The sequence below is a fragment of the Gadus morhua genome, chromosome 4, assembly GCF_902167405.1.
Source record: "Gadus morhua chromosome 4, gadMor3.0, whole genome shotgun sequence".
In the NCBI taxonomy this organism is placed as follows: Eukaryota; Metazoa; Chordata; class Actinopteri; order Gadiformes; family Gadidae; genus Gadus; species Gadus morhua.
In genome coordinates this window covers 41031901-41143860 of record NC_044051.1, presented here as the reverse complement: position 1 = coordinate 41143860, position 111960 = coordinate 41031901, and the positions used below count along the sequence as shown (strand labels likewise).

At 45.1% G+C, this 111960-nt stretch overlaps 11 protein-coding genes, 1 long non-coding RNA gene and 1 pseudogene across 14 annotated transcripts; 1 reads left to right on the top strand and 12 right to left on the bottom strand.

The window, feature by feature from the left end:
• Nucleotides 1–467, bottom strand: part of LOC115543062 (E3 ubiquitin-protein ligase TRIM39-like) — a 1942-nt pseudogene extending 1475 nt beyond the window's left edge.
• Nucleotides 468–12602: 12135 nt separating this feature from the next.
• LOC115543068 (E3 ubiquitin-protein ligase TRIM39-like) lies at nucleotides 12603–14565 on the bottom strand. The gene is made up of 2 exons (XM_030355617.1): nucleotides 14416–14565; nucleotides 12603–14307 (listed from the first exon to the last, which is right to left on the bottom strand). The coding sequence occupies exon 2, from the start codon at nucleotides 14303–14305 to the stop codon at nucleotides 12680–12682; it is 1626 nt and encodes a 541-aa protein (XP_030211477.1). The 5' UTR covers nucleotides 14306–14307; nucleotides 14416–14565; the 3' UTR covers nucleotides 12603–12679.
• An 11326-nt stretch (nucleotides 14566–25891) lies between these two features.
• Nucleotides 25892–28192, top strand: LOC115543073 (E3 ubiquitin-protein ligase TRIM39-like). Its single transcript, XM_030355623.1, has 2 exons — nucleotides 25892–26152; nucleotides 26257–28192. The coding sequence occupies exon 2, from the start codon at nucleotides 26259–26261 to the stop codon at nucleotides 27879–27881; it is 1623 nt and encodes a 540-aa protein (XP_030211483.1). The 5' UTR covers nucleotides 25892–26152; nucleotides 26257–26258; the 3' UTR covers nucleotides 27882–28192.
• A 2760-nt stretch (nucleotides 28193–30952) lies between these two features.
• On the bottom strand, nucleotides 30953–51629 carry LOC115543075 (E3 ubiquitin-protein ligase TRIM39-like). The gene is made up of 3 exons (XM_030355625.1): nucleotides 51441–51629; nucleotides 36633–38005; nucleotides 30953–31609 (listed from the first exon to the last, which is right to left on the bottom strand). The coding sequence occupies exons 2-3, from the start codon at nucleotides 38001–38003 to the stop codon at nucleotides 31358–31360; spliced, it is 1623 nt and encodes a 540-aa protein (XP_030211485.1). The 5' UTR covers nucleotides 38004–38005; nucleotides 51441–51629; the 3' UTR covers nucleotides 30953–31357.
• LOC115543074 (probable E3 ubiquitin-protein ligase TRIML1) lies at nucleotides 49691–51553 on the bottom strand. Its single transcript, XM_030355624.1, has 2 exons — nucleotides 51441–51553; nucleotides 49691–51333 (listed from the first exon to the last, which is right to left on the bottom strand). The coding sequence occupies exon 2, from the start codon at nucleotides 51329–51331 to the stop codon at nucleotides 49712–49714; it is 1620 nt and encodes a 539-aa protein (XP_030211484.1). The 5' UTR covers nucleotides 51332–51333; nucleotides 51441–51553; the 3' UTR covers nucleotides 49691–49711.
• A 1436-nt stretch (nucleotides 51630–53065) lies between the features above and the next one.
• Nucleotides 53066–57066, bottom strand: LOC115541774 (ovocleidin-17-like). Its single transcript, XM_030353614.1, has 5 exons — nucleotides 56915–57066; nucleotides 56463–56599; nucleotides 55320–55539; nucleotides 54735–54904; nucleotides 53066–53085 (listed from the first exon to the last, which is right to left on the bottom strand). Exons 1-5 carry the CDS (start codon nucleotides 57064–57066, stop codon nucleotides 53066–53068), a joined length of 699 nt encoding a protein of 232 aa, XP_030209474.1.
• A 62-nt stretch (nucleotides 57067–57128) lies between these two features.
• Nucleotides 57129–57845, bottom strand: LOC115543100 (uncharacterized). Its single transcript, XR_003976666.1, has 3 exons — nucleotides 57492–57845; nucleotides 57307–57345; nucleotides 57129–57200 (listed from the first exon to the last, which is right to left on the bottom strand). It is a non-coding gene; the product is annotated as an uncharacterized LOC115543100 (long non-coding RNA).
• A 3462-nt stretch (nucleotides 57846–61307) lies between these two features.
• LOC115543078 (E3 ubiquitin-protein ligase TRIM39-like) lies at nucleotides 61308–63585 on the bottom strand. Its single transcript, XM_030355630.1, has 3 exons — nucleotides 63501–63585; nucleotides 63164–63392; nucleotides 61308–62725 (listed from the first exon to the last, which is right to left on the bottom strand). The coding sequence occupies exons 2-3, from the start codon at nucleotides 63388–63390 to the stop codon at nucleotides 61765–61767; spliced, it is 1188 nt and encodes a 395-aa protein (XP_030211490.1). The 5' UTR covers nucleotides 63391–63392; nucleotides 63501–63585; the 3' UTR covers nucleotides 61308–61764.
• A 17443-nt stretch (nucleotides 63586–81028) lies between these two features.
• On the bottom strand, nucleotides 81029–83505 carry LOC115541773 (snaclec agglucetin subunit beta-1-like). The gene is made up of 4 exons (XM_030353613.1): nucleotides 83439–83505; nucleotides 82298–82517; nucleotides 81716–81885; nucleotides 81029–81380 (listed from the first exon to the last, which is right to left on the bottom strand). Exons 1-4 carry the CDS (start codon nucleotides 83503–83505, stop codon nucleotides 81313–81315), a joined length of 525 nt encoding a protein of 174 aa, XP_030209473.1. The 3' UTR covers nucleotides 81029–81312.
• A 3809-nt stretch (nucleotides 83506–87314) lies between these two features.
• On the bottom strand, nucleotides 87315–89527 carry LOC115543070 (zinc finger protein RFP-like). Of its 2 annotated transcripts, none has more exons than XM_030355621.1 (2): nucleotides 89372–89527; nucleotides 87315–89204 (listed from the first exon to the last, which is right to left on the bottom strand). In XM_030355621.1, the coding sequence occupies exon 2, from the start codon at nucleotides 89095–89097 to the stop codon at nucleotides 87640–87642; it is 1458 nt and encodes a 485-aa protein (XP_030211481.1). In that variant the 5' UTR covers nucleotides 89098–89204; nucleotides 89372–89527; the 3' UTR covers nucleotides 87315–87639. The 2 variants fall into 2 exon arrangements, with proteins under 2 accessions (XP_030211481.1, XP_030211480.1); XM_030355620.1 differs by having other exon boundaries at nucleotides 87315–89264; nucleotides 89372–89526.
• Nucleotides 89528–90369: 842 nt separating this feature from the next.
• On the bottom strand, nucleotides 90370–92526 carry LOC115543061 (zinc finger protein RFP-like). The gene is made up of 2 exons (XM_030355612.1): nucleotides 92451–92526; nucleotides 90370–92344 (listed from the first exon to the last, which is right to left on the bottom strand). Exon 2 carries the CDS (start codon nucleotides 92340–92342, stop codon nucleotides 90696–90698), a length of 1647 nt encoding a protein of 548 aa, XP_030211472.1. The 5' UTR covers nucleotides 92343–92344; nucleotides 92451–92526; the 3' UTR covers nucleotides 90370–90695.
• A 5622-nt stretch (nucleotides 92527–98148) lies between these two features.
• On the bottom strand, nucleotides 98149–100190 carry LOC115543072 (zinc finger protein RFP-like). The gene has a single exon (XM_030355622.1). It carries the CDS (start codon nucleotides 100173–100175, stop codon nucleotides 98553–98555), a length of 1623 nt encoding a protein of 540 aa, XP_030211482.1. The 5' UTR covers nucleotides 100176–100190; the 3' UTR covers nucleotides 98149–98552.
• Nucleotides 100191–105798: 5608 nt separating this feature from the next.
• On the bottom strand, nucleotides 105799–110518 carry LOC115543083 (uncharacterized). 2 transcript variants are annotated; one of them, XM_030355635.1, is made up of 8 exons: nucleotides 109844–110518; nucleotides 109568–109611; nucleotides 109372–109410; nucleotides 108983–109265; nucleotides 108233–108369; nucleotides 107100–107313; nucleotides 106518–106687; nucleotides 105799–106175 (listed from the first exon to the last, which is right to left on the bottom strand). In XM_030355635.1, the coding sequence occupies exons 1-8, from the start codon at nucleotides 109879–109881 to the stop codon at nucleotides 106108–106110; spliced, it is 993 nt and encodes a 330-aa protein (XP_030211495.1). In that variant the 5' UTR covers nucleotides 109882–110518; the 3' UTR covers nucleotides 105799–106107. The 2 variants fall into 2 exon arrangements, with proteins under 2 accessions (XP_030211495.1, XP_030211497.1); XM_030355637.1 differs by lacking the exon at nucleotides 109844–110518 and having other exon boundaries at nucleotides 109568–109826.
• Between the last annotated feature and the right edge of the window lie 1442 nt (nucleotides 110519–111960).

Sequence of the window (111960 nt, the reverse complement as noted above, 5' to 3'; positions counted from 1 at the left end):
TGTTTCTTACACATCCTGTCTTCCAGACGGTCCATAGGCTCGACCAGCCGATGTTTCTTCAGTACTGCGACTCTCTGATGTGGCTCCAGGTGGGTTTGGCAGTAAGAGATAAGACACACTAGGCAGGACTTCACAGCCTTCTGCTGGGTCCCAGTACAGACGTCACAGGGAACTTGTCCTGTTTCCACACAATGCTGCTCTTTTACTCGTAGGAATGTTCTAAACTGAGAGGCCAGCTCTGATAAGAGGATATTCACCTGTAGTTCAGGTCTTGTGGTGAAAATCTTGTTGCAAACAGGACATTTGTACCGGACTTGTTCATCCCAGAACTTTGTAATACATGTTCTGCAGAAGTTGTGTCCACATGGTGTGGAAACTGGACTGTTGAACACATCCAGACAGATGGGACATGAAAAGTTCTCTTCAGACCAGGAAGTGTTAGCAGAGGCCATTCCTAGACACAGACGACAAGGTTTAAGTATTGAGCAATTCCCTTATTTTTGTAATGCCATAACTGGAAAAGAGGTTTGAACTTCTCTCAAAGTTGTGCTTTTTCACTCACCGTTTCTTGGTTTCTGTCAATTTTTTCCAAAATGCGATTTATTTTTTCTCCTCACAGAGAGTACTGCTTCCACGTCGGGTGGCTTTGGTTTCAATGAACCTTAAGTTGTATTTTCTTAACAAGACGTCCTCTCCCCTCCTTACTCCTGGCTCCTCCCCTAATAGCTGGCTCCGCCCCCACGGACACAGTTCACTAACGGTTCAAGTTCCACACTCTGGCTTTGGGTGCATTCATGCGCTGTAATCCAAAAACGTTGATGTGTTGCAAATATGTTTGAAACACGACAAAACGCAAAGAGCTGGTGAAAAACCAGAGACATTGTGGTGATTTAATAGTGGTTTGCCTCTGCAACTAAGATTAAGAGCTATACAAAAACAATTGACTTGACTTCATTTTTCCTGAGGCTGGTATTTTTCACAAAAGTATTTATAAAAGCAACCCTCTCTCTTTGTGCCCAGGTTATATATGATTTATGGTTTGTGATTTGATGTTGCGTCAACACTAGCAGTGTTATAAGGCTTATCTCCCAGACTTTAACCTCATAAATGTATAAATGTGTGTGAGTACGAGTCTGCAAATGACTCTTACCAGAACGGCTGATCAAAAGAAAAAAGAGAACAAGATATCGATGGATTATCTATTTATACTGTTTATATAAATATAGATAAATAGATTGAGACCACGCTGTGATAAAGTCGAGCAATGACAATCCAGATCTTCAAGCCACGTTACAGCTCAACGTTCAGAGGCGCACACACACACACACACACACACACACACACACACACACACACACACACACACACACACACACACACACACACACACACACACACACACACACACACACAGGCCCTTATTAACACAATGTTAACCCTGCCAAAAATATCTTACAAAAGCAATAAGGGGATTTCTCGTTAGTAATGTATTTTTCTAAGTTCTCCAGCTACATACATCTAGGCATATGATCAGTGAACAATATATTCCAATGTCTCAATTCAAAATGACTGTCGATTCAAAAAGCACAGCACTCTATTCAAAATGTTAAATGCTTTTTGACCCTTTTGGTCTCCTCCTCATATTGGCAAGTAACTCCTTTTAAAAAACAGCACTTTCGACCTTCTCACATTGATCCCTCTGCAATGCCACATAAGAACTGTTATACGCTACGTCCTGCTACGCGGTCCAACACCCCCATCTAGTGGTCGCTGGTTGTTTCTGGTCCTCATCCCCTCGACACACCTGACCACGCTCTGCCTGCCGCTAATCATCATTCCCTACTTCAGTCGGGGATTTCCAATCAGCCGGCGCCAGTCCGTCGTTTACTACAACAAGTTCGAATCCGTCCCTAGATTTGTGTTCCCAAAAGAGGAGACATGGGCGAGCGGCGCACGGCACTGGTTAAATGTGAACTGCTCAATGGTTTAATGATGGCTTCAGCTTGAAGACAGCGTGTAGTGGGGCCCTAGCTTTAGACGGGGCCCCACACTGAGGTACCTGGGTAGGAAGAGGCTGCCTGTTTCATTCTGTGTTGTTTTTATTCATGTATGTATGTTTGTTTTGGCAGGCGTCACCACGTTGCCCACGCACGCATGCACGCGCGCACGCACGCGCAAGCGCACACACACACACACACACACACACACACACACACACACACACACACACACACACACACACGCACACACACAAGTGGCAGCGGGTACACAAATAATGTTTTTTATTTCACATTTTGTATTGATCTTTTTTGCCTAGAAACTGTCTTGGTGTGTGTGTGTGTGTGTGTGTGTGTGTGTGTGTGTGTGTGTGTGTGTGTGTGTGTGTGTGTGTGTGTGTGTGTGTGTGTGTGTGCGTGCGTGCGTGCGTGCGTGCGTGTATGCAGACGCCAGGGAGGAGTGAAGGGAGTGGTAGGTCTGGCAACCTGCTGGCTCCACCCCCAAGCCATATATGGACTTCCTCCCTCTAACGAGGCAAGCCTGGGGATCGTTAGGCAGGGGTGCTTGGGCTAAAGAGGGCTAGCAAACAGACATGTGGGGAAGTTGGAGTTGGAAGAGGAGCTAGAGAAGCTAGGGCTAGCAGAGGACAGGCAGGATCTGTGTGATCGCCTGGAAGCACGGAACGCCCTGAGAGAGAGAGACAGGTGGAAGGTGTTGGACTACTGGAGCATATAGGAGGTGGATGAGCCTTTTAAAAATATATATTTATTTCTGCTTGGAACTGCTCTGTGTTGTGCCATTTTGTCTACTCAACTTGGTAGCGTTGAAACCCCACACCCACTGGCCCGCTACACTATATTAAGTTAATCTTTGGTGTGTGTCTATTTTGTGTGTTCATCTTTATGGTGTGTATCTATATGGTGTATACCTATGGTGTGTGTGCATATACTGTATATGGTTTGTATCTATCGTGTGTTTATGCATATGGTTTGCATCTATATGTTGTGTGTGGATCTATACGTGTATATCTGTGGTGTGCGCGTGCATATGGTGTGACTCTATATGGTGTATCTCGCATAGAGCTCAGAGCAGAAGTTCTCGTTTGGTAACACTGCCCTCTGCTGTCCACATCCGCTCACTACACCACAGGGACGCAAGATCACACGTGACTTCCTTTTCACCCACTTGAAATCTAACAGACACACACACACACACACACTCAGACTCAGACTCAGACTCACACTCGCGCACAGTAAGGTGAATTGAATGAAAGACTTTTTTCGTTTATGAATCTAAATCAGACTCATCCCTTTTAATTAAAATGAGGAAGGTAATTTAAGATCAAACACAGAGCTGAAATAGCCTCTCACTGTTACCAGAGGGCGCTGAACCTGCGTTGAGTTTTACTAATTACCTCACCTGCCGCAGCTCGCCTGCCAAATTAGATGCACATATTCCGGTCTGGCTGTTAGCCGTAATAGTCTGCAGCTGTCGCTCATAGGCTGATTGAGCCACACCCATTCTGGTGCTCCTTAAGAGGGCCAGAGCTGGAGGGAGGCTTGAGTTGTGCAAATGACTCGACGGTTGTGCTATTGTTTTCAGTAAAAATATGCTCCTTAACAACAACCATGTGGTGGTTAAACTCTAATTTGTAATTCAAATAATGATTCTACCTGAAAGTAACATTTTTGAGACTATGGATTCAAACTTGTCTAAGTAAGAGGTAAATCACTCTTGACTAACGAGAGTCAAATAATAAGTATAATTTATTTAAAAAAGATGGATTAGTTAAGTATCTTTAAAAGTTGGATCATCCCAAAAGCCCTGTATTTGTGTTGTCATTCATTTATCTGATTTAATGGAGATGGTAGATGTTGAACTGTGGGACAGTGCCCAAGTTTGGGGACCATGAGTAAACTGTTCCTTCCTTCAAAGGTCTAGCATGGATATTTAACTGCAGTTCTGTGAGTATCCCACCTTAACCATGAAGATGAACTGCAAACTGTAAGTCATTAGTTTCTCATTACTCTTGGGCACATTGTATTTTGGCTTCCTGGTGAGTTAACCTGTTACCTGAAGGTTGATCTGTGTAGTAAAGATGTTTTATTGGTTCATAGGTTATTTAGGTGTTTGGTTTATGTTGGTTTTAATGATTTGTTAAGATGGTTACAGGCTCCAAGTTATTGTTGTAAGATTGAGTAATGGGTTAGGTTCTGATATCTTCAGTCTTCTTTCCAGCTGCTCTCCTGAGCTCTGCATCTTCATCACATGAGTGTTGCTTTACTGAGGAGGGTGTGGTCTGAGTGAGCAGAGGTGCATACTGGGATACAGAGCTGTCTGAAGTCTACAGGTCTGTAGACGCGCCCCCTCAGGGGAAACCAAGTGTTTGAGAAACCGTCGTGACGTCAGTTACATGGACTGGAATGTTCTTTAAGATGGAGACAGGGATTCAGAAGGAGAAACACCAGGGGGAGATGAGGGGGCTCCTCATCTCAACGACTAAAACACAACTTCAGTCTGACACAGAGAACCATGGAACACATTCAACAGTCCCCTCCAGGCATCGTGACTCCTCAGGAACAGTTTCATTACCAAGAAGGTCTTAATTGGGGCCATTCCAAGATGGATCCTGCTCCTCAAGAGCCACCCCCCTCCACTGGGTGGTCTTCTGAACAGATGACCACCTTCCTGTCCTCAGGCTGACTAAAGCTGAACCGTTTGCATCTGTGAATGCTCCTCATTCAGGAAACCACTGGACTACAAAGACATGAATCAACCTGGGACATATTTTGGAGAGCATAATCCATCACCAATGTGGGACGCCACTGAAGAATGTTGTACATAATTTACGTCTTTGGAGACATTGGTTGTTCTGTTCTGGGTGCCCTGGCAGGAGAGCTGGGGTTGGATGATGGAATGTAATTTGGCATGAGGTTTTTACCCTGCATGATTGTTTGGCCTTTTGTGGCTCAGTGGTGTGTGTGTGTGTTTGGGTTTGACATGAGATGGATGATTTTTGAGCATCGCTATGGTTCTGTGTGTGTCTCCCACTCACACCTGGCATGGGGTTCTACGTGCCTGTCCTTGGTTCTATGTGTGTGTGTCCGGCTTGCTTTGACAGTGATAAGGTTCATACGGGGGTCTGTGTGATTGGCTTGGGATATTGGAATGGTCGACTAAATCATGCCTGATGGACGGCCACATGTTTACTTGAGGGCCTCCAGTAGACATGAAGAGCCCAGAGGGACGCTGCGGAGCGATATCCAACACACTGGGCAGGAAGGAGAGTATCCAACTCAAGTGCAAAAGGATGCAAGTGGAGTGTTCAGATCAGTGACTTCAAACTAGGACTACACCAATCAGGATCAATGGAGGATGGACACCTAAAGGCATTCCACAAGGAGAGTCTGAAGTTGGAAAGGGTCCTCAATGGATATTCAAGATGACCTTCAGACCTGTAATGAAACGGCTCTTCCTACCTGGCTGGATTGATGGAGAGCCCTGTGGATCTTGTCTTTCTCTCAGTTGCACGTCTGCTCAGGCTGAACTGTATTTGTTTCGGACAGGACCAGCTGAACGATTGGTTCACTTAAATCAGAACCAATCCGGGAACTCCAACTAGTGCGCTCTTCGAGCTGAAGTTTTCCTCTTCAGCTGAGGAGGTAAGGAAACCTTCACTGGGGCTTCAAGGTGTAAAGAGGAGAATGTTTCAAAGTGTTCCATGGTACTCTGAAGAGGAACGTTGTTGTGTTCCACTGGCTGAGAGGAAGAACCCTCGCATCTTCCTCTTGGCCTTTCTCCTCTGAGAATCCTGGCGCCATCTTGAAGGATATTCAAGCTCATGTAACTGATGTCACGAAAGATTCTCAAGCACTTGGTTTCTCCCGAGGGGCGTGTCTATAGAACTGAAGACTTCAGACAGCACTGTATCCCAGCATGCATCTCTGGTCACTCAGACCACACCCCCATGAGTAGGATGCAACACTCTAGTGATGGAGATGTAGAGTTTTATAAGTAACGAGGGAGTAGACAGAGGTGATTAGAACACAATGGCATGTCAAGTCTTTAAACCATGAAGATGGTTGGATAGTTCAGGAATTTGGCTTTTTATTATGGGAGGTCCTTTCACTCAGATGCCCACTTCTCACTGGACCTGTACATGTTTTAGCTGGCTGGCATCATTTGCTGTTAGTGATGAGGCGGTCAGGGTGACGTTGCAGGGCTATGGTCGGCTCTATGTGAGCTCAACGTTTAGATTTGCTCTGTACGGTTTGTACCCTGAATAATCTAGATAATTGTAAAATGTAGACACTGTTTTGTATTGAATGATTCCAGGATTTTAGGTTTAAAGTTGTTGTGGGACGTACATGGTAGTTTGGTTCATGGTTTTGAGTGATATAACTTGTACACACTGGGTGCATTATAATGTAAAGGTACACTGAATAGTAGTAATTACCAACAGCAACAAACAGATCTCCTCAAGGTAAGTCTGTTGGCTGTGTTTTAATGAAGACCATCGCTGGACTTCAGGATCTTCCTCCGTTCAGCTCAAGGTGAGGCGCTGGTTCTGTTTTTTCTTTGGTTGGTTCCGGCTGGAATGTTCGGATTCCAGTCGGACGGTTTGTGCTTCCCGCCGTGGAAGGTTCTGAGTGTGGTCACTTGATTTAGTCCTTATGGTTAGCATAGGATGTTGTAGTCTTGACAACCATAAGAAAACCTGGCAGTTAGGTGGTCGGGAGTCCCCTGAGGGAATCTGGCGGACGTTCTGGAAATTATTTTTCAGTCGGTTTCCATTGGGAATTGTTGTCCCTTATCTTAAACAACTTAAGTTTGATATTAAATACATACTGACGCGTACGTCGTACAATATGTTGATAATTTCCGATGGTTGCGCCGTAATTTTAACGACGTTGACGTGACGGGACTCTCGCTGAGTACAAAACGGCGTTCTACTTGCGGGCCCAATTTTGTCATCGGTGAAGGCTGAAAATCATTTCAAAGTGGAAGACAATTTGACATTTCTTCAACGGAACCCAGCAACTGAATATGGCTGAGTATATTTGATTTAATATCGATACTGCTTAGTGTTCTTTGTTACTTCAGCTTTTGTACGTTCTAAATATTTGCTGTCATTAATTGCCACAGAAGTTAAACCCTACCCAATGGAATGACGTTAAACAACGACTTTGGTGCAGAGTTACCAACTGGATAATATCAAAGCTAATATAATGGCCGTCCTTCCCACATGTTACAGTAGAAGATACTCTAGAACTGTACAAGGTTAAAAAATTAACATGTAGTTTGTCCCAAGGTGTCTGCCTCCTCACCCAGAGCCAGACCTCCACCTCCTCACCCAGGGCCAGACCTCCACCTCCTCACCCGGAGCCAGACCTCCACCTCCTCACCCAGAGCCAGACCGCCACCTCCTGTCAGAAGTCCTCCAGAACAGGTCAGTGCTCTGGTGTGTGAGTAGAGTCTTCTCAGGTCAGTTTCAATGCTTGGGCTGAACCACTTCTTTAAACGTATGGACTGCTGTCTTCATTCCCATGCTCATGTCTGGTCTCGAGTCTTTTCTAGCCTTGAGTTATAAAATAATAGTTAAATAAATTGTGTAACTCTGTTTCGGATGAGTCAATTAGGTTTATTGTTGGGCAAATGCTGATATAAACATCCTGCTGTAGCTGAAAGGTGAGGCTGAGAGGCTGGGGACCGGAGGCTTGTGGTGCCAGGGTGGACCGGAGACTGAGGCTGGAGACCAGGGGCCTGCAGCACCGGACCAGAGGGTAACCATCACCAAGCTCATCTGAAACACTAAAATCCACGGTAGTTTAGGTCTGGTTTTGATCATCTTATGACTTTAAATCTGTGCCAAGCTGTGAGTTGAGTTAATTCTTACGGGGGTTATGTATGAGTCATATGAGCCATTAATGTTACTAGTGCTGCTACGACCGTAGTGGATGAATTGCTGAACACGACAATCTGCAGACGTTGTCTAATTCAAGTGTTTAAATATGGTTAAATTTGACTTACATTTTACAAGTGAACCTCAGATGCAGGAGGTGGGGTGTGTTGCGTCCCCAGGTGATTTACTGCTGAGACCAACTGTTTGTAACCAGACCAGGAATCCATGGCTGAAGGAGCTGATGGAGGAGCCGAGCTGATGGAGGAGCCGTGCTGAAGGAGCTGATGGAGGAGTCATGCTGAAGGCCCTGCCTGGTGGAGGAGCTGGTGGAGGCCCTGCCTGGTGAAGGACGTCTGTCGTGGGGTAGATGGAGCCTGACTCTGAAGTGATCATCACACTCACTGCCACTTCTCGTAGTATACTCCTACCACACACTACCGGCGTTTGTACCATAGACAGACGACTACATGTGTTTTACCAAATGTTGAAGCAAGGCTTCCGCTGTTTTTTCCAGACCTGGACTCTGTCTGAGGAGAGCTGCTGGAGGAGCTGAGACGCTGGAGGACGACTAGGAATCGACCAACAAGGATTCCTCTTAAGTTTTTATTTACTTACATGGGTGACCTAAAGGGAAAAATACAGCTGTTACTTTGACATGTGTTAACCAACTACCGCTGTGTTTTCTTACTAGAACCTGTTTCTGGAGCGGAGGCGAGCTGGTAGGGGAGCCATGAATCTGGAGGATGACCATCACTCTACCAACAAGGATTGTAAGTTTGTATTAACCAAACAAACTGGAAATAAAGGGCTTAAAAATAAGACCAACTACATGTTTGTTACCAGTCTTTAGGGCCAGACTCGCGCTGTTTGTTCCAGACCAGGACTCTGGCTGAGGAGAGCTGATGGAGGAGCCAAGACTCTGGAGGACGACATCACTCTACCAACAAGGATCCTCGTCAGTTTGCATAAAGTAAACAGAGTGGACTTGTTGTAACGCAGGATTAGTTTGTCCAGTACAAGTTACGGCATAGTACTGTGGTTGTTTACCAGACAAACTATAGCTGCTACTTTGTTACGTGCCATTAGAGCCCAACTACTACTGTTTGTTACCTTAATTAGAGCCCAACTACTACTGAGTTTGTTACCTTACATTAAAGCCCAACTACTCCTGCGTTTGTTACCTTAATTAGAGCCCAACTACAACTGAGTTTGTTACCTTACATTAAAGCCCAACTACTCCTGCGTTTGTTACCTTACATTAGAGACAAGTTACTACTGTGTTTGTTACCTTTCAAGAGACAAATTACGTTTGTAACCAGACCAGGAATCTGGAGGACTGACGGAGAAGCCGTACACCTGGAAGGCAAATCCTGAGGACCACCAGGACTCTACCATTAAGGACTCCTCGTAAGTTTGCATTATCTGGACATAGTGGACTGGGTAGGGGGTTTGGTGTTCAACTCTCAAACCAATGGTGCCGGGTTCAAGTCCTCAGAATACAGTGATGCGTCCTTGAGCAAGGCGCCCTAAAGCCTGCCTGCTCCTTAATGACGTCTCTTTGGTTTAGATAATGTTGCATCTTTTGAATATTGAACCTAATCAATGTCCTTGTTTGATCCGGGCAGACACACCTGAGCTGAACCTCACCTGATCCTGTTTGGTCGGGGGTAGACACACCTGAGCTGAACCGGCCTTGATCCTGACACCCTGCTGGTCCCGTCTCTTCGGTTCATCTCAGCCTCGCCTTCAGAAGACCTGCTGAGCTCAGCAGTCTGAGGCTGATGGATCAATGACCTCCAGTGGGAGTGATCTTCTTGACCCCACATGTAACCTTGTGCTTCCACACGCCTTTCCCTCACGTCTCTCACTAACCTCACTACTTCACTACTCTCTACTGCTTCCTCTTCTTCTTCCTTCTCTGTGGTTCGAACCTTTACACGGAAGGCGCGTCTTCCTGCCCTCGGAGGGTTCAGCGTTAGGGTTGAGAGTCAGGGTTTAGAGTCAGGGACAGAGCTGGTCAGGGAGGACTGCTTTTACACAAACCTCTTCACTTGCTTTCGGAATGGTGGTGACATTTTGAAAAGATTCATTTGGGAGAATGTTTTACTCTGCTTTCCCTTACAAAATTGTATTCAACTTCTGTCAAGTGTTTTTGTTATTAAAATCCCATAATGACATCTACATGTTTGGTGCGGTTCATTTTATTGTCCTTTAACTTGGTTAATGTCAAGCTAAACTCCTGCAATACATTTAATATACATGATTGTTATTCAGCAATGTTCACATAATCCATTTTGTAAAAATATGAAACATCCATATGTCTACTAAATTCAAGCCTATTCATGTATTTAACAATGTACATACTGCCCCGCAGGCCATTCTCTGCTACTACAACACGTTCACTCCACCAACCCGTCTCACATCAATGTACTATAGCAACGTTGGTTATGGAGGTATGTGTCTTTATTATGCAATCAAACAAAATAGGTTTGAGAGCAAAACTTTCCACACTGCAATCAAATGTTTTATTGCAAGTAGAATAAATGTGCTGAGAAAAATTATTCATGGGAATCCAAAAGTTTTGTTTGCAAAACCAAAAGCTTTGCTTGCTGTTGAGCTGAATCTCGTGGGCGGGACCTACGCCGAAAGATGTAAGACATGTCTCTATTGGCCAGTCTCGATCGGAGTGACAGCTTGGCGTTTTGAAGTCCATGATGAGACAGAGCGGGACTCGGGAGCTGAGAGGACAGAACATCAATGCGCAGGTATGTCTTCCGTCATAGTAAGAATGTTATGTTTGAACTGGTGCATGTACATTGCTTTTGTTTAACGATGTGTGGATGTTGTAATGGGCAGCCTGTAGCTGCTAGCTTAGCTCAATTACCTAGTCATAGGTACGTTACATGCACAGGCTGCCTATTAGCCTGCATGACGTTGTGCATGTAGCTACTAGTTAACAGGATTATTTGTGTTCAACGATCTCGTTTGTTCTACGCTTTCTTCATCTGATCCCGTCTCATTCGGTGCAAATAGTTCTTCCTGCAAAGTGTTCCGCGTTTGTACGTCTTTTAAATGGAGTATGTACACCGGGGGTGATTTCTTAAACCACGCGGTCGGTGGCTTGTACAAAGCGTGTGACGTCATCACTCGGCCGAAGTTCAGCACCTTGGAGAGCGACAGCGGAAGACGTCTCCCACACGTTGTTGTATTCATTTAACACCTTCATATTATTCAACGATGCAATTCTATTAATACTGTGTGTGAGAAAGAGCCCGCAGACGACTCTTACCTGAACGGCTGATCAAAATAATGAAAGAAAGATAGTAATTTGTACCTTAATCATGCGATGGAGTGCAAAAAAGAGAATCATGTGTCACAATATTAAATAAATGGTCAAATTAGGCGTACTACAAAAGCGTAGGATCAGGGACACACAAAGAAGGTTCCGCCCCTCTGTGCTTATACCCGCTCCCGCCACTGGGTGTCGCTCACAACACTGATTATGGGACTTCTGCTTGTATGCGCCAAGTCCAACGGGTATTTACACATATGTAATGTGCATGAAAAACAATACTTAACACAATCCTGGATGAGCTAGAAAGGAGAGCAGGGATAGGAGTGGAAGAAGAGAGAGGAAGGAGAGAGGAGAAACTAAGATGAGAGGATGGAGAGGGGAGAGATGACAAGACAAAGTCACAGTACTCACACACGGGGAGAATCTTGACATGTAGTAACTGTGATCTTTGTCTTACACATGTTGGGTTGTTGTATGGTAGACATTAAAAGTCATTGACTCATCAGCTGTTTTTCCATTTTTAATAACATCAGAAAAGTATTTTTACATTTGATTATGTTGTCATTCATGATTCCGAACTATAAACTAACAGTAATGTTTAGATGATTATGAAATACACATCAATCCTGAAACCATGCTATACATGACTGCAACCATTAACAATTGCATAGCAGTAAACCTTAAAAGACTGGAGAAAACAGACAATGAAGAATACAATGTTATCTAATAATTTAGAAATGGTTATCATTTATAATAGTCAGGGTTGACTTCCTACTGAATTACTCCTTGTTATACCACGGTCTGCGGGAATACTCGATTCTGATTGGATGCAGGGTGTGCATTAACTCCTGATATACGGACACCTGGACAAGTAGTTCCGTCAAATTGTCTGTTTACCGTTCTCAATTAATGCGCTAGCTGGCGTATCGTCTCTAAAATAGTAGTAACCATAGCAACGGGAAACAAAACAAAGCTGAGCGGACTATATTACCTCCCGCTACCTCCCGTTCTAAAGTCGTAGCTATGGCCCGTCCTAATTACTGGAGGAGTGAACAACGTTTCCGTTGCATGAGAACCCAACGGGCGTGTAATGGTGGTTCCGGGTATTAGTCAGACCCTCAGGCGTAACCAGGCAAACAAATGTATGTTTTGTGGAAAACTTTATATTCGGATTGTAAAACGCATGAAAATATAAATTAATGGTCTTAATTTGGTCACCGTTGGTAAGTGACCGTGGTATAAGCGGGATAATGCCCTTCGAGGACTTCGCGGAGGCAACCGTCCTCCGCTTCGCGTCGGACGGTTCACGCCTCCACGTCGTCCATTAATTCCTGATAATGGACACCTCGTCGGGCATTATCCCTTACTTATATGACAGCAAATATGAATGCAGTTCTCTTGGATCTCACATGGTAGAGATTCTAATTCATGAAACAACAATAGTTGTTATGGTCGATTGATTATTTTACTATCAAACAAAGATCCTAGTCTGTTTGATTGACAGGTAAGATGATCAGGGGGGCAGAGTTTAAGCCTTCATTATCAATGGGCCATGGACAGAGGAATGGATAGAGAGGCTCAGTGAAGCTGCAGCCAGTAGCAGAGTAGATATGAACCCTGGCTTCCACATCGTAGAAGGAGACCAGACCCTCATCATAATCAACAAACACCCCCACCTTCTGGAGCTCAGCTCTCAGAGGGAGACGGACATTAGGTTTATCATTAAATACCAACCCATCCTCGTAGGAGGAGAGAGTCCAGTAACCCGTCTCAGGGGTCGCTGTGATCAGATCTTTTCTGTCGATGGACTCTCTGGCCACCCCTACAGACCACGCAGTCTTGTCTTTAACCTGGACCTCAAAGTAAAATCTACCTGAGGAGAAGCTCTGCCTCGTTAGAACACATGGAACATCTGTAAATCTCTTAGGGTTGTCTGGGAGGGCCTTCGCTACACCTCCATAATGTACTTGTTTCCCATCCTCAGAGAGGATGAGCTGGGCAGGTGCTGTATCAGGATCCAGAGTCACATCTACTTCATACTGCTGGACCCTCTTCAGTTCATCATCACGCAGCTTCTTCGTCTCCATGTTCAGTGTCTCCTCCAGCTGATCCAGGGATCTCCTCAAGGTCCCTACGTATGACGGAGGACGGACCTCCACCGTGGTCCAGTCCCTGGTGGGTGGAGGATCCTTCAGGGATCTGAAGGTCTGGAGGAAGTGGAGGTGGTCTTCAGTGTGTGAGAGCTGCTTCACCTCTGAGCTTCTATCGGTCAGATCTTCTATTTCCTGCTCCAGCTCTTTGATGAGGTCTTCAGCTTGCTTCTCTGTGGATTTCAGTTTCTCTTTAACCATTCGGTTGATGTCATCCTGGCACTTTTCAATGCAGCGCTTCAGAGCAGTGAGGACGTGCACATCATGGGCTATCTCTCTGTCTGCATCTGCTTTGCTGCGCTTTACTGTGTCTTCAATCTCCTGAACATTACTTAGTCTCTCCTGGATCATCTGCTGGACTTCCGCCTCTATCTTCCCCAGCTGGGCCGTCTTCACTTCATATTCCTCCTTTAGAGGTACAACAGGATGGGACTTGTGGTCTGTCACTGTGCACAACATACACACACACACCTGTTCAGTCTGGCAGAAGAGCTCCAGAAGTCGGTCGTGTTTCTTACACATCCTGTCTTCCAGACGGTCCATAGGCTCGACCAGCCGATGTTTCTTCAGGCCTGCGACTCTCTGATGTGGCTCCAGGTGGGTTTGGCAGTAAGAGATAAGACACAATAGGCAGGACTTCACGGCCTTCAGCTGGGACCCAGTACAGACGTCACAGGGAACTTCTCCGGGTTTAACACAGAGCTGATCTTTTACTCGTATGGATGTTCTAAACTGAGCGGCCAGCTCTGATAAGAGGATATTAATCCTTAAATCAGGTCTTGTGTTGAAAGCCATGTTGCAAAGAGGACATTTGAACTTGACTTGTTCGTCCCAGTACTTTGTAATACAGGTTCTGCAGAAGTTGTGTCCACATGGTGTAGAAACTGGACTATTGAACACATCTAGACAGATGGAACATGAAAAGTTCTCTTCAGACCCGGAAGTGTTAGCAGAGGCCATTCCTAGACGCAGACGACAAGGTTTAAGTATTGAGCAATTCCCTTATTTTTGTAATGCCATAACTGGAAAAGAGGTTTGAACTTCTCTCAAAGTTGTGCTTTTTCACTCACCGTTTCGTGGTTTCTGTCTCTCTGACAATTTTTTCCAAAATGCGATTTATTTTTCTCCTCACAGAGAGTACTGCTTCCACGTCGGGTGGCTTTGGTTTCAATGAACCTTAAGTTGTATTTCCTTAACAAGACGTCCTCTCCCCTCCTTACTCCTGGCTCCTCCCCTAATAGCTGGCTCCGCCCCCACGGACACTGTTCACTAACGGTTCAAGTTCCACACTCTGGCCTTGGGTGCATTCATGCGCTGTAATCCAAAAACGTTGACGTGTTGCAAATATGTTTGAAACACGACAAAACATTGACCAAGAGCTGATGAAAAACCAGAGACATTGTGGTGATTTAATAGTGATTTGCCTCTGTAACTAAGATTAAGAGCTATACAAAAACAATTGACTTGACTTCATTTTTCCTGAGGCTGGTATTTTTCACGAAAGTATTTATAAAAGCAACCCTCTCTCTTTGTGCCCAGGTTATCTATGATTTATGGTTTGTGATTTGATGTAGCGTCAACACTAGCAGTGTTATAAGGCTTATCTCCCAGACTTTAACCTCATAAATGTATAAATGTGTGTGAGTACGAGTCTGCAAACGACTCTTACCAGAACGGCTGATCAAAAGAAAAAGAGAACAAGATATCGATGGAGAGATCTATTTATACTGTTTATATAAATGTAGATAAATAGATAGAGACCACGCTGTGATAAAGTTGAGCAATGACAATCCAGATATTCAAGCCACGTTACAGCTCAACGTTCAGACGCACACACACGCACACACACACACACACGCACGCACGCACGCACGCACGCACGCACGCACACAGACACAGGCCCTTATTAACACAATGTTAACCCTGCCAAAAATATCTTACATAAGCAAGGGGATTCCTCGTTAGTGATGTATTTTACAAACTTCTCCAGCTACATACATTTAGGCTCATGATCAGTGAACTTTATATTCAAATGTCTCAATTCAAAATGACTGTCGATTCAAAAAGCAAGGCACTCTATTCAAAATGTCAAATGCTTTTTGACCCTTTTGGTCTCCTCCTCATATTGGCAAGTAACTCCTTTTAAAAAACAGCACTTTCGACCTTCTCACATTGATCCCTCTGCAATGCCACATAAGAACTGTTACGCTACGTCCTGCTACGCGGTCCAACACCCCCATCTAGTGGTCGCTGGTTGTTTCTGGTCCTCATCCCCTCGACACACCTGACCACGCTCTGCCTGCCGCTAATCATCATTCCCTACTTCAGTCGGGGATTTCCAATCAGCCGGCGCCAGTCCGTCGTTTACTACAACAAGTTTGAATCCGTCCCTAGATTTGTGTTCCCAAAAGAGGAGACTGGGCGAGCGGCGCACGCCACTGGTTAAATGTGCACTGCTCAATGGTTTAATGATGGCTTCAGGTTGAAGACAGCGTGTAGTGGGGCCCTAGCTTTAGACGGGGCACCACACTGAGGTACCTGGGCAGGAAGAGACTGCCTGTTTCATTCTGTGTTGTTTTTATTCATGTACGTATGTTTGTTTTGGCAGGCATCACCACGGTGCCCACGCACGCACGCACGCACGCACGCACACACACACACACACACACACACACACACACACACACACACACACACACACACACACACACACACACACACACACACACACACACACACACAAGTGACAGCGGGTACACAAATAATGTTTTTTATTTCACATTTTGTATTGATCTTTTTTGCCTAGACACTGTGTGTGTGTGTGTGTGTGTGTGTGTGTGTGTGTGTGTGTGTGTGTGTGTGTGTGTGTGTGTGTGTGTGTGTGTGTGTGTGTGTGTGTGTGTGTGTGTGTGTGTGTGTGCAGACGCCAGGGAGGAGTGAGGGGAGTGGTAGGTCTTGCAACCTGCTGGCTCCACCCCCAAGCCATATATGGACTTCCTCCCTCTAACGAGGCAAGCCTGGGGATCGTTAGGCAGGGGTGCTTGGGCTTAAGAGGGCTAGCAAACAGACATGTGGGGAAGTTGGAGTTGGAAGAGGAGCTAGAGAAGCTAGGGCTAGCAGAGGACAGGCAGGATCTGTGTGATCGCCTGGAAGCACGGAACGCCCTGAGAGAGAGAGAGAGAGAGAGAGAGAGAGAGAGAGAGAGAGAGAGAGAGAGAGAGAGAGAGAGAGAGAGAGAGAGAGAGAGAGAGAGAGAGAGAGAGAGAGAGAGAGAGAGAGAGAGAGAGAGAGAGAGAGAGAGAGAGAGAGAGAGAGAGAGAGAGAGAGAGAGAGAGAGAGGTGTTGGACGGACTGGAGCATATAGGAGGTGGATGAGCCTTTTAAAAATATATATTTATTTCTGCTTGGAACTGCTCTTTGTTGTGCCATTTTGTCTACTCAACTTGGTAGCGTTGAAACCCCACACCCACTGGCCCGCTACACTATATTAAGTTAATCTTTGGTGTGTGTCTATTTTGTGTGTTCATCTTTATGGTGTGTATCTATATGGTGTATACCTATGGTGTGTGTGCGTGTATCTACTGTATATGGTTTGTATCTATCGTGTGTGTATGCATATGGTTTGCATCTATATGTTGTGTGTGAATCTATGTGTGTATATCTGTGGTGTGCGCGTGCATATGGTGTGAATCTATATGGTGTATTGGTGTGTGTGGGTGTGTGCGTGCACGTGTGGTGGTAGGCGTGGCGATGACTCCAGTTTAACCGGTGAATGAGTCCCTCTGGTCTCTTTGATGCAAGCTTACTTCTCACTCCTCAAAGGGCCGTTCAGGATGCTGCCAAGTTACGGTTGCAATTGAGACGTATCTCGCATAGAGCTCAGAGCAGAAGTTCTCGTTTGGTAACACTGCCCTCTGCTGTCCACATCCGCTCACTACACCACAGGGACGCAAGATCACACGTGACTTCGTTTTCACCCACTTGAAATCTAACACACACACACACTCGCGCACAGTAAGGTGAATTGAACGAAAGACTTTTTTCGTTTATGAATCTAAATCAGACTCATCCCTTTTAATTAAAATGAGGAAGGTCATTTATGATCAAACACAGAGCTGAAATAGCCTCTCACTGTTACCAGAGGGCGCTGAACCTGCGTTGAGTTTGACTAATTAGCTCACCTGCCACAGCTCGCCTGCCAAGTTAGATGCACATATTCCTGTCTGGCTATTAGCCGTAATAGTCTGCAGCTGTGGCTCATAGGCTGATTGAGCCACACCCATTCTGGTGCTCCTTAAGAGGGCCAGAGTTTTAGACTGGAGGGAGGCTTGAGTTGTGCAAGTGACTCGACGGTTGTGCTATTTGTTTTCAGTAAAAATATGCTTTTTAACAACCATGAGGTGGTTAAACTCATTTGAAATTCAAATAATGATTCTGCCTGAAAGTAACATTTTAGAGACTATGGATTCATACTTGTCAAAGTAAGAGGTAAATCACTCTTGACTAACGAGTCAAATAATAAGTATAATTTATTTTAAAAAGCTGGATTAGTGAAGTATCTTGTTCATTGTTTAAAAGTTGGATGATCCCAAAAGCCCTGCATTTGTGTTGTCATTCTTTTTTCTGACTTAATGGAGATGGTAGATGTTGAACTGTGGGACAGTGCCCAAGTTTGGGGACCATGAGTAAACTGTTCCTTCCTTCAAAGGTCTATCATGGATATTTAACCGCAGTTCTGTGAGTATCCCACCTTAACCATGAAGATGAACTGCAAACTGTAAGTCATTAGTTTCTCATTACTCTTGGGCACATTGTATTTTGGCTTCCTGGTGAGTTAACCCGTTACCTGAAGGTTGATCTGTGTAGTAAAGATGTTTTATTGGTTCATGGGTTATTTAGGTGTTTGGTTTATGTTGGTTTTAATGATTTGTTAAAATGGTTACAGGCTCCAAGTTATTGTTGTAAGATTGAGTAATGGGTTAGGTTCTGATATCTTCAGTCTTCTTTCCAGTTACTCTCCTGAGCTCTGCATCTTCATCACAAGAGTGTTGCTTTACTGAGGAGGGTGTGGTCTGAGTGAGCAGAGGTGCATACTGGGATACAGAGCTGTCTGAAGTCTACAGGTCTGTAGACGCGCCCCCTCAGGGGAAACCGAGCGTTTGAGAAACCGTCGTGACGGCAGTGACATGGACTGGAATGTTCTTGAAGATGGAGACAGGGATTCAGAAGGAGAAACACCAGGGGGAGATGAGGGGGCTCCTCATCTCAACGAATAAAACACAACTTCAGTCTGATACATAACCATGGAACACATTCAACAGTCCCCTCCAGGCATCCTGATTCCACAGGAACAGTTTCATTTCCAAGAAGGGCTTATTTGGGGCCATCCCCAGATGGATCCTGCTCCTCAAGAGCCACCCCCCTCCACCGGGTGGTCTACTGAACAGATGACCACCTTCCTGCCCTCAGGCTGACTAAAGCTGCACCGCTTGCATACGTGAAGGCCCCTCATTCAGGAAACCACTGGACTACAAAGACTTGAATCAACCTGGGACATATTTTGGAGACCCCAAGCATAATCCATCACCAATGTGGGACGCCACTGAAGAATGTTGTACATCATTTACGTCTTTGGAGACATTGGTTGTTCTGTTCTGGGTGCCCTGGCAGGAGAGCTGGGGTTGGATGATGGAATGTTATTTGGCATGAGGTTTTTACCCTGCATGATTGTTTGGCCTTTTGTGGCTCAGTGGTGTGTGTGTTTGGGTTTGACCTGAGATGGATGTTTTTTGAGCATCGTTAGATTTCTACTGTGTCTCCCACTCACACCTGGCATGGGGTTCTACGTGTGTGTCCTGGGTTCTATGTGTGCGTGTCCGGCTTGCTTTGACAGTGATAAGGTTCATACGGGGGTCTGTGTGATTGGATTGGGATATTGGAACGGTCAACTAAATCATACCTGATGGACGTCCACATGTTTTTTTTTGAGGGTCTCCAGTAGACATGAAGAGCCCTGAGTGACGCTCCGGAGCGATATCCAACACACTGGGCAGGAAGGAGAGTATCCAACTCGAGTGTAAAAGGATGCAAGCGGCGTGTTCAGATCAGTGACTTCAAACTAGGACTACAACAATCAGGATCAATGGAGGATGGACACCTAAAGGCATTCCACAAGGAGAGTCTGACGTTGGAAAGGGTCCTCAATGGATATTCAAGATGACCTTCAGACCTGCAAGGAGACGGCTTTTCCTACCTGGCTGGATTGATGGAGGGCCCTGTGGACCTTGTCTTGCTCTCAGTTGCACGTCTTCAGGCTGAACTGCATTTGTTTCGGACGGGACCAGCTGAACGATTGGTTCCCTTAAATCAGAACCAATCCAGGAACTCCAACTAGTGTGCTCTTCGAGCTGAAGTTTTCCTCTTCACCTGAGGAGGTAAGGAAACCTTCACTGGGGCTTCAAGGTGTAAAGAGGAGAATGTTTCAAAGTGTTCCATGGTACTCTGAAGAGGAACGTTGTTGTGTTCCACTGGCTGAGAGGAAGAACCCTCGCATCTTCCTCTTGGCCTTTCTCCTCTGAGAATCCTGGCGCCATCTTGAAGGATATTCAAGCTCATGTAACTGATGTCACAACAGATTCTCAAGCACTTGGTTTCTCCTGAGGGGTGTGTCTATAGAACTGAATACTTCAGACAGCACTGTATCCCAGCATGCATCTCTGCTCACTCAGACCACACCCCCATGAGTAGGATGCAACACTATAGCGATGGAGATGTAGAGTTTTATAAGTAACGAGGGAGTAGACGGAGGTGATTAGAACACAATGGCATGTCAAGTCTTTAAACCATGAAGATGGTTGGATAGTTCAGGAATTGGGCTTTTTATTATGGGCGGTCCTTTCACTCAGATGCCCACTTCTCACTGGACCTGTACATGTGTTAGCTGGCTGGCATCATTTGCTGTTAGTGATGAGGCGGTCAGGGTGACGTTGCAGGGCTATGGTCGGCTCTCTGTGAGCTCAACGTTTAGATTTGCTCTGTACGGTTTGCACCCTGAATAATCTAGATAATTGTAAAATGTAGACTGTTTTGTATTGAATGATTCCAGGATTTTAGGTTTAAAGTTGTTGCGGGACGTACATGGTAGTTTGGTTCATGGTTTTGAGTGATATAACTTGTACACACTGGGTGCATTATAATGTAAAGGTAAACTGAATAGTAGTAATTACCAACAGCAACAAACGGATCTCCTCAAGGTAAGTCTGTTGGCTGTGTTTTAATGAAGACCATCGCTGGACTTCAGGATCTTCCTCCGTTCAGCTCAAGGTGAGGCGCTGGTTCTGTTTTTTCTTTGGTTGGTTCCGGCTGGAATGTTCGGATTCCAGTCGGACGGTTTGTGCTTCCCGCCGTGGAAGGTTCTGAGTGTGGTCACTTGATTTAGTCCTTATGGTTAGCATAGGATGTTGTAGTCTTGACAACCATAAGAAACCACCTGGCAGTTAGTTGGTCGGGAGTCCCCTGAGGGAATCTGGCGGAACGTTAGACTGTATTTGCGTAACCTCGAGCCGTTGCCAACGGAAACTATTTTTCAGTCGGTTTCCATTGGGAATTGTTGCCCCTTATCTTAAACAACTTAGTTTGATATTAAATACATACTGACGCGTACGTCGTACAATATGTTGATAATTTCTGATGGATGCGCCGTAATTTTAACGACGTTAACGTGACGGGACTCTCGCTGCGTACAAAGCGGCGTTCTACTTGCGGGCCCAATTTTGACATCAGTGAAGGCTGAAAATCATTTCAAAGTGGAAGACAATTTGACATTTCTTCAACGGAACCCAGCACCTAAATATGGCTGAGTATATTTGATTTAATATCGATAATGCTTAGTGTTCTTTGTTACTTCAGCTTTTGTACATTCTAAATATTTGCTGTCATTAATTGCCACAGAAGTTAAACCCTACCCAATGGAATGACGTTAAACAACGACTTTGGTGCAGAGTTACCAACTGGATAATATCAAAGCTAATATAATGGCCGTCCTTCCCACATGTTACAGTAGAAGATACTCTAGAACTGTACAAGGTTAAAAAGTTAACATGTAGTTTGTCCCAAGGTGTCTGCCTCCTCACCCAGAGCAAGACCTCCACCTCCTCAGCCAGAGCCAGACCTCCACCTCCTGTCAGAAGCCCTCCAGAACAGGTCAGTGCTCTGGTGTGTGAGGAGTCTTCTCAGGTCAGTTTCAATGCTTGGGCTTAACCACTTCTTTAAACTTATGGACTGCTGTCTTCATTCCCATGCTCATGTCTGGTCTCGAGTCTTTTCTAGCCTTGAGTTATCAAATAATAGTTAAATAAATTGTGTAACTCTGTTTCGGATGAGTCAATTTGGTTTATTGTTGGTTAAATGCTGATATAAACCTCCTGCTGTAGCTGAAAGGTGAGGCTGAGAGGCTGGGGACCGGAGGCTTGTGGTGCCAGGATGGACCGGAGACTGAGGCTGGAGACCAGGGGCCTGCAGCACCGGACCAGAGGGTAACCATCACAAAGCTCATCTGAAACACTAAAATCCACGGTAGTTTAGGTCTGGTTTTGATCATCTTATTACTCTAAATTATTGTAGTAATAATAGCCATTATTGTTACGAGTGCTGCTACGACCGTAGTGGATGAATTGCTGAACACGACAATCTGCAGACGTTGTCTAATTTAAGTGTTTAAATATGGTTAAATTTGACTTACATTTTACAAGTGAACCTCAGATGCAGGAGGTGGGGTGTGTTGTGCCCCCAGGTTATTTACTGCTGAGACCAACTGTTTGTAACCAGACCAGGAATCCATGGCTGGAGGAGCCGTGCTGAAGGAGCTGATGGAAGAGCCGTGCTGAAGGCCCTGCCTGGTGGAGGAGCTGACGGAGGCCCTGCCTGTTGAAGGACGTCTGTCGTGGGGTAGATGGAGCCTGACTCTGAAGTGATCATCACACTCACTGCCACTTCTAGTAGAATACTGCTACCACAAACTACCGGCGTTTGTACCACATATACCAGACGACTACATCTGTTTTACCACATGTTGAAGCAAGGCTTCCGCTATTTGTTCCAGACCAGGACTCTGGCTGAGGAGAGCTGCTGGAGGAGCTGAGACGCTGGAGGACGACTAGGAATCGACCGACAAGGATTCCTCTTAAGTTTTTATTTACTTACGTGGTTGACCTAACGGGAAAAATACAGCTGTTACTTTGACATGGGTTGACCAACTACCGCTGTGTTTTCTTACTAGAACGTGTTTCTGGAGCGGAGGCGAGCTGGTAGGGGAGCCGTGAATCTGGAGGATGACATCACTCTACCAACAAGGATTGTAAGTTTGTATTAACCAAACAAACTGGAAATAAAGGGCTTAAAAATAATACAAACTACATGTTTGTTACCGGACGTCGGGGTCGGACTCGTACTGTTTGTTCCAGACCAGGACTCTGGCTGAGGAGAGCTGATGGACGAGCCAAGACTCTGGAGGACGACATCACTCTACCAACAAGGATCCTCGTAAGTTTGCATAAAATAAACAGAGTGGACTTGTTGTAACGCAGGATTAGTTTGTCCAGTACAAGTTACGGCATAGTACTGTGGTTGTTTACCAGACAAACTATAGCTGCTACTTACGTGCCATTAGAGCCCAACTACTACTTTGTTTTTTACCTTAATTAGAGCCCTACTACTACTGTGTTTATTACCTTTCAAGAGACAAATTACGTTTATAACCAGACCAGGAATCTGGAGGACTGATGGAGAAGCCGTACACCTGGAAGGCAAATCCTGAGGACAATCAGGACTCTACCATCAAGGACTCCTCGTAAGTTTGCATTATCTGGACATAGTGGACTAGGTAGGGGGTTGGGGGTTCAACTCTCAAACCAATGGTGCCGGGTTCAAGTCCTCAGAATACAGTGATGCGTCCTTGAGCAAGGCGCCCTAAAGCCTGCCTGCTCCTTAATGACGTCTCTTTGGTTTAGATAATGTTGCATCTTTTGAATATTGAACCTAATCAATGTCCTTGTTTGGTCCGGTCAGACACACCTGAGCTGAACCCTACCTGATCCTGTTTGGTCGGGGGTAGACACACCTGAGCTGAACCCGCTCTGATCCTGACATCCTGCTGGTCCCGTCTCCTCAGTTCATCTGCGCCTCGTCCTCCAGAAGACCTGCTGAGCTCAGCAGTCTGAGGCTGATGGATCAATGACCTCCAGTCGGAGTGATCTTCTTGACCCCACATGTGACCGTGTGCTTCCACACGCCTTTCTCTCACGTCTGTCACTAACCTCACTACTTCACTACTCTCTACTGCTTCCTCTTCTTCTTCCTTCTCTATGGTTCGAACCTTTACACGGAAGGCGCGTCTTCCTGCCCTCGGAGGGTTCAGCGTTAGGGTTGAGAGTCAGGGTTTAGAGTCAGGGACAGACCTGGTCAGGGAGGACTGCTTTTACACAAACCTCTTCACTTGCTTTCGGAATGGTGGTGACATTTTGAAAAGATTCATTTGGGAAAATGTTTTCCTCTGCTTTCCTGTACAAAATTGTATTAAACTTCTGTCAATTGTTTTTGTTATTAAAATCCCATAATGACATCTACATGTTTGGTGCGGTTCATTTTATTGTCCTTTAACTTGGTTAATGTCAAGCTAAACTCCTGCAATACATTTAATAGACATGATTGTTATTCAGCAATGTTCACATAATCCATTTTGTAAAAATATGAAACATCCATATTTCTACTAAATTCAAGCCTATTCATGTATTTAACAATGTACATACTGCCCCGCAGGCCATTCTTTGCTACTACAACACGTTCAATCCACCAACCCGTCTCACATCAATGTACTATAGCTACGTTGGTTATGGAGGTATGTGTCTTTATTATGCAATCAAACAGAATAGGTTTGAGAGCAAAACTTTCCACACTGCAATCAAATGTTTTATTGCAAGTATAATAAATGTGGTGAAAAAAAATATTCATGGGAATCCAAAAGTTTTGTTTGCAAAACCAAAAGCTTTGCTTGCTGTTGAGCTGAATCTCATGGGCGGGACCTACGCCGAAAGATGTAAGACATGTCTCTTTTGGCCAGTCTCGATCGGAGTGACAGCTTGGCGTTTTGAAGTCCATGATGAGACAGAGCGGAACTCGGGAGCTGAGAGGACAGAACATCAATGCGTAGGCATGTCTTCCGTCATAGTAAGAATGTTATGTTTGAACTGGTGCATGTACATTGCTTTTGTTTAACGATGTGTGGATGTTGTAATGGGCAGCCTGTAGCTGCTAGCTTAGCTCAATTACCAAGTCATAGATACGTTACATGCACAGGCTGCCTATTAGCCTGCATGACGTTGTGCATGTAGCTACTAGTTAACAGGACTATTTGTGTTCAACGATCTCTCGTTTGTTCTACGCTTTCTTCATCTGATCCCGTCTCATTCGGTGCAAATAGTTCTAGTACAATTTTTGAGAAGTGGATCGATAGAGATTTTCCAATTTTGGTTGACGGCGTGATCATGTAACAAAAAAACATTAAATAAATGCAGCATCGTAGTGAATTCCCATACCCTTACATACGTTAAGTGGCTTGTTGAATATTTCTGCCAGTCCGTTAGAGGCTGGAATGTACAGGGCTGACTTAAAATGTTTTACAAAACTATAGATCCATTAAAGAACAGGTAATTTCCATTGCTTGGTGTTTTTTTGGCAAATTTCTGTACTTTTGGCATATTTGACAGCTATTCAAATGACTCCCTAACTGAATCTAGGCTGGTGGTGTATTGTGGTTTAAATGCTGGCATTGAACGTGGCCTATCAGTGTCCTAAAGGCGTCCGTTGGTAAGTGCCGCTATTAAGCATGCATTCCCAGACACATAATGTGTCTCTCTCTATTTACCGGATACTGTCATTTTGGAGCAACTAACAAGTAATATTGTGCCACAAGCAAGTTTCAAAAGTGTCTATGACACCTGTTGACAATGTCTTTTTAAAACGTATTAATTCTGTGCAGTGCAAATCTTCCGTGAATAAATATTAAGGAGGACCACAATGATTTCAAGCCTATATTGTGTCACTAGACAAAGTATCGACAAAAGGCATCAAGCGCACCTGGACAATCACGGACATTGGGATTACCCGGGGGAGGGAGACGGCAGAGGGCGCCGAGCACGCACCAGACGAGGAGGACAGCCGAGTTGGAGAGACGCGGAAGGGGGAGATCGCACAAACCCATACTAACGCTAATACGCTTCCCCCCAGGACTGAGTGGTAGAAGACGGGAGCGATAGAGACGCCGACCTCGCAGCCGGACCAGACCCGGAGACTGCCCTTTTTTCCCCATAAGAGGAAGAACTAATGTTGACTTTTGTTTTACCTTTGTTCCCACGTGAGGTACACGATTTAAAATCGCTGACCCGCAGCCCTTGTTTGAGCGTCTCCTTTAAAAAGTATTCAGGGAAGCCCCGGAAACCCTGATGGATCAAAACCGAGGATCCCAGTTGCAAATAACCACTGAATCACCACAATGTCTCTCTTTCTGCACCGGCTCTCTACCTCTCCAGAAAGAAGAGAACACGCATCAACGCATTTGAAGAGGCCGACACAGTGAATGAATGTAGTGCTGCACTCACGTGCCGAAGGGGCGGAGCCAGGTGTTAGGAGAGGAGGGGAGAGGACGTCATGTTGAGGAAACGAAACCTAACGCACACCGACGTGTAAGCAGTTCTCTCTTTTAAGAGATAATAACACGCATTAAATAGTCCGACAGACAGAAACAACAACAAGGTGAGTAAAGCAGCACAACTTTTAGATAAGTTAACACTTTTGCAGTTAGGAATAACACAAATAATGGGATTGCTATATACATAAACCTTGTCGTCTGTGTCTAGGAATGGCCCGTGCCAACGCTTCCTGGTCTGAAGAGAACTTTTCATGTTCCATCTGTCTAGATGTGTTCAACAGTCCAGTTTCCACACCATGTGGACACAACTTCTGCAGAAACTGTATTACAAATTTTTGGGATGAACAAGTCAAGTACAAATGTCCCGTTTGCAACAAGCTTTTCGACACAAGACCTGATCTACAGGTCAATACCCTCTTTTCAGAGATGGTTGATCGATTTGGAACGTCCGTACGAGTGAAAGAGCAGCCTTGTGTTGAACCAGCAGAAGTTCCCTGTGACGTCTGTACTGGGACCCAGCTGAAGGCTGTGAAGTCCTGCCTAGTGTGTCTTATCTCTTACTGCCAAACCCACCTGGAGCCACATCAGAGAGTCGTTGGCCTGAAGAAACATCGGCTGGTCGAGCCTATGGACCGTCTGGAAGACAGGATGTGTAAGAAACACGACCGACTTCTGGATCTCTTCTGCCAGACTGAACAGGTGTGTGTCTGTCAGTTCTGTACAGAGGGTGACCACAAGTCCCATCCTGTTGTACCTCTAAAGGAGGAATATGAAGTGAAGACGGCCCAGCTGGGGAAGATAGAGGCTGAAGTCCAGCAGATGATCCAGGAGAGACTAAATAATATTCAGGAGATTAAAGACACAGTTAACCACAGCAAAGAAGATGCAGACAGAGAGATAGCCGATGGTGTGCACATCCTCACTGCTCTGAAGCGCTGCATTGAAAAGTGCCAGGATGACCTCAACCAAATGGTTAAAAAGAGACTGAAATCCACTGAGAAAAAAGCTGAAGACCTCATCAAAGAGCTGGAGCAGGAAATAGAAGATCTGACCAGTAGAAACTCAGAGGTGAAGCAGCTCTCACACACTGAAGACCACCACCACTTCCTCCAGGCCTTCAGATCCCTGAAGGATCCTCCACCCACCAGGGACTGGACGACGGTGGAGGTCCGTCCTCCGTCATACGTAGGGACCTTGAGGAGATCCCTGGATCAGCTGGAGGAGACTCTGAACATGGAGATGAAGAAGCTGTGTGATGCTGAACTGAAGAGGGTCCAGCAGTATGAAGTAGATGTGACTCTGGATCCTGATACAGCTCATCCCAAGCTCACCCTGTCTGAGGATGGGAAACAAGTACATGATGGAGGTGTAGTGAAGCAACTCCCAGACAACCCTAAGAGATTTACAAAAAACATACGTTTTCTCACGAGGCAGAGCTTCTCCTCAGGGAGATTTTACTTTGAGGTCCAGGTTAAAGACAAGACTGCATGGGGGTTAGGAGTGGCCAGAGAGTCCATCGACAGAAAAGATCGGATTATAGCGTCCAATGAGAATGGTTACTGGACTCTTTACTACAATGATGAGTTGATATTTCATGATGACCCTTTTGTCGGTCTCCCTCAGAGAGCTGAGCTCCAGAAGGTGGGGGTGTTTGTTTATTATGATGAGGGTCTGGTCTCCTTCTATGATGTGGAAGCCAGGGTTCATATCTACTCTGCTACTGGCTGCAGCTTTACTGAGCCTCTCTATCCATTCCTCTATCCAGGGCCCTTTGATTATGAAGGTAACAACTCTGCCCCCCTGATCATCTCACCTGTCAATCAAACAGACTAGGACCTTTGTTTGTTAATAAAATAATCAAACGACCAAAACAACTAATGTTGTTTAATGAATTAGAATCTCTACCATGTGAGATCTGAGAAAACTGTATTCATATCTTACTGCTGTCATATAACAAGGAGTAATTCAGTAGGAAGTGAACCCTGACTATTATAAATGATAAACCATTCTAAATTATTAGATAACATTATATTCTTCATTGTCTGTTTTCTCCAGTCTTTTAAGATTTACTGCTATACAATTGTTAATGGTTGCAGTCATGTATAGCATGGTTTCAGGTTTGATGTGTATTTCATAATCATCTAAACATTATTGTGCATTTATTCTTCGTAATCATGAATGCCAACATAATCAAATGTAAAAATACTTTTCTGATGTTACTAAAACTGGAAACGCAGCTGATGAGTCAATGACTTTTAATGTCCGCCATACAACAACCCAACATGTGTAAGACAAAGATCACAGTTACTACAGGTCAAGGCTCTCTCCATGTGTGTGAGGACTGTGACTGTCTTTTAAGCTCTCCTCTCCTCTCCTCTCCTCTCCTCTCCATCCTCTCCTCTCCTCTCCTCTCCTCTCCATCCTCTCCTCTCCTCTCCTCTCCTCTCCTCTCCATCCTCTCCTCTCCTCTCCTCTCCTCTCCTCTCCTCTCCCCTCCCCTCCCCTCCTCTCCTCTCCTTCCTCTCTCTTCTCTTCCTCTCTCCTATCCCAGCTCTCCTTTCTAGCTCATCCAGGATTGTGTTGAGTATTGTCTTGCATGAACACACGTAGTGTGTAATGTACTACAATAAGGAGCACATTCCTAGATGAGCTAGTTTAGTTTAGTTTGATTTATTTGTCACATACACAATCGTACAGGGCAATGAGTAGTGAAATTCTTATGTACCAGTCCGGCTGTAATTAAACTAAATACAGTGCAAGATTATAATGGTGTGTGTGTGTGTGTGTGTGTGTGTGTGTGTGTGTGTGTGTGTGTGTGTGTGTGTGTGTGTGTGTGTGTGTGTGTGTGTGTGTGTGTGTGTGTGTGTGTGTGTGTGCCCAGATTCCATACGCTACATCCAATCAGAATGCACCACATCCCCCTGATTTCTCTGTCCTGCAACCCACATGCTCCGCCTCCTCTCCACCGTCTCTTCCTTATAAGGATTGACTTGATTCTTGAATTGGAATGATGTGGAGCTGCACGGCTCCTTCACAACGGACCGCCGCAGATCCGGATCATCCTCCTCCTCTCATGGTGTGATCCCCCCCAACTTCATAGCAAGTCCCGATTGTTGACATAGAAAACGAAACATCCAGTTGATGATAATCTCAAAGTATTGGTGGTCTAACGGTTAAGTGGCTCGACCGATAATCTGAGGATTGTAGGTTCTACTCCCACCTAAGACGACGTTGAGGTGCTCTTGAGCAAGGCACCTGCACCCCTGAGCGCCGTACTCTGTGGCTGCACGCTCCGAGTGTGGTACTAGTAATAGTAGTACCTGGATGGGTTAAATGCAGGGGAGGAATTTCCCCAAGGGCATTAATAAAGGTTTAATTATTACTATTATTACGAGCCTGAGCGCCATTGCACCACAGTGATCCACTAGAGCTAGACTCCCCCAGTGGGAGTTCAACTGTACAACTATTTTAGATTCAGAAATCTAAATGTGTTGACCTTTGACATGTGAACACACATAGTGTGTTTCCACGCACGACAACAATGAACACAATCCTAGATGAGCTAGAGAGGAGAGCAGCGGTAGGAGAGAGGAGGAGGAGAGAGAGGAGAGGAGAGGAGGAGGAGAAGAGAAGGAGGAGGAGAGAGAGGAGAGGAGGAGAGAGAGGAGGAGGAGAGAGAGGAGAAGAGAGAGGAGAGAGAGGAGAGGAGGAGGAGGAGAGAAGGAGGAGGAGAGAGAGGAGAGGAGGAGGAGAAGGAGAGAGAGGAGAGGAGGAGGAGAGAGAGGAGAGGATAGAGGACAGGAGAGGGAAGCTGACAAGACAAAGTCTCGGCACTCAGACACATGGGGAGAATCTTTTAGATTCTGTGCATGGACTCCATTAAACGAAATTCAAACCATTGCCATTCAATTGGGATACTTTCTTCGACTACAGAAGGGGTATACGCAGATAGTACAGTGCACCCTCTCCTTATGTGTGTGTCAAAACAACAAATGCATCCAAGGGTAATTGTAGTGTATTAAGTAATAATACATCTGCCTAAAGAAGCTATTTTGTGTGAAGATGCCAATTGTACGAGGGTAGAGCATGAGAGAGACCTCTGTTCCATGTATGACAATGTGTTGTCGGCCCTGTATGATGGTGGTAAACCTTTTCATAAACATGACACAGAACAAGAAGTCTAACAGTAGACCCGGCTGGAATGAGCATGTAGCGATGTATCATACTGAGGCTTGTGAAGCTTATAAACTCTGGATCACGGCAGGAAAACCTAAGCAAGGATCTGAGCTTGAGCATTAAATGCTTGCCAATGCCAGATCCAAGTATGCTGTGCGTTTCATATCCATAAATGAGCAATACATCTTATACCGTTGGAAAGCCTGTTTCGCTCCCTTTCAAATGGCGCCCCGTTGTAAGGGACAGGCATTTGTAGGATGAGCAGCAGCGCTCAGTGTGTGGGTTGCGCCCATGAAAAATATGCAAAATCTTTTCTGCCATTGCCAAACAGGTTATTGTGCGGTTGCTATTGACACTTGTTTTGAGCTGTTGGCACGCCCAGGTGCTGCCAAGCAGGTGCCTGACTGGGCAACTTCAAGCTGGTGATCTGCAAAACCAAGTTGCGGCATTATTAGCAGTGAGCCCTAGTACCCTCTCCAAACTGGAGGCTAAGATCCATATAACGGGGGACGCCTGGAGACGGAGAGAGGAGTGATGACAAGTGGGGCAACCCCGATCGGCGGCGGCTGAGTTATTCAAAGGAGACGCTCAAACAAGGGTTGCGGGTCAGCGACCCCCCCCACTGTACTCACACACAAGGGGAGAATCTTGACATGTAGCAACTGTACGTTTTGTCTTACACATGTTGGGTTGTTGTATGGTGGACATTAAGAGTCATTGACTCATCAGCTGTTTTTCCATTTTTATTAACATCAGAAAAGTATTTTTACATTTGATTATGTTGGCATTCATGATTACGAAGTATAAACTAACAATAATGTTGAGATGATTATGAAATACAATTCAATCCTGAAACCATGCTATACATGACTGCAACCGCTAACAACTGTATAGCAGTAAACCTTAAAAGACTGGAGCAAACAGACAATGAAGAATATAATGTTATATAATTATTTAGAATGGGTTATAATTTATAATAGTCTGGGTTCACTTCCTACTGAATTACTCCTTGTTGTATGACAGCAGTACGATATTAATACAGTTCTCTCAGATCTCACATGGTAGAGATTCTAATTCAGGAAACAGCATTAGTTGTTTTGGTCGTTGGATTATTTTACTATCAAACAAAGGTCCTAGTCTGTTTGATTGACAGGTGAGATGATCAGGGGGGCAGAGTTTATACCTTCCGCATGTAAACATGGACCGAGGATTGGATAGAGAGGCTCAATAAAGCTGCAGCCAGTAGCAGAGTAGACATGAACCCCTGCTTCCACATCATAGAAGGAGACCAGACCCTCATCATAATCAACAAACACCCCCACCTTCTGGAGCTCAGCTCTCAGAGGGAGACGGACATCAGAGTCATCATTGAATACAAACTCATCCTTGTTGAAGTAAAGAGTCCAGTAACCTGTCTCAGGGGTCGCTATGATCAGATCTTTTCTGTTGATGGACTCTCTGGCCACTCCTACATACCATCGAGTCTTGTCTTTAACCTGGACCTCAAAGTAAAATCTCCCTGAGAAGCTCTGCCTCGTGAGCACACGTATCTTTTTTGTAAATCTCTTAGGGTTGTCTGGAAGTTCCTTCCACACACCTCCATCATGTACTTGTTTCCAATCCTCAGACAGGATGAGACGGGGGTGAGCTGTATCAGGATCCAGAGTCACCTCTACTGAATACTGCTGGACCCTTTTCAGTTCAGCATCATCACGCAGCTTCTTCATCTCCATGTTCAGTGTCTCCTCCAGCTGATCCAGGGATCTCCTCAAGGTCCCTACGTATGACGGAGGACGGACCTCCACCGTGGTCCAGTCCCTGGTGGGTGGAGGATCCTTCAGGGATCTGAAGGTCTGGAGGAAGTGGAGGTGGTCTTCAGTGTGTGAGAGCTGCTTCACCTCTGAGCTTCTATTGGTCAGATCTTCTATTTCCTGCTGCAGCTCTTTGATGAGGTCTTCAGCTTGTTTCTCTGTGGATTTCAGTTTCTCTTTAACCATTTGCTTGAGGTCATCCTGGCACTTTTTAATGCTGCGCTTCAAAGCAGCGAGGACGTGCACACCATCGGCAATCTCTCTGTCTGCATCTGCTTTGCCGCGGTTAACTGTGTCTTTAATCTCCTGAATATTATTTAGTCTCTCCTGGATCATCTGCTGGACTTCAGCCTCTATCTTACCCAGCTGGGCCGTCTTCACTTCATATTCCTCCGTTAGAGGTACAACAGGATGGGACTTGTGGTCTGTCTCTGTGCAGAACTGACATACACACACCTGTTCAGTCTGGCAGAAGAGCTCCAGAGGTTGATTGTGTTTCTTACACATCCTTTCTTCCAGACGGTCCATAGGCTCGACCAGCCGATGTTTCTTCAGGACTTCGACTCTCAGATGTGGCTCCAGGTGGGCTTGGCAGAAAGACATAAGACACACTAGGCAGGACTTCATGGCCTTCAGCTGGGTCCCAGTACAGACGTCACAGGGAACTTCTCCGGGTTTAACACAGAGCTGATCTTTTACTCGTATGGATGTTTGAAACTGAGCGGCCAGCTCTGATAAGAGGGTATTAATCCGTAAATCAGGTCTTGTGTTGAAAGCCATGTTGCAAAGAGGACATTTGAACGTGACTTGTTCATCCCAGTGCTTTGTAATACAGGTTCTGCAGAAGTTGTGTCCACATGGTGTGGAAACTGGGCTGTTGAACACATCTAGACAGATGCAACATGAAAAGTTCTCTTCAGACCCGGAAGTGTTAGCAGAGGCCATTCCTAGACACAGACGACAAGGTTTATGTATTGAGCAAGTCCATTCTTTTTTTAATTCCCTAAGGAAGAGAGGTTTTAACTTCCCTGAAAGTTATGCTGCTTCACTCACCTTATTGTTGTTTCTGTCTGTCAGACTATTTGTTTCAAAATGTGTTTTCTTTTCCTCCTGAAAGAGAGAACTGCTTCCACGTCGGATTGACTTGGCTTCTGGGAATGTTACGTTTTGTTTCCTCATCAAGACGTCCTCTCCTCTCCTCCCCTAACACCTAGCTCCTCCCCTCCTCCCCTAACACCTGGCTCCTCCCCTAACACCTCCCTCCTCCCCTAACACCTGGCTCCTCCCCTAACACCTGGCTCCTCCCCTAACATCTGGCTCCTCCCCTAACACCTGGCTCCTCCCCTAACACCTGGCTCCTCCCCTAACACCTGGCTCCTCCCCTAACACCTCCCTCCTCCCCTAACACCTGGCTCCTCCCCTAACACCTGGCTCCTCCCCTAACACCTGGCTCCTCCCCTAACACCTGGCTCCTCCCCTAACACCTGGCCCCGCCAGCACGGATGCACAGTTCACTGACATTCATGCGCTGTTCTTTCAAATATATTTTAAAACAGAATATAGGACAAAGCACGGACAAAGAGATGGTGCAAACATGACCGGAGACATTGTGTTGATCTAATGTTGATTTGCTACTGTAACTGGGATTGAGAGCTATTCAAAAACAATTGACTTGAATTGACTTTTCACGAGGCTGGTATTTTCTCTACAGTCTTCATATAAACAACCCTTTCCCCGTGTGTCCAGGTTGTATGTGCTAGTATGGTTTGTGATTTAACGTTGAGTTAACGCTGGTAGTTACATAAGGCTCATCCCTCACCTCATTAAACAGCTGCATCATGAGGCTCAGGGTAGGGCAGACCAACCAGACCAACCAGTTCCCAATTCAGAGACAACACAGTCAGTGCCAGCGACAGTAAAAACAAACCTAAATTGTGCCATGGCAGTTAACAATGTCACATTATAACCGGTGTATTATGGGTAGCTTTTACGTACCAGGGACGACCAGTGTGAAAATCTGAAGTGATGGACAACTGGTTTAATAGATTAGTTCAATTCATTATTTATGCTTATCAAGGTGTGATTGAGCAACATTATTTTCCACTAATCCAATGCGGTGTTACATCATTTCATTACATGGATTTCTTTATGTTCCTTTGAGCCAACTGAATGGGTGGAGTCTGATGTCTGACGTCTGGCTGACACTCGTTTTCCATTGAGAGGTGGGGCTTGATTGTAGATCAGGTATTCACCGTCTTTGAGGTGGAGTCAGAACATTTGATTGATGTAACCTGATAACCCAGAACGGCAAGTATCAGTTAACGAGTACAGTAGTATGTGTTTAAAAGAAGGCCATTTGAGGCCACTTTAAAATACGTTTTTAAAATGTTATGCATTTAAATTGACATTTGAACCAGGATGAATCCTCATCACTACTATGTAACCCACTGCATCACCTTTCATGTAATCAAACAACGAAAAACAAAAACACTTCATGTATTTAGTTGCTGTATGATGTCGTCAAATAAGGTTCTTTATTTCCTGTTAGACACACAAACACAGCATGAAACCAGTCATTCAGTCAGTCAGTCAATCAGTCAGACTCTCTCTCTCTCTCTCTCTCTCTCTCTCTCTCTCTCTCTCTCTCTCTCTCTCTCTCTCTCTCTCTCCCTCTCTCTCTCTCTCTCTCTCTCTCTCTCTCTCTCTCTCTCTCTCTCTCTCTCTCTCTCTCTCTCTCTCTCTCTCTCTCCCTCTCTTTTTATAAACGGTTCATAAACAGTTTTAATAAACGGTGACTCAACAGGTCCAGGAATACTTAGGATGATTTGAATCTCTCGTCCCTGGTGGCTCGACCGGTAGTGCTGGCAGTTGGTGACGCGCCCTCAGAGAACCACAGAGCGGCCCACAGTTCAGGGAGGAACTGAATTCATGAATTAATTCAGGACTTTTAACCGATACTTCAAGCAGCCATCTTTCCTACACCATTTACAGATCGCTTTCCATTATTTCAAATAGTTCTTCAAAGAGTTCTTCCTGCAAAGTGTTCCACGTTTGTACTTCTTTTTGAATGGAGTATGTACACCGGGGGTGGTTCCCTAAACCAGGCGGTCGGTGGTTTGTCCAAAGCGCGTGACGTCATCACTCGGCCGAAGTTCAGCACCTTGGAGAGCGACAGCGAAAGACGTCTCCCACTCTGTCTGCTGCGGCTTTCCTCGACACACCAGCCACCAAGCCAACGCCGTAAACACGTTGTATTCATTTAACACCTTCGTGTTATTCAACGATGCAATTCTAATAATACTGTGTTTGAGAACGAGAACGCAGCCGACTCTTACCTGAATGGGTGATCAAAAGAAAGAAAGAAAGAAAGAAAGAAAGAAAGAAAGAAAGAAAGAAAGGAAGAAAGAAAGAAAGAAAGAAGGAAGTTTGTACCTTAATCATGCAGTAAAATGCAAACAAAATTAGAAGGGAGTGATTTTCTCACAATATGAAATAAATTGTCCAATTAAGTGTACTACAAAATTCTAGGATTAGGGTCCCACAAAGAAGGTTCCGCCCCTCTATGGTGATACCCGCTCCCGCCACTGGGTTTCGCTGATAACACTGATTACGGGCCTGCTACTTTTATGCGCCAGGAAACAGGTAGTAAGACTACAGCGAAGACGAGACAAACGGGTATTTTACACACATGTAACATGTATGCAAGACAATATTTAACACAATCCTATGTAAGCTAGAAAGGAGAGAATAGATTGGAGATAGGAGAAAGAGTAAGAGAAGAGACGGGAAGGAGAGAGGAGAAACTAAGATGAGAGGAGGAGAGGAGAGGAGAGATGACAAGATAAAGTCACGGTACTCACACACATGGGGAGAATCTTTACATGTAATGTGACCTTTGTGTAAATGTGCTACACATGTTGGGTGGTTGGCTGGTGGACATTCAAATAAGCGGTTTTTCCTTTTTTATTTAAATCCGAAAAAGTCATACATTCATACATTTTATTGTGTCGTTATACATGTTTCAGAAGAAAAGTAAGGATTAGATTATTATGATGCACATTAATCCCTTAAACTAGCTATACATAATTGAACCATAAACAATTGAATAGCAATAAACCTTTAAAAACATGAGCAAAAAAGACAATGAAGTATATACTGTAACTCCATCATTTACAATGTGTTATATTTTATTGTCACTTTCTTAATTTTTTGTTATTTTCTTAAAACACTTTTTCTTTTCAAATAACAGCATTACAACATTAATGCAGTGCACTCAGATCTCAGATAGTAGATTCTAATTCATGAAACAACATTATTTTGATTATTTTATTATCAAACAATGGTCCTAGTCTGTTTGATTGACAGGTGAGATGATCAGGGGGGAAGAGTTCATACCTCCAAAATAACAGTAACCTGGACAGAGGATTGGATAGAGAGGCTCAGTAAAGCTGCAGCCAGTAGCAGAGTACAGTTTAACCCTGGCTTCCACATCGTAGAAGGAGACCAGACCCTCATCATAATCAACAAACACCCCCACCTTCTGGAGCTCAGCTCTCAGAGGGAGACGGACAGCAGGGTCATCATTAAATACCAACACATCCTTGTAGGAGTAGAGAGTCCAGTAACCTGTCTCAGGCGTCTCTATAATATTACCTTTTCTTTTGATGGACTTGCTGGCCACTCCTAAACACCATGTAGTCTTGTCTTTAACCTGGACCTCAAAGTAAAATCTCCCTGAGAAGCTCTGCCTCGTGAGCACACGTATATTTTTTGTGAATCTCTTAGGGTTGTCTGGGAGTACCTTCCTCAAACCTCCATCATGTACTTGTTTCCCATCCTCAGACAGGATGAGACGGGGGTGAGCTGTATCAGGATCCAGAGTCACATCTACTTCATACTGCTGGACCCTCTTCAGTTCAGCATCACGTAGCTTCTTCATCTCCATGTTCAGTGTCTCCTCCAGCTGATCCAGGGATCTCCTCAAGGTCCCAACGTATGACGGAGGACGGACCTCCACCTTTGTCCAGTCCCTGGTGGGTGGAGGATTCTTCAGGGATCTGAAGGCCTGGAGGAAGTGGAGGTGGTCTTTAGTGTGTGAGAGCTGCTTCACCCCTGAGCTTCTATTGGTCAGATCTTCTATTTCCTGCTCCAGCTCTTTGATGAGGTCTTCAGCTTGTTTCTCTGTGGATTTCAGTTTCTCTTTAACCTTTTGGTTGAGGTCATCCTGGCACTTTTCAATGCAGCGCTTCTGAGCAGTGAGGATCTTCACACCATTGGCTATCTCTCTGTCTGCGTCTGCTTTGCTGCGCATTACTGTGTCTTCAATCTCCTGAATATTATTTAGTCTCTCCTGGATCATCTGCTGGACTTCCGCCTCTATCTTCCCCAGCTGGGCCGTCTTCACTTCATATTCCTCCTTTAGAGGTACAACAGGATGGGACTTGTGGTCTGTCACTGTGCACAACAGACACACACACACCTGTTCAGTCTGGCAGAAGAGCTCCAGAAGTCGGTCGTGTTTCTTACACATCCTGTCTTCCAGACGGTCCATAGCCTCGACCAGCCGATGTTTCTTCAGGCCTGCGACTCTCTGATGTGGCTCCAGGTGGGTTTGGCAGTAAGAGATAAGACACACTAGGCAGGACTTCACAGCCTTCAGCTGGGTCCCAGTACAGACATCACAGGGAACTTCTCCGGGTTTAACACAGAGCTGATCTTTTACTCGTTTGGATGTTTGAAACTGAGCGGCCAGCTCTGATAAGAGGGTATTAATCCTTAAATCAGGTCTTGTGTTGAAAGGCATGTTGCAAAGAGGACATTTGAACTTGACTTGTTCATCCCAGTACTTTGTAATACAGGTTCTGCAGAAGTTGTGTCCACATGGTGTGGAAACTGGACTATTGAACACATCTAGACAGATGGAACATGAAAAGTTCTCTTCAGACCCGGAAGTGTTAGCAGAGGCCATTCCTAGACACAGACGACAAGGTTTATGTATGGAGCAAGTCCATTCTTTTTGTAATACTATAACTGGAAAAGATGTTGCAAATTCTCTGAAAGTTGTGCTATTTCACTCACCGTTTCGAGGTTTGTGTCTCTCTGACAATTTTTTCCAAAATGCGATTTATTTTTCTCCTCACAGAGAGTACTGCTTCCACGTCGGGTGGCTTTGGTTTCAATGAACCTTAAGTTGTATTTCCTTAACAAGACGTCATCTCTCCTCCTTACTCCTGGTTCCTCACATAATAGCTGGCTCCGCCCCCACGGACACAGTTCACTAACGGTTCAAGTTCCACACTCTGGCTTTGGGTGCATTCATGCGCTGTAATTCAAAAACGTTGATGTGTTGCAAATATGTTTGAAACACGACAAAACGCAAAGAGCTGGTGAAAAACCAGAGACATTGTGGTGATTTAATAGTGGTTTGCCTCTGTAACTAAGATTAAGAGCTATACAAAAACAATTGACTTGACTTGGTATTTTTCACAAACGTCTTTATAAAAGCAACCCTCTCTCTTTGTGCCCAGGTTATATATGATTCATGGTTTGTGATTTGATATCGAGTCAACACTAGTAGTTTTATAATGCTTATCTCCCAGACTTTAACCTCATAAATGTATAAATTAGTCCGCAAACGACTCTTACCAGAACGGCTGATCAAAAGAAAAAAGAGAAAAAGATATCAATGGAGAGATTATCTATTTATACTGTTTATATAAATATAGATAAATAGATAGAGACCACGCTGTGACAAAGTCGAGCAATGACAATCCAGATCTTCAAGCCACGTTACAGCTCAACGTTCAGACGCACACACACACACACACACACACACACACACACACACACACACACACACACACACACACACACACACACACACACCACACAAGTAGCTCCACTTAGCCCCTTAGCAGCGGGTACACAAATAATGTTTTTTATTTCACATTTTTTATTGATATTTTTTTGCCTGCACACTTTCTCTGCATTTCGTTTATTTAGATAAAGCATTAAATGAAATGAAAAAGTTTGCATGCACACTGTCTTGATGTGTGTGTGTGTGTGTGTGTGTGTGTGTGTGTGTGTGTGTGTGTGTGTGTGTGTGTGTGTGTGTGTGTGTGTGTGTGTGTGTGTGTGTGTGTGTGTGTGTGTGTGCAGACGCCAGGGAGGAATGAGGGGAGTGGTAGGTCTGGCAACCTGCTGGCTCCACCCCCAAGCCATATATGGACTTCCTCCCTCTAACGAGGCAAGCCTGGGGATCGTTAGGCAGGGGTGCTTGGGCTTAAGAGGGCTAGCAAACAGACATGTGGGGAAGTTGGAGTTGGAAGAGGAGCTAGAGAAGCTAGGGCTAGCAAAGGACAGGCAGGATCTGTGTGATCGCCTGGAAGCACGGAACGCCCTGAGAGAGAGAGAGAGAGAGAGAGAGACAGGTGGAAGGTGGAAGGTGTTGGATGACTGGAGCATATAGGAGGTGGAAAATATATATTTATTTCTGCTTGGAACTGCTCTTAGTTGTGCCATTTTGTCTACTCAACTTGGTAGCGTTGAAACCCCACACCCACTGGCCCGCTACACTATATTACGTTAATCTTTGGTGTGTGTCTATTTTGTGTGTTCATCTTTATGGTGCGTATACCTATGGTGTGTGTGCGTGTATATACTGTATGTGGTTTGTATCTATCGTGTGTGTATGCATATGGTTTGCATCTATATGTTGTGTGTGAATCTATATGTGTATATCTGTGGTGTGTGCATATGGTGTGAATCTATATGGTGTATTGGTGTGTGTGTGTGCGTTCACGTGTGTGGTGGTAGGCGTGGCGATGACTCCTGTTTAACCAGTGAATGAGTCCCTCTGGTCTCTTTGATGAAAGCTTACTTCTCACTCCTCAAAGGGCCGTTCAGGATGCTGCCAAGTTACGGTTGCAATTGAGACGTATCTCGCATAGAGCTCAGAGCAGAAGTTCTCGTTTGGTAACACTGCCCTCTGCTGTCCACATCCGCTCACTACACCACAGGGACGCAAGATCACACGTGACTTCCTTTTCACCCACTTGAAATCTAGCAGTCACACACACACACTCACACTCGCGCACAGTAAGGTGAATTGAATGAAAGACTTTTTTCGTTTATGAATCTAAATCAGACTCATCCCTTTTAATTAAAATGAGGAAGGTCATTTATGATCAAACACAGAGCTGAAATAGCCTCTCACTGTTACCAGAGGGCGCTGAACCTGCGTTGAGTTATACTAATTAGCTCACCTGCCACAGCTCGCCTGCCAAGTTAGGCCCCGTTTACACGAGGACGCTTGCGGGTGAAAACGACAAAATATTTTATCGGAAGTGCCTTTCGTTTAGACGGTGACGGCGTTTTTGGGGCATGAAAACGCATAAATCTGAAACCACCCTCCAGAGTGGAAAAGTTGAAAACGCTCCGCCGTAGCGTTTCCGTCTAAACTGCCAAGACGTAAAACACTGCTCAGATCTGCTCACGTCGCGTACGCGTTTACGTCACATACATGTGCCGGTACAAGGAAATAAACAAACATGTCAGTTTATTTCCATGCGTCGGACCTTCAAGCTGCTCTGGCAGCTCTAACAAGCATACAGGAGTATTTCCACGAAATGTACAGGATATTTACAGATAGTATTACTGAACAGAGAAGGATCTTTTTGGTTTTTGCGGCACGGATAAGAGAAGGAAGATTCTACGCATGCGCTCAGACATGGCGGTGTTGTGTGATAGTCTATCACAGCACCGCCAGGCATGCATACCCAATCGAATTCCACACACTTTTGCGTCACCGTATGCACGCAGATTTCCTCCCGAAAACGCTCGTCTAAACGCGGAATAAAAAGTGAAGACGCAACGCCACTTTTGCGTTCAGACCGTCATCGTGTAAACGTAGCCTTAGGCCCCGTTTACACGAGGACGCTTGCGGGTGAAAACGACAAAATATTTTATCGGATGTGCCTTTCGTTTAGACGGTGACGGCGTTTTCGGGGCATGAAAACGCATAAATCTGAAACCACCCTCCAGGGTGGAAAAGTTGAATACGCTCCGCCGTAGCGGAAGACTTTTGCGTCTTCTGTTCACACCGTCATCGTGTAAACGTAGCCTAAGATGCACATATTCCTGTCTGGCTGTTAGCCGTAATAGTCTGCAGCTGTGGCTCATAGGCTGATTGAGCCACACCCATTCTGGTGCTCCTTAAGAGGGCCAGAGTTTTAGACTGGAGGGAGGCTTGAGTTGTGCAAGTGACTCGACGGTTGTGCTATTTGTTTTCAGTAAAAAATATGCTTTTTAACAACAACCATGTGGTGGTTAAACTCTCATTTGAAATTCAAATATTGATTCTACCTGAAAGTAACATTTTAGAGAGTATGGATTCAAACTTGTCAAAGTAAGCGGTAAATCACTTGACTAATGACAGTCAAATAATTAGTATAACTTAAGTTTAAAAAGCGGGATTAGTTAAGTATCTTAATCATTATTTAAAAGTTGGATGATCCCAAAAGCCCTAAATTTGTTTCGTCATTCATCTGATTTAATGGAGATGGTAGATGTTGAACTGTGGGACAGTGCCAAAGTTTGGGGACCATGAGTAATCTGTTCCTTCCTTCAAAGGTCTATCATGGATATTTAACTGCAGTTCTGTGAGTATCCCAACTTAACCATGAAGGTGAACTGCAAACTGTAAGTCATTAGTTTCTCATTACTCTTGGGCACATTGATATATTTTGGATTCCGGGTGAGTTAACCCGTTACCTGAAGGTTGATCTGAGTAGTAAAGATGTTTTATTGGTTCATGGGTTACTTAGGTGTTTGGTTTATGTTGGTTTTAACGATATGTTAAAATGGTTACAGGCTCCAAGTTATTGTTGTAAGCTGGAGTAATGGGTTGGGTTCTGATATCTTCAGTCTTCTTTCCAGCTACTCTCCTGAGCTTTGCGTCTTCATTACATGAGCGTTGCTTTACTAATGAGGATGTGGTCTGAGTGAGCAGAGGTGCATAGTGGGATACAGAGCTGTCTGAAGTCTACAGGTCTGTAGACGCGCCCCCTCAGGGGAAACCGAGTGTTTGAGAAACCGTCGTGATGTTACATGGACTGGAATGTTCTTTAAGATGGAGACAGGGATTCAGAAGGAGAAACACCAGGGGGAGATGAGGGGGCTCCTCATCTCAACCACTCAAACACAACTTCAGTCTGACACAGAGAACCATGGAACACGTTCAACAGTCCCCTCCAGGCATCCTGACTCCTCAGGAATGGTTTTTCCAAGAAGATCTTATTTGGGGCCATTCCAAGATGGATCCTGCTCCTCAAGAGCCACCCCCCTCCACTGGGTGGTCTTCCGAACAGATGACCTCCTTCCTGTCCTCAGGCTGACTAAAGCTGCACCGTTTGCATCAGTGAATGCCCCCCTTCAGCAAACCACTGGACTACAAAGACATGACTTCAGACACGTTGAATCAACCTGGGACACATTTTGGAGACGCCAAGCATAATCCATCACCAATGTGGGACGCCACTGAAGAATGTTGTACATCATTTACGTCTTTGGAGACATTGGTTGTTCTGTTCTGGGTGCCCTGGCAGGAGAGCTGGGGTTGGATGATGGAACGTTATTTGGCGTCAGGTTTTTACCCTGCATGATTGTTTGGCCTTTTATGGCTCAGTGGTGTGTGTGTTTGGGTTTGACATGAGATGGATGATTTTTGAGCATCGCTAGGGTTCTACTGTGTGTGTCTCCCACTCACACCTGGCATGGGGTTCTACGTGCCTGTCCTGGGTTCTATGTGTGTGTGTGTGTCCGGCTTGCTTTGACAGTGATGAGGTTCATACGGGGGTCTGTGTGATTGGCTTGGGATATTGGAATGGTCGACTAAATCATACCTGATGGACGGCCACATGTTTACTTAAAGGCCTCCAGTAGACATGAAGAGCCCAGAGCGACGCTGCGGAGCGATATCCAACACAATGGGCAGGAAGGAGAGTATCCAACTCAAGTGCAAAAGGATGCAAGCGGCGTGTTCAGATCAGTGACTTCAAACTAGGACTACACCAATCAGGATCAATGGAGGATGGACACCTAAAGGAATTCCAAAAGGAAAGTCTGACGTTGGAAATGGACCTAAATGGATATTCAAGATGACCTTCAGACCTGTAATGAGACGGCTCTTCCTACCTGGCTGGATTGATGGAGAGCCCTGTGGATCTTGTCTTGCTCTCAGTTGCACGTCTGCTCAGGCTGAACTCTATTTGTTTCGGACAGGACCAGCTGAACGATTGGTTCCCTTAAATCAGAACCAATCCGGGAACTCCAACTAGTGCGCTCTTCGAGCTGAAGCTGTGCTCTTCAGCTGAGGAGGTAAGGAAACCTTCACTGGGGCTTCAAGGTGTAAAGAGGAGAATGTTTCAAAGTGTTCCATGGTACTCTGATGAGGAACGTTGTTGTGTTCCACTGGCTGAGAGGAAGAACCCTCACATCTTCCTCTTGGCCTTTCTCCTCTGAGAATCCTGGCGCCATCTTGAAGGATATTCCAGCTCATGTAACTGATGTCACGACAGATTCTCAAACACTTGGTTTCTCCTGAGGGGAGTGTCTATAGAACTGAAGACTTCAGACAGCACTGTATCCCAGCATGCATCTCTGCTCACTCAGACCACACCCCCATGAGTAGGATGCAACACTCTAGTGATGGAGATGTAGAGTTTTATAAGTAACGAGGGAGTAGACAAAGGTGATTAGAACACAATGGCATGTCAAGTCTGTAAATCTTTAAACCATGAGGATGGTTGGATAGTTCAGGAATTGAGCTTATTTTTTTATTATTGGCAGTCCTTTCTCTCAGATGCCCACTTCTCACTGGACCTGTACATGTGTTTTTGACTGGCATGATTTGCTGTTGGTGATGGGCCGGTCAGGGTGACGTTGCAGGGTTATGGTCAGCTCGCTGTGAGCTCAACGTTTAGATTTGCTCTGCACGGTTTGTACCTTGAATAATCTAGATAATTGTAAAATGTAGACACGGTTTTGTATTGAATGATTCCAGGATTTTAGGTTTAAAGTTATTGCGGGACGTACATGGTAGTTTGGTTAATGGTTTTGAACGATATAACTTGTACACACTGGGTGCATTATAATGTAAAGGTACACTGAATAGTAGTAATTACCAACAGCAACAAACAGATCTCCTCAAGGTAAGTCTGTTGGCTGTGTTTTAATGAAGACCATCGCTGGACTTCAGGATCTTCCTCCGTTCAGCTCAAGGTGCGGCGCTGGTTCTGTTTTTTTCTTTGGTTGGTTCCGGCTGGAATGTTCGGATTCCAGTCGGACGGTTTGTGCTTCCCGCCGTGGAAGGTTCTGAGTGTGGTCACCTGATTTAGTCCTAATGGTTAGCATAGAATGTTGTAGTCTTGACAACCATAAGAAATCACCTGGCAGTTAGTTGGACCGGAGTCCCCTGAGGGAATCTGGCGGAACGTTCTGGATTGTATTTGCGTAACCTCGAGCCGTTGCCAACGGAAACTATTTTTCAGTCGGTTTCCATTGGGAATTGTTGCCCCTTATCTTAAACAACTTAGTTTGATATTAAATACATACTGACGCGTACGTTGTACAATATGTTGATAATTTCCGATGGTTGCGCCGTAATTTTAACGACGTTAACGTGACGGGACTCTCGCTGCGTACAAAACAGCATTCTACTTGCGGGCCCAATTTTGACATCAGTGAAGGCTGAAAATCATTTCAAAATGGAAAACAATTTGACATTTCTTCAACGGAACCCAGCACCTAAATATGAGTATATTTGATTTAATATCGATACTGCTGAGTGTTCTTTGTTACTTCAGCTTTTGTACATTTTAAATATTTGCTGTCATTAATTGCCACAGAAGTTAAACCCTACCCAATGGAATGACGTTAAACAACGACTTTGGTGCAGAGTTACCAACTGGATAATATCAAAGCTAATGGCCGTCCTTCCCACATGTTACAGTAGAAGATACTCTAGAACTGTACAAGGTAAAAAAGTTAACATGTAGTTTGTCCCAAGGTGTCTGCCTCCTCACCCAGAGCAAGATATCCTCCTCCTCACCCAGAGCCAGACCTCCACCTCCTGTCAGAAGTCCTACAGATCAGGTGAGTTTCAATGCTTGGGCTGAACCACTTCTTTAAACTTATGGACTGCTGTCTTCATTCCCAAAAACGGGATGCTCATGTCTGGTCTCAAGTCTTTTCTAGCCTTGAGTTATAAAATAATAGTTAAATTAATGTTGTAACTCTGTTTCGGATGAGTCAATTAGGTTTATTGTTGGTTAAATGCTGATATAAACCTCCTGCTGTAGTTGAAAGGTGAGGCTGAGAGGCTGGGGACCGGAGGCTTGTGGTGCCAGGGTGGACCGGAGACTGAGGCTGGAGACCAGGGGCCTGCAGCACCGGACCAGAGGGTAACCATCACAAAGCTCATCTGAAACGCTAAAATCCACGGTAGTTTAGGTCTGGTTTTGATCATCTTATGACTTTAAATCTGTGCCAAGCTGTGATTTGAGTTAATTCATACGGGGGTTATGTAGGAGTCATATGAGCCATTAATGTTACTAGTGCTGCTACAACCGTAGTGGATGAATTGCTGAACGCGACAATCTGCAGACGTTGTCTAATTTAAGTGATTCAATTTGTCTTCCATTTTACAAGTGTGCCTCAGATGCAGGAGGTGGGGTGTGTCGCGTCCCCAGGTGATTTACTGCTGTGACCAACTCTGTTTGTAACCAGACCAGGAATCCATGGCTGAAGGAGCTGATGGAGGAGCCGTGCTGAAGGAGCTGATGGAGGAGTCGTGCTGAAGGCCCTGCCTGGTGGAGGAGCTGGTGGAGGCCCTGCCTGTTGAAGGACGTCTGTCGTGGGGTAGATGGAGCTTGACTCTGAAGTGATCATCACACTCACTGCCACTTCTAGTAGAATACTGCTACCACAAACTACCGGCGTTTGTACCATATATATCAGACGACTACATCTGTTTTACCACATGTTGAAGCAAGACTCCCGATGTTTGTTCCAGACCAGGACACTGGCTGAGGAGAGCTGCTGGAGGAGCTGAGACGCTGGAGGACGACTAGGAATCGACCAACAAGGATTCCTCGTAAGTTTGTATTTACTTACATGGTTGACTTAAAGGGCAAAATACAGCTGTTACTTTGACATGCGTTAACCAACTACCGCTGTGTTTTCTTACTCGAACGTGTTTCTGGAGCGGAGGCAAGCTGGTAGGGGAGCCGTGAATCTGGAGGATGACCATCACTCTACCAACAAGGATTGTAAGTTTGTATTAACCAAACAAACTGGAAATAAAGGGCTTAAAAATAAGACAAACTACATGTTTGTTACCAGACGTTGGGGCCAGAGTTGCGCTGTTGGTTCCAGTCCTGGACTCTGGCTGAGGAGAGCTGATGGACGAGCCAAGTCTCTGGAGGACGACATCACTCTACCAACCAGGATCCTCGTAAGTTTGCATAAAATAAACAGAGTGGACTTGTTGTAACGCAGGATTAGTTTGTCCAGTACAAGTTGCGGTATAGTACTGTGGTTGTTTACCAGACAAACTATAGCTGCTACTTTGTTACGTGCCATTAGAGCCCAACTACTACTGTTTGTTACCTTAATTAGAGCCCAACTACTACTGAGTTTGTTACCTTACATTAGAGACAAGTTACTACTGTGTTTGTTACCTTTCAAGAGACAAATTACGTTTGTAACCAGACCAGGTATCTGGAGGACTGATGGAGAAGCCGTACATCTAGAAGGCAAATCCTGAGGACAACCAGGACTCTGCCATCAGGGATTCCTCGTAAGTTTGCATTATCTGGACATAGTGGACTAGGTAGGGGGTTGGGGGTTCAACTCTCAAACCAATGGTGCTGGGTTCAAGTCCTCAGAATACAGTGATGCGTCCTTGAGCAAGGCGCCCTAAAGCCTGCCTGCTCCTTAATGACGTCTCTTTGGTTTAGATAATGTTGCATCTTTTGAATATTGAACCTAATCAATGTCCTTTTTTGGTCCGGGCAGACACACCTGAGCTGAACCTCACCTGATCCTGTTTGGTCGGGGGTAGACACACCTGAGCTGAACCCGCCTTGATCCTGACATCCTGCTGGTCCCGTGTCCTCGGTTCATCTCCGCCTCGCCTCCAGGAGACCTGCTGAGCTCAGCAGTCTGAGGCTGATGAATCAATGACCTCCAGTCGGAGTGATCTTCTTGACCCCACATCTAACCTTGTGCTTCCACACGCTTTTCCCTCACGTCTGTCACTAACCTCACTACTTCACTACTCTCTACTGCTTCCTCTTTTCTTCCTTCTCTGTGGTTCGAACCTTTACACTGAAGGCGCATCTTCCTGCCCTCAGAGGGTTCAGCGTTAGGGTTGAGAGTCAGGGTTTAGAGTCAGGGACAGAGCTGGTCAGGGAGGACTGCTTTTACACAAACCTCTTCACTTGCTTTCGGAATGGTGGTGACATTTTGAAAAGATTCATTTGGGAGAATGTTTTACTCTGCTTTCCTTCACAAAATTGTATTGAACTTCTGTCAAGTGTTTTTGTTATTAAAATCCCATAATGACATCTACATGTTTGGTGCGGTTCATTTTATTGTCCTTTAAACTTGGTTAATGTCAAGCTAAACTCCTGCAATACATTTAATATACATGATTGTTATTCAGCAATGTTCACATAATCCATTTTGTAAAAATATGAAACATCCATATTTCTACTAAATTCAAGCCTATTCATGTATTTAACAATGTACATACTGCCCCGCAGGCCATTCTCTGCTACTACAACACGTTCAATCCACCAACCCGTCTCGCATCAATGTACTATAGCAACGTTGGTTATGGAGGTATGTGTCTTTATTATGCAATCAAACAGAATACGTTTGAGAGCAAAACTTTCCACACTGCAATCAGATGTATTATTGCAAGTAGAATAAATGTGTTGAAAAAAATTATTCATAGGAATCCAAAAGTTTTGTGTGCAAAACCAAAAGCTTTGCTTGCTGTTGAGCTGAATCTCGTGGGCGGGACCTACGCCGAAAGATGTAAGACATGTCTCTATTGGCCAGTCTCGATCGGAGTGACGGCTTGGCGTTTTGAAGTCCATGATGAGACAGAGCGGGACTCGGGAGCTGAGAGGACAGAACATCAATGCGTAGGCATGTCTTCCGTCATAGTAAGAATGTTATGTTTGAACTTGTGCATGTACATTGCTTTTGTTTAACAATGTGTGGATGTTGTAATGGGCAGCCTGTAGCTGCTAGCTTAGCTCAATTACCTAGTCATAGATACGTTACGTGCCCAGGCTGCCTATTAGCCTGCATGACGTTGTGCATGTAGCTACTAGTTAACAGGACTATTTGTGTTCAACGATCTCTCGTTTGTTCTACGCTTTCTTCATCTGATCCCGTCTTATTCGGTGCAAATAGTTCTTCCTGCAAAGTGTTCCGCGTTTGTACGTCATTTAAATGGAGTATGTACACCGGGGGTGATTCCCTAAACCACGCGGTCGGAGGCTTGTCCAAAGCGTGTGACGTCATCACTCGGCCGAAGTTCAGCACCTTGGAGAGCGACAGCGGAAGACGTCTCCCACGCGTTGTTGTATTCATTTAACACCTTCATATTATTCAACGATGCAATTCTATTAATACTGTGTGTGAGAAAGAGCCCGCAGACGACTCTTACCTGAACGGCTGATCAAAAAAATGAATGGAAGTAATTTGTACCTTAATCATGCGATGAAGTGCAAAAAAGAGAATCATGTGTCACAATATTAAATAAATGGTCAAATTAGGCGTACTACAAAAGCGTAGGATCAGGGACACACAAAGAAGGTTCCGCCTCTCTGTGCTGTTACCCGATCCCGCCACTGGGTGTCGCTCACAACACTGATTATGGGACTGCTGCTTGTATGCGCCGGGGCACAGGTAGTACACAATAGTGAAGACAAGACAAACGTGTATTTACTCATATGTAACGTGCACGCTGAACAATACTCAACACAATCCTGGATGAGCTAGAAAGGAGAGCAGACATAGGAGATAGGAGAGAGAGGAAGGAGAGAGGAGGAACTAAGATGAGAGAATGGAGAGAGGAGAAATGACAAGACACAGTCACAGTACTCACACACATGGGGAGTCTTGACATGTAGTAACTGTGATCTTTGTCTTACACATGTTGGGTTGTTGTATGATGGATATTAAGTCATTGACTCATCAGCTGTTTTTCCATTTTTATTATCAGAAAAGTATTTTTACATTTGATTATGTTGTTATTTATGATTCCGACATATAAACTAACAATCATGTTTAGATGATTATTAAATACACATCAATCCTGAAACCATGCTATACATGACTGCAAACATTAACAATTGTATAGCAGTAGACCTTAAAAGACTGGAGAAAACGGACAATGAAGAATATAATGTTATCTAATAATTCAGAATGGGTTATCATTTATAATAGTCAGGGTTAACTTCCTACTGAATTACTCCTTGTTATATGACAGCAGTAAGATATGAATACAGTTCTCTCAGATCTCACATGGTAGAGATTCTAATTCATGAAACAACATTAGTTGTTTTGGTCGTTTGATTATTTTATTATCAAACAAAGGTCCTAGTCTGTTTGATTTACAGGTGAGATGATCAGAGGGGCAGAGTTGTTACCTTCCGCATGAAAACATGGACAGAGGAATGGATAGAGAGGCTCAGTAAAGCTGCAGCCAGTAGCAGAGTAGATATGAACCCTGGCTTCCACATCATAGAAGGAGACCAGACCCTCATCATAATCAACAAACACCCCCACCTTCTGGAGCTCAGCTCTCAGAGGGAGACGGACAGCAGGGTTATCTCTAAATACCAACCCATCCTTGTAGGAGAAGAGAGTCCAGTAACCTGTCTCAGGGGTCACTATGATCTGATCTTTTCTGTTGATGGACTCTCTGGCCACTCCTAAAAACCATCGAGTCTTGTCTTTAACCTGGACCTCAAAGTAAAATCTCCCTGAGAAGCTCTGTCTTGTAACAACACGTATGGTATTTGCAAATCTCTTAGGGTTGTCTGGGAGGGCCTTCGCTACACCTCCATCATGTACTTGTTTCCCATCCTCAGAGAGGATGAGCTGGGGAGCAGCTGAATCAGGATCCAGAGTCACATCTACTTCATACTGCTGGACCCTCTTTAGTTCAGCATCACGCAGCTTCTTCATCTCCATGTTCAGTGTCTCCTCCAGCTGATCCAGGGATCTCCTCAAGGTCCCTACGTATGACGGAGGACGGACCTCCACCGTGGTCCAGTCCCTGGGGGGTGGAGGATCCTTCAGGGATCTGAAGGCCTGGAGGAAGTGGAGGTGGTCTTTAGTGTGTGAGAGCTGCTTCACCTCTGAGCTTCTATTGGTCAGATCTTCTATTTCCTGCTCCAGCTCTTTGATGAGGTCTTCAGCTTGTTTCACTGTGGATTTCAGTTTCTCTTTAACCATTTGGTTGAAGTCATCCTGGTACTTTTCAATGCAGCGATTCAGAGCAGTGAGGATGTGCACACCATCGGCTATCTCTCTGTCTGCATCTGCTTTGCTGCGGTAAACTGTGTCTTTAATCTCCTGAATATTATTTAGTCTCTCCTGGATCATCTGCTGGACTTCAGCCTCTATCTTCCCCAGCTGGGCCGTCTTCACTTCATATTCCTCCTTTAGAGGTACAACAGGATGTGACTTGTGGTCTGTCTCTGTGCAGAACTGACACACACACACCTGTTCAGTCTTGCAGAAGAGCTCCAGAAGTTGATTGTGTTTCTTACACATCCTGTCTTCCAGACGGTCCATAGGCTCGACCAGCCGATGTTTCTTCAGTCCTGCTATTCTCTGATGTGGCTCCAGGTGGGTTTGGCAGTAAGAGATAAGACACACTAGGCAGGACTTCACAGCCTTCAGCTGGGTCCCAGTACAGAAGTCACAGGGAACTTCAGCTGGTTCAACACAAGGCTGCTCTTTCACTCGTACGGACGTTCCAAATCGATCAACCATCTCTGAAAAGAGGGTATTGACCTGTAGATCAGGTCTTGTGTCGAAAAGCTTGTTGCAAACAGGACATTTGAACTTGACTTGTTCATCCCAGTACTTTGTAATACAGGTTCTGCAGAAGTTGTGTCCACATGGTGTGGAAGCTGGACTGCTGAAGACATCCAGACAGATGGAACATGAAAAGTTCTCTTCAGACCAGGAAGCGTTGGCGCGGGCCATTCCTAGACACAGACGACAAGGTTTATGTATTGAGCAATCCCATTATTTTTCTTATTCCTAACTGCAAAAGTGTTTTTAACTTATCTCAAAGTGTTTCAGCTTTACTCACCTTGTTGTTGTTTCTGTCTGTCGGACTATTTAATGCGTGTTATTATCTCCTGAAAGAGAGAACCGCTTACACGTCGAGGTGCTTTAGGTTTCGTTTCCTCAACATGACGTCGTCTCCACTCCTCTCCTAACTCCTGGCTCCGCCCCTTCGGCACGTGAGTGCAGCACTACATTCATTCACTGTGTCGGCCTCTTCAAATGCGTTGATGCGTGTTATCTTCTTTCTGGAGTTAAGAGAGAGCCGTCGCTCTCTCTTCTTATTTGGGTTTCCGGGGCTTCCCCGAATACTTTTTATCCAACCCCGATCCGATTTTCAACAGAAACAGGCAGAGAGCAAAGAGCTGTTAATTGGCGCTACGCTGCTGTAGGAACTCTCCCCGATGTGCACGCGCAAAATGCACACACGAGTAGCAGAGCTTAGAGCAGCAGGCAGCGATACGGTCTGGTCAGCGGGGGATTTCCTTTTGCTTCTGGAAAGCTTGCCGCGTTTGAAGTAGTAGTGCTCTAGTGCACCCCCTGCACACACACACACACACACACACACACACACACACACACACACACACACACACACACACACACACACACACACACACACACACACACACACACACACACACACACACACACACACACACACACACACGCACATTCCCCGTTACCTTTGTTTTAACAGTTTAAACTAAAACTTTTAAAGTTTGATCCGTGCATTTTCTTTTTCAAAGAAGAAGTGTAACATTCATTACACATTTATAAATAAAAAGTACTGTTTTCAGGACATAAGTGTAAATATTAGACGACAGTAACACGACCGTCTACATGAGGTCTTATTAAGACCTCATGTAGACTGTCGTGTTTCTCTACGGTCAGATTAAAAATTCCTACAAACGAAAAAAAAAGAAAATAAAGCCTCCGAAATAAGTACTTGATGGAAACCATCAAAGGTCATTTTGTGTGGAGCTGTTGGAGCGGCTGGACGACAGGTCCCCGGTGAGGTCGGGGACGTAGTGCAGAGTTAAAAGTTACATATTTTAACTTTCATTATTTACATACAAAGCCTATGGCCCTAAATGATGTAGTTAGCGGACCAATCACAGCCCTTGCTGCTGCCTCGCCTCGACCCAAAGTTAGTAATGAGAAGAGGCGCCGTAAGGGGGGGGGGGGGGGGGGCCTCAGAGCACACTATTGGTATTATTATCATACGAAGGTTAATGTCACCCAACTGAAAATAATATTAGAAACTAGTGTGGCTGTTTGTTGCAAAAGGTCTGTTGGAGATGATACGCGGCCTGGTGTGGTGGTGCCGTCCAGGAGAACCCCCAGAGTGTGGGTGGAGGTGTCTGGATGAACCTGGGCTCTCATTGGCCTCCCCCAGCACCAGCGTCCAATCAGACTCGTCCAGGGGAGGCGGCTTAAACCCGCCCTCCTCCACACACTCTCCCACAATAAACCAACACGTTTATTTGTATAATGCATATAATAATATTCCGTGCATCGGACAGTTCTGGGCTGCTCGTTATCTCAATTTGCATTTCAACGGCCACGTTGAAGACGGCTTTAGTTTGCTCTTTTAAATCCTTGCAGGCAAATGCAGTCGGTGCAATATCCAAATACAGAGGACTCTGCTCACGGAGTGCACTGGAACGCTGGGTTGCAGAGCGAGAGAGAACTAAAGCCAGAGAGGGTGAGAGAAGGAGAGAAAGAGCAAGCGAGACAGAAAGGATTGAGTGGGAAGAGAAGGCAGTGTTTATCCAGTGCTACGGAGCACAGAGGAAGAGAGAGCAGAGACAGAACAAGAGAGAGAGAGCAGAGACAGAACAAGAGAGAGAGAGCAGAGACAGAACAAGAGAGAGAGAGCAGAGACAGAACAAGAGAGAGAGAGCAGAGACAGAACAAGAGAGAGAGAGCAGAGACAGAACAAGAGAGAGAGAGCAGAGACAGAACAAGAGAGAGAGAGCAGAGACAGAACAAGAGAGAGAGAGCAGAGACAGAACAAGAGAGAGAGAGCAGAGACAGAACAAGAGAGAGAGAGCAGAGACAGAACAAGAGAGAGAGAGCAGAGACAGAACAAGAGAGAGAGAGCAGAGACAGAACAAGAGAGAGAGCTCAACAATGGTCTCGGTTCATCAAGGATAATGGGTGTGATGATAAGATATGATCAACTTAAACCATCTCGAAACTGCATCAATCCGGTAATACATGGGTTTCTATAAAGTGGTGATATGGCTACATGGCCCTCAATGAAAGATACCATCACGACACGATCTGGAAAGCATTCTATTGCTATCCATCATGTGAATACAAGTTTGAATTTTTCTTCTTTTTAGCTGATCTATAAAGCTGATCTTCCAAGTTAGCAATAATCCAAAAATATTCCCTTGGCTGTTCCATTTCAGAAATCTCTGTTCCATACAAAACCTTAAATATTGAAATATGCATTCTAAATGTCAATCAGTGAAGAAATTATTTTTTTTAAACAGTTGAGACATTCAATAACTTATCAAAGGAAACTAAGTTGTTCTCTTTATTTCAAGAATTAAAGACATAGAAATAAAACATGACCAATATTTTATATAGTATTTATATAGCATCTTCTCACAATCTCCACATTTCACTCAAAGGACTAATGCAACGACAACCAGATCTGCTCATATGGATGTTCAATGATTATATTCTAAAGTAAATGTATTACTTCTACCTACACTTTTACACGTTCAAGCTATTGCAGCACTAATTCCATGGATATACATCTTCCGTGAGTTTGTAAACAAAATGCAGAACTGGTTAGCTACCACAGACAAGCTCTGTGCTAAAGCATTCAGAATCTCCACTACGTATGACTACTTGGGAATCAGTTGTTGCATTCTCCAGCGAAACAAACCTAGTTTTTACAAGTTGGTTTCACTCTTGTTGTACTAAAGAAGCGCACCTTTTTCCCTCCTGTCGGACCTGCAGACAACAGATACAAGAAGGTTAATAAAAGTTGTGCAAAAGACAAAGAGCTCATTTCACTCCTTGTTCAGACTTCTAGGGGGAGCTTAGTACTTGAAAGATCTTTAATTTTTCCAGTTTTCCCAAAAAGGAAGCTTCAACCTCTTTGCTTCAACCTGTTTCAAACTTTTAATCATGTCAGACATTCAAAGAAGTTGAGTGAAAAATAAGATCTTATTTGAGAGTCCCTTGTACATGCATTGCATATATGTCGCACACGTTGGTGCATGCTTGCAGATTTGAAGGAGGTTCAGCGATTTGGCTGATCGGGACCTGGTTATGGGTCTATAGACTGGACACCGACCTGTGAAACAGACGAAGTTGAGATGTTCCCCACAAAAGCGTTGCCTCCATGTGGAACGTTCTGTGCTGGAAATGCCCCCACAGGGGCTGGGCTCCTGTGAGGCCTCGTCCCACTGGGTGAAGTCCATTGGGTCACCCGACATCCAAAACCAAGAGCTTCCTTGAATAGACCTACAGACATGGAAAGAGTTGAAAGTGTTACCTGGGAGGAATAGCAGAGACAAATGTTGAACTTGGCTTATTTTAATGTTAATGAATACAAGACCAAGTGATCGAATGGACAGACAGATGATCATAAGGACAGACCTTGATGCTTAAAAGACACTTTAGGCTCAGTTATGGTTCCACTTCGACGCAACATAACGACCACGCAGACGCTTCGACGACGCAGTCGTGGACCTGTTTTGGTTCTGCGTCAGGTTTTAGTGAGCGGACAAATCACAGCCCTCGCTGCTAAGTCGCCTCGACGGAAGGTTCCACTTTTCGGGAGGCTCTTGAGGCGGAGGCAAGGGCGTCATTGGTCAGTGAACCCCCTTGCGTTGTGTCAACGTGGACCCATAACTGAGCCGTAAGGCCTGGCCAGTACCTGCGCAGGCCCACCCAGAGATGGCTGGTTGGTGTGAAGGGGGCGCGAGCCACCAGATCGTCAACCATCTCCTGCTCCGCCGGGCCCCTGAGAGTCAGCAGGTCCCAGTGATAGTCTCTGCAGTAGAACAGGGCGTCGGACCAGCACAGCCGCTTCCCCACCAGGGTGACGTTCATCCCCACCCCCGGAGTGCTGATGGAGGGGGGAGCGGGGGCCAACTCTTGGGGACCAAAAGACAGCGTTGGGGTGAGGGACTTCCACTTTTAGCCCTGTGAGTGTACAATAAGGTAACTTTGAGCAAGACACCTAATCCCTCCCTAATATTCTACTGAAGATCCCATATCATGCTTTTTTTAGGTTAATAATTGCATTTGGGGGTAGGCTACTACTAGAATAGGGTTACATACATGTATGTTAGAAATACCTCATACTATTCTCACATAGTTTCATTTCTGCAAAACCGATTTCTGCGTTTCTCTCGGTGGGCGCGAAACTCCCCCTGGCTCAGACTTAGATTTTCTAGTTTAGCAGACATAAAACATGCATACAGTACATACATCTGTGACGGCCACACAGATGTATGTATGCATGTAGCCACACAATCTAAATGAAGGGAAAAGGCGAAAAAGCATGATATAGCCCCTTTAAGGCCTTTGGTAGACACAAACGTTAAAAAGCGTCATAGCGACACTAAATTAATCACTTGTGTGGGACGTTTAGAAACATTTTATTGAAGGCAAAACTAAATCTTCAGACAGTTGACTACGCATTCATTTTTCTCCAAATAAAAAGGGATGGTCACAGTCGAATCTCAGCACACTTGAACTCCACTGATGTGAAGGGCCATGAGGTATCTTCGACCATACATGTGAACACAGACAGCGTATACACTTCTGCTCCGTCCGCAGTCATAAAAGTCATGTTTCGCATCAACACAAGTTGATGATGTAAGCAACAGGCTACATTTGAATTTGCCAGAACCTCTCGACCGACGCCATACAGTCGCTTTGCATAATATTAAACCGGGTTGGGTTCGCACACCACACGGGTATAACCGGCAACCGTGTTACCCTAACCAAATGTCGCACTCATACACCCATCCCCACACCAATGATGACTTTGATTGATAGAATGGGTTCCTACCTCCGTACACTTTGACCTCACACAACATCAAGTATGTAGTGTTGAAGGGCTTGTAGAAGTTGACATACACTCCTTCCATTCCCCAGCAATGGACAGTCTGAGTCAAGCCGTCGGGGACATCGTGGATGATGGCACACCTGAGGGAGAGAGAATCAATCCCATTTTATCACTGCAACTAAAATAAGTCTGCCGTTTAGAGAAAACCGGGGTTAAAAAATGTACATGCCATACTCGGCCAACCAGTTTGCTCATTCACAATGACAGTAGGCTACTTAAAAAGCATCATAAAGTGGCCGTGGGTCGTTTCCATGGGGATTACAGAATAAGGGGGTTGACTTACACTCTAGGCTATTTAGTCATTTAAACTTTTATCCAAAGACACTTTATCCAACCCACTACAGGTTGGCTGGGGGTCGAACCCAATTAGAGAGGAGGTTGGTATCGTGACTCACCTCGGGTTGTCGTTGCCGTTGTTGACCAGTGAATTGCCGATGTGTATTTCCACGCCGTCGAGCCACTTCCTTGTTGAGTACATATTAGTGATCTCGATCACGGACACCCTGTACACACCGTCCAGCTGGAGCCTCCACCACGGATTGTCCATCTGCCCGGTGTAACTGCACCTGTCCTTCCCATCAGGGCTGCAGCTCCCATCGATGGCCTGTCCAGCGATCCAGCCCAGATAGGTTGAAGACTGAACGGCCGCGCCTCTCAGAGGCACGTCAATGCTGGATGCAGCTTGGGAGCGAGTGAGACCACAGAGCAGAGTTTAGTCAAGTTGCGTTCTACGGTTCAAAAAACGTATGACTTGTGTGTCTAGATAACTTGCTTCACATGTAAATACCTGAACATCGAGGGGACTCCCGCAGGTGGATGAGAACACCTGGTGCATGAGAAAATACATGATCGCTACATCAGGGATAAAACCAGGACAGGGTGTTCTGTGATTGGAAGGGAGGGGGGGGGGGCGAGTTAAAGGTGGTTCAGCTAATACCAAAGGTACCATTACCAACAATGTGGATTACCTACCGATGAAACTGCAGATGAGACGACTGGACCTCATGGTTCTGCAGAAACAAAATCCTCAGTGACTAACTTACTGATGACGCTAGCCTCTAAATACACATCCCCCGATCGAATAATCAGATCAAAGTGAAAAGAATAGATCGTTTAAATGTTACAATAACTACTTATTATTGATACTACTGTAATCCGTGGAGTTCAACCAATGAGGAGGTCGCTAGTACAGAGGTGCTGGAGATCCGATTGACGTTGTAACTCCAGTTTGAAGAGGATACTCACTAGCAGAGCTCCGCCGTCCTCCTGAGGTGTGTGAGCATTTACATCTATTGTCAGTGACAGATTTGCCTTCTCATTTGCAAATACATCAGCTGACCGGCAGCTTATTTCGAGTATATGAAAAACAGGTTTCCATGATCTTCATCGGGAGGTGTGGAATGGCAGTGCTTGGTGGGGAAATCAGTTGATCCGGTACGTTTAGGGGAGAAAAGGTCATGGAACGAACGCACGCAACGCACCACACTCACCGGTCCTGGTACACAGGCATCTAGATGAAACTCAACCAAACTGACTCTAAAAACAGCGCCGTGTGCAGCGCAGCAATAGAAAATAGTGTTGCATCTTCTGTCATGACAATGGGGCCTAGTAAAAGACTATGCTCACAACAACGGGAATTATAGTTGAAAATACCCCTTGTTGTGGCTGAGGCTTTCCTTATTCAAATCGCCATCATATTGGCTCATGTTCATAAAACTCAATTTAATTTCATTTGTGTAGACCTCAATAACAGTTACAAAAGGGACAATGGGGACAGACAATATAGTTTTGACCCGTTTGATGCTAATTCTTCAGCAGAAAAAAAAATGGACTCGAATGAACGAGTCCGGTTGCATCTGTGCAAACGTGTACGCTACTATTAAGCAGTAGCGTGTCGTGGGGTTGAAGTCCGGACCTTCAGTAACGAACTGCACCAACGGCCAACGCCCAAACACTCACCAAATAATATGCAAAACTGCATAACGTCCACAACAAGACAGTTGATCTTCAGCAACAACAACAGCGCACACGCACACCACTTTGCATCACCGCAGAGCTAGAGTAATGCTGCATCACCATGCCAGTGAGTCAACAACAAAGACAGTTGAGTGAGTGTGGCCTTCACAGACGGAGGTGGACACCGTGTTCTTTCTTTCCGTCTTCCTGGCTTTCATTCCATGCGGATCTCTGTACGAATAGCACCAGTGGCGAGCCGCGGTACGGCGTCCATGTCTGTCCTGTAACACTGTGATGGTGTGGAGACATCGTGGGAGGACACCCTCTCTCTAGTGCGGGGCGAGCAGTACACTGCGGCCGTCCGTCCGTCCTCCGTCTCTAGATTTGTGTTCCCAGAAGACTACGGCGGTCATGTGAGTCCGCAGACTGGGCGAGCGGCGCACGCCACTGGTTGAACGTGCACTGCTCGATGGTTTAATGATGGCTTCAGGTTGAAGACGGCGTGTAGTGGGGCCCTCACTTTAGACGGGGCCCCACACTGAGGTACCTGGGCAGGAAGAGGCTGGCTGTTTCATTCTGTGTTGTTTTTAATCATTTGTTTGTTTGTTTTCTTTTGCAGGCGTCGCCACGGTGCACACACACACACACACACACACACACACACACACACACACACACACACACACACACACACACACACACACACTACACAAGTGGCTCCACTTAGCCTCTGAGCAGCGGGTACATTATTTCAATTTTTTTATTGATGTTTTTTGCCTAAACACTGTGTGTGTTTGTGTGTGTGTGTGTGTGTGTGTGTGTGTGTGTGTGTGTGTGTGTGTGTGTGTGTGTGTGTGTGTGTGTGTGTGTGTGTGTGTGTGTGTGCCTGCGTGTCCATATTCCATACGCTACATCCAATCAGAATGCACCACATCCCCCTGAGTTCTCTGTCCTGCAACCCACATGCTCCGCCTCCTCTCCACCGTCTCTTCCTTATAAGGGTTGACTTGATTCTTGAACTGGAATGATGTGGAGCTGCACGGCTCCTTCACAACGGACTGCCGCAGATCCGGATCATCCTCCTCCTCTCATGGTGTGATCCCCCCAACTTCATAGCAAGTCTCGATTGTTGACATAGAAAAAGAAACATCCAGTTGATGATAATCTCAAAGTATTGGTGGTCTTGCGGTTAAGTGGCTCGACCAATAATTAGAGGGTTGTAGGTTCATATCCCACCTAAGACGACGTTGAGGTGCCCTTGAGCAAGGCACCTGCACCCCTGAGCGCCGTACTCTGTGGCTGCACGCTCCGAGTGTAGTACTAGTAATAGTAGTACCTGGATGGGTTAAATGGAGGGAAGGAATTTCCCCAAGGGCATTAATAAAGTTATAATTATTGCTATTATTAAAAGCCTGAGCGCCATTGCACCACAGTGATCCACTAGAGCTGGACTCCCCCAGTGGGAGTTCAACTGTACAACTATTTTGGATTCAGAAATCTAAATGTGTTGACCTTTGACATGTGAACACACATAGTGTGTTTCCACGCACGACAACAATGAACACAATCCTAGATGAGCTAGAGGGGAGCAGCGGTAGGAGAGAGGAGGAGGAGAGAGAGGAGAGGAGGAGGAGAAGAGAAGGAGGAGGAGGGAGAGGAGAGGAGGAGGAGAGGAGGAGGAGGAGAAGAGAGAGGAGAGAGAGGAGAGGAGGAGGAGGAGAGAAGGAGGAGGAGAGAGAGGAGAGGAGGAGGAGAAGGAGAGAGAGGAGGAGGAGAGAGAGGAGAGCTGACGAGACAAAGTCTCGGCACTCAGACACATGGGGAGAATCTTTTAGATTCTGTGCATGGACCCCATTAAACGAAATTCAAACCATTGCCATTCAATTGGGATACTTACTTCGACTACAGAAGGGGTGTACGCAGATAGTACAGTGCACCCTCTCCTTATGTGTGTGTCAAAACAACAAATGCATCCAAGGGTAATTGTAGTGTATTAAGTAATATACATCTGCCTGAAGAAGCTATTTTGTGTGAAGATGCCACTTGTACGAGGGTAGAGCATAAGAGAGACCTCTGTTCCATGTATGACAATGTGTTGTCGGCCCTGTATGATGGTGGTAAACCTTTTCATAAACATGACACACAGAACAAGAAGTCTAACAGTGGACCCGGCTGGAATGAGCATGTAGCGATGTATCATACTGAGGCTTGTGAAGCTTATAAACTCTGGATCACGGCAGGAAAACCTAAGCAAGGATCTGAGCTTGAGCATTAAATGCTTGCCAATGCCAGATCCAAGTATGCTGTGCGTTTCATATCCCTAAATGAGCAATACATCTTATACCGTTGGAAAGCCTGTTTCGCTCCCCTTCAAATGGCGCCCCATTGTAAGGGACAGGCATTTGTAGGATGAGCAGCAGCGCTCAGTGTGTGGGTTGCGCCCATGAAAAATATGCAAAATCTAATCTGCCATTGCCAAACAGGTTATTGTGCGGTTGCTATTGACACTTGTTTTGAGCTGTTGGTACGCCCAGGTGCTGCCAATCAGGTGCCTGACTGGGCAACTTCAAGCTGGTGTTCTGCAAAACCAAGTTGCGGCATTATTTGGAGTGAGCCCTAGTACCCTCTCCAAACTGGAGGCTAAGATCCATATAACGGGGGACGTCTCGTCTGGAGAAGGAGAGAGGAGTGATGACAAGTGTGGCAACCCTGATCGGCAGCGGCTGAGTTGTTCAAAGGAGACTCTCAAACTAGGGTTGCGGGTCAGCGACCCCCCCACAGTACTCACACACATGGAGAGAATCTTGACATGTAGTAAATGTACGTTTTGTCTTACACATGTTGGATTGTTGTATGGTGGACATTAAGAGTCATTGACTCATCAGCTGTTTTTCCATTTTTATTAACATCAGAAAAGTATTTTTACATTTGATTATGTTGTCATTTATGATTCTGAAGTATAAACTAACAATAATGTTGAGATGATTATAAAATACATATCAATCCTGAAACCATGCTATAAATGACTGCAACCATTAACAATTGTATCGCAGTAAACCTTAAAAGACTGGAGAAAACAGACAATGAAGAATACAATGTTATCTAATAATTTAGAATGGTTTATCATTTATAATAATCAGGGTTCACTTCCTCCTGAATTACTCCTTGTTACATGACAGCAGTAAGATATGAATACAGTTCTCTCAGATCTAACATGGTAGAGATTCTAATTCATGAAACAGCATTAGTTGTTTTGGTCGTTTGATTATTTTATTATCAAACAAAGGTCCTAGTCTGTTTGATTGACAGGTAAGATGATTAGGGGGGCAGAGTTGTTACCTCCATAATCACAGGGACCTGGACCGAGGAATGGATAGAGAGGCTCAGTAAAGCTGCAGCCAGTAGCAGAGTAGATATGAACCCTGGCTTCCACATCGTAGAAGGAGACCAGACCCTCATCATAATCAACAAACACCCCCACCTTCTGGAGCTCAGCTCTCTGAGGGAGACGGACATCAGGGTTATCTCTAAATACCAATGCATCCTTGTAAGAGAAGAGAGCCAAGTAACCATTCTCAGGTGTCACTATGATCAGATCTTTTCTGTCTATGGACTCTCTGGCCACTCCTAACCACCACGCAGTCTTGTCTTTAACCTGGACCTCAAAGTAAAATCTCCCTGAGGAGAAGCTCTGCCTCGTGAGAACACGTACCTTTTTTGTAAATCTCTTAGGGTTGTCTGGGAGGGCCTTCGCTACACCTCCATCATGTACTTGTTTCCCATCCTCAGACAGGATGAGCTGGGAAGCAGCTGTATCAGGATCCAGAGTCACATCTACTTCATACTTCTGGACCCTCTTCAGTTCAGCATCACGCAGCTTCTTCATCTCCATGTTCAGCGTCTCCTCCAGCTGATCCAGGGATCTCCTCAAGGTCCCTACGTATGACGGAGGACGGACCTCCACCGTGGTCCAGTCCCTGGTGGGTGGAGGATCCTTCAGGGATCTGAATGTCTGGAGGAAGTGGAGGTGGTCTTCAGTGTGTGAGAGCTGCTTCACCTCTGAGCATCTATTGGTCAGATCTTCTATTTCCTGCTCCAGCTCTTTGATGAGGTCTTCAGCTTGTTTCTCTGTGGATTTAAGTTTCTCTTTAACCATTTGGTTGAGGTCATCCTGGCACTTTTCAATGCAGCGCTTCAAAGCAGTGAGGATGTGCACACCATCGACTATCTCTCTGTCTGCATCTGCTTTGCTGCGGTTAACTGTGTCTTTAATCTCCTGAATATTATTTAGTCTCTCCTGGATCATCTGCTGGACTTCAGCCTCTATCTTCCCCAGCTGGGCCGTCTTCACTTCATATTCCTCCGTTAGAGGTACAACAGGATGGGACTTGTGGTCTGTCTCTGTGCAGGACTGACACACACACACCTGTTCAGTCTGGCAGAAGAGCTCCAGAAGTCGGTCGTGTTTTTTACACATCCTGTCTTCCAGACGGTCCATTGGCTCGACCAGCCGATGTTTCTTAAGAACTGCGAATCTTTGATGTGTCTCCAGGTGGGTTTGGCAGAAAGACTTAAGACACTCTAGGCAGGACTTCACAGCCTTCAGCTGGGTCCCAGTACAGTGGTCACAGGGAACTTCTCCGGGTTTAACACAGAGTTGATCTTTTACTCGTATGGATGTTCTAAACTGAGCGGCCAGCTCTGATAAGAGGGTATTAATCCGTAAATCAGGTCTTGTGTTGAAAGCCATGTTGCAAAGAGGACATTTGAACTTGACTTGTTCATCCCAGTACTTTGTAATACATGTTCTGCAGAAGTTGTGTCCACATGGTGTGGAAACTGGATTGTTGAACACATCCAGACAGATGGAACATGAAAAGTTCTCTTCAGACCCGGAAGTGTTAGCAGAGGCCATTCCTAGACACAGACGACAAGTTTTATGTATTGAGCCAGTCCATTATTTTTTTAATGCCATAACTGGAAAAGAGGTTTGAACTTCTCTCAAAGTTGTGCTTTTTCACTCACCGTTTCGTGGTTTCTGTCTCTCCGACAATTTTTTCCAAAATGAGATTTATTTTTCTCCTCACAGAGAGTACTGCTTCCACGTCGGGTGGCTTTGGTTTCAATGAACCTTAGGTTGTATTTCCTTAACAAGACGTCCTCTCCCCTCCTTACTGGTTCCTCCCCTAATAGCTGGCTCCGCCCCCACGGACACAGTTCACTAACGGTTCAAGTTCCACACTCTGGCCTTGGGTGCATTCATGCGCTGTAATTCAAAAACGTTAATGTGTTGCAAATATGTTTGAAACACGACAAATCATTGACCAAGAGCTGATGAAAAACCAGAGACATTGTGGTGATTTAATAGTGATTTGCCTCTGTAACTAAGATTAAGAGCTATACAAAAACAATTGACTTGACTTCATTTTTCCTGAGGCTGGTATTTTTCACAAAAGTATTTATAAAAGCAACCCTCTCTCTTTGTGCCCAGGTTATCTATGATTTATGGTTTGTGATTTGATGTTGCGTCAACACAAGCAGTGTTATAAGGCTTATCTCCCAGACTTTAACCTCATAAATGTATAAATGTGTGTGAGTAGGAGTCTGCAAACGACTCTTACCAGAACAGCTGATCAAAAGAAAAAACAGAACAAGATATCAATGGAGAGATTATCTATTTATACTGTTTATATAAATATAGATAAATAGATTGAGACCAAGCTGTGATAAAGTCGAGCAATGACAATCCAGATCTTCAAGCCACGTTACAGCTCAACGTTCAGACGCGCGCACACACACACACACACACACACACACACACACACACACACACACACACACACACACACACACACACACACACACACACACACACACACACACACACACATGCACACGCACACGCGCACAGACACACACAGACACAGGCCCTTATTAACACAATGTTAACCCTGCCAAAAATATCTTACATAAGCAAGGGGATTCCTCGTTAGTGATGTATTTTACAAACTTCTCCAGCTACATACATTTAGGCACATGATCAGTGAACTATATATTCAAATGTCTCAATTCAAAATGACTGTCGATTCAAAAAGCACGGCACTCTATTCAAAATGTCAAATGCTTTTTGACCCTTTTGGTCTCCTCCTCATATTGGCAAGAAACTCCTTTTAAAAAACAGCACTTTCGACCTTCTCACATTGATCCCTCTGCAATGCCACATAAGAACTGTTACGCAATGTCCTGCTACGCGGTCCAACACCCCCATCTAGTGGTCGCTGGTTGTTTCTGGTCCTCATCCCCTCGACACACCTGACCACGCTCTGCCTGCCGCTAATCATCATTCCCTACTTCAGTCGGGGATTTCCAATCAGCCGGCGCCAGTCCGTCGTTTACTACAACAAGTTTGAATCCGTCCCTAGATTTGTGTTCCCAAAAGAGGAGACTGGGCGAGCGGCGCACGCCACTGGTTAAATGTGCACTGCTCAATGGTTTAATGATGGCTTCAGGTTGAAGACAGCGTGTAGTGGGGCCCTAGCTTTAGACGGGGCCCCACACTGAGGTACCTGGGCAGGAAGAGACTGCCTGTTTCATTCTGTGTTGTTTTTATTCATGTATGTATGTTTGTTTTGGCAGGCGTCACCACGTTGCCCACGCACGCACACACGCACGCACGCGCGCGCGCGCACACACACACACGCACACGCACACACACAAGTGGCAGCGGGTACACAAATAATGTTTTTTATTTCACATTTTGTATTGATCTTTTTTGCCTAGACACTGTCATGGTGTGTGTGTGCGTGTGTGCGTGTGTGCGTGTGTGCGTGTGTGTGTGTGTGTGTGTGTGTGTGTGTGTGTGTGTGTGTGTGTGTGTGTGTGTGTGTGTGTGTGTGTGTGTGTGTGTGTGTGTGTGTGTGTGTGTGTGTGTGTGTGCAGACGCCAGGGAGGAGTGAGGGGAGTGGTAGGTCTGGCAACCTGCTGGCTCCACCCCCAAGCCATATATGGACTTCCTCCCTCTAACGAGGCAAGCCTGGGGATCGTTAGGCAGGGGTGCTTGGGCTTAAGAGGGCTAGCAAACAGACATGTGGGAAAGTTGGAGTTGGAAGAGGAGCTAGAGAAGCTAGGGCTAGCAAAGGACAGGCAGGATCTGTGTGATCGCCTGGAAGCACGGAACGCCCTGAGAGAGAGACAGGTGGAAGGTGTTGGACGACTGGAGCATTTAGGAGGTGGATGAGCCTTTTAAAAATATATATTTATTTCTGCTTGGAACTGCTCTGTGTTGTGCCATTTTGCCTACTCAACTTGGTAGCGTTGAAACCCCACACCCACTGGCCCGCTACACTATATTAAGTTAATCTTTATGGTGTGTATCTATATGGTGTGTATGCGTGTATATATTGTATATGGTTTGTATCTATCGTGTGTGTATGCATATGGTTTGCATCTATATGTTGTGTGTGTGAATCTGTGTGTATATCTGTGGTGTGCGCGTGCATATGGTGTGACTCTATATGGTGTATTGGTGTGTGTGGGTGTGTGCGTTCACGTGTGTGGTGGTAGGCGTGGCGATGACTCCAGTTTAACCGGTGAATGAGTCCCTCTGGTCTCTTTGATGGAAGCTTACTTCTCACTCCTCAAAGGGCCGTTCAGGATGCTGCCAAGTAACTGTTGCAATTGAGACGTATCTCGCGTAGAGCTCAGAGCAGAAGTTCCATTTGGTAACACTGCCCTCTGCTGTCCACATCCGCTCACTACACCACAGGGACGCAAGATCACACGTGACTTCCTTTTCACCCACTTGAAATCTAACAGTCACACATGTCTATGGTCACACACACACACACACACACACTCACACTCGCGCACAGTAAGGTGAATTGAATGAAAGACTTTTTTCGTTTATGAATCTAAATCAGACTCATCCCTTTTAATTAAAACGAGGAAGGTCATTTCAGATCAAACACAGAGCTGAAATAGCCTCTCACTGTTACCAGAGGGCGCTGAACCTGCGTTGAGTTTTACTAATTAGCTCACCTGCCACAGCTCGCCTGCCAAGTTAGATGCCCATATTCCTGTCTGGCTGTTAGCCGTAATAGTCTGCAGCTGTGGCTCATAGGCTGATTGAGACACACCCATTCCGGAGCTCCTTAAGAGGGCCAGAGTTTTAGACTGGAGGGAGGCTTGAGTTTTGCAAATGACTCGACGGTTGTGCTATTTGTTTTCAGTAAAAATATGCTTTTTAACAACCATGTGGTGGTTAAACTCTCATTTGAAATTCAAATAATGATTCTACCTGAAAGTAACATTTTAGAGACTATGGATTCAAACTTGTCAAAGTAAGAGGTAAATCACTCTTGACTAACGACAGTCAAATAATAAGTATAATTTATTTTAAAAACTTGGATTAGTTAAGTATCTTCATTATTTAAAAGTTGGATGATCCCAAAAGCCCTGCATTTGTGTTGTCATTCTTTTTTCTGATTTAATGGAGATGGTAGATGTTGAACTGTTGGACAGTGCCCAAGTTTGGGGACCATGAGTAAACTGTTCCTTCCTTCAAAGGTCTAGCATGGATATTTAACTGCAGTTCTGTGAGTATCCCACCTTAACCATGAAGATGAACTGCAAACTGTAAGTCATTAGTTTCTCATTACTCTTGGGCACATTGTATTTTGGCTTCCTGGTGAGTTAACCCGTTACCTGAAGGTTGATCTGTGTAGTAAAGATGTTTTATTGGTTCATGGGTTATTTAGGTGTTTGGTTTATGTTGGTTTTAATGATTTGTTAAAATGGTTACAGGCTCCAAGTTATTGTTGTAAGATTGAGTAATGGGTTAGGTTCTGATATCTTCAGTCTTCTTTCCAGCTGCTCTCCTGAGCTCTGCATCTTCATCACAAGAGTGTTGCTTTACTGAGGAGGTTGTGGTCTGAGTGAGCAGAGGTGCATACTGGGATACAGAGCTGTCTGAAGTCTACAGGTCTGTAGACGCGCCCCCTCAGGGGAAACCGAGTGTTTGAGAAACCGTCGTGACCAGGGCTGTAGTGGTCAAATTAGAGGTGGGTAAACTATGAATTTTTTGATCAGACCGACCTCGACACAACGCAACGCAAAGTGTTGCGACTCTGTAAGGCTAGCCTGGCTATATTCCATTATGTTATCAATTAAAGTCATATTAAATCAATCAATGACAGCCAATGAATGTGTTTGTAGTTTATTCAAGTTATTCAAATTTCAACAGTAAAGAAAAGTATGTGTAGATTAAGAACTATCTATCTATGGCATGTGTGTATGTGTGTGTATTAGTATGCATGCTTTTCACAGTAGTACCCAGAGGGCCTCCTTGTCCTCCACGTCAGGTCCTGCCTTGCAGGGGCGTGTTCTGGAGTTCATGGCTCCCCTGTGCTTCACCAGCCAGGACTTCACATACGTGTTGGATTGAACTTTGTGGTGGCTGAGTGGTGGGCCATTCAGTTGAATAAACATCAAGGACGACACTGTGACCAAGTGCAGACTGCATCTCAGGGGGCACACTATGATGTTCATTAAGCTGAACCCCCTCTCACACTCAGCAGTGCTAACTGGAATGAGATGGTCGATATTCAGGAGTGGTGCAAGGTTTTCTGGAATGATGCTTGAGTTATCCTTAAAATCCCTATAGCCTTCAAGATTTTTTCTGTCATCAAGTCTGAACCTTTGGGCAAGTTGTTTCAACTTGGATTCCCCATACTGCTCCTCTAGGGAACTGCAACCGCCAACCTCGCATCTCCAAATTGAGGCTTTAACATAGCGACCAAGCTATAGCGAAGTTGATACGCCGAAACCGGAGTTTAATATGGATAGTAAAACTCTGACTGACTTTCACTCATTTTGACGTGGGCAGTACACGGATAGCATGACTACGCATTGGCCAATCTGAATGCTCATAGTCACTTAATAGTTCGTCAAGTAAAATTGATTTATAAATCACAAAAAAAACTCATGTGAATTGATCATCTTCAGTCTTACTTTGTACTTGAGGCCTTTTTCGGGCATCTGTTGGAGTGGGAGCACTCGAAGGTCTCTTCAAAAATCGCCTGATGTCCATGGCTAATTAATGACAGGTAGGCAGGCATGATAATCCACAACGCGCAGGGCCATGTGTTTACATACTTCCTGTTTACATATTTTCCTGGATCCTGATTGGTGTCGCTGCCGCAGCCGCAAGGCACTGATTGGAGGGTCACAGACCATAATAGCATAGGCCTACAGCGCAGATGAAAATGATTCAGATTACAGCGTTTATTTGTTCAACAATATGAAACCTTGTTTTAAAATGATGCTGAATTTATTTCCGATTATTCCAACGGCAGAATACAAGGCACAGGGAACTTTGAGGTGCGTAAACGCTATTTCCTAAATTCCAGTGGTGCGTAAACGGCGTTTACATGCGTTTACCCTCCACTACAGCCCTGGTCGTGACGTCAGTTACATGGACTGGAATGTTCTTTAAGATGGAGACAGGGATTCAGAAGGAGAAACACCAGGGGGAGATGAGGGGGCTCCTCATCTCAACGAATAAAACACAACTTCAGTCTGACACAGAGAACCATGGAGCACATTCAACAGTCTCCTCCAGGCATCCTGACTCCACAGGAACAGTTTCATTTCCAAGAAGGGCTTATTTGGGGCCATACCAAGATGGATCCTGCTCCTCAAGAGCCACCCCCCTCCACCGGGTGGTCTTCTGAACAGATGACCTCCTTCCTGTCCTCAGGCTGACTAAAGCTGCACCGTTTGCATATGTGAAGGCCCCTCATTCAGGAAACCACTGGACTACAAAGACTTGAATCAACCTGGGACATATTTTGGAGACCCCAAGCATAATCCATCACCAATGTGGGACGCCACTGAAGAATGTTGTACATCATTTACGTCTTTGGAGACATTGGTTGTTCTGTTCTGGGTGCCCTGGCAGGAGAGCTGGGGTTGGATGATGGAATGTAATTTGGCATGAGGTTTTTACCCTGCATGATTGTTTGGCCTTTTGTGGCTCAGTGGTTTGTGTGTTTGGGTTTGACATGAGATGGATGATTTTTGAGCATCGCTAGATTTCTACTGTGTCTCCCACTCACACCTGGCATGGGGTTCTACGTGCGTGTCCTGGGTTCTATGTGTGTGTGTCCGGCTTGCTTTGACAGTGATAAGGTTCTTACGGGGGTCTGTGTGATTGGATTGGGATATTGGAACGGTCAACTAAATCATACCTGATGGACGTCCACATGTTTACTTGAGGGCCTCCAGTAGACATGAAGAGCCCAGAGGGACGCTGCGGAGCGATGTCCAACACACTGGGCAGGAAGGAGAGTATCCAACTCAAGTGCAAAAGGATGCAAGCGGTGTGTTCAGATCAGTGACTTCAAACTAGGACTACACCAATCAGGATCAATGGAGGATGGACACCTAAAGGAATTCCACAAGGAGAGTCTGACGTTGGAAAGGGTCCTCAATGGATGTTCAAGATGACCTGTAATGAGACGGATCTTCCTATCTGGCTGGATTGATCGAGAGCCCTGTGGATCTTGTCTTGCTCTCAGTTGCACGTCTGCTCAGGCTTAACTGTATTTTTTTCGGACAGGACCAGCTGAACGATTGGTTCCCTTAAATCAGAACCAATCCGGGAACTCCAACTAGTGCGCTCTTCGAGCTGAAGCTGTGCTCTTCAGCTGAGGAGGCAAGGAAACCTTCACTGGGGCTTCAAGGTGTAAAGAGGAGAATGTTTCAAAGTGTTCCATGGTACTCTGATGAGGAACGTTGTTGTGTTCCACTGGCTGAGAGGAAGAACCCACACATCTTCCTCGTGGCCTTTCTCCTCTGAGAATCCTGGCGCCATCTTGAAGGATATTCCAGCACATGTAACTGATGTCACGACAGATTCTCAAACACTTGGTTTCTCCTGAGGGGAGTGTCTATAGAACTGAAGACTTCAGACAGCACTGTATCCCAGCATGCATCTCTGCTCGCTCAGACCACACCCCCATGAGTAGGATGCAACACTCTAGTGATGGAGATGTAGTGTTTTATAAGTAACGAGGGAGTAGACAAAGATGATTAGAACACAATGGCATGTCAAGTCTGTAAATCTTTAAACCATGAAGATGGTTGGATAGTTCAGGAATTGAGCTTATTTTTTATTATTTGCAGTCCTTTCACTCAGATGCCCACTTCTCACTGGACCTGTACATGTGTTGGCTGGCTGGCATGATTTGCTGTTGGTGTTGAGGCGGTCAGGGTGACGTTGCAGGGCTATGGTCGGCTCTCTGTGAGCTCAACGTTTATATTTGCTTTGTATGGTTTGTACCCTGAATAATCTAGATAATTGTAAAATGTAGACACGGTTTTGTATTGAATGATTCCAGGATTTTAGGTTTAAAGTTGTTGCGGGACGTACATGGTAGTTTGGTTAATGGTTTTGAGTGATATAACTTGTACTCACTGGGTGCATTATAATGTAAAGGTACACTGAATAGTAGTAATGACCAACAGCAACAAACGGATCTCCTCAAGGTAAGTCTGTTGGCTGTGTTGTAATGAAGACCATCGCTGGACTTCAGGATCTTCCTCCGTTCAGCTCAAGGTGAGGCGCTGGTTCTGTTTTTTCTTTGGCTGGTTCCGGCTGGAATGTTCGGATTCCAGTCGGACGGTTTGTGCTTCCCGCCGTGGAAGGTTCTGAGTGTGGTCACTTGATTTAGTCCTAATGGTTAGCATAGAATGTTGTAGTCTTGATAACGATAAGAAACCACCTGGCAGTTAGTTGGTCGGGAGACCCCTGAGGGAATCTGGCGGAACGTTCTGCATTGTATTTTCGTAACCTCGAGCCGTTGCCAACGGAAACTATTTCAGTCGGTTTCCATTGGGAATTGTTGCCCCTTATCTTAAACAACTTAGTTTGACATTAAATACATACTGACGCGTACGTCGTACAATATGTTGATAATTTCCGATGGTTGCGCCGTAATTTTAACAACGTTGACGTGACGGGACTCTCGCTGCGTACAAAACGGCGTTCTACTTGCGGGCCCAATTCTGACATCAGTGAAGGCTGAAAATCATTTCAAGATGGAAGACAATTTGACATTTCTTCAACGGAACCCAGCACCTGAATATGGCTGAGTATATTTGATTTAATATCGATACTGCTTGGTGTTCTTTGTTACTTCAGCTTTTGTACGTTCTAAATATTTGCTGTCATTAATTGCCACAGAAGTTAAACCCTACCCAATGGAATGACGTTAAACAATGACTTTGGTGCAGAGTTACCAACTGGATAATATCAAAGCTAATATAATGGCCGTCCTTCCCACATGTTACAGTAGAAGATACTCTAGAACTGTACAAGGTTAAAAAGTTAACATGTAGTTTGTCCCAAGGTGTCTGCCTCCTCACCCAGAGCCAGACCTCCACCTCCTCACCCAGAGCCAGACCTCCACCTCCTCACCCAGAGCCAGACCTCCACCTCCTCACCCAGAGCCAGACCTCCACCTCCTCACCCAGAGCCAGACCTCCACCTCCTGTCAGAAGTCCTCCAGAACAGGTCAGTGCTCTGGTTTGTGAGTAGAGTCTTCTCAGGTCAGTTTCAATGCATGGCCTGAACCACTTCTTTAAACTTGTGGACTGCTCTGTCTTCATTCCCAAAAACGGAATGCTCATGTCTGGTCTCAAGTCTTTTCTAGCCTTGAGTTATAAAATAATAGTTAAATTAATTGTGTAACTCGGTTTCGGATGAGTCAATTAGGTTTATTGTTGGTCAAATGCTGATATAAACCTGCTGCTGTAGCTGAACGGCGAGGCTGAGAGGCTGGGGACCGGAGGCTTGTGGTGCCAGGATGGACCGGAGACTGAGGCTGGGGACCAGGGGCCTGCAGCACCGGACCAGAGGGCAACCATCACCAAGCTCATCTGAAACACTAAAATCCACGGTAGTTTAGGTCTGGTTTTGATCATCTTATGACTTTAAATCTGTGCCAAGCTGTGATTTGAGTTAATCATACGGGGGTTATGTAGGAGTCATATGAGCCATTATTGTTACTAGTGCTGCTACGACCGTAGTGGATGAATTGCTGAACACGACAATCTGCAGACGTTGTCTAATTTAAGTGTTTAAATATGTTTAAATTTGACTTACATTTTACAAGTGAACCTCAGATGCAGGAGGTGGGGTGTGTTGCGTCACCAGGTGATTTACTGCCGAGACCAACTGTTTGTAACCAGACCAGGAATCCATGGCTGAAGGAGCTGATGGAGGAGCCGTGCTGAAGGAGCTGATGGAGGAGTCGTGCTGAAGGCCCTACCTGGTGGAGGAGCTGGTGGAGGCCCTGCCTGGTGAAGGACGTCTGTCGTGGGGTAGATGGAGCCTGACTCTGAAGTGATCATCACACTCACTGCCACTTCTCGTAGAATACTCCTACCACAAACTACCGGCGTTTGTACCATATATACCAGACGACTACATCTGTTTTACCACATGTTGAAGCAAGGCTTCCGCTGTTTGTTCCAGACAAGGACTCTGTCTGAGGAGAGCTGCTGGAGGAGCTGAGACGCTGGAGGACGACTAGGAATCGACCAACAAGGATTCCTCTTAAGTTTTTATTTACTTGCATGGTTGACCTAACGGGAAAAATACAGCTGTTACTGTGACATGTGTTAACCAACTACCGCTGTGTTTTCTTACTAGAACGCGTTTCTGGAGCGGAGACAAGCTGGTAGGGGAGCCGTGAATCTGGAGGATGACCATCACTCTACCAACAAGGATTGTAAGTTTGTATTAACCTACCAAAGTGGAAATAAAGGGCTTAAAAATAAGACAAACTACATGTTTGTTACCAGACGTCAGGGTCAGACTCGTACTGTTTGTTCCAGACCAGGACTCTGGCTGAGGAGAGCTGATGGAGGAGCCAAGACTCTGGAGGACGACATCACTCTACCACCAAGGATCCTCGTAAGTTTGCCTAAAATAAACAGAGTGGACTTGTTGTAACGCAGGATTAGTTTGTCCAGTAAAAGTTACGACATACTACTGTGGTTGTTTACCAGACAAACTACAGCTTACATTAGAGCCCAACTACTACTGTGTTTGTGACCTTACATTAGAGACAAACTACTACTGTGTTTGTTACCTTACATTAAAGCCCAACTACTCCTGCGTTTGTTACCTTACATTAGAGACAAGTTACTACTGTGTTTGTTACCTTTCAAGAGACAAATTACGTTTGTAACCAGACCAGGAATCTGGAGGACTGATGGAGAAGCAATACACCTGGAAGGCAAATCCTGAGGACAACCAGGTCAGGACTCGACCATCAAGGATTCCTCGTAAATTTGCATTATCTGGACATAGTGGACTAGGTAGGGGGTTGGGGCTTCAACTCTCAGACCAATGGTGCCGGGTTCAAGTCCTCAGAATACAGTGATGCGTCCTTGAGCAAGGCGCCCTAAAGCCTGCCTGCTCCTTAATGACGTCTCTTTGGTTTAGATAATGTTGCATCTTTTGAATATTGAACCTAATCAATGTCCTTGTTTGATCCGGGCAGACACACCTGAGCTGAACCTCACCTGATCCTGTTTGGTCGGGGGTCGCTCTGATCCTGACATCCTGCTGGTCCCGTCTCCTCAGTTCATCTGCGCCTCGTCCTCCAGAAGACCTGCTGAGCTCAGCAGTCTGAGGCTGATGGATCAATGACCTCCAGTGGGAGTGATCTTCTTGACCCCACTTGTAACCGTGTGCTTCCACACGCCTTTCCCTGACATCTGTCACTAACCTCACTACTTCACTACTCTCTACTGCTTCCTCTTCTTCTTCCTGCTCTGTGGTTCGAACCTTTACACGGAAGGCGCGTCTTCCTGCCCTCAGAGGGTTCAGCGTTAGGGTTGAGAGTCAGGGTTTAGAGTCAGGGACAGACCTGGTCAGGGAGGACTGCTTTTACACAAACCTCTTCACTTGCTTTCGGAATGGTGGTTACATTTTGAAAAGATTCATTTGGGAGAATGTTTTACTCTGCTTTCCCTTACAAAATTGTATTGAACTTCTGTCGTGTTTTTGTTATTAAATTCCCATAATGACATCTACATGTTTGGTGAGGTTCATTTTATTGTCCTTTAACTTGGTTAATGTCAAGCTAAACTCCTGCAATACATTTAATATACATGATTGTTATACAGCAATGTTCACATAATCCATTTTGTAAAAATATGAAACATCCATATTACTACTAAATTCAAGCCTATTCATGTATTTAACAATGTACATACTGCCCCGCAGGCCATTCTCTGCTACTACAACACTTTCAATCCACCAACCCGTCTCACATCAATGTACGATAGCAACGTTGGTTATGGAGGTATGTGTCTTTATTATGCAATCAAACAGAATAGGTTTGAGAGCAAAACTTTCCACACTGCAAACAAATGTTTTATTGCAAGTAAAATAAATGTGATGAAAAAAACTATTCATGGGAATCCAAAAGTTTTGTTTGCAAAACCAAAAGCTTTGCTTGCTGTTGAGCTGAATCTCGTGGGCGGGACCTACGCCGAAAGATGTAAGACATGTCTCTATTGGCCAGTCTCGATCGGAGTGACAGCTTGGCGTTTTGAAGTCCATGATGAGACAGAGCGGGACTCGGGAGCTGAGAGGACAGAAAATCAGTGCGCAGGTATGTCTTCCGTCATAGTAAGAATGTTATGTTTGAACTGGTGCATGTACATTAATTTTGTTTAAAGATATGTGGATGTTGTAATGGGTTAAAAAATACACATTATTTTGTCAGCCTGTAGCTGCTAGCATAGCTCAATTACCTAGCCATAGGTACGTTACGTGCCCAGGCTGCCTATTAGCCTGCATGACGTTGTGCATGTGGCTACTAGTTAACAGGACTATTCGTGTTCAACGATCCCTCGTTTGTTCTACGCTTTCTTCATCTGATCCCGTCTCATTTGGTGCAAATAATCCTTACTGCAAAGTGTTCCGCGTTTGTACGTCTTTTTAAATGGAGTATGTACACCGGGGGTGATTCCCTAAACCACGCGGTCGGAGGCTTGTCCAAAGCGTGTGACGTCATCACTCGGCCGAAGTTCAGCACCTTGGAGAGCGACAGCGGAAGACGTCTCCCACACGTTGTTGTATTCATTTAACACCTTCATATTATTCAACGATGTGATTCTATTAATACTGTGTGTGAGAAAGAGACCGCAGACGACTCTTGCCTGAACGGCTGATCAAAAAAGTGAATGAAAGAAAGTAATTTGTACCTTAATCATGCGATGAAGTGCAAAAAAGAGAATCATGTGTCACAATATTAAATAAATGGTCAAATTAGGCGTACTACAAAAGCGTAGGATCAGGGACACACAAAGAAGGTTCCGCCCCTCTGTGCTGATACCCGCTCCCGCCACTGGGTGTCGATCACAACACTGATTATGGGACTGCTGCTTGTATGCGCTGGGGCACAGGTAGTAGACAATAGTGAAGACAAGATCAACGTGTATTTACTCATATGTAATGTGCACGCTGAACAATACTCAACACAATCCTGGATGAGCTAGAAAGGAGAGCAGACATAGGAGATAGGAGTGGAAGAAGAGAGAGGAAGGAGAGAGGAGGAACTAAGATGAGAGGATGGAGAGAGGAGAGATGACAAGACAAAAGTCACAGTACTCACACACATGGGGAGAATCTTGACATGTAGTAACTGATCTTTGTCTTACACATGTTGGGTTGTTGTTTGGTGGAAATCAAAAGTCATTGACTCATCAGCTGTTTTTCCATTTTTATTAACATCAGAAAAGTATTTTTACATTTGATTATGTTGTCATTCATGATTCCGAAGTATAAACTAACAATAATGTTTAGATTATGAAACACACATCGATCCTGAAACCATGCTATACATGACTGCAACCATTAACAATTGTATAGCAGTAGACCTTAAAAGACTGGCGAAAACAGACAATGAAGAATATAATGTTATCTAATAATTTAGAATGGGTTATCATTTATAATAGTCAGGGTTCACTTCCTACTGAACTGCTCCTTGTTATATGACAGCAGTAAGATATGAATACAGTTCTCTCAGATCTCACATGGTAGAGATTCTAATTCAGGAAACAACATTAGTTGTTTTGGTCGTTTGATTATTTTATTAACAAACAAAGGTCCTAGTCTATTTGATTGACAGGTGAGAGGATCAGGGGGGCAGAGTTGTTACCTTCATAATCACAGAGACATGGACTTAGGATTGGATGGAGAGGCTCAGTGAAGGTGCAGCCAGTAGCAGAGTAGATATGAACCCTGGCTTCCACATCATAGAAGGAGACCAGACCCTCATCATAATCAACAAACACCCCCACCTTCTGGAGCTCAGCTCTCAGAGGGAGACAGACAGCAGGGTCATCACTAAATACCAACACATCCTTGTAGGAGAAGAGAGTCCAGTAACCCGTCTCAGGGGTCACATTGATCCGATCTTTTCTGTCTATGGACTCTCTGGCCACTCCTAACCCCCATGCAGTCTTGTCTTTAACCTGGACCTCAAAGTAAAATCTCCCTGAGAAGCTCTGCATCGTGAGAACACATATACCCTGTGTAAATCTCTTAGGGTTGTCTGGGAGGGCCTTCACTACACCTCCATCATGTACTTGTTTCCCATCCTCAGACAGGATGAGCTGGGGAGCAGCTGTATCAGGATCCAGAGTCACATCTACTTCATACTGCTGGACCCTCTTCAGTTCAGCATCACGCAGCTTCTTCATCTCCATGTTCAGTGTCTCCTCCAGCTGATCCAGGGATCTCCTCAAGGTCCCTACGTATGACGGAGGACGGACCTCCACCGTGGTCCAGTCCCTGGTGGGTGGAGGATCCTTCAGGGATCTGAAGGTCTGGAGGAAGTGGAGGTGATCTTTAGTGTGTGAGGGCTGCTTCACCTCTGAGCTTCTATTGGTCAGATCTTCTATTTCCTGCTCCAGCTCTTTGATGAGGTCTTCAGCTTGTTTCTCAGTGGATTTCAGTTTCTCTTTAACCATTTGGTTGAGGTCATCCTGGCACTTTTCAATGCAGCGCTTCAGAGCAGTGAGGATGTGCACACCATCGGCTATCTCTCTGTCTGCATCTGCTTTGCTGCGGTTAACTGTGTCTTTAATCTCCTGAATATTATTTAGTCTCTCCTGGATCATCCGCTGAACTTCAGCCTCTATCTTCCCCAGCTGGGCCGTCTTCACTTCATATTCCTCCTTTAGAGGTACAACAGGATGGGACTTGTGGTATGTCTCTGTGCAGAACTGACACACACACACCTGTTCAGTCTGGCAGAAGAGCTCCAGAAGTTGATTGTGTTTCTTACACATCCTGTCTTCCAGACGGTCCATAGGCTCGACCAGCCGATGTTTCTTCAGGACTGCGACTCTCTGATGTGGCTCCAGGTGGGTTTGGCAGTAAGAGATAAGACACACTAGGCAGGACTTCACAGCCTTCAGCTGGGTCCCAGTACAGAAGTCACAGGGAACTTCTGCTGGTTCAACACAAGGCTGCTCTTTTACTCGTACGGACGTTCCAAATCGATCAACCATCTCTGAAAAGAGGGTATTGACCTGTAGATCAGGTCTTGTGTCGAAAAGCTTGTTGCAAACGGGACATTTGTACTTGACTTGTTCATCCCAGAACTTTGTAATACAGGTTCTGCAGAAGTTGTGTCCGCATGGTGTGGAAACTGGACTGTTGAACACATCTAGACAGATGGAACATGAAAAGTAGGCTACTCTTCAGACCAGGATGCGTTGGCGCGGGCCATTCCTAGACACAGACGACAAGGTTTATGTATTGAGCAATCCCATTCTTTTTGTTATTCCTAACTGTAAAAGTGTTTTTAACTTATCTCAAAGTTGTGCTGCTTTACTCACCTTGTTGTTGTTTCTGTCTGTCGGACTATTTAATGCGTGTTATTATCTCCTGAAAGAGAGAACTGCTTACCCGTCAGGGTGCTTTAGGTTTCGTTTCCTCAACATGACGTCCTCTCCCCTCCTCTCCTAACACCTGGCTCCGCCCCTTAGACACGTGAGAGCAGCACTACATTCATTCAGTGTGTCGGCCTCTTCAAATGCATTGATGTGTGTTCTCTTCTTTCTGGAGTTAAGAGAGAGCCGGTGCAGAACGAGAGACATGATTCGATGGTTATTACAAGGATCATCGTTGTAGATCTATTTGGGTTTCCGGGGCTTCCCGAAATACTTTTTATCCAACCCCGATCCGATTTTCAACAGAAACAGGCAGAGAGCAAAGAGCTGTTCATTGGCGCTACGCTGCTGTAGGAAGTTAGGAACTCTCCCCGATGTGCACGCGCAAAGTGCACACACGAGTAGCAGAGCTGAGAGCAGCAGGCAGCGATACGGTCTGGTCAGTGGGGGGATTTCCTTTTGCTTTTGTAAAGCTTGCTGCGTTTGAAGTACTAGTGCACCCCCTGCTGGTAAAAGTGGGTCTCACACACACACACACACACACACACACACACACTCCCTGTTACCTGTGTGTCCCTGTTACCATTTGACAAAAGTGTAAACATAAGTCCTCATGTAGACTGTCGTGTTTCTAGTTGTTTGTTTCCAGTAATCAGATTCAAAATTCCACCAAACGAAAAAAAAAGAAAGAAAATAAAGCCTCCCAAATAAGTAGCCTACTTGATGGAAACCATCAACGGTCATTTTGTGTGGAGCTGTTGGAGCGGCTGGTCGGCAGGTCCCCGGTGAGGTCGGGGACGGAGTGCAGGTCGGGGACGGAGTGCGGAGTGCAGAGTTAGGGGGGGGGGCTCAGAGCACACTATTGGTATTATTATCATACGAAGGTTAACGTTACTCAACTGAAAGTTATATTATAAACTAGTGTGGCTGTTTGTTGCAAAAGGTCTGTTGGAGATGATACGCGGCCTGGTGTGGGGGTGCCGTCCAGGAGAACCCCCAGAGTGTGGGTGGAGGTGTCTGGATTAACCTGGGCTCTCATTGGCCTCCCCCAGCCCCAGCGTCCAATCAGACTCGTCCAGGTGAGGCAGCTTAAACCCGCCCTCCACCACACACACTCCCACAATAAACCAACACGTTTAATTGTATAATACATACAATAATATTCCGTGCATCAGACAGTTCTGGGCTGCTCGTTATCTCAATTCGCATTTCAGCGGCCACGTTGAAGACGGCTTTAGTTCGCTCTTTTAAATCCTTGCAGGCAAATGCAGCCGGTGCAATATCCAAATACAGAGGACTCTGCTCATGGAGTGCACTGGAACGCTGGGTTGGAGAGCGAGAGAGAACTAAAGCCAGAGAGGGTGAGAGAAGGAGAGAAAGAGCAAGCGAGACAGAAAGGATTGAGTGGGAAGAGAAGGCAGTGTTTATCCAGTGCTACGGAGCACAGAGGAAGAGAGAGCAGAGACAGAACAAGAGAGAGAGAGCAGAGACAGAACAAGAGAGAGAGAGCAGAGACGGAACAAGAGAGAGAGAGCAGAGACAGAACAAGAGAGAGAGAGCAGAGACGGAACAAGAGGGAGAGAGCAGAGACAGAACAAGAGAGAGAGAGCAGAGACAGAACAAGAGAGAGAGAGCAGAGACGGAACAAGAGAGAGAGAGCAGAGACAGAACAAGAGAGAGAGAGCAGAGACAGAACAAGAGAGAGAGAGCAGAGACAGAACAAGAGAGAGAGAGCAGAGACAGAACAAGAGAGAGAGAGCAGAGACAGAACAAGAGAGAGAGAGCAGAGACAGAACAAGAGAGAGAGAGCAGAGACAGAACAAGAGAGAGAGAGCAGAGACAGAACAAGAGAGAGAGAGCAGAGACAGAACAAGAGAGAGAGAGCAGAGACAGAACAAGAGAGAGAGAGCAGAGACAGAACAAGAGAGAGAGAGCAGAGACAGAACAAGAGAGAGAGAGCAGAGACAGAACAAGAGAGAGAGAGCAGAGACAGAACAAGAGAGAGAGAGCAGAGACAGAACAAGAGAGAGAGAGCAGAGACAGAACAAGAGAGAGAGAGCAGAGACAGAACAAGAGAGGTCAACAATGGTCTCGGTTCATCAAGGATAATGGGTGTGATGATAAGATATGATCAACTTAAACCATCTCGAAACTGCACCAATCCTGTAATACATGGGTTTCTATAAAATGGTGATATGGCTACATGGCACTCAATGAAAGATACCATCACGACACGATCTGGAAAGCATTCTATTGCTATCCATCATGTGAATACAAGTTTTAATTTTTCTTCTTTTTAGCTGATCTATAAAGCTGATCTTCCAAGTTAGCAATAATCCAAATATATTCCCTTGGCTGTTCCATTTCAGAAATCTCTTTCATACAAAACCTTAAATATTGAAATATGCATTCTAAATGTCAATCAGTGAAGGAATATTTTTTTTGAAACAGTTGAGACATTCAATAACTTATCAAAGGAAACTAAGTTTTTCTCTTTATTTCAGGAATTAAAGACATAGAAATAAAACATGACCAATATTTTATATAGTATTTATATAGCATATTCTATTCTCACAATCTCCACATTTCAATCAAAGGACTAATGCAACGTCAACCAGATCTGCTCATATGGATGTTCAATGATTATATTCTAAAGTAAATAAATTACTTCTACCTACGCTTTTACACGTTCAAGCTATTACAGCACTAATTCCATGGATATACATCTTCCGTGAGTTTGTAAACAAAATGCAGAACTGGTTAGCTACCACAGACAAGCTCTGTGCTAAAGCATTCAGAATCTCCACTACGTATGACTACTTGGGAATCAGTAGTTGCATTCTCCAGCGAGACAAACCTAGTTTTTACAAGTTGGTTTCACTCTTGTTGTACTAAAGAAGCGCACCTTTTTCCCTCCTGTCGGACCTGCGAACAATAGATACAAGAAGGTTAATTAAAGTTGTGTAAAAGACAGAGAGCTCATTTCACTCCTTGTTCAGACTTCTAGGTGGAGCTTAGTACTTGAAAGATCTTTAATATTTCCAGTTTTCCCAAAAAGGAAGCTTCAACCTCTTTTCTTCAACCTGTTTCAAACTTTTAATCATGTCAGACATTCAAAGAAGTTGAGTGAAAAATAAGATCTTATTTGAGAGTCCCTTGTACGCATGTCGCACACGTTGGTGCATGCTTGCAGATTTGAAGGAGGTTCAGCGATTTGGCCGATGAGGACCTGGTTATGGGTCTATAGACTGGACACCGACCTGTGAAACAGATGAAGTTGAGATGTTCCCCACAAAAGCGTTGCCTCCACGTGGAACGTTCTGTCCTGGAAATGCCCCCACATGGGCTGGGCTCCTGTGAGGCCTCGTCCCACTGGGTGAAGTCCATTTGGTCACCGGACATCCAGAACCAAGAGCTTCCTAGAATAGACCTACAGACATGGAAAGAGTTTAAAGTGTTACCCGGGTGGGATAGCAGAGACAAATGTTGAACTTGGCTTATTTTAATGTTAATGTGTAGAAGACTAAGTGATCAGATGGACAGACAGATGATCATAAGGACAGACCTTGATGCTTAAAAGACACTTTAGGCTCAGTTATGGTTCCACTTCGACGCAACATGACGACCACGCAGACGCTTCGACGCAGTCGTGAACCTTTATGGTTCTGCGTCGGGTTTTAGTGAGCGGACCAATCACAGCCCTCGCTGCTGCGTCGCCTCGACGCAAGGCTCCACTTTTCGGGAGGCTCTTGAGGCGAAGGCAAGGACGTTATCGGTCAGTGAACCCCCTTGCGTTGCGTCAACGGGGACCCCATAACTGAGCCGTAAGGCCTGGCCAGTACCTGCGCAGGCCCACCCAGAGATGGCTGGTTGGTGTGAAGGGGGCACGAGCCACCAGATCGTCAACTATCTCCTGCTCCGCCGGGCCCCTGAGAGTCAGCAGGTCCCAGTGATAGTCTCTGCAGTAGAACAGGGCGTCTGACCAGCACAGCCGCTTCCCCACCAGGGTGACGTTCATCCCCACCCCCGGAGTGCTGATGGAGGGGGGAGGGGGGGCCAACTCTAGGGGACCAAAAGACAGCGTTGGGGTGAGGGACCTCCACTCTTGGCCCTGTAAGCGTACAATAAGGTAACTTTGAGCCAGACACCTAATCCCTCCCTAATATTCTACTGAAGATCCCATATAATGCTCTTTTGAGGTTAATAATTGCATTTGGGGGTAGGCCACTACTAGAATAGGGTTACATGCATGTATGTTAGAAATACCTCATAGTATTCTCACATTGTTTCATTTCTGCAAAACCGATTTCTGCGTTTCTCTCGGTGGGCGCGGAATTCCCCCTGGCTCACACTCAGATTTTCTAGTTTAGCAGACATAAAACATGCATACAGTACATACATCTGTGACGGCCACAGATGTTTGTCTGTTTGTAGCCACACAATCTAAATGAATGGAAAAGGGGAAAAAGCATGATATAGCCCCTTTAAGGCCTTTGGTAGACACAAACGTTAAAAAGCGTCATAGCGACACAAAATTAATCACTTGTGTGGGAATTTTAGCAACACTTTATTGACGGCAAAACTAAATCCTCAGACAGTTGACTACGCATTCATTTTTCTCCAAATAAAAAGGGATGGTCACAGTCAAATCTCAGCACACTTGAACTCCACTGATGTGAAGGGCCATGAGGTATCTTCGACCATACATGTGAACACAGACAGCGTACACTTCTGCTCCGTCCGCAGTCATAAAAGTCATGTTTCGCATCAACACAAGTTGATGATGTAAGCAACAGACTACATTTGAATTTGCCAGAACCTCTCGACCGACGCCATACAGTCGCTTTGCATATTATTAAACCGGGTTGGGTTCCAAACCACACGGGTATAACCGGAAACCGTGTTACCCTAACCAAATGTATACACACTCATACACCCATCCCCACACCAATGATGACATTGATTGATAGAATGGGTTCCTACCTCCGTACACTTTGACCTCACACAACCCGCAGGTGGATGAGAACACCTGGTGTATGAGAAAATACATGATCGGTACATCAGGGATAAAACCAGGACAGGGTGTTGTGTTATTGGAAGGGAGGGGGGGGGGGGGGGGGGGGGGGGGGGGGGGGGGGGGGGGTGGCGAGGTAAAGGTGCTTCAGCTAATACCAAAGGTACCATTACCAACAATGTGGATTACCTACCGATGAAACTGCAGATGAGACGACTGGACCCCATGGTACTGCAGAAACAAAATCCCCAGTGACTAATTTATGGATGACGCTATTCTCTAGATACACATCCCCCGATCGAATAATCAGATCAAAGTGAAAATAATAGATTGCTTAAATGTTACAATAACTACTTATTATTGATACTACTACTGTAATCCGTGGAGTTCAACCAATGAGGAGGTCGAGTCCAGTACAGAGGTGCTGGAGTTGTTGTAACTCCAGTTTGAAGAGGATACTCACTAGCAGAGCTCCGCTGTCCTTCTGGGGTGTGTGAGCATTTACATCTATTTTCAGTGACAGATTTGCCTTCTCATTTGCAAATACATCAGCCGACCGGCAGCTTATTTCGAGTATATGAAAAACAGGTTTCCATGATCTTCATTGGGAGGTGTGGAATGGCAGTGCTTGGTGAGGAAATCAGTTGATCCGGTACGTCTAGGGGAGAAAAGGTCATGGAACGAACGCACGCAACGCACCACACTCACCGGTCCTGGCACACAGGCATCTAGATGAAACTCAACCAAACTGACTCTAAAAACAGCGCCGTGTGCAGCGCAGCAATAGAAATAGTGATGCATCTTCTGTCATGACAATGGGGCCTAGTAAAACACTATGCTCACAACAACGGGAATTATAGTTGAAAATACCCCTCGTTGTGGCTGAGGCTTTCCTTATTCAAATCCCCATCATATTGGCTCATGTTCATAAAACTCAATTTAATTTCATTTGTGTAGACCTCAATAACAGTTACAAAAGGGACAATGGGGACAGACAATATAGTTTTGACCCGTTTGATGCTAATTCTTCAGCAGAAAAAAAAATGGACTCGAATGAACGAGTCCGGTTGCATCTGTGCAAACGTGTACGCTACTGTTAAGCAGTAGCGTGTCGTGGGGTTGAAGTCCGGACCTTCAGTAACGAACTGCACCAACGGCCAACGCCCAAACACTCACCAAATAATATGCAAAACTGCATAAAGTCCACAACAAGACAGTTGATCTTCAGCAACAACAACAGCGCACACGCACACCACTTTGCATCACCGCAGAGCTAGAGTAATGCTGCATCACCATGCCAGTGAGTCAACAACAAAGACAGTTGAGTGAGTGTGGCCTTCACAGACGGAGGTGGACACCGTGTTCTTTCTTTCCGTCTTCCTGGCTTTCATTCCATGCGGATCTCTGTACGAATAGCACCAGTGGCGAGCCGCGGTACGGCGTCCATGTCTGTCCTGTAACACTGTGATGGTGTGGAGACATCGTGGGTGGACACCCTCTCTCTAGTGCGGGGCGAGCAGTAAACTGCGGCCGTCCGTCCGTCCTCCGTCTCTAGATTTGTGTTCCCAGAAGACTACGGTGGTCATGTGAGTCCGCAGACTGGGCGAGCGGCGCACGCCACTGGTTGAACGTGCACTGCTCGATGGTTTAATGATGGCTTCAGGTTGAAGACGGCGTGTAGTGGGGCCCTAGCTTTAGACGGGGCCCCACACTGAGGTACCTGGGCAGGAAGAGGCTGGCTGTTTCATTCTGTGTTGTTTTTAATCATTTGTTTGTTTGTTTTCTTTTGCAGGCGTCGCCACGGTGCACACACACACACACACACACACACACACACACACACACACTACACAAGTGGCTCCACTTAGCCTCTGAGCAGCGGGTACATTATTTCAATTTTTTTATTGATATTTTTTGCCTAAACACTGTGTGTGTGTGTGTGTGTGTGTGTGTGTGTGTGTGTGTGTGTGTGTGTGTGTGTGTGTGTGTGTGTGTGTGTGTGTGTGTGTGTGTGTGTGTGTGTGTGCCTGCGTGCCCAGATTCCATACGCTACATCCAATCAGAATGCACCACATCCCCCTGAGTTCTCTGTCCTGCAACCCACATGCTCCGCCTCCTCCCCACCGTCTCTTCCTTATAAGGATTGACTTGATTCTTGAACTGGAATGATGTGGAGCTGCACAGCTCCTTCACAACGGACCGCCGCAGATCCGGATCATCCTCCTCCTCTCATGGTGTGATCCCCCCAACTTCATAGCAAGTCTCGATTGTTGACACAGAAAAAGAAACATCCAGTTGATAATAATCAAAGTATTGGTGGTCTTGCGGTTAAGTGGCTCGACCGATAATTAGAGGATTGTAGGTTCTACTCCCGCCTAAGACGACGTTGAGGTGCCCTTGAGCAAGGCACCTGCACCCCTGGGCGCCGTACTCTGTGGCTGCACGCTCCGAGTGTGGTACTAGTAATAGTAGCACCTGGATGGGTTAAATGCAGGGAAGGAATTTCCCCAAGGGCATTAATAAAGGTTTAATTATTACTATTATTACGAGCGTGAGCGCCGTTGCACCACAGTGATCCACTAGAGCTGAACTCCCCCAGTGGGAGGAGAGCAGAGGTAAGAGAGAGGAGAGGAGGAGGAGAAGAGAGGAGAGGATAGAGGAAAAGAGAGGAGAGCTGACAAGACAGTCTCGGCACTCAGACACGAGGGGAAAATCTTTTAGATTCTGTGCATGGACCCCATTAAACGAAATTCAAACCATTGCCATTCAATTGGGATACTTTCTTCTACTACAGAAGGTGTGTACGCAGATAGTACAGTGCACCCTCTCCTTATGTATGTGTCGAAACAACAAATGCATCCGAGGGTAATTGTAGTGTATTAAGTAATATACATCTGCCTAAAGAAGCTATTTTGTGTAAAGATGCCAATTGTACGAGGGTAGAGCATAAGAGAGACCTCTGTTCCATTTATGACAATGTGGTGTCGGCCCTGTATGATGGTGGTAAACCTTTTCATAAACATGACACACAGAACAAGAAGTCTAACAGCAGACCCGGCTGGAATGAGCATGTAGCGACGTATCATACTGAGGCTTGTGAAGCTTATAAACTCTGGATCATGGCTGGAAAACCTAAGCAAGGATCTGAGCTTGAGCATCAAATGCTTGCCGATGCCAGATCCAAGTATGCTGTGCGTTTCATATCCATAAATGAGCAATACATCTTATACCGTTGGAAAGCCTGTTGAGCTCCCTTTCAAATGGCGCCCCGTTGTAAGGGACAGGCATTTGTAGGATGAGCAGCAGCGCTCAGTGTGTGGGTTGCGCCCATGAAAAATATGCAAAATCTTTTCTGCCATTGCCAAACAGGTTATTGTGCGGTTGCTATGGACACTTGTTTTGAGCTGTTGGCACGCCCAGGTGCTGCCAATCAGGTGCCTGACTGGGCAACTTCAAGCTTGTGTTCTGCAAAAACAAGTTGCAGCATTATTTGGAGTGAGCCCTAGTACCCTCTCCAAACTGGAGGCTAAGATCCATATAACGGGGGACGCCTGGAGACGGAGAGAGGAGTGATGACAAGTGGGGCAACCCCGATCGGCGGCGGCTGAGTTATTCAAAGGAGACTCTCAAACAAGAGTTGCGGGTCAGCGACCCCCCCACTGTACTCACACACATGGGGAGAATCTTGACATGTAGCAACTGTACGTTTTGTCTTACACATGTTGGGTTGTTGTATGGTGGACATTAAGAGTCATTGACTCATCAGCTGTTTTTCCATTTTTATTAACATCAGAAAAGTATTTTTACATTTGATTATGTTGGCATTCATGATTACGACATATAAACTAACAATAATGTTTAGATGATTATGAAATACAATTCAATCCTGAAACCATGCTATACATGACTGCAACCACTAACAACTGTATAGCAGTAAACCTTAAAAGACTGGAGCAAACAGACAATGAAGAATATAATGTTATATAATTATTTAGAATGGGTTATCATTTATAATAGTCTGGGTTCACTTCCTACTGAATTACTCCTTGTTGTATGACAGCAGTACGATATTAATACAGTTCTCTCAGATCTCACATGGTAGAGATTCTAATTCAGGAAACAGCATTAGTTGTTTTGGTCGTTGGATTATTTTACTATCAAACAAAGGTCCTAGTCTGTTTGATTGACAGGTGAGATGATCAGGGGGGCAGAGTTTATACCTTCCGCATGTAAACATGGACCGAGGATTGGATAGAGAGGCTCAGTAAAGCTGCAGCCAGTAGCAGAGTAGACATGAACCCCTGCTTCCACATCATAGAAGGAGACCAGACCCTCATCATAATCAACAAACACCCCCACCTTCTGGAGCTCAGCTCTCAGAGGGAGATGGACATCAGAGTCATCATTGAATACAAACTCATCCTTGTTGAAGTAAAGAGTCCAGTAACCTGTATCAGGGGTCACTATGATCAGATCTTTTCTGTTGATGGACTCTCTGGCCACTCCTACACACCATCGAGTCTTGTCTTTAACCTGGACCTCAAAGTAAAATCTCCCTGAGAAGCTCTGCCTCGTGAGAACACGTATCTTTTTTGTAAATCTCTTAGGGTTGTCTGGAAGTTCCTTCCACACACCTCCATCATGTACTTGTTTCCAATCCTCAGACAGGATGAGACGGGGGTGAGCTGTATCAGGATCCAGAGTCACCTCTACTGAATACTGCTGGACCCTTTTCAGTTCAGCATCATCACGCAGCTTCTTCATCTCCATGTTCAGTGTCTCCTCCAGCTGATCCAGGGATCTCCTCAAGGTCCCTACGTATGACGGAGGACGGACCTCCACCGTGGTCCAGTCCCTGGTGGGTGGAGAATCCTTCAGGGATCTGAAGGTCTGGAGGAAGTGGAGGTGGTCTTCAGTGTGTGAGAGCTGCTTCACCTCTGAGCTTCTATTGGTCAGATCTTCTATTTCCTGCTCCAGCTCTTTGATGAGGTCTTCAGCTTGTTTCTCTGTGGATTTCAGTTTCTCTTTAACCATTTGCTTGAGGTCATCCTGGCACTTTTCAATGCAGCGCTTCAGAGCAGTGAGGATGTGCACACCATCGGCTATCTCTCTGTCTGCATCTGCTTTGCTGCGGTTAACTGTGTCTTTAATCTCCTGAATATTATTTAGTCTCTCCTGGATCATCTGCTGGACTTCAGCCTCTATCTTCCCCAGCTGGGCCGTCTTCACTTCATATTCCTCCGTTAGAGGTACAACAGGATGGGACTTGTGGTCTGTCTCTGTGCAGAACTGACATACACACACCTGTTCAGTCTGGCAGAAGAGCTCCAGAGGTTGATTGTGTTTCTTACACATCCTGTCTTCCAGACGGTCCATAGGCTCGACCAGCCGATGTTTCTTCAGGACTTCGACTCTCAGATGTGGCTCCAGGTGGGCTTGGCAGAAAGACATAAGACACACTAGGCAGGACTTCATGGCCTTCAGCTGGGTCCCAGTACAGACGTCACAGGGAACTTCTCCGGGTTTAACAGAGAGCTGATCTTTTACTCGTATGGATGTTTGAAACTGAGCGGCCAGCTCTGATAAGAGGGTATTAATCCGTAAATCAGGTCTTGTGTTGAAAGCCATGTTGCAAAGAGGACATTTGAACTTTACTTGTTCATCCCAGTGATTTGTAATACAGGTTCTGCAGAAGTTGTGTCCACATGGTGTGGAAACTGGACTGTTGAACACATCTAGACAGATGGAACATGAAAAGTTCTCTTCAGACCAGGAAGCGTTGGCACGGGCCATTCCTAGACACAGACGACAAGGTTTATGTATTGAGCAATCCCATTATTTGTGTTATTCCTGACTGCAAAAATGTTTTTAACTTATCTCAAAGTTGTGCTGCTTTACTCACCTTGTTGTTGTTTCTGTCTGTCGGACTATTTAATGCGTGTTATTATCTCCTGAAAGAGAGAACTGCTTACACGTCGGGGTGCTTTAGGTTTCGTTTCCTCAACATGACGTCCTCTCCCCTCCTCTCCTAACACCTGGCTCCGCCCCTTCGGCACGTGAGAGCAGCACAGCACTTCATTCATTCACTGTGTCGGCCTCTTCAAATGCGTTGATGTGTGTTCTCTCCTTTCTGGAGTTAAGAGAGAGCCGATGCAGAACGAGAGACATGATTCGATGGTTATTTACAACTGGGATCATCGTTGTTGATCTATTTGGGTTTCCGGGGCTTCCCCGAATACTTTTTATCCAACCCCGATCCGATTTCAACAGAAACAGGTCACAGAGAGCAAAGTGCTGTTCATTGGCGCTACGCTGCTGTAGGAACTCTCCCCGATGTGCACGCGCAAAGTGCACACACGAGTGGCAGAGCTGAGGGCAGCAGGCAGCGATACGGTCTGGTCAGTGGTGGATTTCCTTTTGCTTTTGGAAAGCTTGCTGCGTTTGAAGTACTAGTGCACCCCCTGCTGGTAAAAGTGGGTCTCACACACGCACAGAAGACACAGACACACACACACACACACACACACACACACACACACACACACACACACACACACACACACAATGTATGAGACACAATGAAGGAACTAAGAGGGGAAGAAAAAGCGCGAGAGAGAGAGAGAGAGAGAGAGAGAGAGAGAGAGAGAGAGAGAGAGAGAGAGAGAGAGAGAGAGAGAGAGAGAGAGAGAGAGAGAGAGAGAGAGAGAGAGGGGGGGGGGGAAGTGTAAGGAGAATGTGGCTATTCTGAGTAAACATTGTATGCAGAATTTACCTATTCTACTGAATAAATATTGTACCTATTCTACGGAATAAATATTGTATTCACAATGTACCTATTCCACAGAAAATTACCCCATTCTTCTTTTTGTAAATTTTATTGAAATAAAAATCAAACATACATTTGATTGTTATCATTCATTATTGAGAAATATAAACAAATAAAATCTTCTTTTTTTTTAAACGAGCCATTTTCAACATTTTCTACTTGCTGCAAACATTTATAATTTGATATTGGTAAACGTATAAAACATTCTGTAATTCAGACATTGATCATAAATGTATATGTATTGTAATCATGGGTTATATTTAATAAAAGTAATGGTTATTATTTCATTGAATTCATCCTTGTTAAATGACATCAGTCAAACAACAAAAGAGTTATCTCGGAACTCATATAGTAGAGATTCTAATTCCGGAAACAACATTAGTTGTAAAGGTTGTTTTGATTATTTTACTATCAAACAAATGTCCTGGTCTGTTTGATTGACAGGTGAGATGACCATAGGGGCAGAGTTGTTACCTTTATAATCATTGTTGCATGGGCAAAGGAATGGATAGAGAGGCTCACTGAAGGTGCAGCCAGTAGCAGAGTAGATATGAACCCTGGCTTCCACATCATAAAAGGAGACCAGACCCTCATCATAATCAACAAACACACCCACCTTCTGGAGCTCAGCTCTTGGAGGGAGACGGACAGCATGGTGATCATTAAATACCAACACATCCTTGTTGAAGTAAAGAGTCCAATAACCTGTCTCAGGGGTCAATATAATCCAATCTTTTCTGTTGATGGACTCTCTGGCCACTCCTAACCCCCATCCAGTCCTGTCTTTAACCTGGACCTCAAAGTAAAATCTCCCTGAGAAGCTCTGCCTCGTGTGAACACATCTACCCAGTCTAAATCTCTTAGGGTTGTCTGGGAGTTTCTTCCTCCCACCTCCATCGTGTACTTGTTTGCCATCCTCAGAGAGTATGAGACAGGGATGAGCTGTATCAGGATCCAGAGTCACATCTACTTCATACTGCTGGACCCTCTTCAGTTCAGCATCACGCAGCTTCTTCATCTCCATGTTCAGTGTCTCCTCCAGCTGATCCAGGGATCTCCTCAAGGTCCCTACGTATGACGGAGGACGGACCTCCACCGTCGTCCAGTCCCTGGTGGGTGGAGGATCCTTCAGGGATCTGAAGGCCTGGAGGAAGTGGAGGTGGTCTTCAGTGTGTGAGAGCTGCTTCACATCTGAGCTTCTATTGGTCAGATCTTCTATTTCCTGCTCCAGCTCTTTGATAAGGTGTTCAGCTTGTTTCTCTGTGGATTTCAGTTTCTCTTTAACCATTTGGTTGAGGTCATCCTGGCACTTTTCAATGCAGCGCTTCAGAGCAGTGAGGATCTGCACACCATCGGCTATCTCTCTGTCTGCATCTGCTTTGCTGCGGTTAACTGTGTCTATAATCTCCTGAATATAATTTAGCCTCTCATGGATCATCTGCTGGACTTCAGCCTCTATCTTCCCCAGCTGGGCCGTCTTCACTTCATATTCCTCCTTTAGAGGTACAACAGGATGGGACTTGTGGTCTGTCTCTTTGCAGAACTGACACACAGACACCTGATCAGTCCGGCAGAAGAGCTCCAGAAGTTGATTGTGTTTCTTACACATCCTGTCTTCCAGACGGTCCATAGGCTCGACCAGCCGATGTTTCTTCAGGATTTCGACTCTCTGATGTGGCTCCAGGTGGGTTTGGCAGTAAGAGATAAGACACACTAGGCAGGACTTCACGGCCTTCAGCTGGGTCCCAGTACAGACGTCACAGGGAACTTCTCCGGGTTTAACACAGAGCTGATCTTTTACTCGTATGGATGTTTGAAACTGAGCGGCCAGCTCTGATAAGAGGGTATTAATCCTTAAATCAGGTCTTCTTTTGAAAGCCTTATTGCAAAGAGGGCACTTGAAATTGACTTGTTCATCCCAGGTCTTTGTAATACAGGTTTTGCAGAAGTTGTGTCCACATGGTGTGGAAACTGGTCTGTTGAACACATCTAGACAGATGCAACATGAAAAGTTCTCTTCAGACCCGGAAGTGTTAGCAGAGGCCATTCCTAGACACAGACGACAAGGTTTATGGATTGAGCAAGTCCATTCTTTTTTTAATTCACTAAGGAAGAGAGGTTTTAACTTCTCTGAAAGTTATGCTGCTTCACTCACCTTGTTGTTGTTTCTGTCTGTCAGACTACTTGTTTCAAAATAAGTTTTCTTTTCCTCCTGAAAGAGAGAACGGCTTCCACGTCAGATTGACTTGGCTTCTGGGAATGTTACGTTTTGTTTCCTCGTCAAGTCGTCCTCTCCTCTCCTCCCCTAACACCTGGCTCCTCCCCTAACACCTGGCTCCTCCCCTAACACCTTGCCCTGCCAACACGGATGCACAGTTCACTGACATTCATGCGCTGTTCTTTCAAATATATTTAAAAACAGAATATAGGACAAAGCACAGACAAAGTGATGGTGCAAACAAGACCGGAGACATTGTGGTGATTTAATGGTGATTTGCTACTGTAACCGGGATTGAGAGCTATTCTAAAACAATTCACTTGAATTGACTTTCCCCGAGGCTGGTATTTTCTCTACTGTCTTCTTAAAAACAACCCTTCCCTGTGTGTCCAGGTTGTGTGTGCTAGTGTGGTTTGTGATTTAATAATTAGTTAACGCTGGTAGTTATATAAGGCTCATCCCTAACCTCATTGAACAGCTGCATCATGAGGCTCAGGGTAGGGCAGACCAACCAGACCAACAAGTTCCCAATTCAGAGACAACACAGTCAATGCCAGCGACAAAAAAACAAACCTAAATTGTGCTGTGGCAGTTAACAATGTCACATTATAACCGGTGTATTATGGGTAGCTTTTACGTACCAGGGACAAACAGTGTGAAAATCTGAAGTGATGGACAACTGGCTTAATAGTTTAGTTATATTTGTTATTTAGCCTTATCAAGGTGTGATTGAGCAACATTATTTTCCACTCATCCAATGCGGTCTTACATCATTTCAATACATGGATTTCCTTATATTCCTTTGAGCCAACTGAATGGGTGGAGTCTGCTTTCCCTCCTGGCTCCGTTGCCAAGCAGGTGACCAAAAGCCATGCACTCACCTTATAGTGACAGTCCAGCTGAATCAAGCTACAGTGTTATTACAGAAACAGCTAATTGAATACCTTTCTACCTGTGTTGTCCGGACAGCCAGATGGAAATCAAATTGGAGCTGTTCCCGAGAATCAGAATGTGAAGAATGCATTCTGGCTGAGGTCTGGCTGACAGTCGTTTTCCATTGCGACGTGGGGCTTGATTGCAGATCAGGGGTCTCATTTATAAAACTGTGCGTGGGATCGTTACTAAAAATGTGCGTACGCCCAGAAGCCAAGTTTTGCGTGCGCCAAAAAATATTCGGATTTATAAAACACTGCGTACGCACACCTGTACGCAATCTTTGCTTTATAAATCACATACTGACTACAATTGTGCGCAGCTGAATCAGCTTCACGTTCCGCCCTCTACACACCCCTTTTTAACCATAAATGGTCAATGCAAATGACCTCATGAATGCGATCTGCATATAAAACAGACTCAGATGCAAGAATTATGTCTTGTTGGAAACAATAGCAGAAGTACTGAGAAAATCAAAAAAGCGACATTTCACGGAGGTTGAAGTGGAGACACTTGTGGGTGAGATCGAGGCCCGAAAGGTAGTTTTGTTCGGCGGTCACGGGATTGGGATCGCCAACAACAAAAAGCAGAGTGAGTGGCAACATGTTGCTGCAGCAGTGAACTCTGTCAGTAGCACGGAGCGCACTTTCCCAGAATTAAAAAAAGAAGTGGTCTGACATAGAGTTACATATTTTTATGTAGCCTACCAATAAATCGTTATGGTCCCTAAATACCCTCTCCCTCCGAATCCTGCCATTTGCATGGTCCGCCAGAAGTGCCATATGGTGCAGCATTACCACGGCGCTCACCTCTGTATTTATAGGGTTACGGTAATAAGACTGACGAGAACGCCTTGGATAATCAGTTTGTAATCACCCACGTAAAATGTTCTTGAACATAACCCCTTTTTAATGCCTGATTTGTCATGAAAAGCATCAAGAGTAACGGACAACGATTGTGATGAGGAGTGTGGCTTGGTTTTTCACACTTGATTTAATTGACATTTGATTATGTGTTTACAGTCTCATCTCATCTCATTTTCGTCCGCTTATCTGGGGTCGGGTCGCGGGGGGAGCAGCTCAAGCAGGGGGCCCCAGACTTCCCCTTCCCGGGCCACATTGAGCAGCTCTGACGGGGGGATCCCGAGGCGCTCCCAGGCCAGTGTTGAGATATAATCTCTCCACCTAGTCCTGGGTCTTCCCCGAGGTCTCCTCCCCACTGGACGTGCCTGAAACACCTCCCAAGGAAGGCGCCAAGTGGGCATCCTTACCAGATGCCCGAACCACCTCAGCTGACTCCTTTCTAAGTAAAGGATCAGCGGCTCTAATCCGAGTTCCTCACGGATGGCTGAGCTTCTCACCCTATCCCTAAGGGAGACGCCAGCCACCCTTCTGAGAAAACTCATCTCGGCCGCTTGTACCCGCGATCACGTCCTTTCGGTCATCACCGAGCCCTCATGACCATAGGTGAGGATAGGAACGAAGATCGACCGGTAGATCGAGAGCTTTGCCTTGCGGCTCAGCTCTCTTTTCGTTACAACGGTGCGGTAAAGCGAACGCAATACCGCCCCCGCTGCTCCGATTCTCCGGCCAATCTCACGCTCCATAGTACCCTCACTCGCGAACAAGACCCCGAGGTACTTGAACTCCTTCACTTGGGCTAAGGATTACAGATGTTTACAGTGTCACATAAAAATATGATGTTATTGACACATGTTGGTCAGATGCTCTATTCCATGCAGTCGCGCCGTCAGTGGACAGTATGGTGGAGTAACGGGATTAAATATAGGCTAGAGAATTTCTTTTTATTTATATTCTAAGGAGATATTTCTGGAGTTATAACTGAGAAATAACGCAGTGGACTTAAATTATTCTGATTAGGATTTAACGCATGATACGGGTTGAAATTAAATTTATGAAGGGCGATGATAAAACATAATCGTTCTTCTCACTCTGCAATTCTTCGGTCTGACTTCAGTTCACCACCACACCGTCTGTGTCGCCAATTCTCCTTTTCCTCCAAACCATGCGTACGCATGGGTCAGAGTTTGCTTAGGGCTGCGCACATTTTCCCGTCAAGTTGGTTTTTTATAGATCACAACCTTGGCGTGAAAAGTCACGTACGCAACTTTCAGCCCCGTTTTGTGCGTACGCAACGGTTATAAATGAGACCCCTGGTATTCAGCGTCTTTGAGGTGGAGCCAGAACATTTGATTAATGGAACCTGATAACCCAGAACTGCAAGTATCAGTTAACGAGTGCAGTAGTATGTGTTTAAAAGAGGGCCATTTGAGGCCATATTTACATACGTTTCTCAAATGTTCTGCATTTAAGTTGAGATTTGGACCAAGATGAATCCACATCATTACTATGTAACCCAATGCATCACCTTTCATGAACTCAAACAACGAAAAACAAGAAAAAACTTTATGTGTTTGGTTTTGGTATGATGTCATAAAATAAGGTTATTTATTTCCCTGTTATACACACAGACACAGCATGAAACCAGTCAGCCAGTCAGTCAGTCAGTCAGTCAGTCAGTCAGTCAGTCAGACACTCTCTCTATTTCACTCTCTCTCTCTCTCTCTCTCTCTCTCTCTCTCTCTCTCTCTCTCTCTCTCTCTCTCTCTCTCTCTCTCTCTCTCTCTCTCTCTCTCTCTCTCTTTTTATAAACGGTTCATAAACAGTTTTAATAAGCGGTGACTCAACAGTTTTAATAAACGGTGACTCAACAATTCCAGGAATCCTTTGGGTGATTTGAATCTCTCGTCCCTGGTGGCTCGACCGGTAGAGCTGGCAGTTGGTGCCGCGCCCTCAGAGAACCACAGAGCGGCCCGCAGTTCAGGGAGGAAGTAAATTCATGAAGTAATTCAGGACTTTTAACCGATACATCAAGCAGCCATCTTTCCTACACCATTTACAGATCGGTTTCCATTACTTCTATTGGATGTCTCCATCTCCAGGTGGAGCACCTGCTGGCTCAGGTATGACTACTGATTGGCTGATAGGGTGACCCGGTCCTTCTGATTGGCTGATAGGGTGACCCGGTCCTTCTGATTGGCTGATGGGGTGACCCGGTTCTTCTGATTGGCTGATAGGGTGACCCGGTCCTTCTGATTGGCTGATAGGGTGACCCGGTCCTTCTGATTGGCTGATAGAGTGACCCGGTCCTTCTGATTGGCTGATAGGATGACCCGGTCCTTCTGATTGGCTGACAGGGTGACCCGGTCCTTCTGATTGGCTGATAGGGTGACCCGGTCCTTCTGATTGGCTGATAGGATGACCCGGTCCTTCTGATTGGCTGACAGGGTGACCCGGTCCTTCTGATTGGCTGACAGGGTGACCCGGTCCTTCTGATTGGCTGATAGGCTGACCCGGTCCTTCTGATTGGCTGATAGGGTGACCCGGTCCTTTTGATTGGCTGATAGGGTGACCAGGTCCTTCTGATTGGCTGATAGGGTGACCCGGTCCTTCTGATTGGCTGATAGGGTGACCCGGTCCCCTGCTGATTGGCTCTGGTGCCACACACCTGTCCTGGGCTTACTGAAGCTGAACTGAAGGGGCGTTCACGGGGAGCCGGCAGCCCTGGAGCCCCACGATGAACCAGGACTGTTGAGGGCCTCAGGGGCCCCTGCTTGGTTGGTGTGTTCAGACTCCTCGTCCACAGGACCCCCGATGTCCCCCCTGAGCAGCCCAGACCTGGGCCTTCATCTCACTGGACGCTCTGGATACAAACGTCTGCTAATGATCACATTCTGAGTTATGGTTTGGCTAACATGATCTTCTGTAGTTGGAGGTGAGAGAAGGTTGAGGAACCAGACGACGAGTCTTGTTTTTAATGATATTGAGATTTGGTTTGGCACTAAAAAGCTGCCAACAATCTATGCTTTCTTTATCTTATCCCGTCTCATTCGGTGCAAATATTTCATCCTGCAAAGTGTTCCACGTTTGTACTTCTTTTTAAATGGAGTATGTACACCGGGGGTGATTCCCTAAACCAGGCGGTCGGAGGCTTGTCCAAAGCGCGTGACGTCATCAGTCGGCCGAAGTTCAGCACCTTGGAGAGCGACAGCGGGAGACGTCTCCCACTCTGTCTGCTGCGGCTATCCTCGACACACCAGCCACCAAGCCGACGCCATAAACCCGTTGCATTCATTTAACACCTTCATGTTATTCAACGATGCAATTCTAATAATACTGTGTGTGAGAAAGAGACCGCAGACGACTCTTACCTGAACGTCTCACAATATTGAATAAATAGTCAAATTAAGTGTACTACAAAAGAGTAGGATTAGGGGCCCACAAAGAAGGTTCCGCCCCTCTGTGCTGATACCCGCTCCCGCCACTGGGTGTCGCTCACAACACTGATTATGGGACTGCTGCTTGTATGCGCCGGGACACAGGTAGTAGACTATAGTGAAGACAAGTCAAACATTACACATATGTAATGTACATGCTAAACATTAATTAACACAATCCTGGATGAGCTAGAAAGGAGAGCAGACATAGGAGATAGGAGCGGAAGAAGAGAGAGGAAGGAGAGAGGAGGAACTAAGATGAGAGGATGGAGAGAGGAGAGATGACAAGGCAAAGTCACAGTACTCACACACACGGGGAGAATCTTGACATGTAGTAACTGTTATCTTTGTCTTACAAATGTTGGGTTGTTGTATGGTGGACATTAAAAGTCATTGACTCATCAGCTGTTTTTCCATTTTTAATAACATCAGAAAAGTATTTTTACATTTGATTATATTGTCATTTATGATTCCGAAGTATAAACTAACAATAATGTTCAGATGATTACGAAATACACGTCAATCCTGAAACCATGCTATACCTGACTGCAACCACTAACAATTGTATAGCAGTAGACCTTAAAAGACTGGAGAAAACAGACAATGAAGAACATAATGTTATCTAATAATTTAGAATGGGTTATCATTTATAATAGTCAGGGTTCACTTCCTAATGAATTACTCCTTGTTTTATGACAGCAGTAGGATATGAATACAGTTCTCTCAGATCTCACATGGTTGAGATTCTAATTCAGGAAACAACATTAGTTGATTTGGTCGTTTGATTATTTTATTATCAAACAAAGTTCCTAATCTGTTTGATTGACAGGTAAGATGATCAGGGGGGCAGAGTTGTTACCTCCATAATCATGGTTGCCTGGGCAGAGGAATGGATAGATAGACTCAGTAAAGCTGCAGCCAGTAGCAGAGTAGATATGAACCCTGGCTTCCACATCATAGAAGGAGACTAGACCCTCATCATAATCAACAAACACCCCCACCTTCTGGAGCTCAGCTCTCAGAGGGAGACGGACAGCAGGGTCATCATTAAATACCAAACCATCCTTGTTGAAGTAAAGAGTCCAGTAACCCGTCTTAGGGGTCAAAATGATCCAATCTTTTCTGTCAATGGACTCTCTGGCCACTCCCAACCCCCATCCAGTCTTGTCTTTAACCTGGACCTCAAAGTAAAATCTCCCTGAGAAGCTCTGCCTCGTGTGAACACATCTACCCAGTCTAAATTTCTTGGGGTTGTCTGGGAGTTTCTTCCTCACACCTCCATCATGTACTTGTTTCCCATCCTCAGAGAGTATGAGACAGGGATGAGCTGTATCAGGATCCAGAGTCACATCTACTTCATACTGCTGGACCCTCTCCAGTTCAGCATCACGCAGCTTCTTCATCTCCATGTTCAGTGTCTCCTCCAGCTGATCCAGGGATCTCCTCAAGGTCCCTGCGTATGACGGAGGAAGGACGTCCACTGTCGTCAAGTCCCTGGTGGGTGGAGGATCCTTCACGGATCTGAAGGCCTGGAGGAAGTGGAGGTGGTCTTCAGTGTTTGACAGCTGCTTAACCTCTGAGCTTCTATTGGTCAGATCTTCTATTTCCTGCTCCAGCTCTTTGATGAGGTCTTCAGCTTTTTTCTCAGTGGATTTCAGTCTCTCTTTAACCATTTGGTTGAGGTCATCCTGACACTTTTCAATGCAGCGCTTCAGAGCAGTGAGGATCTGCACACCATGGGCTATCTCTCTGTCTGCATCTGCTTTGCTGCGGTAAACTGTGTCTTTAATCTCTTGAATATTATTTAGTCTCTCATGGATCATCTGCTGAACTTCAGCCTCTATCTTCCCCAGCTGGGCCATCTTCACTTCATAATCCTCCTTTAGAGGTACAACAGGATGTGACTTGTGGTCTGTCTCTGTGCAGGACTGACACACACACACCTGTTCAGTCTGGCAGAAGAGCTCCAGAAGTCGGTCGTGTTTCTTACACATCCTGTCTTCCAGACGGTCCATAGGCTCGACCAGCCGATGTTTCTTCAGGACTGCGACTCTCTGATGTGGCTCCAGGTGGGTTTGGCAGTAAGAGATAAGACACACTAGGCAGGACTTCCCGGCCTTCAGCTTGGTCCCAGTACAGACGTCACAGGGAACTTCTCCGGGTTTAACACAGAGCTGATCTTTTACTCGTATGGATGTTTGAAACTGAGCGGCCAGCTCTGATAAGAGGGTATTAACCCGTAAATCAGGTTTTGTGTTGAAAGCCATGTTGCAAAGAGGACATTTGAACTTGACTTGTTCATCCCAGTACTTTGTAATACAGGTTCTACAGAAGTTGTGTCCACATGGTGTGGAAACTGGACTGTTGAACACATCTAGACAGATGGAACATGAAAAGTTCTCTTCAGACCCGGAAGTGTTAGCAGAGGCCATTCCTAGACACAGACGACAAGGTTTATGTATTGAGCAAGTCCATTATTTATTTAATTCCCTAAGGAATAGAGGTTTTAACTTCTCTGAACATTATGCTGCTTCACTCACCTTGCTGTTGTTTCTGTCTGTCAGACTATTTGTTTCAAAATGTGTTTTATTTTCCTCCTGAAAGAGAGAACTGCTTCCACGTCGGATTGACTTGGCTTCTGGGAATCTGACGTTTTGTTTCTTGTCTTTGTTTCCCATAACACCTGGTTCCTCCCCTAACACCTGGGTCCTCTCCTAACACCTGGCTCCTCCCCTAACACCTGGCCCCGCCAACACGGACGCACATTTCACTGACATCCATGCGCTGTTCTTTCAAATATATTTGAAAACAGAATATAGGACAAAGCACAGACAAAAAGATGGTGCAAACATGACTGAAGAAGTGTGTGTCCAAGTGTGTCCAGGTTGTATGTGCTAGTATGGTTTGTGATTTAATATTGAGTTAACGCTGGTAGTTATATAAGGCTGATCCCTAACCTCATTAAACAGCTGCATCATGAGGCTCAGGGTAGGGCAGACGAACCAGACCAACAAGTTCCCAATTCAGAGACAACACAGTCACTGCCAGCGACAGCCAAAAACAAACCTAAATGGTGCCGTGGCAGTTAACAATGTCACATTATAACCGGTGTATTATGGGTAGCTTTTACGTACCAGGGATAAACAGTGTGAACATCTGAAGTGATGGACAACTGGTTTAATAGTTTAGTTATATTTGTTATTTAGGCTTATCAAGGTGTGATTGAGCAAAATTATTTTCCACTAATCCAATGCGGTCTGACATCATTTCAATACATGGATTTCCTTATGTTCCTTTGAGCCAACTGAATGGGTGGAGTCTGCTTTCCCTCCTGGCTCCGTTCCAAGCAGGTGACCAAAAGCCATGCACTCACCTTATAGTGACTGTCCAGCTGAATCAAGCTACAGAGTTATTACAGAACTAGCTAATTGAATACCTTTCTACCTGTGTTGTCTGGACGGCCAGATGGAAATCATATCAACAACACACTACACACTCCCAATATCTTTTCACACACCCCAGAGACATCTATGTGCTTTCATTTATTGGACTGTGAAACCCCTGACTGTTATGTACTTATCTGTGTGCATGTACTCTTGGACTCTTAAATGTTGTGTACATATTTTTACGTGCTGTTTTAATTCTATGAGGATTAAAGAGATGTGTAATGCAAGACACATTTCTGTGTAAACGGACATTAAAGTTGATCTAATGTAACCTAATCTAATAATAAGTGGACCTGCTCTTTGCTACTCTTTCACTGCAGCCATTAGTTTGGTTCAACATGATGAGTAATGCTCCAGTGTCTAAAGAACCCCGTCCAGAACCCGTCCACCCACCACTTAATCAAGCAGAATCATTATTATTCCTTTCTAAACCAATCAAGCCTTCACAGAAAAGATGAGAGAATAAGAATCACATTTTGGATGATAGGGTTGTAGGAATAAAGTAACTTGAAGTTGAAGTTGTGAACTTGAAGTTTTGAAGGAAAACCAAACATGCTGTTGGAGCTGTTCCCGACTATCAGAATGTAAAGAATGCATTCTGGCTGACGTCTGGCTGACACTCGTTTTCCATTGAGAGGTGGGGCTTGATTGCAGATCAGGTATTTACCGTCTTTGAGGTGGAGCCAGAACATTTGATTGATGTAACCTGATAACCCAGAACTGCAAGTATCAGTTAACGAGTGCAGTAGCATGTGTTTAAAAGAGGGCCATTTGAGGCCACACTTACATACGTTTTTAAAATGTTATGCATTTAAGTTGAGATTTGGACCAGGATGAATCCACATCACTACTATGTAACCCAATGCATCACCTTTCATGAAATCAAACAACGAAAAACAAGACAACACTTTATGTGTTTAGTTGCTGTATGATGTCATCAAATAAGGTTCTTTATTTCCCTGTTGTACACACAAACACAGCATGAAACCAGTCAGTCAGTCAGTCAGTCAGTCAGTCAGTCAGTCAGTCAGTCAGTCAGTCAGTCAGTCAGTCAGTCAGTCAGTCAGTCAGTCAGTCTCTCTCTCTCTCTCTCTCTCTCTCTCTCTCTCTCTCTCTCTCTCTCTCTCTCTCTCTCTCTCTCTCTCTCTCTCTCTCTCTCTCTCTCTCTCTCTCTCTCTCTCTCTCTCTCTCTCTCTCTCTCTCTTCCCCCCCCCCCCCCCCCCCCCCCCCCCCCCGATTGAGTGCTGAATGCGCGTGTGAATGAGCTGCGGAGCGATTTTGGTTTTTCAAACTTTCTTTTCAGTTTGTTTTGGTAAACGGCGTATAGTTCTGTGTAGTTTATCGGTAATAGGTCACTGTGAATTCTTTTTTTATTCATTCTGGTGGTTAGTTGGGGTGATGTTTGTTGTCTCCTACCGGCACACACCTACCGGTGTGTGCACAGCCACCATGGTAAATGGAGACGACCTCTCCACTTTAACCAGGAAGCACGGCATTAAAATCGGTCTGGGCTTTCAGTGTAGCGTGGAGGACGTTTGTTTGGCTGTGGGAGAGAGGGTCGGATATTACCAAATTAAGTCGGCTGCTCGTATAAACGGCGCCGTAGTAATCTTCCTGGACCAGCTGGAGAGAGTGAACCAAGTCGCCGAGACAGGCATCACCGTCAACGAAATGTTTGTTCAGGTGTTGCCGCTGGGTTAGTGACTGACTGACTGAATTACAAAGTTCTGAATCCCAGAACTTTGTAATACAGGTTCTGCAGAAGTTGTGTCCACATGGTGTGGAAACTGGATTGTTGAACACATCCAGACAGATGGAACATGAAAAGTTCTCTTCAGACCAGGAAGCGTTGGCACGGGCCATTCCTAGACACAGACGACAAGGTTTATGTATTGAGCAATCCCATTATTTTTGTTATTCCTAACTGCAAAAGTGTTTACAACTTATCTCAAAAGTTGTGCTGCTTTACTCACCTTGTTGTTGTTTTTGTCCGTCGGACTATTTAATGCGTGTTATTATCTCCTGAAAGACAGAACTGCTTACACGTCGGTGTGCTTTAGGTTTCGTTTCCTCAACATGACGTCATCTCCCCTCCTCTCCTAACACCTGGCTCCGCCCCTTCGGCAAGTGAGTGCAGCACTACATTCATTCACTGTGTCGGCCTCTTCAAATGCGTTGATGTGCGTTCTCTTCTTTCTGGAGTTAAGAGAGAGCCGGTGCAGAACGAGAGACATGATTCGATGGTTATTTAAAACTGGGATCATCGTTGTAGATCTATTCGGGTTTCCGGGGCTTCCCCGAATACTTTTTATCCAACCCCGATCCGATTTTCAACAGAAACAGGCAGAGAGCAAAGAGCTGTTCATTGGCCCTACGCTGCTGTAGGAACTCCCCCCGATGTGCACGCGCAAAGTGCACACAAAAGCAGCAGAGCTGAGAGCAGCAGGCAGCGATACGGTCTGTTCAGTGGGGGATTTCCTTTTGCTTTTGGAAAGCTTGCTGCGTTTGAAGTACTAGTGCACCCCCTGCTGGTAAAAGTGGGTCTCACACGCACACACACGCACACACACACACACACACACACACACACACACACACACACACACACACACACACACACACACACACACACACACACACACACACACACATTCCCTGTTACCTGTGTTTCCCTGTTACCATTTTCTTGTTCAAAGAAGAAGTGTAACATTCATTACACATTACAGCCTCGCCTCGACCCAAGGTTAGTAATGAGAAGAGGCGCTGTAAGGGGGGGGGGGGGGGGGGGGGGGGTTGAGGTCAGACGGTTTCAAGGGCCCAGCACTGACAGGGGCCCCTCAGAGCACACCACTATTGGTATTATTATCATACGAAGGTTAATGTTAGTCAACTGAAAATTATATTATAAACTAGTGTGGCTGCTTGTTGCAAAAGGTCTGTTGGAGATAATACGTGGCCTGGTGTGGGGGTGCCGTCCAGGAGAACCCCCAGAGTGTGTGTGGAGGTGTCTGGATTAACCTGGGCTCTCATTGGCCTCCCCCAGCACCAGCGTCCAATCAGACTCGTCCAGGGGAGGCGGCTTAAACCCGCCCTCCTCCACACACTCTCCCACAATAAACCAACACGTTTAATTGTATACTACACATAATAATATGCCGTGCATACGAACAGTTCTGGGCTGCTCGTTATCTCAATTTGCATTTCAACGGCCACGTTGAAGACGGCTTTAGTTCGTATTTTTAAATCCTTGCAGGCAAATGCAGTCGGTGCAATATACAAATACAGAGGACTCTGCTCATGGAGTGCACTGGAACGCTGGGTTGGAGAGCGAGAGAGAACTAAAGCCAGAGAGGGTGAGAGAAGGAGAGAAAGAGCAAGCGAGACAGTGAGACAGAAAGGATTGAGTGGGAAGAGAATGTTTATCCAGTGCTACGGAGCACAGAGGAAGAGAGAGCAGAGACAGAACAAGAGAGAGAGCTCAACAATGGTCTCGGTTCATCAAGGATAATGGGTGTGATGATAAGATATGATCAACTTAAACCATCTCGAAACTGCATCAATCCTGTAATACATGGGTTTCTATAAAGTGGTGATATGGCTACAGGGCACTCAATGAAAAATGCCATTATGACACGATCTGGAAAGCATTCCATCTAGGGATGTCCGATATTGGCTTTTTTGCCGATATCCGATATTGTCCAACTCTAAATTTTCGATTCCGATATCAGCCGATACCGATGTCGATATTTGGGTTATTTTTCCTCAAACCTAATTTAGGTAACATTACATATCTCCTGTTGTGGAATTAACACAACATGCTTAATGTTATTGTGATGCCCCACTGGATGCATTCTTGAATGCAACAAGGCTTTCCAAATGTTAACATTGTCTGTGCAAAATAAGAAAAATACTTCAACTTAATTTAAGGGAAAAGTGCCATGTTTATTTATTTTTTTTCAATGGTCTCAGACAACAATTTTGATTACACTCTCCCTGAGATAATCTTGACAATGCCCACAACAAATAGGGCAAACTTGACTTCACAAATGATAAAACATTGTACCTGAACAACTATGTGCAACGTAGCAGTATGTTTCTTTAACTAAAACTCAATAACCTTAATTGAATAAATGCACGAATATGAGTCAATTACAATGTGCACTGTACTGCACAATTTTGAAAACATTTATTTGAGCTATAAAAAAAATAATAATAATAAAAAAAATCCGATACCGATATTGACAGATATTACATTTTTATGCTAATATCGGGCCGATAATATCGGTGGGCCGATAATATCGGACATCTCTAATTCCATCGCTATCCATCATGTGAATTCAAGTTTGAATTGTTCTGCTTTATAGCTGATCTATAAAGCTGATCTTCCAAGATAGCAACAATCAATATATATACCCTTGGCTGTTCCATTTCAGAAATCTCTGTGTTACACAAAACCTTAAATATTGAAATATGCATTCTAAATGTCAATCAGTGAATTTTTTTTTTTGTTGAAACAGTTGAGACATTCAATAACTTATCGAAGGAAACTAAGTTTATCTCTTTATTTCAGGAATTAAAGACATAGAAATAAAACATGACCAATATTTTATATAGTATTTATATAGCATCTTCTCACAATCTCCACATTTCAATCAAAGGACTAATGCAACGTCAACCAGATCTGCTCACATGGATGTTCAATGATTATATTCTAAAGTAAATAAATTACTTCTACCTACGCTTTTACACGTTCAAGCTATTACAGCACTAATTCCATGGATATACATCTTCCGTGAGTTTGTAAACAAAATGCCGAACTGGCTAGCTACCACAGACAAGCTCTGTGCTAAAGCATTCAGAATCTCCACTACGTATGACTACTTGGGAATCAGTAGTTGCATTCTCCAGCGAGACAAACCTAGTTTTTACAAGTTGGTTTCACTCTTGTTGTACTAAAGAAGCGCACCTTTTTCCCTCCTGTCGGACCTGCAGACAATAGATACAAGAAGGTTAATAAAAGTTGTGTAAAAGACAGAGAGCTCATTTCACTCCTTGTTCAGACTTCTAGGTGGAGCTTAGTACTGGAGAGATCTTTAATTTTTCCAGTTTTCCCAAAAAGGAAGCTTCAACCTCTTTGCTTCAACCTGTTTCAAACTTTTCATCATGTCAGACAGTCAAAGAAGTTGAGTGAAAAATAAGATCTTATTTGAGAGTCCCTTGTACATGCATTGTATGTCGCACAAGTTGGTGCATGCTTGCAGATTAGAAGAAGGTTCAGCGATTTGGCTGATCGGGACCTGGTTATGGGTCTATAGACTGGACACCGACCTGTGAAACAGATGAAGTTGAGATGTTCCCCACAAAAGCGTTGCCTCCATGTGGAACGTTCTGTGCTGGAAACGCCCCCACATGGGCTGGGCTCCTGTGAGGCCTCGTCCCACTGGGTGAAGTCCATTGGGTCACCGGACATCCAAAACCAAGAGCTTCCTAGAATAGACCTACAGACATGGAAAGAGTTTAAAGTGTTACCCGGGAGGAATGGCAGAGACAAATGTTGAACTTGGCTTATTTTAATGTTAATGTATAGAAGACCAAGTGATTGGATGGACAGACAGATGAACATAAGGACAGACCTTTATGCTTAAAAGACACTTTAGGCTCAGTTATGGTTCCACTTCGACGCAACATAACGACCACGCAGACGCTTCGACGCAGTCGTGAACCTTTATGGTTCTGCGTCGGGTTTTAGTGAGCGGACCAATCACAGCCCTTGCTGCTAAGTCGCCTCGACGGAAGGTTCCACTTTTTGGGAGGCTCTTGAGGCGGAGGCAAGGACGTTATTGGTCAGTGAACCCCCTAGCGTTGCGTCAACGTGGACCCCATAACTGAGCCGTAAGGCCTGGCCAGTACCTGCGCAGGCCCACCCAGAGATGGCTGGTCAGTGTGAAGGGGGCGCGAGCCACCAGATCGTCGACTATCTCCTGCTCCGCCGGGCCCCTGAGAGTCAGCAGGTCCCAGTGATAGTCTCTGCAGTAGAACAGGGCGTCTGACCAGCACAGCCGCTTCCCCACCAGGGTGACGTTCATCCCCACCCCCGGAGTGCTGATGGAGGGGGGAGCCAACTCTAGGGGACCAAAAGACAGCGTTGGGGTGAGGGACCTCCACTCTTAGCCCTCTAAGTGTACAATAAGGTAGCTTTGAGCAAGACAATCCCTCCCTAATATTCTACTGAAGATCCCATATCATGCTTTTTTGAGGTTAATAATTGCATTTGGGGGTAGGCTACTACTAGAATAGGGTTACATGCATGTATGTTAGAAATACCTCATACTATTCTCACATTGTTTCATTTCTGCAAAACCGATTTCTGCGTTTCTCTCGGTGGGCGCGAAACTCCCCCTGGCTCAGACTTAGATTTTCTAGTTTAGCAGAAATAAAACATGCACACAGTACATACATCTGTGACGGCCACAGATGTATGTATGTATGTATGTAGCCACACAATCTCAATGAAGGGAAAAGGCGAAAAAGCATGATATAGCCCCTTTAAGGCCTTTGGTAGACACAAACGTTAAAAAGCGTCATAGTGACACTCAATTAATCACTTGTGTTGGACGTTTAGAAACACTTTATTGACGGCAAAACTAAATCCTCAGACAGTTGACTACGCATTCATTTTTCTCCAAATAAAAAGGGATGGTCACAGTCAAATCTCAGCACACTTGAACTCCACTGATGTGAAGGGCTATCAGGTTTCTTCGACCATACATGTGAACACAGACAGCTTACACTTCTGCTCCGTCGGCCGTCATAAAAGTCATGTTTAGCATCAACACAAGTTGATGATGTAAGCAACAGGCTACATTGGAATTTGCCGGAACCTCTCGACCGACGCCATACAGTCGCTTTGCATAATATGAAACCGGGTTGGGTTCGCACACCACACGGGTATAACCGGAAACTGTGTTACCCTAACCAAATGTCGCACTCATACACCCATCCCCACACCAATGATGACTTTGATTGATAGAATGGGTTCCTACCTCCGTACACTTTGACCTCGCACAACGTCAAGGCTGTAGTGTTGAAGGGCTTGTAGAAGTTGACATACATTCCTTCCATTCCCCAGCAATGGACAGTCTGAGTCAAGCTGTCGGGGACATCGTGGATGATGGCACACCTGAGGGAGAGAGAATCAATCCCATTTTATCACTGCAACTGGAATAAGTCTGCCGTTTAGAGAAAACCGCGGTTAAGAAATGTAGATGCCAGACTCGGCCAACCAGTTTGCTCATACACAATGACAGTAGGCTACTTAAAAAGGATCATAAAGTGGCCGTGGGTCGTTTCCATGGGGATTACAGAATGAGTTTAAACAGGGGGTTGACTTACACTCTAATAATAATAATAATAATAATACATTTAATTTGGAGGCGCCTTTCAAGACACCCAAGGTCACCTTACAGAGCATATAGTCATCATAAATCATATAAAAACCCTAACCCTAAACAAGACATTGTGGAAAAAATAAAAAAATAAACATAATAAATGAAAAATAAATAAAACAAAAACAAGACAAAACAAAACAAACAAACAATCAAAACAGTGATCTGTTAGACGTTGTGTGCGAGTTTGAACAGTTGAGTTTTGAGTTGTGACTTGAAGGTTGTAATGGTATGGCACTCTAGGCTATTTAGTCATTTAAACTTTTATCCAAAGACACTTTATCCAACCCACTACATGTTGGCTGGGGGTCGAACCCAATTAGAGAGGAGGTGGGTATCGTGACTCACCTCGGGTTGTCGTTGCCGTTGTTGACCAGTGAATTGCCGATGTGTATTTCCACGCCGTCGAGCCGATCCCTTGCTACGTTTCTATTAGTGATCTCGATCACGGACACCCTGTACACACCGTCCAGCTGGAGCCTCCACCACGGATTGTCCATCTCCGAGGTGTGAGTGCAGCTGTCCGTCCCAGAGCTGCAGCTCCCATCGATGGCCCGTCCAGCGGTCCAGCCCGAAGCGGTGGAAGACTGAACGGCCGCGCCTCTCAGCGGCACGGCAATGCTGGATGCAGCTTGGGAGCGAGTGAGACCACAGAGCAGAGTTTAGTCCAGTTGCGTTCTACGGTTAAAAAAACGCATGACTTGTGTGTCTAGATAACTTGCTTCACGTGTAAATACCTGAACATCCTGGTGACTCCCGCAGGTGGATGAGAACACCTGGTGCATGAGAAAATACATGATCGCTACATCAGGGATAAAACCAGGACAGGGTGTTCTGTGATTGGAAGGGAGGGGGGGGGGGGGGGGGGGGGGGGAGGTAAAGGTGCTTCAGCTAATACCAAAGGTACCATTACCAACCATGTGGATTACCTACCGATGAAACTGCAGATGAGACGACTGGACCCCATGGTAGACCTACTGCAGAAACAAAATCCTCAGTGACTAACTTATTGATGACGCTATTCTCTAGATACACATCCCCCGATCGAATAATCAAATCAAAGTGAAAAGAATAGATTGTTTAAATGTTACAATAACTACTTATTATTGATACTACTACTGTAATCCGTGGAGTTTAACCAATGAGGAGGTCTAGTCCAGTACAGAGGTGCTGGAGTTGTTGTAACTCCAGTTTGAAGATGATACTCACTAGCAGAGCTCCGCCGTCCTCCTGGGATGTGTGAGCATTTACATCTATTGTCAGTGACAGATTTGCCTTCTCATTTTGCAAATACGTCAGCCGACCGGCAGCTTATTTCAAGCATATCATATGAAAAACAGGTTTCCATGATCTTCATCGGGAGGTGTGGAACGGCAGTGCTTTGTGAGGAAATCAGTTGATCCGGTACGTCTAGGGGAGAAAAGGTCATGGAACGAACGTACGCAACGCACCACACTCACCGGTCCTGGCACACAGGCATCTAGATGAAACTCAACCAAACTGACTCTAAAAACAGCGCCGTGTGCAGCGCAGCAATAGAAAATAGTGTTGCATCTTCTGTCATGATAGTAGGGCCTAGTAAAACCCAATATGCTCACAACAACGGGAATTATAGTTAAAAATACCCATTGTTGTGGCTGAGGCTTTCCTTATTCAAATCGCCATCATATTGGCTAATGTTCATAAAACTCAATTTAATTTCATTTGTGTAGATCTCAACCACAGTTACAAAAGGGTTTAACAGACAATATAGTTTGGACCCGTTTGATGCTAATTCTTCATCAGAAAAAAAATGGTGCTATCATTTGTGAGATAAGATCTAATCCAGCGAAGAGCGGAAGCTTTGATGCCAACATCGTGTTTGAGACGAGGTGGCACTGAGTTGATCATCACCAGCATGTAGCTTTGATTTAGTTACTATTTAACAAATGATAATAATAATAATGATAATAATAATAATAATAATAATCCTTAGGATTTAAGCTGCGTCACACGCTCTAAGAAGGGCTGAACAGAGGTCAATGAGACGAAGGGAAATATACAAAGTGGGTACAAAACTAAAACTGTGGAATCCAAACAAGTATGAAAGATATCGAAAATCAGTTTCAATATGCAATAAGATCAAAATATGTTTGAACAAAAAAATGAAAGAGATGTGTAGACTGAAGTTTGAAGTCTCACAGGAATTGCATTGACTTCCATTATAAAATATAATAAAGATATTAAATTAAATATTTAAAAAAGTATAAAAGTAAGACTTGATGTGAAAAATCGTCTGAGGAAATTGGTTCCTAAATGTGTACAAAAAAATAAAGCACTCAACACCTGATTTCCATGCTCTCCTCTCCCCTGAAATGCAAACCAACACCTTTCTATTTGGCTGAGGGCAAAACGTTTTTTTGCATGTGATCAGAAAATGTAGTTCTTACCTGACACAACTTAGTACAATTTTTGAGAAGTGGATCATTAGAGATTTTCCATTTTTAGTTGACGGTGTGATCATGTAACACTGCAAAAAAACATTAAATAAATGCAGCATTGTAGTGAATTCCCATACCCTTACATATGTTAAGTGGCTTGTTGAATATTTCTGCCAGTCCGTTAGAGGCTGGAATGTACAGGGCTGACTTAAAATGTTTTACAAAACTATAGATCCATTAAAGAACAGGTAATTTCCATTGCTTGGTGTTTTTTTGGCAAATTTCTGTACTTATGGCATATTTGACAGCTATTCAAATGACTGACTAACTGAATCTAGGCTGGTGGTGTATTGTGGTTTAAATGCTGGCATCGAACGTGGCCTATCGGTGTCCTAAAGGCGTCCGTTGGTAAGTGCCGCTATTAAGCATGCATTCCCAGACACATAATGTGTCTCTCTCTATTTACCGGATACTGTCATTTTGGAGCAACTAACAAATAATATTGTGCCACAAGCAAGTTTCAAAAGTGTCAATGACACCTGTTGACAATGTCTATTTTTAAAACGTATTAATTCTGTGCAGTGCAAATCTTCCGTGAATAAATATTAAGGAGGACCACAATGATTTCAAGCCTATATTGTGTCACTAGACAAAGTATCGACAAAAATGTATTTTGTAATTTAACATTAATAAGTTTGAGATAGAACTTACAGTAGGCTTACCCAAATTGTGTGCTTGTGAAATAGGCCTTCCGTCCTCCGTCTCTAGATTTGTGTTCCCAAAAGACTACGGTGGTCATGTGAGTCCGCAGACTGGGCGAGCGGCGCACGCCACTGGTTGAATGTGCACTGCTCAATGGTTTAATGATGGCTTCAGGTTGAAGACGGCGTGTAGTGGGGCCCTAGC

Coding starts and splice junctions, on each gene's coding strand:
- LOC115543068 (XM_030355617.1), bottom strand. CDS start 14,305: ATGGCCTCTGCTAACACTTCCGGGTCTGAAGAGAACTTTTCATGTTCC.
- LOC115543073 (XM_030355623.1), top strand. CDS start 26,259: ATGGCCCGTGCCAACGCTTCCTGGTCTGAAGAGAACTTTTCATGTTCC.
- LOC115543075 (XM_030355625.1), bottom strand. CDS start 38,003: ATGGCCTCTGCTAACACTTCCGGGTCTGAAGAGAACTTTTCATGTTCC. Junction 31,610..36,632: donor CTCTCTACTCCTACAAGGAT/GTGTTGGTATTT, acceptor TACTTCAACAAG/GATGAGTTTGTATTCAATGA.
- LOC115543074 (XM_030355624.1), bottom strand. CDS start 51,331: ATGGCCCGCGCCAACGCTTCCTGGTCTGAAGAGAACTTTTCATGTTCC.
- LOC115541774 (XM_030353614.1), bottom strand. CDS start 57,066: ATGGACAATCCGTGGTGGAGGCTCCAGCTGGACGGTGTGTACAGGGTG. Junction 56,600..56,914: donor AACGGCAACGACAACCCGAG/GTGAGTCACGAT, acceptor TCTCTCCCTCAG/GTGTGCCATCATCCACGATG. Junction 54,905..55,319: donor CTCTGGGTGGGCCTGCGCAG/GTACTGGCCAGG, acceptor CCATGTCTGTAG/GTCTATTCAAGGAAGCTCTT.
- LOC115543078 (XM_030355630.1), bottom strand. CDS start 63,390: ATGGCCTCTGCTAACACTTCCGGGTCTGAAGAGAACTTTTCATGTTCC. Junction 62,726..63,163: donor TTATCAGAGCTGGCCGCTCA/GTTTAGAACATC, acceptor AGTTAACCGCAG/CAAAGCAGATGCAGACAGAG.
- LOC115541773 (XM_030353613.1), bottom strand. CDS start 83,505: ATGTATTTTCTCATACACCAGGTGTTCTCATCCACCTGCGGGTTGTGT. Junction 82,518..83,438: donor TGAGGTCAAAGTGTACGGAG/GTAGGAACCCAT, acceptor TTGGTCCCCTAG/AGTTGGCCCCCCCTCCCCCC. Junction 81,381..81,715: donor CAACTTCATCTGTTTCACAG/GTCGGTGTCCAG, acceptor TATTGTTCGCAG/GTCCGACAGGAGGGAAAAAG.
- LOC115543070 (XM_030355620.1), bottom strand. CDS start 89,262: ATGGCCCGTGCCAACGCTTCCTGGTCTGAAGAGAACTTTTCATGTTCC.
- LOC115543061 (XM_030355612.1), bottom strand. CDS start 92,342: ATGGCCTCTGCTAACACTTCCGGGTCTGAAGAGAACTTTTCATGTTGC.
- LOC115543072 (XM_030355622.1), bottom strand. CDS start 100,175: ATGGCCTCTGCTAACACTTCCGGGTCTGAAGAGAACTTTTCATGTTCC.
- LOC115543083 (XM_030355635.1), bottom strand. CDS start 109,881: ATGCTCACACATCCCAGGAGGACGGCGGAGCTCTGCTA. Junction 108,370..108,982: donor AACGGCAACGACAACCCGAG/GTGAGTCACGAT, acceptor TCTCTCCCTCAG/GTGTGCCATCATCCACGATG. Junction 106,176..106,517: donor CAACTTCATCTGTTTCACAG/GTCGGTGTCCAG, acceptor TATTGTCTGCAG/GTCCGACAGGAGGGAAAAAG.